This window comes from Xenopus laevis, chromosome 1L (genome assembly GCF_017654675.1).
Source record: "Xenopus laevis strain J_2021 chromosome 1L, Xenopus_laevis_v10.1, whole genome shotgun sequence".
Lineage (NCBI taxonomy): Eukaryota > Metazoa > Chordata > Amphibia > Anura > Pipidae > Xenopus > Xenopus laevis.
The window spans coordinates 40282702-40395284 of NC_054371.1; the positions used below are offsets into that span (position 1 = coordinate 40282702).

Below are 112583 nucleotides of genomic sequence, written 5' to 3' on the forward strand. Positions count from 1 at the left end.
CTTGCAGTGTTGGGGTCCTCAGCTCATGTACTCCCCTTGCTTGCGTTTCTTACAACAGTTTAATACATAGCGGTAATTTAAGAGACTTTTGATGAAGGTGTCATTAGTTTAAGCACCATAAGTCGCTAGAATTAGGCCTTTTGCAGCAGAATTCAGCTTTTATAGCAGGATTTTCCTGAATCCACGTGTTCGGCCAAACCGAATCCTTACAATCACATTACTTTTTGTCACACAATTAAAATGTCTCCAGATGCTGTTGATCACATGGTTCTCTTTAACCGTGCATATGAAAAATAGGGTCCAGATTCAGTTCAGGATTTGCCTGAACCTTACATTAGAGATTTAGGGTTCATTTCAGCCAAATCCCATTTGATACGTCCCTACTTGAAATACTGTATATACTTTATTTGTCATAAATGTAATGATTTTCAATAATATTCTTTTTATACTCTCGTACTTTTGACCATATAGTGTAAATGACTAAGCTAATACAGTGAACTATATGTTCCAATGCTAGCAATAATGAAACGAACATTGTATTCTAGGCAGGGACCTCATTTCAACAGTGTACTGAAATTCCTAGCACTTATTTATTCAATTCTTTTCATTGTTTAAATTTGATTAATTTGATTATATTAACTGTACTCCTGTTTACGGCTTATAAAGCACTGCATACAACTGTGGTGCTATAAAAATAAATACAATTCAAGTGTTTTATAGACCCAGGTTACAGAGAATTTACTTGTTTATATTCCAGGAAGGGCCAAAAGAGGTACCAAAAACTCTTACACATTAAGGATTTTCTGAGAAGAATGAGTGAAGCTTATGAAATAGTTATTTACCATTTGGACTGATCATTTCCATTGCATATCCAGTGCATATTGAAACAACTATCTAGCTCTTTCATAAAAGAGTGGAAAACTTCCAAAGAGTCATAAAACATCAAATATTATTTTAAGATTCCAAAAAAAAGTATAAAGCAGCTACATTTTATGCATTTATGTTCTGTGAACAGATACACCCTTTCTCTATAGCCCCCCCCCCAACCCCCGAAGAGTTTGTTGAAGTTGATGAGGCACCATTTAAATTAAGGATAGCTCCTGTATTGTGAAATCTGCTCATAGTCAGACATTACCAACTGTCATTTTTTTCCTTTGAAAGGTTTTTGGAATAATAGCTTAACCCTTCATGCATGAAGTCTAGGTGAAGGTACACCATTGATTTAAATAATCACCTGCACATGAATTGGCTCCTGGTGAATTTGGATGGTATGTGTGTGCATTTGTGGGCACCACTGGGGAAGGGACATATGTAAAAGAATGAAAATACTTATGTTAAGTCTGCATTATATTCACTTTTTTGCTGAATAATTATGGATAAATGCTTGTCCAATATCACTTTCCAAAAGCAAAGATATTACTATGTTTAAGGACCTCATAAACACGCTGAAATAAACAACGTGTAGCACTGGAAAGGTACTTACCCAAGGCACAAGAATGGAGGAGCAGCACCCGAGCCAGACCTGGAAACTGGAGGCCATGTCTTACATTGCAAAACTAAATCTGCGTGAAAAACATGCATTATATAGAGGTTAGCTTTCAAATCAATGAACATACTTTAAAGGAGAAGTGCAGAGTAAGCGCAGCGGAGCTCTTGGGTGTCATGTTCCGGCTCTTTGGATCTCTTTGGGTCTTCTTCCTTCCCCTCGACAATTTCCGTCACTTTTGACGCATTTGCAATTTCTACGAACAGTAAGACTGCTCCAACTGCACATGCGTCAATACAATGCTCACTTCTGAACCAAAGAGCCAGAAGATGGCGCCCACAAGCTCCGCTACTATGTAGAGTACTGGGTAGGGGTTTTTATTAGTGGGGGGGTTGAGTTCTCCTTTAAGACTCAGGGGGAAATTTATTAAAACACGCCTTTTTTGGGTCGGGCTTTTTGACGCCAAAACTCTGAAAAAGTAGCAGGAATAAAAAGCACAACTTTCCCAGGATTTAATATGCAACAAAACTGCAACAATTTCAATCAAAAAATACTCCAGGTAAAACCTGTCAAAATGATGTAAAAGTCAATGGTAGATGTCCCTTTTACAACTGGAAGATCTGTCTCGTTTTAGTGGTTTGAGAGGTTTTTGGAACCATGACTAAAATCACTTTCTCTAAAACCACACGTCATGAAATCTCACGAAAACAACTTTTTTCTACTTATCGCACACTAAATACAACTTTTTCGTATTGTCTCATAAAAGCCAGAGTCAAAAACACAAGAGACTGCCTCTAAAACCAAGAATCAAAGGAATCAAAGGAAGGTCTATACCTGGTGGGAACCAAAGGTGGGGGTACAAGGTAAAGAGAAAGCACATTATTAGCAAAACCAGCCTATTGGGTTTATTTAATGTTTACATGATTTTCTAGCAGACTTAGGGGCAGATTTACTAAACTCGAGTGAATTTTCGAAGTCCAAAATGTTCAAATTTCGAAGTAATTTTTTTGGATACTTCGACCATCGAATAGGATACTAAGACTTTGAATTTACTTCAACTCAGATTCAAAGTAAAAATCGTTCGAATATTCGACTATTCAATAGTCTAAGTACTGTCTCTTTGAAAATCCTTCGATTTCAATCCTTCGTCAAATTAAAGCTACCAAATTGATATATGTCCTATGGGGACCTTCCAGTGCATTTTTTAAAGTTTTTGGCATTGAATAAAAATCCTTAGATCGATCGCTAAAAATCGTTTGCATCGTTCGATCCGTAGGATTTAATCGCTCGAACGATTTTTATTCGATCGTTCGAATGCTTTTTTAGCACTAAATCCTTCAAATTCAATTCGATGGTCGAATTTCGAGGGTTGATAAATCTGCCCCTTAAGGTGTGAAGATCAAAAGTACGGAAAGATCCATTATCAGGATGGACAATCTTCACTCACTTATCACTTATGTAAATAACTTGGTTCATCTTGCACTACATCTGCTCTGCTGCTATACTTTACTTCGCTTCGTAGAGGTCTAGAAGTTAAAGGCTGTTTAGCATCAGTGGACTAAATTAATATTAATCACTTTGGTTTTGGAATGAAATGTAACAAACAAGGGAAACTTGTGCTAATCAGGAATGAGATGTAGGCAGGTGTCTACATACTTTTTGGAATTTTCTAGCCAGATATTCTACATGTGTGCCTTATACACGTTACTTACCTTGGCTATAATCAGATGAGACTAATGGTGTTTTCCTATATTCTAAAGCCACGGAGGAATTATGCCATAATATAATGCCAAATATTGGGCAGTATCACACATGAAACAAGTATTTGGTGCACTAAACCATCCCAGATTTATTCAAAATTCAAAAACATCAACCAAATAAAAAAGACAGAGGTACATTGCTCCTTTGTCCCTGAGCTCAGGTTTATTCAGCTCCTCACCCCCTTCACTTATTGGGGCAGATTTACTAAAGGGCGAAGTGATCGTTTTCATGGACTTCGCAGATTTACGGGCGCAGGCGTAACTTCACTAGCAAAAGAGACAGATGCTATCAGTCATTCGCACTCTATCGCCAGACGAATTTCCGCTCTGGCGAATGAACGTTACTCCGCAAATTCACTACGATGCGGATTTTACTCAACGTTTTGCCAGACATGCCTTCTCCAGCTCAGACCAGGCGAAGTGCATTGCAGTGCATAGATCTTCCTCATTCTTCTGTTATTTACATCGTATTTTTTAGTGGAAAAAGTTTCTAAGTCCAAAAAACGCTGGCGTCTTTTCCTTTTTTCAGAGTGATAGCCTGCAAAAATCCTTAAAATAGTTTTTGGGTAATTGGGTTCCCCCATATATTTTCTAACATATGTAACATAAACTATACAGTGGGCTCATGTGTAGGGCATTATAACAACTCTATTTATTAAGGTTCCCTGGACTTGTGCAATGTAATGTATTTGCTGCAACATATACGTCCATTCAACTTTAAATTTCCTGCCGTATGCAAATTAGCCTGAGCGAAGACCTCGAACGAAGTTGTGCTAGGCAGAATTGGACGCTAGCGAATCTTCGCTTTGATTTGCTCGCATTGCCAAAGTAACGCTAGTGAAAATTTGTCAGCATTCAGCGCCCTGGACGCCACTTTGCATTTTAGTAAATTAGTGTTGTCTGAGCAAATTTTCATCTAGCGAAGTGTTGTGATGGCTGTGAAGCCGTCTCTGGCGAATTTTCACCGCTTAGTAAACTAACCCCATTGTCTTCCAAGATTTCTATCAGTGCAATCTAATTCAGTCATTGATTTACCTTATAATTCTTTATGCAGTTTGTCCGACGAAACCCAATGGAATATTTTGGACTCCCAACCTCACACAGAAATGCTTTAGAGAATTGCTCCAGCTGGACAAAGAGAAAGAATATGGCGATCGTAATCACAGAAACAATGTGGATGGTTTCAGGCAAGTAATTATTGTCATCTTATGCGGGCCAAATAACCCTTGTTAGCCGTCACATCCTGGGCTTCTATATAAAAATGGTTATAACAATTGTCAACACAAAGCTAAAATATATAAAGGTCCTACTAAAAATGAGATGAAAGCAAATGAGGTCAATTATCAGAGGTACACAATAACCCCATAATGCCTTTCCAGATCCTTTAGAGTATTTATGGGCTTATTATATACAGCTGTGGTCTGTTGCTTTCTGGCTGTGTTTCTGTGTTGTCTCCTTTTACAAAGCAGGTTTTCTCTTATAATTTATATGGCCTGTTTTAGAAAAACTTTTTCCCCTTTGCCATTTGAAGTGTTTAGAACTCTTTAAAGGGCATGTAAAGTCTAAAATAGAATAAGGCTAGAAATGCTGTATTTTGTATACTAAATATAAACATGAACTTACTGCACCACAAGCCTAATCAAACAAATGATTTACGCTTTCAAAGTTGGCTACAGGTGGTCACCATCTTGTAACTTTGTTAAACAAGACCTGGGGGCACATTTATCAAGGGTCGAATATCGAGGGTTAATTTACCATCTAATTCGACCCTCGAATTTAAATCCTTCGAATTCGAATATCGAATTCGAAGGATTTAGCGCAATTCCTGGGATCAATCGATCGAAGTAAAAATAATTTGATCGATCGATAAAATCCTTCGAATCGAGCGAATAGGCTAACACTGTACCTCGGTAGGTTTAAACTGCCAAAGTACGTAGTTGAAGTATTTTTTAAAGAGACAGTACTTCGAATATCGAATGGTCGAATAGTTGAACGATTTTTAGTTCGAATCGAAGTCCGAAGTCGTAGTACCCTATTCGATGGTCGAAGTACCCAAAAAAAATTCGAAATTCAAAGTTTTTTTCATTCCAATCCTTCACTCAAGCTTAGTAAATATGCACCCATGACTGTTCACATGCTCAGTGTGGTCTGGGCTGCTTAGGGATCGTCATAAACAAAGCTGCTTGAGTTCTGCATGGCTGGGAAGTAAGTCTGGGGGGCTCCCCCTTCTGTTCATAAGTATGATTGTTTCCCGGCTCAGCAGTTAGGGACCGTCTGACAATTCCTATCCACAGCAGTAAATGAAGGGAGAATTTCACTGCAAACAGTCAGGTTTCTTATAAAAACGGTACACATTTTTTAATTAAAGTATATTGGAGATAAGTTTATTTTTCATTAAAGAAAGTAAAAATGGGATTTTATTTTTTTGCCTTTACATGCCCTTTAACACTTTAAAAATTGCACATTGCAAAGCTGAAACCAAAGCAGAGAGCTCTTGCATTAAATGGAAAGCCATGGTTACTATACGCACATGTTCTTGGTTAGGTTGGAGGAAATGCAGACACTTGGCTGATGAACTAAACTTTACAGAGGTTCTGTTGCCCATAACAAACAAGCACACAAGGCTTTGCAAAACCTATTCCACAGACCTTTTACAGTGATTTTGAAATGACTGTTGCATCGGTTTTGGTTCCCAGTTCCTCAGAGTCGGTGTGATGATTTATATACATGGCTACACGGAACCCAAAGAACACAGTATATGTGATAAAGTGATATGTTAGAATATGGATAGTAACACTCAACCTGACTCCAACCTCCAGACTGGACATTAAACCTACTATGTGATGTACTTTGTTTAATTACTGACCTTGAATTGCTAAATAAAATCTTTCCACATTCTCAGGGATAGCTTCACTAAAGGATGACGTGGCTAATGCTAACGACAATTCGCTAGCGTTGCCACCCGCAGGCACAGGCGCCAATCGCTAGTGAAAGAGACTGTCGCTAGTGTTTGTTTACACTCTATTGTCAGACGACTCTTCGCTCTCTGGTGAAAGGTTGTTACTTCGCAAATTCACTAAAGTTCGGATTTTACTGAATGTTACCTCTTTCGTCAGAGTTGACTTCAGAGACGAGCCAAGCCGGGCAGGCGCCCTAGGCAGCTGCGCCGGCTAGTTGCGCGCTTCTGTACATGCGTTCGCGTATGTGCACAGACTTTTCCTTTTTTTAAGCGGAATTGCCCTCAAAAGTCCTGACTTAAACTTTTTTTGTGGAACCGGTTTTCTCCAGACATTTTATAACATATGGAACATTAATTTTACAGTGGGCTCATGTGTAGGGCATTATATTAACTCTCTTGTCTTTATTAAGGTTCCCTGCACTTGTGTAATAAAAAGAGGTAACTTCAAGCATTTGCACCATTTATAATAAAGACCTCCATAAAACTTTAAATTACCCTCGTGTGCAAATTGACCTAAGCGCAGGATCACTAGCGAATTTTTGCTAGGCACAAACGAACGCTAGCGCATCTTTGCTATGAAATGCTCGCACTGGCAAAGTAACGCTAGCAAAAAGTCGCCATTGTTTGGCACCCAGGGCGCAACTTTGCATATTACTGAATTAGCGCAGTGGTAGTGAATTTTCGCCTGGCAATGTTGTACGATGTCTGCGAATCGGTCAAGGGCGACAATTTGCCCTTTAGTGAATCTGAGAGTGAATCTGCACCTTTTCTCCTGCCTGACATAACATCCATGTATTCCCAGTTACCTAGATTCTCTGCTTAGGGATCATTTTTAATGATGAGCCAATCTGGTGAAAAATTTGTGAAATGCAAGTCCATGGGTGACTTTTTTTGTGACTGAATGAGCGCAGAGGATCTCGTCTTTGTATGAATCTTGTGGTCACAGCCTCATTGCACCACAGCCTTTTTTCTAATTTAGTGGCAAGCACAACTTCCCATTTTTTGCTATTAGTTTTGCACTGAATCTAGCACTGTTTTTAGCACCCATAGGCCTTAGGAAAAAATCCATTACTCAGAAATCTATTCTCCGTGTAATAAAAGATACAAAGTTTGCCCAAGTGGAAGTACCCCATAGCTACCAATGACATGTTTGCTTCTAAACAACTGATCAGTAGATGCTAATGGGTTGCTATAGGATGAGCAACCTTTACACCATTTATTTCATTACCATTTGTCACTGATAGTCTCATTCTCAAGATCTGAGCAATTAGATCTAACAAAGGCCCCCACTGACATCAAATGTAAAACCATTGAAAATGTAGAAGCAAGGAAGGTAAAAATGCTGCCTGACCGAGCCATACAAAAGAAATGTAAGACCACCAGTAAACATTTTTATTCTCCAAGCTCTTTCCTTGACATTTATAACCCCTAGCCTGTTTCATAACTCCTTCTCTTTGACTGCAGCTGGCACCTATATTTATCAACCATGTGGTATTAATCCGATCTGACTAGGTAATCTAAAAACCTCTAGAATGCAGCTTTAGATGACACCTAAGAACTGGAAAGGTTTTCTCCCCATATGAGAATTTTTTCCACACCTGCTGGATATGGTGCAGACTGTCATATTAGGTCCGTCAGTACATTGGGCAAAGGTCTCAGTGTCATATAAAGGGTTGCTTCATCCATCGTCTAACACAGTAAGCTATAAAACAGACGGACACAATGTGATGACAGATCTCTCCATTTTTATTTCCCAGCACAACAATAAATGTGGTGTGCAATTGCTCAAGCTTCCAAGTGTCGAAAAATATCAGCGTTACAATTTTTATAAAAGTTTCTACTTATCATTGTGCTAGACATTTGTAAAAGTCAATGGAATCCTTTTTCTTATCAAAGCAAAATTATACTGCCAGATTGAATACTTAAGCAACACATCGTTTATATCATATGTGGTAGATTGACTAAGGAAATGTTTAGAAAGCTGATTTTTCCATTTAAGTTTTCCATAGAGCGACAAATAAGCTCCAGGAAAGGTGTTGCTAAACAGAGAATGGCTTTAGCTGTCAGGTCCTGGAAGTTGAAGTATTCTGGAAGGAACAAGCAGGCCAGTTACTCCATTCTGTAAGTCCAGGTTGCATGTTGGAGCTCACTTTCCACAAGGCTGTCCTGTGGAAATGTAATTCTAGTGAGACTGTCAGGAAGGTCTCTCAGAGCAGGGCACAGCAAGAAGGAGACCTATTGTGAGGAACTCCCAGAGGGACTGGGGTGCTGCCTGCAAGCAGGTCCGGACTGAGAATTAAAATAGGCCCTTGCATTTCAGGCACACAGAGGCCCAAACAGCCCCCACCAGCCCACTAAATACTGACTGTCTATGGGACCTTATAGCAGCCCCTCTGGCATTTGCCAGAACCCACAGATTGCCAGTCCGGGCCTGCCTGCAAGTTCAAGGTGAGGAGGGAGCTGTGGCCAAAAGTCTGAGAGACTGAGAAAAGCCAGGAGGCTGAGCAGTCCCCCCAAAAAGAAGGATCGCGAGTTCAGGGATGACCCCAATTTATGTGTCTTTGATGTTAGTCCATAAGTGGCCCAGTTTAGTGAGAGAACTCATCAAATGTGTGAAGGTACCGCCCAGTGGCCAGGATTTTTTTTATGATTTGTGTTTTGGATCCTGAAATGGTCACCCCTGTCTGTAAATAAACTGCCTTAAAGGGAAGAAAGTGTTTGTTGTGGATTCCACAAGCTTACACATATCAAGTGGCATATTAAAGAATCTTACCAAACTGTAAAATATAGTAACCCTTGAAAAGCCTCCCTACTACCTCCTGAACCTCAACAGTGTGCTCATCCATTTTGGATGTGCCCCATTTTCCCAGTTGTCAGGTTCCATCTCACTCAATTTAATCTGCTCCTGCAAGTAACTGCTGAACCATAGCATGAAGTCAGATACAAATTTGCCTCAACTGCACATTTTAGGGGCATATTTACCTAGGGTTGAATATGGAGGGTTAATTAACCCTCCATATTCGACTGCCGAATTTAAATCCTTCGACTTCGAATATCGAAGTCGAAGGATTTAGTGCTATTCCTACGATCGAAGGAATAATCGTTCAATCGAACGATTAAATCCTTTGAATCGAACGATTCAAAGGATTTTAATCCATCGATCAAAGGATATTCCTTCGCTCAGAAAATTGTTAGGAAGCCTATGGTGACCTTCCCCTTAGGCTAACATTGGCCTCGGTAGGTTTTAGGTGGCAAACTAGGGGGTCGAAGAATTTTTTAAAGAGATAGTACTTCGACTATCGAATGGTGGAATAGTCGAACGATTTTAAGTTCTAAGTCGTAGTAGTAGTCGAAGTATCCAATTCGATTGTCGAAGTAGCCATATTCGACCATTCGAAATTCTAAGTATTTTTTCTTCTATTCCTTCACTCGAGCTAAGTAAATGGGCCCCTTAGTGTCACCAAATTCCTTATAGGAGAAGAAGAGTTAGTGGCACATGGAGATGGAACAACCAACCCTGCTACACTGTTCTGCTTTCTCTCCAGGTAACGACAACAGAGCAATATTGGGGTGGTACACTGGTGTGATTTGGGGGCAGGGACTTTTTATTCACCTCTTAGCAGTACTAGAGGGAGTTTTGCAAACTTGTTTTCCTTTTTTTTAAGGCAAATGCATCCTATTTTATGATGTTAGTCAAGCAAAATAAACTTCACTTACAATTTATAAATGAATTAAATCTTCTTTCTTTTATTCTTAGAATTCAAAATCATATGAAGCAGACAGGCGCCATTTGGTGGACACTGTTATTAAGTCAAGTTTTTTTAATATGCCAAAATATTGTTTATTCACCAGAATAGGGCACCTGATGTCCATGTCCTTGCAATTAAATGGCAAGGAGTGAAGAGGAATGTGAGGAGTGCAGAGACGTCAAGGCAGTGCAGAATGGAAAGTGAAAGTAATTGCCTGCTCCGCCTCTATATATATTTTTTCTGAGTTCCTTTTCCCTGTTATAATAAAACAGCACTTTATTATTGATCCAAACTAAAATATAATTAATCCTCACGGGAGAAAAAACAATCCTACTGGGTTTATTTGATGTGTCAATTATTTTTATTAGATTAAGTATGTAGATGCAAATTACTGAAAAGCCCCCTTATACGGAAAACGCCAGGTCCTGACCATTCTGGATAACAGGTCCCATACCTGTATTTCACACAAAAGTCATGCAAATACAAGCTCAATGCAAATAAATTTTAAAGAAAATATGCGTATCTTGACAGCGCTATATAAATAAATGATGATGATGATGATAATACAATTGTATAAATACAGCATAATTTGTATTGACAATGTCCTGTTCTCTTTTCAGCCCTATCAAGAAATCTGAATCTAGAATCTCATGAGGAAATCAAAGCAATCTGAGGGGTGAAATAGAGAAAAGATTCTCAATAAGAAGGGTAAGTAACGGCCAGGGCGGCAAAAGAATCAGCTGTCTGGTTACAAATCAAAATACCACCTTCTTATAGATAGATGCTCTGTCATCTGCTGTAATGGATTGCTGTCATAAATTAACACAAATTCCTTTTGAAATTAATAAATGATGCAATCTGTCCAAGAACCAACCCATTGCCAAACATTCCTCTTGCAACATTCTTTTTACTCACCGGGAAACAATGTTCAGCTAATGAAATAGATGTTATTGGCTTGAACTTGAGAAAGAACAGGTCCTGGGGTTAGAGTCTGTGCTATGAATCTAAAAGGGAATGCTGTGTCATAGAGACTTATGAAACTGTATTCTGTCTCATTAGCCAATCAAAAGAGCTTATTCTTTGTAAATAGTTGGCAAGGACTGTTTCTACTTACCATAAACCCCCATTTTACTTACTTGGCCTTAAAACAGTGGACCCAACTACAATTTCAGAAGCAAAACATACCAAACAAAAACTGATTTTGATTCCAGTTAAAATGACTTATTTTGGAAACTTAAAAACTACTCGCAGTAAGATATAAAAGCACAGGGTATACACACTGATGATTTTATGCAGATGTGCACCTGGATCATGGAAGGACCTGGATCATTGATCACAGTAAAATAAATAAAATGGAGATTTATACCAAAAACTAACCTCGCAAGCCTCATGCAATGATTCTGAAATAAACAATGAACTATGCGGCCAAAGCCCAAAACCGATGACCAATCACAAGACTTGCTTATTCTTCTAAATAAAGAAACCCAAAGTCATCTGGCACATATAGATCGACAGAACTAGAATGCGCTTACAGTACAATCGTTTTCAGACACCTTTCCTATAACAGAAAAGACCTCTGGTCATGTTACACAGAGTCTACAGCAGTGATCCTCAACCAGTGGCTCATGAGTAACATGTTGCTCACTAACCCCTTGGATGTTGCTTCCAGTGGCCTCAAAGCAGGTGCTTATATTTGAATCCCCGGTTTAAAGGCAAGTTTTGGTTGCATAAAATCCAGGTGCACTGCCAAACAGAGTCTCGTGTAGGCTTCTAGTCCACACAGGGACTAACAAATAGCAAACCCCAGGAACATTCCTCATGCTTGTGTTGCTTCCCAACTAATTTTACATTTGAATATGGCTCACTGGCAAAGAGGTTTGGGGACCCCTTGTCTACAGCAAACTAAACTGAGATAATTAGCGGAACTGGAAAATACACTTTCTTACAAACCAGCAGAGGCAACAGTCTTTCTAAAACACTAGACGAAAACACACCCTCGCCAAAGGCTTTGTCTAAACATCAATAAACATTAAGAAACAGTCAACCATCAGAAAAAATCCCAATCACTCTGTATCCTGAAAGCATTCAAAGGCCTCTAATCACGGTAACCACAACTTTGATTAAAAAGAAACTAACAGGGTATTAATGGCCTTTAGATCTCAGCTTCTTCCCTACTCTACTGCTAAATGACCATGAGAGCAGATATATCATGTTGGTGGGCACCCTGCCCAGAAGAGAAGTGACCATTCTTAACCTCAGTGTACCTTATACTGGCCAAAGTGAAATCTAGCAAAAATGATAAAAATGTTATATGATCGTACTGGCCAAATTGAAATCTAGCAAAAAATTATAGAAATGTTATATGATCGTATTAGGGGCCAGGTGTTGCCCAAGGAGGATTTCAGTTTAGTGATGATTTCAGTCTTTGCCAAGAATGGTCCAGATTTTCAGTCTGCCCCTGGCGCATACAAATAACTAAAAAAATGGCAGATAGGCTATCCTTTAACTGACATACAAAGAACCACATTTTCTATTATAAAATAAAAAACACTTTTTTTTTCCAGCTTCCCATCATTCCTATTTAGGACTAGATTATATCAATCAATCACCGGAACAAACTGGAGACAAAATGACTTCGCTCATCCTCAACAGCAACGTAGAACCCTTAATTGTATTGTCTATGTTTTTCTTTCTACTGAAAATTAGTCAATTAAAGTAGAAGTTAACAATGGAACATTGTCTCAAACCCTCTATATTAGCAGTATTCCATGGACAGAGGCCAACCTACATCCCATGTGGAATCAAGATGCCATTTTCTTCTACATTTCCAGGCAAAAGTTTCAAGTGTGTCTGTGCCAGCTTCACAACAGTCAACCCAGGTTAGACAAAAAACTCAAATAATTTGCTCTAAAATGATGAAGCGCATTCTCTGCCAAAGTAAGTAAATATAATTCACATATATTACATATTTTCTTAGGGCCCCAGGTGCATCCACCAATTCAATTAACTTGTAGCTGTAGAGCAAATAAAACACAGCTGCAAGTTAGTGTTCAAGTGAAAGTAGTCGATTCACTCATTAAAATGCCATTGCTTTTTTATTTTCTTTTTGACTGTGTCTAATAGAATTGTTTAGTAGCAAATGTATGTATTACAGTATTTCCCCTCGTTTTTTCCCTTCAGCTCCTATTAAAACGAAACTAACTCACCTTGAAGCATTTCAGGGTATAGGGGCCCCCTGAGAAGATGTATAACACCTTGCAACACACTTCATATAAAATACAAGCAGTCAATAGCCCCCTTTCTTAGTCTTCAATTTGGAAATTATAAAAGTTATAAGTCTTTTGACAGCATAGTTGTATTGGACAGCCTGCTTGAAATCATCCCATAGATCTTCCATGATATTCAAGTCGGCGGACTGTGACGATCATTCCAGAATATTGTACTTCTCCCTCTGCATAAATGCAGAGTGTGTCCAAGTGTGTTTAGGCTCATTATCTTGTTGGAATAACCAACCCCTGTGTAACGCAACTTTGTGACTGATGCTTGAACATTATCCTGAAGAATTTGTTGATATTGCTAAATTAATCTGACCCTTGACTTTAACAAGTGCCCAGTCCCTGAACTAGCCACACAGCCCCACAGCATGATGGAACCTCCACCAAATTTGACAGTAGGTAGCAGGTGTTGTTCTTGGAATGCAGGTGTTCTTCTTCCGCCATGCATAGCGCTTTTTGTTATGACCAAATAACTACATTTTCGTCTCATCAGTCCAAAAGCACTTTGTTCCAAAATGACTGTGGCTTATCTAAATGAGCTTTTGCATACAACAAGTGACTCTGTTTGTGGCGTGAGTGCAGAAAGGTCTTCTTTCTCATCACCCTGCCATACAATTGCGCTGAATTGTAGAACGATTTACAGATACACCTTCTGCAGCAAGATGTTCTAGCAGGTCTTTGGAGGTGATCTTTGGGTTGTCTGGAACCATTCTCACAATCCTCACAACTTGCAATTGGCCACCTTAAATACCTTTTCTCATCACTCACCGTAAACAACACCACCTTTCATTCCACCACACAGGCACGCTGCCTAGGAGTTATCTTAGACTCTCATCTGTCTTTTTCACCACACATTCAAACACTTGCAAAATCTTGCCGTATTCAACTGCGCAACATTGCTCGAATACGACCCTATCTCAGTTCAGAATCAACTAAAACACTGATTCAGTCTCTCATCATCTCCTGCCTTGATTACTGCAACTTACTCCTCACAGGTATTCCAACAAGTCACCTTTCACAACTCCAATCTGTTCTAAACGTGGCCACTAGACTCATTCATCTAGCTTGCCGCTCAACATCAGCTGCTCCCATATGTATGTCCCTTCACTGGCTCCCAATCTCTTCTAGAATCAAATTCAAATTACTTACACTCACATTCAAGGCCCTTAATAATGAAACCCCTCCCTATATTTCATCTCTAATCTCCAAATACACTCCTTCACGAAACCTACGCTCTGCTTCTGATCTTCGCCTCACTTCTCCTCTGATCACTTCTGCCCATTCTCGTCTACAAGACTTCTCTCGGGCTTCTGCTTTTCTCTGGAACTCTCTGCCACAAGCTGTCAGACTTTCTTCTTCTTTCCAAACTTTCAAGCGCTCCTTAAAGACCCATCTGTTTAAAGAGGCTTATTCGATGTACCTTAATTAATCATTGCTGTATCAAAAATGACAAAGTGTTTATATAATCCTAATGTCTCAATTGTACCCTAACCTTTAGTTTGTAAACTCTAATCTCTAGGTCCTTCTAACCCTATTGTACTCTGTAATCCTTGTTTGTTATCCACCATTTATTCCCTGTTTGCTATAACTGCAGTAAAGCACTGCGTATCTTGACAGCGCTATATAAATAAATGATGATGATGATGATGATGATTGGACACATCTGCCTATGAAGTTCAAGGTTTAACAAGCTAATCCAACTAATTTGGTGTTGCCAGTAATCAGTATTAAGCAGTTACATGCATTCAAATTAGCAAAATTACAAGGGTACCCAAATTTTTGTACAGTCAGTTTTTCACATTTGATTTAATTTCATACAACTGAATACTGCTTCACTAAAAATCTTTGAAAACACCCCAGTACTCGGATGTTCCTGGGAAATGAAAGACATACCACTGTTTTCTTTTTTGTTGACTGTAGATGAAGAGAAAATTCACACTTAAGTAAATGTGCCCCAACGTGTGTATTTTATTACATTCTCTCATTAGAGTACATTGGGAAAATCAACACAATGCTCAAGACTATGAAAAGAAGAATGCCTCATTTTATATCAAGTGCCATAAGATAAAGTTACTGGGCCACACAGCACCCCCTAAACCTTGGAGAAGGTGATTTGTTTCACAGATGTACATTGAAAGTGCACATTAGTCAATATTCCTTCTGACCCCTATACTCCTTGGTTGTCTGCCGTCATCAGTCTTACATAATTCTTACATCCTTGTTTAACAGGGTTTCATATGTTATTTTTTATTGTTTAGCCTAATCCCGTTTCCTGCTAGCCATTGGGGGAGTCGGTTATTAACAGCTGGAGGGTCTTAAGTTTGACATCCATGAAATTGGTATCTCACCATAGGCAGCTCTGAATGTATAGGGGACCTGTCACCTTAAGAAATCATTCCAAATACCGTGTTATGATGTTAGTAAAGCAAAATAAACTGCACTTACACTATACAAATTATTTAAATCTGAATTGACAACCACAGCAAACAGTCAGGCACCATTTTGTTGGCACTGTAGGCTTTGCATTTTCCCAAAATCTAGTTTATGGGGTGCCCCATGCACTGGCTTTACAATTAGATGGTGAACAGGGAGGGGAATGCAGGGAGTGCAGTGACATCTAGGTAGTACAGAATGGAAAGTGAAATAAGTGCCTGCCCCGCCTCTATGCCTAAGGCATAGAGGAGGGGGCAGGCAATATATGATTGACAGCTGAGCCTTTTAAACAAGTTTATATCAGGTATGGGTGTTTTAATAAAAAAAGAATGAGGGATCCATGTTTAATTTGTAAAGCACTTTTATTTTACAGCCTTTTATGTCTGGGTGACAGGTCCCCTTTAAAAAGGCACACCAAGAATATGATGGCAGAAGTGCAATACAGACATGTGGTCCTACAGTCATTGCTATACTTTGCATTGATATATTTTCTTACCTGTAGGAGCCATAATATGTACTCAGGGTCACTAGCACCATGGATGCTCCTGCAGCCTCACAGCTTATTCAGTTGCTCAGCATGATACTAGCACAGGGCTGCTGTGGAGAATATCAAATCCCTTGGAATGAAAACTCGATTGGATTCTGGAATAGCCTGAATAGGAAACAAATGGAGAGAAGTGGTCTGGCCCAGGAAGTCAGCCAAGTTCATTTCCAAGTTGAAGCTCATATTCACATTTGGGAGAGGACATACCATTTCAAAGGTGGAAAAAGCAGAGGACCTGTTATCCAGAATGCACAGAACCTAGGGTCCAGATAAGGGATTTTTCCATAATTTGCATCTCCATACTTTAAAGGGGAAGGAAACCTAGTCGGAGCAAACCCCCCACCCCCCTCCCGTGTGTTTCCCACCCTCCCTCCTCCCCCCCAGGCCGTCCTGCTGGGCAAATGCCCCTAACTTGTTACTTACCCTTCTGCGCAGGTCCAGTCCAGGGAGTTCACAGACGACATCTTCTTCCACGCGATCTTCTTCCTGCTTTGAACGGCGCAGTAGGAGCATTTCACCGGTACGGATCTACTGCACCAAAAGTCACGCGCATGCACAGTAGATCGTACCGGCGAAATGCTCCTACTGCACATGCGCCGGTCAAAGCAGGAAGAAGATCGCGTGGAAGAAGATGTCGTCTGTGAACTCCCTGGACTGGACCTGCGCAGAAGGGTAAGTAACAAGTTAGGGGCATTTGCCCAGCGGGACGGGTAGGCCAGGGGGGAGGAGGGAGGGTGGGCAACAAACGGGAGGGGGGGGTGGGGGGTTTGCGCCGACTAGGATTCCTTCCCCTTTAAGTCTACTCAAAAATAAATTAAATATTGAATAAACTCAATAGGATTGTTTTTCCTTCAATAAGGACGAAGTGTGTCATAGTACAAGAGACTGTTTTATTATTACAGAGAAAAAGGATATCATTTCTAAAAACTGGAATAATTTGATTATAATGGAGTCTATAGAAGGTGGCCTTCCTGTAATTCAGAGCTTTTTGTATAACGGGTTTCCAACGGATCCCGTAGCTGTATTGCATGGCCAATTATGAACAACATCTGATTTTCATCGATGAAAGGTAAAGAATTCATTGATAAGGTTCTAAAAGGCATGGGAACGCTGATTCTTGAGGTCTAATTTCCACCAAATCCCCTCCCCCTCACACACAGAGCAGAGCTTTAATATTTTCTGTTTATTACTTTTAGCTTGAGGAAATTTGAGCAAGCAATGTATAGTTTGCAATAATGCTTATTATATTTTACTTGGCGTATGCTTTGATTTTACTTCTGTGTTATGTAAAAGTCTTTTTTTTCTGCTTAATAATTCAATAAAAAGACTTGAAAAGAAAGAAAGTAATTTTCATAAATGACCATAGCAATAGTTACAAATCCCCAATTTTGTTTTCTCTTATTTATGAGATCATCCATGAATAACAGGTTCTAAATATAGTTAATATGCAAAACATGTCTACGCAGGGCAACATTTACATGTTTCCATTCAAATAGGGTTACCTTCTCCTGACCCTTTAGCAACATTCCGGGATTGTTGGGTTCCTTGTGTCTTTGATGTCCCAGTGAAGGATTATAAAAAGCAATAAGATTTCCCTTGTCAACAGCATAGTCCCATATATCTTGTTAACGTCACACCTCTGTAACCCTAGTGTTTGGTTAGGTACTAAATTACAGGCATTTCTACAGATGGGACAGTCCAGGGATCCTCAGTGATTTTTCTTTCAGTGTTCATGACAAAGAACACATTGGAACGTGTAGCTCTTTAATCTCTTTATCCCCAGAGCCTCCAAAACATTCAACTATTGGACAGCTACAAAACAGCACTATAAACTCATCAGCATATTTCAATATATCAGACTACAAAACACTCTCTCCAAGTACTAACTCTTGGGTGACTTGGGTGGCTATTAAACTTCATAAAAGTGCATTATAGAACGAAATATGTATATACACCATTTGCATAGAATTACTTCATTTCTCTATACATCTCCCCCTATATTTAAGAATCTGCACCGAGTATTTTATCCGCTTTTGTTAACAGCCATTTATCGTGGCTTTGTGGCCAAAACAAGCTGAAAACGTTGCTCAGTTTTTATTTGAAAATATTAAATGGGTGGTTCACCTTTAAGTTAAATTTACTGGGAGTTATTTATCAAAGGTCAAATTTTAGAATTGAGGGACTTCCACGATCTCGATTGGTTTTAGATTTTCAGATCCAACCTATTTGTAGCTTTGAGATAAAATACATTTAAAAAACACATTTTTCAAGTTTTATTTTTTAACTGAAAATTTGAGTTTGACTGAAAGACAACCAGACCAAGACAACCAGACCATTGATAAATAACCTCCTTAGTATGATGGAGGCATATGCTTGGACTATTTGCAATCGGTTTTCATCTTTTATTTTTGTGGGTTTTGAAGTATTCAACAAATATAAAAAAAAATGAAGATCAATTGACAATTGTTAAGAATAGGACATTCTGTAACATTAAAATTTACTTAAAGGTGAAGAATCCATTTAATCTATACATCACATACAATGAATATATTTTATGGTTTGTGCATAAAAGTGGACCTGTCACCCAGACACAAAAAGCTGTATAATAAAAGTCCTTTTCAAATTAAACATGAAATCCAATTTCTATTTTTTATTAAAGCATTTTTAGCTCATTTAAAAATCTTAGCTGTCAATCAAATATTGTCTGACCCTCCTCTATGCCTTAGGCATAGAGGTGGGGCAGACAATTACTTTCACTTTCCATTCAGCACTTCCTAGATGTCACTGCTCTCCCCACATTCCCCCTTTCTCTTCAACGTTTAATTGTGTAGCCAGGGAGCATGGGGATGGACATCAGGTCCCCCATTCTGGTGCACAAACAAAATTCTGAGATGATGCAAGGCTTGTCTTAATAACAGTGTCCACAAAATGGCTCCTACCTGCTTGCTATAAATATGAGTTCTAAGACTGAAGGAATAAGATTCAAATAATTTAAATAGTGCAATTAAGGTTCATTTTGCTTGATTAATTTGATAAAATAGAATTTTGAATAATTATTTTGGGTAATGGGTCCCCTTTAAGGCTTTGCTAAGGCGACACATGAGGAAGGATGCAGTGTGTTCTCATTCTTATTGTGAATGATCAGACCACTCTATGGCTGCCTTGTTGACCCTGTGCAAGAAATATTTATCTAGTAAAAAAAAAAAAAAAATTGGTCCATAGTAGGCCATATGTAACTGGGAACCACACTTCAAAACTAGTAGTTTCTTATTTGGGGCGACAGGCATGAATTTTTTGGTTGAAAAGGCAGTGGAGTCTGTGGATCATTCTTGGTCTTTTCTGTTGTCTGTGGCTGCTGGAATTAGTACATCTAGTAATGAGTTGTTTTTAACATACTTATGGCACTTGTACATGGTTTTCAGGGCTTAAGTTCCAGAGCAATACATTTGTGTGTCCAGAACAGTGCTAGGCCACATATTTTGTTTTTGATTCCACATGTGCAATAATTTACAAAAGTTTTGGTAACAGAATGTGTAGACAAATAACCATAATAAATTCTGTCCTGATTTTTATGGTGTGGTTTTTATTTCTAAGTTACACTGCAAATAATTCACTGTACCATATAAAATGTAATTCCTGAACTAATAAGTGTATTTTTTAGTTGTAATATTGGTGTGATGTGTAGGTAGCCATCTCAGGTCATTTTGCCTAATCCTGACCTTTAAGAAAGAGCCAGCACTTCATGATTGGAACTGCTTTCAGATAAGCTATTGTTTCTCCAACTCAATGTAACTGAATGAGTCGCATCTGAATGAGTTTAGTGCTGTTCTTATATGTACCAAGGAGCTGTTATCTTGTGTCAGGGAGCTGTTATCTGGTTACCTTCCCATTGTTCTGGAGGGGAAGGGAGGGGTGATATCACTCCAACTTGCAGTACAGCAGTAAAGAGTGACTGAAGTTTATCAGAGCACAAGTCACATGATTGGGGGCACCTGGGAAACTGACAATATGTCTAGCCCCATGTCAGATTTTAAAATTAAATATAAAAAACGGATTGCTCTTTTGAAAAATGGATTTCAGTGCAGAAGTCTGCTGGAGCAGCACTATTAACTGATGTGTTTTGAAAAAGAAAGACAAGTATATGTAGTATGTTACAGATCAAGAACTCTATTTTGTATAAACTCCCTTTATGCCCCTATATGCTGTAGCTTTTATCTGTGTTGTTTCACCTGCTAACAAGGAAAGGAATTTTATATATCAATAAACCCAGTCTACAGTGATACAAAGGATGGGATGTTACAATGAATGTATTACAAACAAGTAAAGCAATTTCACATTTTAGTTATAAAGTCTGCAACCCAAAATGTGCCATAAATACAAGGTATTCAACAAATAATTACAAAACATTCCTTAAAAGGAGTTCATATATCAAGGACAAAAATGGCTCTAAAGTGACACTAATTAAATTCTACTTGTCTGTATCAACTGTCATTTCTACATGTCACCCAAACCAGAAGAACATCCATAGTTGAGAATGTACACAATTAGACATTTGCTGGATCTTTCTGTAATTCAAGCCTACTTAAAATAATTTAAACATGAAATAGACCCAACAGGATTGTTTTGCTTTACCATCAAGTACAAAGTACTAGGGCACATTCACTTACATAGACACAGTAAGCAAAGTGCAATTCTTAACATGTTTTTCCCCCACAATGTAGTGTGTTTTGTCACAGAATTCAAAGTTTATATGGCAGCTTCTATCCTAAACAAACAGAGACAATGTCTAGAGCTTTTTACTCAGGTATGGAAAAGCATTCTGCAGAATAAATATAGTCTTATAGCTTGCATTATTGTAGCTAATCTGTTGGCAATAAACTGTCTTGGCGCTTTCCTTCTCCTTGAAGATTGATTTCCTTTTTCTCTGTGCTATGAAAACATTACCCGGTACCGTTTCCCAACTAAGATTTAATTAATTCTTATTTGAGGCAAAACAATCCTATTGGGTTTTAGTCATGTTTAAATATTTTTTTGTAGACTTAAAAGTATGGAGATCCAAATTAAAGAAAGGTCCCTTAGCCAGAAAGCCCCATGTCCTGAGCATTCTGGATAACGGGTACCATACCTGTACAGAGAAAACAGAAATCATCAAATAAGATTTTTTTTGCTAAAATAAAACATTAGGACTATGGAAAAATCACATTCCCATATTTTGGAGTTTCTCAATAATAAGTATCTAGATCAGAGGTCCCCAACCTTTTTCACCCGTGAGCAACATTCAGATGTAAAAAAAGTTGGGGAGCAACACAAGCATGAAAAATGTTCCTGGGTGGTGCCAAATAAGGGTTGTGATTGGCTATTGGTTGTCCCTATGTGGACTAGCAGCCTATAGGAGCTCTAGTTGGCAGTACATCGGTTTTTTTATACAACCAAAACTTGTGCCTAAGCCAAGAATTCAAAAATAAACACCTGCTTTAAGGCCACTGAGAGTAACATCCAAGGGGTTGGGGAGCAACATGTTGCTCACGAGCTACTGGTTGGGGATCACTGATCTAGATAATAGAACGCAAACCTTTACTGTTCATAACAAATGCTGTGCTTATGAACAGCTGGACCACTGACAGTTTTAACCATCTTTCAAGCTGTACATAACATGTCACTTTTGACTGCTTCTTTAAGGGTATTATATTGCAAAATGAGAGCGCTTATTCATAAACCAGATCTCCAGAAAGCTCTATTTCCCATAGAGTCAATTTTAAGCAAATACAGGTATGGAACTTGTTATCCAGAATGCTTTGGCACTGGGGTTTTCAGGAAAAGAGATCTTTCCATAATTTGGAACTTTATACATAGTCTACTAGAAAATCACGTAAACATTAAATTAACCCAATAGGCTGGTTTTGTCTCCAATAAGGATTAGTTATTTCTTAGTTGGGATCAAGTACAAGCTAATGTTTTAATTTTATAGGATAATTATTATTCTGGATAACGGGTTTATGGATAACAGATCCTCTACCCGTAGTTCTAATTTTTGAATGATTTCCGTTTTCTCTTTAATAATAAAACAGTACTTAATGGTAACTAAGCTGCGTGAAACCATATTGCTGACAAAACAATCTTATTGAGTTTTTTTCAGGTAAAATTACAGAAAAGTCCCTTATCCGGATAACCCCAAGCCCAAAGTATTCTGGGTAATGGATCTCACAACTGTACTTAGTTAAAGCCACCAAGCACTGCACATCTTAAAGGGATTCTGTGATGATATTTATGGTGTAGTTTTTATATCTAAATTATACTGTTTACACTGCAAATAATTCACTTTACCATATAAAATTTAGTTTTTAACCCCACAAGTGTATTTTATTTGGTTGTAATATTGGTGTGTAGGCAGCCATCTCAAGTCATTTGTCCTGGTCATGTGCTTTCAGAAAGAGCCAGAGCTGCACTATGGAACTGCTATCTGACGGGCTATTGTCTTTCATACGCCGTGTAACTGAAAGAGTTGCAGTTGGACTTAGATTTTTACTATTGAGTGATGTTCTTATAACTGCAGGGAAAGGTTATCTGGTTACCTTCCCATTGTTCTGCGGATGGGCTGCTGGGGGGGTGATATGCAGGGTCGGACTGGAAAAAAAACAGGTGGGCCCTCCTCTCTTGTGGGCCCTGACCGGCCCAGATTCGCACCCAGATCCCAAATCCTTCTTTCTGCCGCAACCTCCCTTTTTCGGACAGTCACGGCAAAAGCATAGTGTCCATAGTTGCACAGCAGGGGGGCCCTGGGAAAGCAGCCCGATGGCCCCCAGGACCCCCAGTGCGACCCTGGTGATATCACTCCAACTTGCAGTAGTAAAACTGAACTGAAGTTTATCTGATGTTTATCAAGTCCCATGACCAGGGGCACCTGTTTAGACTGGTGTCAGATTTCAAAATTAAATATTAAAAATCTGTTTGCTCTTTCAAAAAACGGATTTCAGTGCAGACGTGTGCTGGAGCAACACTATTATCTCATGCGTTTTGAAAAAAAAACATGTTTTCCCATGACAGTATCCCTTTAATTAACTACAAAACAGTTATGCAAAATGTGTCTTGTAGGTGTTATCTAAATGGACACCTAAAAATCATTAAAATGCAAGTGGATTCTCTTTTTCTACAAAGCAAATTGTCCTTTAGTTACCCTTTAGTAAACCTGACTTACTTTCTCTTTTGTCACTCACTAAATCATAGTAAAATGTAATCCAGTGACAGAGGTAGCCAGTGCTACAGGTTGAAATATGGAACTCATCAGCTGCAAATGAAACAAATCTTCTTAGGAACCATCCAGAGCTGAGAAACAGATTTGTTTTTTTTTTACTGGACATGAAATATGTGAAAGTGATACTAAAAGTAAATTTTAGACTATATTTCATCGAAAGACAGATTTATTTTGGTGCAGGCATTTGCAAACTGAGCTCTGCGGACCTCACATCACACATTTAAGAAAACAGAATGACACCATCATGACTAATTCACATGCTAATCATTTCGGTAGCAAAAGTGGATCTACGCGAAGAAAGATTTAAATCAATTTTGAAATAGCTTTTCTAAAATTTTCTATAAATATAACTAAAATAATGACTACAGTAAATAAAACAAGTAAATATATATGCCCAGATTCTTCTAATTTTATAAACGTTAATATATATTTTAGAAGCCCCACCACTGGCTGAGCTCCATTGTACTTTGCGGTATAAATACCACAACAGGGCACAGATAATTATGAAAACAAAATAAGTAGGGATGCACCGAATCCACTATTTTGGATTCGGCCGAACCCCCGAACCCTTCGTGAAAGATTTGGCCAAATACCGAAACAAATCTGAATTTGCATATGCAAATTAGGGGTGGAAGGGGAAAACATTTTTTTACTTCCTTGGTTTGTGAGAAGTCACGCGATTTCTCTCTCCGTCCCTAATTTGCATATGCAAATTAGGATTTGGTTTGGCCTGGCAGAAGGATTCAGCCAAATCTGAATCCTGCTAAAAAAGGCTGAATCCTGGATTTGGTGCATCCCTAAAATAAGACCCCTAACTAGAAATACGGTTTGGGGCCAACAAATTGATCATGCTAGCCAAACAGTTTTTGCTCCTTGGGTCTTGCAGTTGCCTATAAAGAAGGGAAAAATTCTAGGAGCATTTTATATAAGCATGATTCAAACCAAATTAGGGAAACCAATAAGGAACTTAAAACAGGGTAGATTCCATTTGGAATAATGTAGACAGTAGTATTCTAAGACAATTGACATTTTGCCTTTGTTTTTATTTATTTTTAATTAATTTGGATTTTTTTTCTTTCTTCCAGGCTTTGAATGTAAAAAGCTGCTAGGGCTTAATAACCTTAGCAAAAAAACATCGTTTTGGAATTCAGAAGGAAATATGACTACTCTGGGGCCTGAGCAAAAATATAAGCTAAATCTGGGGCCCCATCACAACCAGAGAGAGACTTTTCCAGTTGCAGCCTAGAGAAAGGCAGAAAAAGATGACATAACAATTCCTGAACTGTCAAAAAAAATAAATAAATACCAACTGCAATTTGCTTAGAATAGGTCCATCTATAATATAAAGTGAGATAAAAGGTGAACTTCCCCTTTAATAAATGGTTACACGTCAACTTGAGTGTAATATAGGGTGAATACAGCTAGAGCGATTCCACAGACAGGCATCATTATGTACTTCTTGTATTTCTGCCATGCCGTCTGTTGCACCTCCACTTCATCTTTCCGCTTATTCTTTCGCCGTTTTCCTTTCAGACGGTTTTCAAAAGCTTCCAGTTCAGCCTAGAGCAGAGAGTGATAAGAGAAAAATCAGCATTGTACTAGATGAGTTATTCACAGAATAGTCACAATTTCTGCTTCCCCGCGCGGATATCTGATAAAGGTCAAGAGATGTTTCAGCATAAAGCATTTAAAGGAGAAGTAAAGCTTAAAGAATTAGCTAGAAATGTTGTAAATTATGTTTTGCGCTTCTGTACCAGCCCAAGGCAACCACAGCCCTTTAGAAGGGAAGATCTGTGTCTCTAAACATGCCCCAGTAGCTCCGCATCTTCTTTTCTGCTGATTCACTGCACATGCTCTGTGCTGCTGTCACTTACTAAGTTTAGGTACCCACTCACAATATACAGTACACATAGAATATAAATATCAAAATATAAGGCTGATTAGTAATTAATACAGATAATTACTACATGGCAGCACAGAAACCAGTGCAACTAGCATCAGAAATTAATAATCAGCCCTGTAGCATCAGCTTATATTACAGACAAACCTCATTTTCTGCTGGATAATTAGTGACGACCCCTAAGCTTAGCTTCTCAACAGCTGCTCAGAGCCCACTGAGCATGTGAGTGTCACAGACACTTTCCAAGATGGTGACCCCTTGTGACAAGTTTGAAGTCCTGGATCATTGCTGCTATTGACAAGCTGAACCTTTAGGCTGCTGCAATAAATACTGTATATAAAATATGGCATTTGTAGCCATTTGTATATTCATTTTTAGGGTTTAGTTCTCCTTTAATAGGTACTATTTCAGGGAAAACTAGCCCCAACCTCTGTTTAAGAGACCATCCATGGGGAATTGTGGTTGTATAAAACCAGCCTGCTGGGGAGGAAAGAACGTTTCTATTCCAGAATGGAACGAGCAGGAATCCTGTCACTCTTCATTCTGTTCCAATGAAGTGTGTAATGTGACTCTGGCTATATCACTGTGTGAGGGACTATGATGCCTGGCTTCAGGAAACAGCTTCTTTGTAGCTCAGTAGCCACAACATGGGGAAGCAGATTTATCAAGGGTTGAATTTCGAATTTTAAATTTCGTTTTTTAAACTCTAATAAATTCAATTGAATTCGAAATTCGATTGGGGAAAAATTAAAAAAAAAAATTTTTTTTTAAAACTAGGACGAATATTACCGATCCTAAAACTCGAATCTAATTAGATTCGAATTGTACAACACTTAATTCGAGTTTTTTTTCTCCGAACGTGAATGTCAGGAAGGCTACAAACATCTCCAAAATGATCACAGACTTATAAATGAATTTGTCAGGTTCTAGGTGGCGAATAGTCTAATTCAAATTCTTAAAGGGTCAGAGTATGATAAATCTCGAAATTCAAATCAAATTCGAATCGAGTTTGGATAATTCCCTAGTCGAATTTGACAGTTTTGACCATAAAAAAAAATTGAAAAGAAATTGATTTGAATTAGAATTTTCAATTCGACCCTTAAAAAAATCTGCCCCTAAGTGCAGCACTTGTCATTGTGAACCTCGTAATTTGCAGCCCTGCATGGCCTGGTTATAGGGTTGCCACCTTTTCTGAAAAATTTAATCGGCTGGTGGGAGGGGAGGTACAAAAGGGGTGGTCTGTTACACAAAAGGTGGTGGAGCCACGCACAGTGATGTGAAAGGGGGGGAGCAACAGTTGCGATGGCCAGAAGCCTGAAAAAAAAGTTCTGATCGAATTTGGGGCGGGGTAAGGGCTTTTTTTAAGGGTATTACAAATTACCGGCAACTACATGCCGGTATATATGTAATAGCGGCCCCAGCCGTAGCAGGTATTTTACCAGCTATGCCGGTAAAATACAGCCGTGTGGCAACCCTACCTAGTTATTCTATTTTTTTATCCTGAATGTCATTTTCATACGCTACAGAGGCTAGAGTTTGTTTTACTGAAGAAATGGATGTAGCAAGAAGAAGAGCAATGTGTTGATCTGAACTGAATTATTTCACGTGTCTGATTTATTAGGAATGCTCCCAACTGATTGCTAAATGTCATAATGATGCATAACCAATGCAACATGCTAATAAAACGCATTATTAGCTATTCCACCCTTATTACATTCCTTCGGCATTACACATCCCGCTGTGTTCAGAATGGTTTGGTAAATATACAAAACAATATGACATATTTTGAGAAAGGGAATGGAAAACAAGGGCTGAAGATGTACTCCTATTGCAGAATTATTAAAGAAACGTGTTGGTGGAAATCCACGTCAGCCCAAGTTGCTCCATGTCCTCAAGGCAATGGTATTATCAAGTGTGCTAAGTGATGAATCTGTATTTATCTAGCTAAGGATTTAACAAAAAGGGACTAAATCCCAATATGTGCTGCATTGAATGGCTTGGCCAACCTCACTCCCACCAGGGCTTTATGATTTTGTTTTGAAATCCTACAGCTTCTTCGCAGTAATACCTCTAATATGGGCACAAAGGGCTAGAGATAAAAGACAAGTACAAACCTATTGCCAGGCTCACACAAACAATTTACTTCCAGTGACAATATATGCACTGAATTAAAGGAACAGTAACACCAAAAAATTTAAGTGTTTTAAAGTAATGAAAATATCATGTAGTGTTGCCCTGCACTGGTAAAACTGACGTATTTGCTTCAGAAACATTACTATAGTTCATATAAACAAGCTGCTGTGTAGCAATGGCGGAAATTGAAAAAAGTCTATATGGCACAGGTTAAATAGTGGATAACAGTGAACACCATTATGTTCTACAGAGCTTACCTGCTGTGTAACCTGAGCCTTTTCTCCTTTGAATGGCTGCCCCCATTGCTACACAGCAGCTTATTTATATAAACAATAGTAGTGTTTCTGAAGCAAACACACCCGTTTTACAAGTGCCGGGCAACACTGCATTTTATTTTTATTACTTTAAAACACTTTCATTTTTTCATGTTACTGGGGGAGCAATAGTGCACGGTGGGTAAGTATTGCTTCGTACCAATTGTTTGCTCTATCTTGTAATTTTCAAAAGGTACAAAAATCTATTTAAACCTATTTTCAATCAATAACAGCACCACCAAGAACCCCTTTCCTAAAGGGCACCTGATATATATATATATATATATATATATATATATATATATATATATATATATATATATATATATATATATATATAAATAAATGAGTCTCCACCAAATATGGAAGCAGCAAAAATAATTCTTGAAAGGAATCAACTTTCTCATTTAGGCAAAAATCACGAAAAATTTGGGATTTTTTTTTTATAAAATCTGACTTTTAAAAATCACGAATTTTTCGGAATTTATTAGACCCCAAGGATGGAGTCCGAATCTGAAATTCCGGCATCTGAGACCTGTCGAAGGTTGCATATAAGTCAATGGGAGAAGTCCCAATGATTTTTTGATGTGCGCTGGGTTTCGTGCAATTCCCCGATTTTTCTGAGATTTCAGGCAAAAATCTGATTTTTTTCCCCGCAAAGCATATTTTCGGGAAAATGTAATAATAAATAAGAGTATAAAACCTGAGCGGATTTGATCGGAGTTTGTAGCACAAAATATTGAGATAAATTCGGACTCTGATAAATAACCCCCTTAGTGTTGGGCAGATTACCATTAGCAATTATCGGCAGTTTCCTCCTGCTCTCCAAAACACACAGCAAGTTGGCTGCTGTTGAAAATAAACCTAGTAGACATGTATACTGTGTGACTGTAATAGGGACATTACACAAGTGGAGCAGGGGCTGATGTAAAAGCACTGTGCAATATATTAGCATTATATAAATTAAAGGGGTGGTTCATCTTCAAGTTAACGTTTAGGATGTTATAGAATGGGCAATTCTAAGCAACTTTTCAATTGATCTTCATTATTTATTCTTATAGTTTTTTTTATCATTTTCGTCTGACTCTTTCCAGCTTTCAAATGGGGGTCACTGACCCCATCTAAAAAAAACAAATGCTTGATACATTATTCATCCTGTTATTTTAACATACAGCATAATTAAATGTATTTAAAAATGCTGGAAAAGCAATAAAAATGTATTGAAAAAACAACAAAAACAAATGCTCAGTAAGGCTACACATTTATTGTTATTGCTACTTGTTGTTACCCTTCTTTTTATTCGAGCCCTCTCCTCAGTCTCTTATTCAAATCAATGCATGGTTTCTATGGTAATTAGGACCCTAGCAACCAGATTGCTGAAATTGCAAATTGGAGAGCTGCTGATTACAAAGCTAAAAATATTGCAAATTGTCTCAGAATATCACTCTCTATATCATACTTACGGTTAACTCAATAGGATTAAGGATAATAATTAGGGATGCACCGATCCATTATTTTGGTTTCGGCCTGACGCCCAAATCCTTTGCAAAAGATTAGGCCGAAGGGGAAAACATTTTTTATTTCCTTGTTTTGTGACAAAAAGTTACAAGATTTCCCTCCGTGCCCCAAATTTGCATATGCATATGGTCAGCCAGGCAGAAGGATTCCGAATCCGAATCCTGCTGAAAAAGGCAGAATCCTGGCTGAATCCCGAATCAAATCCTGGATTTTGTGCATCCCTAATAATAATAATAATATTTTAAATCTGTTATGGAGTGCTTCCTTTCCTTAATAAGGTTTCTTATCTCAATCATAATGCTAATTAATCCTGTTCAAAACTCAAAATCCCGCAGCAACAGGAACAATGGGTTTCCACTAGGATTGCAACCTGATCTGAAAGTTCCAGTTATAGAGAATGAGACATAACTGCTTGCTTTGTAAAAGGAGACTTAACCAGCAGCTCCATATTCAAGCTGAAAAAATACCCATTTGTCCCAAAATGTGTCACAATCACACTTGTATCCAAACACAAAATAAGCAGGAATTCTTCCCAGCAGCGTGAGGAATACATAGGCTGTGTAATGTACTTGCCTCACTGATAGTAAACAGGACATATACAATCTGCTTTGCCTAGTCTGTGAATGGGTTGGATGCTGAGGCAAGACCTGGCCCTCACTCAGCCAATCAAAGCATTCCAACAGATGTCAGAGTGTCAAATGTTGTTTTAAAAAAATGCCGCTCACTGTTTTTCAAATCGTGCATATATGTATCATTTGTTGTTGCATTTTCTCAGTCTCAAAAGCTTTGGTTTTTTTTAACGTTTTTTTTCTCGACAGTGTGTAGTGCAAAAAAATTCAGCTAAAATACAAGCTGATGTCCCCATTTGATCTGATTGCGTCGGGTTTCAACTTACTGAAAAGGCTGGCAACAATACTCAAAATACATTTATAAATATAAAAAATAATGTTTTGTTTATATAAAAGGATACTGCCACTATTTGACATTATTAGAAACAATGGGGCGGTATGAGCAAAACCCTCGTCATAAGAGAAATACAATGAAGATCTTGCTGCCTCAATACATAAATGCGAAACACAGACTATCTGGCTTTGGTCATCTTGTAACAAGGAGTCACAAACCCTTTATTCTGAACAAAGCAGTCTAAGCAATAACACAATCAGTCTTGGGTTGGTGAAATATTTGACGAGAACTAGTGCTGTCTTTTTCCATGAAGTCTGAGCCGAGTCATTATTCAGTTCAAGCAATAACAGGAATTTCAATTTTTTTTTTTAACTCTACCAAATTGGAGTTATCTTCCTCCCCGAACAATAAGGATCAAAACATTTTATATCAAATATTAAATACCTGCTGTCTGCGTCTCTCTTGCTCAACAGCTGCATTTTCTTCTTCTGCTTTCATCTGCAAAATGAAACAGTAAGCTTGGAAAATATGAACAATCACATATATTTTAAATGATAACTCTAGGATAAATCAAAATTTCCACAAGCACATGCGGAGCAGATTTAAGCACAGAACTGTATGTTACTTTGGAAGTGGAGTGCTGCAAATGCATAGTGAAATAGCTGCATATATATATATATATATATATATATATATATATATATATATATATATATATATATATATATATATATATATATATATATATATATATATATATATCTGTATTTGGCCAGCATATTCTTGTCTGACAATGACATGGAAAGAGCTACTCATGACTGCTACTCGTGACCCCCTACTCATGACCCCCTACTCATGACCCCCTACTCAAAGGGGGTTATTTATCAAAGGTTGAATGTTACTGTTTTTTTTATACCTCAAATGAAATCAAAACTCTAATGGTTTCCTATTTAAGAAAAAACTCAAATGGAAAAAATTTGATTCAGCGAGTTCAAGTTGACAAACACAAAAACTCGAATTGGCTAAACCGTCCAAAAAAACATCATGAAGGCTTTTAACATCTTCAAATGGTTCAAGGGACCTCTGCCGTTGACGCCTACATGACCTCGACCTAGAAGGTGTATTTTTGGATTAGAGCTATTTCCAGGGTTGGTGTATAATAAATCTCGAAAAATTTTAGGGTTTTTTTTAACCTGAAAATGTGAGTTTTGACCAAAATAATCACCTTGAAAACTCAAATTTTAACTCGATCCTTAATTAATTTGCCCCATGGTGTTTCCCAAGACAATGACTAGGAAGCAACCAACTCCAATGCATTGCTTCGACTTAACGTATAAAACAGTACTTTGGCCCAAAAGGATGTTTGTGTTGTATACAGTATGATTATCATGGCTCATAAGAAAATTCATTGTTTCCAGACTGTTACAGTCAACAAACACTGCAATTAAACAAAGTCATAAAGCTAACAGTAATCATAGCGAGCACAGAAGAAAATACTGGAAAAAGTACCCATAGGGTCACATGTAAATACGCATCTAATGAACACAAAGCAAGGCGTGTTACCTCTGCAGCTTTCTTTCTCACATCCAGGCAAACAGAATCACATTCTAGTGAAATGTGACCTTCCCGCACCGAGTTACAAGGCATCTCCTAGGGACAGAGAGAAACATGATCTTTGATCAATAGTTCACCAAGATCAGGATATTGAAGAACTGTGCACACAGCTGGTGCGAGGTGAAATTCAACCTCCCCATATCAAAAAAAAAAAAGCACATCTCTTCATATGTAATGCATAAAAGCAGGCCATGGTCTGGTGTGACCATTGATCGTGTCATGCAAAAAAAAAGAGTATGTCAGGAAACAATGGAGAGAGCTGCACTGAAATGTGTTTCTGTTTATTGAAGCCAGATTGGTGCTAATCAGAGACATCGCAAAATGTTAAACCTTTAATGTCAACGAAATCCCCAGCGTTATGTGGTCAAAAGGGTCGAACCATCAAAAGGATAATATTTTATCAAATGGAAGTTACCCAACAAAGCAAATATGTTACCACAGCCAAGCAACAATAAAAAGAACCAGCTGGAGCTCGGTCAACTGAAGGAGAAACTGCTAGATAATGCAGCAATGGGAGCAGATACGTGGAAAAGCTCACCCCCCCCCCCCACACTACAGAACAAAACTTATAGGCTTGGGTGGTGTGTCATGAGCTCCTTTTTAAAGAAGAAGGAAAGCTACTGAGGAAGATTATTGCCAATAGATCAGGGATGAGTTTTTTTTTTTATAGGTAATGGCAACGATCCAACAACCACAGCGGGATGCTGGGACTACTTGCTCCGGATACCAAATATTTTATTTCTAGGGGGGGGGGAAATGGAGATGTCTTGTGTAATATAAAATAATGTCTTGGAATAAAAGAAAATGACTGGGAGAGAAATCAGACGGGTTTAATGTATCAGATATATGGAGAACTATGACCGTTCTCAATCCAATGATTCTAGCAAATGCTCTCTACTGAGATCATCCTGAGATCTGCTGTACTTCTGGACGAATAGTTTAGTAACTGCTACAGATTTATGACAGATTAGATGAGCAAGAAATAGAGTAGACAATAATACAGATGCAAAGAATTATATGTAAACATAAAATGAATGGTAAATGAAAATATTAAATAATACAATCTTTAAAGGGGTGGTTCACGTTTAAGGTAACTTTTTATTATATTATATTATTATTATTATATTATATTGAACGACGAATTCTAAGCAACTTTTCAATTGGTTTTTATTATTTATTTTTATAGTTTTATAGTTATGTCTTTTTCTTCTGATTCTTTGCAGCTTTCAAATGGGCGTCGCTGTCCCCTTCTAAAAAACAAATGCTGTCTAAGGCTACAAATGTATTGTTACTTTTTATTACTGATCCTTCTATTTAGACGCTCTCCTATTCATATTCCAGTCTCTTATTCAAATCAATGCATGGTTGCTAAGGTTTGGGCCCTTGTTACCAGATTGCTAAAAATGCAAATTGAAGAGCTGCTGAATAAAAAGCTAACTCAAAAACCTCCAATAATAAAAAATGAAAACAAATTATCTCAGAATATCACGCTCTACATCATACTAAAAGTTATCTGAAAGGTGAACAACCCCTTCAAAATATTAATTTAACTCCAGTAAACCAGCTATTCATGTTCTGTCTTTCCTTAGATGGAATCTGAAGGCCGGTGAATGATCCATTATAAAAAGATGATGTGGAAGTCAGATATAGAGGCTGTTAATACAGAGAACTCACCTTTTTAATTCTTCTGCAAGGACAGCGGAGTTTTACTTTCTGAATGCAATTGAGAGAACAATTCCCTTGGTGGCAAATTTCTTTGCATCGGTGACCGCAGGGCAACTAGGAGACAAAAACACATTAGGGCTTAATAATAAGTGAATCGACCTCCTGCTTCACTATTCTATTGCTCCGGACTGTGTTAACCATGGAAACCTCATTCACGGCAGACATTCATTTTACACCTGCCACATTCCTAAAATCAGAACTGATTTAATTCATGCTCGTGAAGAGCATAACTGAACTTCTGAACCAATATAAATTATAGGGCGAGGGAAACGTGTTCCTCCTCATGCGTCACCATTAATAAAGTGTGACTGGAGAAGTAAATCAAACAACAAACGAACCCTGCTTTTTACTACTTAATATAGCGAAACTCGAAGTGCTTTGAAACAGTAAAGGCAACTCTCAGTGGGTGCACTAAGGGTTTTAAAACAGGATAATTTGGAACTTGCAACTTGTCAGAATGCAATCACCTGATGCCATAAGCTTCTGCATGGCAGTAAATCTGCAGCTAGTTATGGGGGGTAGATGAGAGTTTCATTGAGGCTTTGCTTCAAGTGTATGTTCTCTCTTTAACTGCACTTAGTAATAGGAGTTCTTTTAGCCTTTCAGTGATATGGTAGATGCATTTGGTACATTTAATAATGTTTTCGATATCTCCGTCCGTCTAGAAAAGCCATCGAAATGGATAGTAAAAACATACAATTGTAGAGTAGTAAATCCAGATGGCAATGTCGTTGACATGTCATTATATTAATACAGGGTCATTTCTATAGTTCGTCTTGTTTCCTTCCACAGGAAGTCTGGCTGGAACCATCAAATTTCCCAATGTAAATGTTTACAGAACACCCAGACAGTATGTGAAGTCGCATAAATGGTTCTGCTATTGAGAACCAGAGGGGAAACTCGAGACTCGGGTCAAGAAGTATCACCTCTATCAGCCACAAAGTGTAAAAAAAAACAACTTTCTGCAGCCAAAAGAAATAGTTCATGTCTGACAAGGTGCTACAATTGCCCTGCACAGGCTTCATTATAATCGTCTCTACTTTTGCTGCTATTCCTGCCAATCAGCATGAAATCTAATTTCATATGGCTAATCCCTCCAGATGAACGTTAGGATGCTTAATGTTTCTGAATGTGTTCTTTTCAGGTGGGATTCCCACGCAAATGAAAGACACAGCCTATACAGGGAATTACTCAGTTTCAGATTTGGCGAAGCCGGCAGTTAACATATATGCAACCGGAGAAGCAGAAGCATGGAAAGCTAATAATGTTTAATGATGTAAGTGCTACTTCTTTCCTGGGAAATCTGCTGATGTACTCTACTATATAAAATACCTGATATTTATTCCTTTTGTGAATTACTTTACAACTGCCAGACAACCAAATGAGCAGCCAAGGAATTTCAGGTTCTAACATCACCTCCCCTTAGGCTTGCAAATGGAAGGTGAAGTCTATCTCTATAATTGAAAGATATTCTTCCTTGTTCCTAAGCATACCAAAATATGTATTTTCTGTACAGGGCCATCTAAAGGGAAAAGGCGGCAAACAGAAGAAATTACAAATATAAATGCAATGTAGCAATATAATGCTATTATAAAGGTGGCAACTGTTCAGTACAGTATAATACACAGAGACTTGCAAGCATTCTGCGCTTACATAGGTGTATATATTTCAAGTACATGAGGATTGGTTGCATAAATGAACAGGTATGAATTCCTTTCTGTGAGGTTGTCCTGAGTATGCGTCACACATCTATCCAGTTGTTATTAGTTATATGTCATCACTGTATATAGTTATATGTCATCACTTATATAATAAACCTACAGACCTAGAACAGGAGCAATTGATTTTAGCAGGTATAAAGAGTTCTGTTGAGGAGGCATGCAACTAGAAGCTAGCAATTCCCTCTTTTAGAGCAGATGATGATTCTGAATGCTGAACTGCATAACCAAGTTGCTTGCAGCAGGAATAATAAAATGTTTGTATGTGGAAGAGATTTTTAAAGCATCCAATTGACTGGATATTCACAGTTATGGCAGTTCCCAGTTGTGCATTACTTTCCACGTTTACCTACCAATCACGTTCCATGCCTAGTGACTAGAATCATGCATCACATAAAAGAGGCTAACAAACAGAATGCAGAGCATGAGTTAAGATTGGAAAAAAAGATTAAGTATAAGGCAGCTCCTGGTCCTTAAATAAAAAAAATAGACTTTACAAAGAAAGCCACAATATTTGGTTCATAATCCCTATTTATTTCCAGCTCTATAAGATTAAGTGGTTTTGTGTAGGTCTCCTCTAAAACACTGTTGTCTATTGCTGATCTTATATTGTCCTTCAACAATACTTTACAATGTTATCTGGAAATACAGATTTGAGTGGTTGAGAACAGAAAAGAGAAAAGATTGCGGCTGTATAATTACCTGCCGCTATTCTAACAAATCCTTTTTATTAACGTATTAAAGCTAGAATGGAGTGATAAATATATTTCTCCTGAATTGATTTTCTGAAAATAGGTAAAGTAAAGAATGGAGGTTGGCAGCTATGAATCTATAAGTGGATTTATGGGAGGTAGACCAAACCCAAAGGAAAGATCAGTTTTTAATTGCATGAAATCAGTATGTACTGGCAGATGAATAGGGTGATGGTAAATGAGGCACTGTTCGACCAGCTGAAAAGTGACATTATTATTTATATTTCACAGCAATTTACAGACACACATAGGGGCAACTTCACTTAAGGGTGAATTTTTGCCAGTGACCGATTCACCACACTCTGCGCCACTCCCCCAGGTGCAAATTGTTACCACTACTGCTGTGTCTCAGCAACTGCCGAATTTTTTATAGCATTACTTTGGCTGGGCGAGCATTGCATAGAGAATTTTTTGCTTGCGTTCATTTCTGCCTAGTGAAACTTCGCTAGCACTCTTGCGTTTTGGTAAATTTGAATAGTGTGGGTACCTATAAGTCATATGGACGTCTTTATTAGTAATGTTGGTGCAAATGCTTGAAGCCATTTTTTCAAACACATGTCCAATGAGCCATAATAAAGACAGAAGAGATCCTCTAATGCCCTCTAGACATGAGCCCACCCTTAAACAAATGTGCCATGTTACTCAAATTTTAAAAATTGCTCACACATACATCTTTTGCCTTTTGATGGCAATCCTGCTTTAAAAAAAGTAAAATCGCGAGCGTTTTTTACAACTTTAATGTATTTCCAGCACACAGGATATGATGTAGCTCCGTTTTATCAGTTCACTGGTCTGAGGTGGCAAAGTAAACTCTGGCGAAACAGGTAACGTTCAGTAAAATTTGCATCTTTGTGAATTGTGAATTTGAGTAACGACCATTTGCCAGTTTGAGCGAACGCTAAAGACTGTCTCGTTCGCTAGCGAATTGTCCTCTACACCTGTTAGTGAATTGTCGATGTCCCTGCGGATGAGATTTCTGTTGAATTATCGCTAGCGTCAGCCACTTCACCCTTTATTGAATCTTCCCCATAGTACCCATCAGTCTCTACTGATTGCTTGCAATCTATGGTCTCCATCACATTCACACACAGTAAGTTCAGTTGGGTTCAGGAAACAGTTAACCTTTGTGTAAGGTAGAAGGAAATAAGAGTAGGAAACACATAAAGACACTGTCCTGGATGGAATCGATCCTAGGACCCCAGTACTTGCTGCAAGGCTGCAATGCTAACTACTGCACCACTGCACTGTCCATAACTGAAAAATCCCTTTGACGGTATATACCTGGGCACAAAGTAAGATATGGGCATCCTGGTAGGAAAAAATAAATAAATAAATAAATACAGAAAGGGCATATTACATTGCATACTAATTTCATGCATGTCTACCCAAAGTCTCCAGCTTTATTAAGGAAGATGTAGTTCATAAACAACCAAAGATTAGCAGTTTGGTTTATATTGTTGTAATATAAGATGTTTATCCTCTTTAGATTCAGTTCCTAGTCTTCATGCAAAGTCTGACGTCCCTACAGCTCAAACTTTGGCCCTGAAGACCCAAATCCAAAAGGTCAAATATTGTGAAGCCTGCAGTGAAGAAGTCATATTAATTCCTCCAGTGCTTCATCCCTTTATACAGTTTTACTCCCAATGTATACAGCACCAAATCTTGAATTTCGACAAGTTCAATTATGCATCGCTGATTACAAATTTCCATTTCGATAGGTACCTGGTACATTATCCATAGTATAAACCCCAATTACCTCTTTAGGACATTGATTTTTGCATGAAGTCAAATTATTCTTTTCTTTAGCATCAGCCATAGATAATTTCCTGTGGAAGAATAACAAATACATTCTTACTTTACATTCTACTCTACATTTAAAAACTTTATAAATGTTTTTTGACGCAAATAAAATATTTCATTGTATATAAGAACGGCTTTTATCTTATAGGTGTCCGGAGAACCAATAATATCACTCGACCCACCTCTACACATCAACACTTTAATACTAAAGCCATTGTATTCTAAGCAACTTGCATGCTATTTACAGGTGGAGAGAAGCAGATGAGCTCCACTCTGCTGTGTTTCTGCACTGAAAAGCACAGTGTTGGCCTATGTGCAGACACACTAAAGGGTGAATTTTCACCTTCGTCAGGCACAAATTCATTACTACACTACACTAATTCACTAAAATGCAAAGTTGCGTGTCTCTAAGTTTCGCTAGTGTTAATTTGTCAGCGTGAGGATTTCATAGTGAACTTTTGCTAGCGTTCATTTCTGCCTAGCGAAACTTCGTTAGAACTCTTACTCTTAGGTCAATTTGAATAGTGCAGGGAACATATAGGTCGTATAGATGTCTTTATTAGTGATGTTGGTGCAAATGCTTGAAGTGGCTACTTATTATTACAAATGTCCAAGGAAGCAATATAAAGACAAAAGTGATCCTCAAATGCCCTAGACATGAGCCCACCCTAAAACAAATGTGGCCTGCCCCTCAAATTATTTGAAAAAAAATGTTAACACAAAAATTTTAAATAGTTGGGACTTTTGAAGGCAATCCCGCTTTAAAATATGAAAAAACGCATAAACTTTTATGACTTTTCAGCATACAGAATATAATGCCACTGACATAGGATTGAGGTGGATGTATCTTCATCTTATCAGTTCGCCAAGTAGAAGGTGGCGAAGTAAACTCTGGCGAAAGAGGTAACGTTCAATAAAATTCACACTTCAGTGAATTTACAGAGTAACGAGTGAAAATTTGTCTGCCAAAAGGGAGTGAAACTGCACTAGCAAATTGTCCTTTACGCCTGTTAATAAATTAGCGATGACCTTGCGGATGGGACTTCTGGCAAATTTACGTCACCCTATAGTATAGTCACCCTATAGTAAATCTGCCCCACAGAGTGCATATCAGAGTAAAAACATAAAAATACAAATTTTCATGCTGTATGCACTCCTTGTGTATGCACCTTATCTGACAGCCAAAAAGCAATGGCACATAGGACAATTTGTCACCAGTAGAAAATTGTGCTCCCAGCTGTTGACAAAATGTAATTAAGCAGCTTTCTACAAACTAATATTTGAATAGTGTTGTCGAAGATGCAACTCAACTGTTTAGAATACTGTGCTAATGTTTATGTCTATAGAAGTGTTCCCCAACCAGTGGCTCATGGGTAACGTGTTGCTCTCCAACCTTTTGGATGTTACTCCAAGTGGCTTCAAAGCAGGCGCTTATTTTTTAATTCTTGGCTTGGAGTCAAGTTTTGGTTACATAAAAAAAAACAGGTGTATTGCTAAACAGAGTCTCCTGTAGGCTGCCAGTCCACATAGGGGCTACCAAATAGCCAATCACAGCCCTTATTTGGCATCCTTTAAAATGATGTTCAAGCTTGTGTTGCTTCCAGACTCATTTTACATTTGAATGTGGCTCACGGGCAAAAAAAAAAAGGTTGGGGACTGCTGGTCTATAGGAATGTATTTGGAGGCACGTTGTCACCTATGGAGAGCATGACTTCCTGAGAAAGAAAAATGCCAACTGTCCCATTCCTCTAAGAATAATATCACATGGGATTTCCTCCAGTGAAACATTAAAGTATGTGAATGCCGGTGCTTAAAGGAGAACTAAAGAAACAGGCCAGAAATGTTGCACATTAGGTTTTGGGCTTCTATACCAGCCAAAGAGAGCCACCACCATTTAGCAGTAAAGATCTGTGCCTCAAAAGTGCCCCTGTAGCTTCACATCCTCTTTTCTGCTGATTTACTGCAGCCTGCTCTTTAAAAAAAAATACTACTATACAGATGCTGAACCTTTAGGCTGGTTCAATAAGTTTAGTACGGTATATGAAATATGGCATTTCTAGCCATTCATTTTGAGGGTTTAGTTTTCCTTTAATGCCACTGACTACAATGCCATCCTCCTGTCAGTGTGCAGACTGTGCACACTTGTGCGCACTGACATCTGTTTTCATTCCAGTGGATTCTAAAATTAAACTGCACATACGCAGAAGAAACATATCTTTTTAACAATCACTTTAATAACCTGGAGTTAAACTTTTGAACCGTAGCCTCTCCTACCAAGCTCAACATCAACTATTGAAAGAGCATAGGTAGAAGTTATGACAGAGGCAGACACAGGCCTGAAGCAGGGGTATACCGGAAGCCAGACAGAACATTTAGCAATAGTGACACATTCCATATAAATGTGGAAAAGCATCACTATCCCTTTAAAGTGAGGCAAAACCTAAATGAATTGATAAGACTGAATGCCCCCAATTTTGACCTACGTGCATTCGATGAAAAGATTGCTGATCTTGCAGTGACACTTGGTTCTGATCATTTGCACACAAGGCGGACAGTCATCAGAATGGCACGGTAAATTGCACCGGTGTGGACACTCAGGTGGTCGAGGCTTGTTGCATTCTTCCTCGCATGCAGCACATTCTACTCCAGCCTATACAGTATAAAAGAGGTAAAACAACTCTGTAATATATTTCTTCTTAATAACAATTATACTTCCCTTGAAAAGAAATAGGTAATTAAAGGAATAAAAAAAACAGTGGCAATTAGGAATTTACCAAATAGAGATGAATTTAATCTCTCCAACCCCTTATGTGATTGGCTTAGAGTTGGATTTATTAACCAGTGGGTTTGCGGTTTAATTCTAATTGGTCAGATGGATCAGATTTAGCCCTATGCATGGATGACTACAAGTGCACTGATCTGGTCTGATCAGACAGGAAACAAAATGGCAGTTCTTCCAGAAAATTATAGCATTTGCAGAAGCAATACCAAGGCAGATACAATATATTGTTACACAATAAAAAATGGTTCTACCCCATCATGGAGTGATGTTACTAAGTAGCCGCAACTTCTTTAAAAAGAATTAATGAATATAAAGAGACAATAAAAGAAAGAGTCCATTTATACAAGCATGCAACATACAACCATTCATGGAAAACATGATATTTATATTTACATACAGGCTGACTTCATTTTTTGCTCCCTGATCCAAATCAAGAATCTATATTATCTAAATCCCATGAATGAAGTTATGAGAGCAATGGTTGGAAGTATGTTTATACAACAGATAAATGATGTGTGACATGTTCTGGACAGAAATGTGTGACATGTTGTGGACAGAAATGGGTGTTGGATGAAATAATGCTCATTTGTTGCAGTTAATGGCCCTTTAAATGAAGCATACTTGGTTGCAGCGATCATTAGTACCTAAATGGAGGCATTAAGAACCTAGCAGAGCAACATACGTTAATGACTTCAGAGGTCTTTGAGAAAATGTTATTACTACAAACAGCTTCCATTCACAGGTCAACACAAGATGCTACAGAATCAACGCTGGCTTCTCATAGTAAGGAAAATGACAGGAACACTTACCCTTTCCTTGTTGCCGTTGACATCTGTGACTTTATGGCATTCTCTTGAGCAAGTGTGGTTGCCACATGCAAGCGGTCTGCCGCATGGTCTCTTACAGGAGAAAGGACCTGCTGCATGGCATGGCAAAGGGCTTATCTGAAAAAAAGAGTAACCACATGCATGGAGATAGTTCGGGAACTAGAATACAAAAGATGATTATCATATACGTACACAAGCCAACTGAGAATTGTGAATTATTATTTCCCAATCTAAAGGTACCCCCAAGTTCCCAAACTGTGTTGCTGCTCCCTGGGGAAAGGGCCCAAAGAAGTGGTTGGGAATCCAGCCACAATCAGAGTTAGATCTAGGGGAGGATACGAATTAGCATTTTTAGGATATTGGAAGAAGAAATGCCAAAGGCTAGTGATGTCTTATAGGAAAACTATACCCCCAAAACAATGTAGGTCTCTATAAAAAAAGATATTGCATAAAACAGCTGATGTGTAAAACCCTGCTTCATGTAAATAAACCATTTTCATAATAATATACTTTTTTAGTAGTATGTGCCATTGGGTAATCATAAATAGAAAACTGCCATTTTGACATAAAATGGTGGCTCAAGGCAAGAGATGTAAAAGGGCAATATTTACTTAAATATATATTACAGTTTGGGAAGATTCTTTAATATGTCACTTAATATGATATAAACTTTACGTTGCTTAAATATTCATTTTGGGGGGTAAAGGTTTCCTTTTAGCTTAAGTTTTTCAACCTTGATACAGATATAGGAGCCCTGAGCAAATGTCAGACCACGTAGGGTGGGTCTGAGTTCAAGAAACCTCTTATCCAAATGACCATAATACTGTTATCTATTGTATATTTAAAAGTCAAACACATTTCAGTGAATGTGATCATAGATTTCTTGCTTTAAACGGGAATTGCATCTTTTTATCCTCTCTTTTTCAAAGAAGACATTTTTTAACCTTTTGCAATGCGAATTTCATTGTTCTGTTTATCACTGAGCAGCTGATAAACGCACCTTCCTGACCTTCAGAGGAACATGGCAAGTGCCTGCTGTGGCATTTAGCAATCTCCCTGTCCTTTAGTGATTTGCAATAATGGTGGCATTCAAATAAAGGGTTTATCGCTTGCTAGAGAGTTTACAGAAACTCCCGTTCAACTACCAATGGTAAATGGAATTACAATTTAAGCAGTGTTATTAGATTTATCTTTATTATATTTACTTAATTTTTATGGTATATAGTAATATAATAAAATAATAATAAATACAATGAGTTCTGTGTAATTTATTGCATATTAGATGACACTTGCACACTTGATGGTAAATAAGCTGCGTGGATCCATATTGGGTTTAATTCATATTTAAACGATTTCTGGCAGACTGAGAGGCACGTTATCAAAGGTCGAATTTCGAATTCATGGGAGGTTTTAAAAACTCCCCTAAACTCCCATAAATTCGACCAATCGAAATTTATTAAAAAAAAAAAAAAATTTTTCTAACTCGGATGAATTAAATCAACCAGAAAACTCGAATCGAATTCGATTAAATTTCAAAGACTCGATTCGAGTTTTCTATCCGAAAAAAACTTGAATATCGGGAAGTCATTGCTGGACCTCTCCCAATGACTTAAACAGCAATTCAGCAGGTTTTAGGTGATCGAATCTTAAAGGGCCAGAGTATGATACATCTCGAAAATCGAATTAAATTTTTTTTAAAAACTCAAATCGAATTTGAATAACTACCTAGTCGAATTTGACAGTTTTGACCATAAAAAACTGACCCTTGATAAACCTGCCCCTTAATGTATGGTGATCAAAATATCCCTCATCTAGAAAACCACCCAACTATTCTGGATAATAGATCTTATACCTGTATATACAAACTACCAAAATGGAAGAAAGATGAATGCTTTGTTATAAAATCCCATCCGTACGCACGTCATGTTTAGACTTGAACTCACCTCGTGTTTTCCAAGACATTCTCTAAAAGTAATGAAAATTAGAACTAATTAGATCAACAGAAAATAAAAGCAATATAGGTCACAGTCTTTTTCAGAATTTACCACCCAACCAGCTAATTCTGGTTGCCTGCTGACATGCCAATGCACTCACACAAACCTAGGGGCACATTTACTTAGGGTCGAATATCGAGGGTTAATTAACCCTCGATATTCGACCGTCGAAGTAAAATCCTTCGACTTCGAATATCGAAGTAGAAGGATTTACCGCATTTCCTACAATCCTACAACCGCATTTCCTACAATCGTACGATCGAAGGAAAAATCCTTCGAATCGAATTCGATTCAAAGGATTTTTATCCATCGATTGAAGGATTTTCCTTCGATCAGAAAATTGTTAACAATGAGGTTCGGTAGGTTTTACTTGGCAAAGTAGGGGGGTCAAAGTTTTTAGTTCGAATCGTTCGATTCAAAGTCGTAGTCGAAGGTTGAAGTAGCCAAAAAAAAAAACTTCGAAATTCGAAATATTTTTTCTTCTATTCCTTCACTCGAGCTAAGTAAATGTGCCCCCTAGGTATTTTGCTGTAAACGAACAGGAGATTTTAGCTTAGGGGGAACAGAGTTTGTCCAGAAGGCTCTAAAAACATCTTGTAGTGACTGGTCACAGTATAAGCAAATAATCACAATTATTGTATTTGCAACAGTAGATCTATTCAGAAGCCTTATAGGAACAGTAACAGCAAAAAATGAAAGTGTTTTAAAGTAATGAAAATATCATGTAGTGTTGCCCTGCACTGGTAAAACTGATCTGTTTGCTTCAGAAACACTACTATAGTTCATATAAACAAGCTGCTGTGGAGCAATGACGGAAATTGAAAAAAGGCTTTATGGCACAGGATACATAGTGCATACCTCCCTACGCATACCTCCCATTTTGTAAATAAAAAGTGGGACAAATAAGTTGCCAGGCGCAGTGTGGCAAAATTTTTTTGACCTCATCCACTTTTTGTGGCCGCACTCCCTAATTACCATGTTCATTTTACAAAATTTGGCAGGTTATGAAAGTTTGAACATATTTCTGTTTTTTTTCCAGTTATTACAGTTTTGCTAATGAAGGTGAATTGCCCTTTAAGCTGTGAGTCTAACTTCTCCCAAGAGATCTATTATCTTATACTGTTACAATTACTTATTTGCTTATCTCAAAATTGTTACAAATGAATCTTATCTGCAGCTGTGGCTGTTCTGTGCTCTCTGCCAAAAGCCAATTAAGTTAGAAACTTTGTTTCTTTTTCTGCCTGTTCAGTGCAGAGAAAATTGGGACTTTCCAGTACAAATGAGGGACTGCGGGTTGAGCTGTCAAAAGAGGGACTGTCCCTCTGAAAACAGGACAGTTGGGAGGTATGCTAGTGGATAGCAGATAACATTATGTTCTACAGAGCTTATCTGCTATCTGCTGTGTAACTTGAGCCTTATCTCATACTTTCTTTCTTTCTTTAAAGGAACAAGAACACCAAAAAATGAACCTGTTTTAAAGGAGTGACAGAAGAATCCCATTGTATACTACAGAGACTAACTTATCTGCTGTGTATCCTATGCCTCAACTTTGAATGGCTGCCCCCTTGGCTACAAAGCAGCTTGTTTATATAAACACAGCATTTCTTTCCTTCTATTGTGTACACATGGGCTTCTGTATCAGACTTGCTGTTCTCCAGGGCTAGGGCTTGAGCATGTTCAGCTTGCTCCTCTCCCCCTCCCTCCTCCCCTCCCTGCTATAATCTGAGCCCGGAGCTATGAGTGAGCAGTGCGAAACTCAGGCAGGAAGAGATGTCACATGAAGCTAATACTGCAGCTGCTATCATAAACAAACAGAGAGCATCTAGAGCTTTTTACTCCGGTATGGTAAACATTCTACAGAATAAATATAACATTCTAGCTAGCACTATTGCAGCTAATCTATTGGCAATAAAATGCCTCCGTAGCTTTTCCTTCTCCTTTAAAGCCCCTTATGTTCAGATTTAGATTGCCCAGACAATCCTCCCTGCCCCACTCTTCCCCATCGGTCACAGAAGTCACTCAGTTGTGGGTGGCTGTAAGCAACGGCATGCTGGGAGAAAAGGAATCCAGAACAATATTTGCTTAACCGAACAGACAGAGGCAAAAACAAAGCACAGGCAGATTTTTAAGTATCGGTATGATAGAGAAAACATACCATGTGTAATTTATATTCGACTTGTCTGAGACCTGCACATTTATCAGATTTAGTAAGCAATAATGAGATTAATAAATGGAGGGGCAGACTGCATCTGGAGCCTTTTTCAGCAGGCACTCGGCATGAGCAGACTGGAGTCATGTTTCACCTGTCACACAAACACGACCAGACATCTCATCATCATAAAACATCCTTCTTGGTAGGAAGCAATAAAACCACGGAAAGGATATTAGGGTAACGTGAGCCTGAGCATATTAAAGGCAATTCCCAAATGCAGCTGTAATGGACTGAACATGTGAAAATGAGAGTATTCTTCTAGCGATAATGTAAAGTACAACAGGGACAAGGTAGACTTCATGCCAAGGCTGTCTGAACTACAAGGGGTGGAATACTCCAACAGGCAGGAATTATATAACAGGACAGCTTTATACAAACCATGGCCACTATATGAGGTGGGACACAAACGGCACAACAAACCAATATAATAGTTTCAAAGGCCTGGCTCACACAAACAAATTGTGTTAGATTTCCAGCATTCTGACACCTATAGATCAGTTGCCTCTCCATTAGATTGTGTTTAAGGAGGGGTGGTTCACCTTTACGTTAACTTTTAGGGGGTTATTTATTATGCTCCATAAATTCGAAATTCAAATAATTTGTGGTTTTCAGACTAAAAATTTTTTTTTTTCGGAATTCATAAAAGTCTGATGGTCTTTAAAGTTCGACTCCGAAAAAAACCTCAAAGCTTCAAGGTCCTGTATAAGTTAATGGGGAAGGTCCCAGTGTCTGCGCTGCTGTCCGTACTGATATCCAATAATTTCCAAAATTTTGGACCAAAAAGTCAGAAAACTAAGAAAAATTCATAGTATTTGCGGAAAACTACGAAAAATTTGTACTTTTCGGGCAAAGCTACAAAGTTTTTGTATTTTTTCCCAACCCAATTTTTTCGGACTTTTTTAATGATAAATAAGGTCCATTTGGGCAGTCAGAGTTCGGATTTTTATGTTAGAAATACGGACCTTTATAAATAACCTCACTAGTATGTTCTAGAAAGACCGAGCAAGTTTTCAATTGGCCTTCATTATTATTATTTTTATATTTTATTTTTTTTTTATAGTTTTTGCATTATTTGCCTTCTTTTGACTCTTTCCAGCTTTCAAATGGGGGTAACTGACCCCTTCTAAAAACAAATGCTCTGTAAGGCTACATACTTTTTATTACTCATCTTTCTGTTCAGGCTCTCACCTATTCATATTACAGTCTCTTATTCAAATCAGGGCATGGTTGCTAGGGCAATTTGGACCCTAGCAACCAAATTGCTGAAACTGCAACCTGGAGAGCAGCTGTATAAAAAGCTAAATAACTCAAAAACCACAAATAATAAAAAAATGAAAACCAACTGCAAATTGTCTCAGAATATCACTTTCTACATCATACTAAGTTAACTCAAAGGTTAACAATCCCTTGAAGCACCAAACAATACAAATTTACCGTAAGTCTATATCTGTGTCATACCTTAAAGCTAGGGCCAGAAGTGGCTGAAAACAGCCAGCAGACTGATTTCAGCCCCTCACTGGGAGCAATATCCTCTTCTTCTTTCATGTTCAGAACCCATGCGTCGGCTCAGGAACAGATACACTCGTCAGATTTCAGAGAAGAAATGTAAGACTGCATTTTGCGACTAAATGCGCCAAGTGTGTTCGCACTGGATCCAACACAAGGGTTCCGGACTCAAAAGAAGGAGAGGTACTGCCTGCGGCGAGGGGCTGAAATAGACCTGTTGATTTCTGCCCTGCGTGGCCATAGCCGAATAGATATATATTCTGTATACTCACGTTGGAATGGGTACTTGGCAAGGTGGACAGGGTAGGGCTGTCTGAATGAAGGTTGGCTCGCTAGGTTGCTCCCAAGGACCTGCTGGCTGTGGCTAACCAAAGACAAAAGAATTCAGTGTCAGCATAGTAAAAAATGAGATGTGTATACTGTCCAACTGTGAGACTGAAACTAAGTGAATGGGCTCTTTCAGTACATCTTATTTGAAATATATACGTTTTAAAGCAGTGCATGGGACTAATATCCATCATCAGTTTACAAGCCCTGAGGCTGACAAAATGATTAACGGCAACTGAAACCTGAGAACCCATTATCAAAACAAAAGCATTTTTTTACATATTTTTGATTCATAAAAAGTGTGATTCCTGTAACGCTGCCATTACTTCACAAGGTTTGAATAAAAATCAAATGTCTCCAAGTACTTACTATATTTCAATAACAATATAAGATCATATCAACAAGGAATTTATAAGTAGCATATCGGCCTCAATTATTAAACAAATATATATGCACTAACATATATTTTCACTAAGAGGGTTATTAACTAAGACTCGATTGTTTCTGGTCTGGCTTTTTGGGGCTAAAACTCGATTTTTCGTGTCGAAAAAAAACCTTTTCAAGATTTATTATACCCCGATGCTGCAAAAAGGCTGAATCGAAAACACAGAATCTCAAACATGTCGAGGTCATGTATAAGTCAATGGCAGATGTTCCTATTCCAATTTGAAGATATTGTGGTCTGAGCTGGGTTTAGCCCGATAACCCAAAGAATTTGGGGGTTTTGGGTGATAATCCGTGAAAATCAAGCGATTTAGAAATAAAGTCCGAAAAAAGAATACGATTTCAGTTTTTGCTTGATTTTATAGAGTTTTTTCCCGACCCCAATTTTTCACGTTATTTTTATTAATAAATAAGTTAAAATCGCAAGGTCAGGCTTTCAAAAAAAGCAATAAATTCGGATTTAAGTAAATAATCCCCTAATGTTACAGCAAACACAGCAGAGGATGCGTGCTGAAAATTATGGATGCACTATTTTGGATTTGGCCGAATCCCCCAATCCTTCACGAAAGATTCGGCCGAATACCGAACCAAATCCTTATTTGCATTGTAAATTAGGAATGGGAAAACATTTTTTACTTCTTTGTTTTGGGATTCCCCTCCCTGCCCCCAATTTGCATATGCAAATTAGGATTCGATTCAGCTGTGCAGATGGATTCGGCTGAATCAGAATCCTGCTGAAAAAGGCCGAATCCTGGCTGAATCTCGAACCGAATCCTGGATTCGGTGCATCCCTACTGAAAATGTTAGCCACAACTTTACCAAATCTGTGAACAACCATGCAACTGCTGCATTAGCTATGCAAAAAAAGATGCAAATTTGCACCTTACCAGGCCTTTCTGCTTGACAAGTGCTTCATCGTGGCAAGGGACAGGACACAAATGGCTGCACCTGTTCAGGATTTTCTTGCAAGTCTGCCGACAAGGTGGACAAGGCCCAAAGTGACATCTGTGTCGCTCTCTGGCCTCATGGTGGCAAGTAGATGGGCAACTAAAGATCAAAACAGGATTAAACAGAAAATCAAAATCACAACCAGCAAATATAAGTTCTTCTCCAGCTGCTGATACAGGTTTCCTAAACAGAAATTCTGCAAGGTACAAGCAGAGTTTATATTGGGGGTTTTTTTTTGGTTTTTTTAGCAGAAATTTTAAAAATACACTGGGCTTGTCCCTGATTTAGTCATAACAAATAATTAACTTCATACATATGTTATTTTTAAAGTATGGAGTACAATTTCAGTAATGGATTATTGACAATTTACTTATTATCTAGTAGAATTAAGTCAAACATAACTGGATATTAGGGGGCACATTTACTTAGCTCGAGTGAAGGAATAGAATAAAAAAAACTTCAAATTTCGAATGTTTTTTTGGCTACTTTGACCATCAAATTGGCTACTTCGACTACGAGATCGACTTCGAAACGAAAGATTCGAACTAAAAATCGTTTGAATATTCGACCATTCGATAGTTGAAGTACTGTCTCTTTAAAAAAAAACTTCGACCCACTTCTTCGCCACCTAAAACTTACCGAACTTCAATGTGAGTCTATGGGGAAGGTCCCCATAGGCTTTGTAAGGTTTTTTTGGTCATAGAAAAATCGTTCGAGCGATTGATTAAAATCCTTTGAATCGTTCGATAATAATAATTTTTCATTCAATCCTTCAATCAAACTAATTGCGGTAAATCCTTCGACTTCGATATTCGGAGGATTTACCTTCGGCAGTCGAATATCGAGGGTTAATTAACCCTCGATATTCGACCATATGTAAATCTGCCCCTAAGAGTTTTTCTTGAAAACGTTTCACCACTCATCCGAGTGGCTTCTTCAGTTCGACTGAAGTGGTAGGGAATTCCCCCGGCATTTAAACCCTTGAGAAGAAAGGGGGTTATTTATCCTGATTAGGTAGCCTTTATTGTAATCACACATATATACTATATCTAACATATAACTGTATACCACTTTAAGCTAAATCTCTTTCTTAAATGATAAGGTAGCCTTTATTGTAATCACATATATACTATATAATAATCTGGACAAATAAGAATCTTCATAGACATAATTTACCTAGCTTTCAAATGAGTGGTCTCAGTAGCTGTGTCTTTGGCCAAACACTAAGATGGTCAACCCTTAACAAAGTTGTGAATTTATATATCTCAGCTTCCTTAAACCTGGCACCGCAGCCTGCAGGTGTATCATTTCTTTTTTTTCCCCAAAACATTACCTGTGGGAGGTATTCTGCTGTGACTGACATGAGGTTTTGATTTGCTAATGGAAAACAGCAATGTATCTAGTCTGTCAGAACAAAGCCATGAACAGATGCAGTGAATAACAACTTCAATGTACTGTATCTAACAGCCTGGAGGAAGCAGAGACGAGGGTTACAGTGTCAAAGCTGCGGAGACCTAAAAAGCTTAAGAAATCTAGGTGTAATTTAGTGACAACAGCCTAACTGTGCCAAATTTTTGTGTGACAAGGCACCTCTTTGCTTGACCACCAACACAAGCAGAGTGGGGGAGGCAAATCAGGGCAACAATTGAATTATACTGCAAGATCAACAGTATTGGATTTTTAAACCTGTCCCACAAATATCTGCTCGATCTTTGTATGTACTAATAGTGAATAAAATAAAAAATAAAAAATGAGGCAAATTATTTTCTATAATTTACTATCTCCTATGCTTTTAGAGCTCGTAGTAGAGTCCTGCGCGGGTCCATTTTTTGGAACCCGTAACCGCAACCTGCAATCCGCAACTCGAACCCGCATTCTTACCCGCTTGGACCCACTACCCGACCCGCAAGTACCTTATCCGCAACCCAGACCCGCTCACCATCAAAAATCAGGAAGTGCTGTTATTGTAAACCCGGAAGTGACATCATCGGAAGTAGGCATGATCAGAAAAAAGAAGTAAAAATCGGAATTGAGAAGACCCGCGGCCCGACCCGCGTCTATACCCGCCCCCGAACTTCTGCCCGCAGGGTACTGCAGGTTTTTGTGGGTAACCCGCGGGTACCCGACTCGCTGCAGGACTCTAGCTCGTAGGCAACACTAACCTGCAAACCTCCTTGCACTTCGGTGGCTTGGTTGTACGTTCTCTTCCACAAGGAACCTTCAGCACAGTTTTACTACAATTACACTTCACATCAATGGTCTCTGGGCAAGGGTAGCAGCTGCCTATTGAAACAGAAACAATTTTTATTAAGCGTAAATGGAAGAACAAAAATAGGAAGTACAACCTGTTTGCATCAGTAGAGATGTATGTATTTATGCACAGTGGCACAGGGCCACTAAAAGCAACCAGCCCAATATTGCTTCTTCTTATACCATTTACATTTGAAACCCAATGCGGAATGACTGTGCTGTTATTTTGAAACCTGACCCTAGTCTCCAGAGTACTGATGGCCAGCAGAAGAGCAGTAATAACAAGACTGAAATGTTTGCAGTGTTTTATCATAATGGGTGCAGGCAGCCGGAGATACACATAACAAACTGGGCAACAGTCAGTTAGTTAATTATCGTATTTGTACGTTTTGTGTAAGGCTTTTGCGACGGCACAACTAGGAGTTACTGGCTTACACATGATATTTTGAGAGCGCCTAAGGATGCTGGGAAAGATTTACATTAAAAAATCAATGGAGATGCATTGGGTCTGCTACACTGGCAGGCCCCAGTGCAGTTGCTTGTTCTCATGTCTAATTTTTGTATCTGCACCCTTGGAGCAGAAGAGAAATGTTTCCCTCACTGTTAGGGGTAGATTTATTAAGGGTCAAATTGAAAATTTGAATTCAAATTTGAATTTTCGAATTTGTTTTATGGTCAAACCTCTCAAATTAAAATTGTGAATAATCCAAACTCAATTTGAGTTTTAATTCGAATTTTGAGATTTATCAAACCCTTTAAAATTTGACTATTCGCCACCTAAAACCTGCCGAGTTCATGTATAAGTCAATGGGAGAGGTCCAGGGACCAATTTCAAAATGTTAGTAGCCTTCCTGACATTCAAGTTTTTTTCTGAGTTTAGTCAAATTCAATTCAAATTCTATTTTTGGGTCGGTAATATTCTTTTGAGTTTTAGATTAGATTTTTTTTTTTTTTAATTAATTAACCCCCCAATCGAATTTCGAGTATATTCGATTTTTTCAGAGTTAAAAATAATTCACATGAATTTAAAATTGATCTTTGATAAATGTGCATCATAGGGGCACATTTACTTAGGGTCGAATATCGAGAGTTAATTAACCCTCGATATTCGACTGTCGAAGTTAAATCCTTCGACTTCGAATATCGAAGTTGAATGATTTACCGCAATTTGTTCGGTCAAACGAAAAATCCTGCGAATCGAACGATTCGAAGGATTTTAATCCATCGATCGAAAGATTTTTCTTCGACCAGAAAATTTAGAAAGACCTTCGAATAGTCGAACGATTTTTAGTTCGAATCGTTAGATTCGAAGTCGTAGTCGAAGGTCGAAGGAGCCATTTCGATGGTCGAAGTAGCCAAAAAAATCATTTGAAATTTGAATTTTTTTTTTCTATTCCTTCACTCGAACTAAGTAAATGTGCCCCTAAGTGTCTGCCAAATATTCCCCTCTAAACCTTCACTTCCATGTTTCTTCTTGGTTTACATGTATATACAACATTCACGTCCCCATGCCTTATGTGCAAATCCAACATTGGTGGCACAAACACTCGAATCAGTGTCTGAATTATAATCCAGCTCAATTATACCGATCATTTCATGTGACAGCATTAGATCAATTTATGTAACTGTATTAGACAGGCAAAATGTCAGTTACATAATTTTAGATAAGTATCAAAAACATTGAGACATTTTAGGAGAGAACTAAAGCCATTTGTGTTTCCAGTCTTGTGACATTTATAAAAAGATCCCATTCTGTATGTTATCAAGTCTGAAATGCTAATGAAAGCCTAGCATCGCAGCAAGGTTCATAAAGGATATCAGTGTTCATCATAACCTTTCAAATCATTAGGAGAGGCAGAGCCATAAATTAGGTCGCTGTGTTATTATAAACTTCAAAGATTTAAGGAGAAATACATTTTTCTTATTATCACCATAAAACATTGGCTGCAGCACATTTTTCTTTCTGTACAGTAAAGCGGAAACCCACAGCAACGTTAACGTGACAAACACAGGTAAAAATAGGGTCAACAGCCTTAAAATAAACATAAAAAAATTCTTAGTCGGCCTAATTAAGTTCCTTAGAACACATCAGTTAATAGTGCTGCTCCGGCAGAATTCTGCACTGAAATACGTTTCTCAAAAGAGCAAACAGATTTTTTTATATTTAATTTTGAAATCTGACATGGGGCTGGACATATTGTCAGTTTTCCAGCTACCCCCAGTCATGTAACTTGTGCTCTGATAAAGTTCAGTTGGAGTGATATCACCCCCTCCCTTTCCCTCGCAGCAGCCTAACAACAGAACAATGGGAAGGTAACCAGATAGCAGCTCCCTAACACAAGATAACAGCCACCCCGGTAGATCTTAGAAAAGCACTCAATAGTAAAATCCAGGTCCCACTGTGACACACTCAGTTACATTGAGTAGGAGAAACAACAGCCTGCCAGAAAGCAGTTCCATCCTAAAGTGCTGGCTCTTTCTGAAAGCACATGACCAGGCAAAATGATCTGAGATGGCTGCCTACACACCAATATTACAACTAAAACAAAATACACTTGCTGGTTCAGGAATGAAATTTGATATTGTAGAGTAAATTATTTGCAGTGTAAACCGTGTAATTTAGAAATAAAAACTAACTCATAAAAACCATGACAGAATTACTTTCTACGCTAATTTTATTACACAAAGCTCGACTTACCTCTGTGACAAACAGAGGGGCACTTGTGATTCCGACAACCTAGAGAACGCCCGCATTGCTGGTCACATCCAGGACAGTTTCCAGAACAGCACTACAACAGGGAAAAAGAAAGGTTATTTATTGTTTATTTATTGTTTCTAAACAAGAAAAACATACTAACCCATAACCTACCCCCCTTCTGGCGTTAATAAACCACATCACTGTCCAAAATTGAAGGTATCCCTTGCACTTAAGCAGCTTATCAGGGCAGATCATATATAATATAAATCAGGTTGAGGATATCTAACATATTCCAAAATATATAATATGTATTTATATATAAATTGTATGCAATCAGCAATGAAAATACATGACAGAATAATGTTCTTTACATCTATCTGTATTAAACTTCTTATTTTAAAACAAACTTGTCAAAAACATACTCTAGATCTAGCTTTCTTGGAGTGAACAGTTGTAGCTTAAACATCCTTTAACCAATGTTTTTTCATATTCTTCCATGGTTTTTTTTCAACTGAGAAAGTGACTATTTACCATTACAATATAAATAGCTATTGTATGATAAGGATACTGCCATGGGAAAACATGTTTTTTTTCAAAATGCATCAGCTGAAATCCTTTTTTCAAAAGAGCAAACTGATTAGCCATCCTGTGGCACAATGTTAAACTTGCAAAGGTTATACATGTTCAAGGGAACTTGAGACACCATTTCTATCAATTTCATGGCAATTGAACCATAAGAAAAGTTGGCTAAGTTAAGTGCTTGCCCAGACTGTGTGAAATTAGGCTAAAGAAAACAATGGTCATATGCTTATGGAATCATCTTGACAGTCACAGAAAAACAGTTCCATGTGCTATAATTTTTTTTTTTTTAGAATAGCCTCATATGAAAAGTAGGGGTGGATTCCATAGCTAGTGTCCATAGCTCATACTTAGTGCTAAATGAATTCCAGAACTGCAGACTGAACACTTTTCAACATGTCACACTAGACATTGTAAATCAACCAATTAAACCAGGAAAATGGGGAGTTTTAAATATACAACAAAAAGGAGGTCAGGGCCAGACATGCCACTAAGCTGCACAATGCGGTCCTATCTCACAAGGGGTCCTCTCCAAGCAACAAAGGGAAAAAAAGTTTCTGCAGAAAACCTTTTAATAAAGAACTACCATTTGGAGAGTTACACTGTAAACAAGGAAGAAATATACAATAAAATGATTGAATGGGAACGCCACAAAAACATAATTTAAACTTTTTGTAAAGTAAAAATAATTTCAAGCAACTTTACAATATACATCAATTAAAAAATATGCAGACTTTTCATGATTTTTAATGGGTTCTGACAGTTCCCTAAGCCTAGCCCCCTGCTCTTCTGCTGATCTTTCTGACTACTTAGCTGAGCTGGCTGACCACTGTTACTTTGTATCAACAGCCAGCTGTCCTTAAGCTGCATCCTCCAAACTCCACAATTCTTGAAGAAACCGGTAACTGTGATGGATATATTAGGGGTTTCTGTATAATGTCTTTATCAAATTTTGCTTTGGAAGCCAGAGTTCCCCTTTAATGACTTGCACTACCCCTTCTGAAGGTCACACTCAATAAATGGAGATACAGATTTTCCTCCCTGGAACAATGCTAAAAGGTATGATTTATAAATGTGCAATGGGTCATCTTCAGTAAAAATATTGGGGATCTTTAGATCTACAAACTCTTTTTCCGTGGTGGAACCCTTCGTCTGAAATCTTTATCCCCTGATTCAATTAGCATTTTTAACAATTCAGGAGGCGTTAGAGCTCAGTACTGCTGCTGAGCTCCAACACAAGCAAGAAGATTCAAACTGCTAGGAGTCTGGGATTCCCAAATTCAGTTCTAGCAAATCTGCCAACCTGTATCATTAAGTAGTAATGTTAGCTTCTTTCCTGCCTCTTTCTGGCCAGGTACATCACATACCTTTCTCTTGCATTGGTGTCTCTGGCAGTCCCGAACTTTTGCGCACTTCGTTTCGCACAGATATGGCTTGTGACAAGGCATGCGTTTTGTATGCTTTCCACATCGACACTGCTTTTCAACCTCCTTAAAATGAAAATAATACATATGAAAATAGTTAAATGGATTTTATCGCCCCTAAATTTCACCATTTTCATTTATCATTTAATTTGTATGCAAGCTATATAAAACTGGAGTTAGTAAAGATGTTTATTTTTAAAGAGCTTTTTATTTTAGTCACTCAACTAATTAATTGTGTTCAAACCCTTGCAGTTTTTCAGATAGGATCTGTGAACACCATAGTCTGAATGACACATTCATACAACTGAAGTGATTTGCGAGAGAAAGTAAGGTACCTTTAAGGGCAGAGACACACGCGTATATTCAGGGATACGAGGAAACTTCGGGCAACTATGGAAAACGAAGTGCTCCGAGTGCCATCCCGCCGGCGATTTTGATTCTAGCTTGCGGGAAGGCTTTTTGGGGAGATTAGTCGTCCGAAGAAGAGGCGATTTGTCACCAGGCGACTAAATCTCCCCGAATCTTCGCATGTGTCTCTGCCATTACATTTGTTAGCCCAATTTTGCATCTAGCGATGTGTCTAATCTGTGTTAGGATAATGCCCTTTAAAGGGGTTGTTAACCTTCCAACACTTTTTTTTAGTTCAGTTGGTTTTAGATAGTTCAGCAAAAGTAAAGACTTTTTCAGATTACTTTCTATTTTCTATGTGTGACTGTTCTTCAAATGAAGTTGAAGTCAAATTTTTCACATTTCTAAAGCTGCTCTGGGAAAGGGGTGGGGTCGCCAACCTTCTAACTGTTCTAAATTGATACATTTAGTTGATACATTTCTTATCTTTCTCCCTTTTGAGCAGAATCCCTGAGTTCTGTTAAAGGCACCTGTTAGAATTGATAGAATAGTTGCAAAAACTAGAGATGCTACTGAGAAATTTACAGCATCAACTAAATGTTGCTAAATTGTAACAGTTTGGAATCTGCACCTGAATTACTGGGCTGCCAGACTCAAACACCAGAGCCAAGAACATTGAACTTTAAAGAGGAATTAAAGTCTAAAATAGAATAAGGCTAGAAATACTGTATTTTGTATACTAAACATAAACATGAACTTACTGCACCACAAGCCTAATCAAACAAATGATTTATGCTTCCAAAGTTGGCCACAGGGAGTCAACATCTTGTAACTTTTCAAGACCAAGACTGTGCACATGCTCAGTGTGGTCTGGGCTGCTTAGGGATCGTCATACATGATCAAAACAGGACAAGTCAAATAATATCTGCCAGAAGCCGATACAGCAAGACTGATTAATAATCAGAATAGGCAGACTGCACTGGGTCATGTGTAATCTAATGAGGATTTTATAGTTTTTGTATTGTTTAATAAAAACTTTCTCCAACTCTGCAGAACCAGTGGCTGCAGCAAAATAATCCTTCAATGAGAATCCCAGTTTTTCTGTTTAAATTTGGCTCAGTGGTCTTTGTCCCTGCAGTTGGAAACAGTAAAGTGGATGTAAAGGCAAAAATAAAATCAAATATAAAGCTTTACAAAGTCGCTGACTACTCTAAAGGGAAACAAAGCTGCTTGAGTTCTGCACAGCTGGGAAGTAAGGCAGGGGCTCCCCCTGCTGTTCGAAAGTATGATTGTTTCCCTGCAGAGCAGTTAGGGAGCAGTAAATGAAGGGAGAATTTCACAGCATACAGCCAGGTTTCTTATTAAAACGGTACACATTTTTTAATTAAAGTATATTGGATATAGGTTTCTTTTTCATTAAAGATAGTAAAAATGGGGTTTTTGCCTTTACATGCCCTTTAAACTTAGATTTTGGAAAAACTGTAAAAAATTGAAAGACGTCTGTTTCCGGAGAACAATCTGAAAACAACTGAACTGAAAAAGTGATTGGCAGGTGAACAATCCCTTTAAATCTCTTTAACCCAAGGGCATATTTTTCCAGTTCATGCACCTTTTGAAAATACATTAGAGGCAATGAGTAACTCTTAAGTAAAAAGTTAAATCATCCAGGCTCTTTAGATCAAGTGAGGTCTCCAAAACAAAGGCAAGATTAAATCCCCATAACTGTGAAAATGATATCCATTAAGATAAGAAAGGCATATTTAGGTCATATTGACCTTGAAAAAGATAATTTGTCAGACATAGCTACTCCATTGCAAATGCTTATTTTTTGTTAAAGCCTGTATAATTAAAGCCAGCTTATTCTGCATTTAATGGGTTTGTCAGCCAAATGATGGAGCATAACCCCAAAAAAATGTCCTGCATGTGTTTTGCATGTGCAGCCATTATTAAATCACTGCTTTAAAAGGCAGTCGGGTTCTACCGACCTATGAATTTAATCAGTGAGAAAAGTGGAAAACAGAGCTGGGGCCAAACTCATGTGGTGGTTCAGACAAGAACAGACTTTTAGGTCGATGGAATTTCTGGGCATTACTGGGTGTCAAATGGCTGATTAACCAGCTCAGAATTGCTTGCTAAGCATATGAAAGCATCTCTAGGACTGTCACTTATTAGGGTAGGACTACACAGACGTCTTTGGTGCGATGCGACAAAACGCTGCCGTCAAAATCGCATGCAACGGAAATAAGGTAAGAGATAGAAATGTCGGACGAAGTCGCAGCATTGATTCGACGCGACACGACTGTCGGATGCAGACGCTGCTTCTGCATCAGACAGTGGTGTCAACGCTGCAACTTCATCTGACATTTCTATCCCTTACCTTATTTTGGTCGCATGCGATTTGATGCCGGCGTTTCGAAGCAGTGCGTCGGGTCGAGCCGAAAACGACCGTGTAGTCCTACCTCAAGTCTTCCAAAATCGATTGAAGTTTCCACTTGAAGGAAAGAATTTCGTATGTGAGAGTCAATTGTCTGATAAGTGAGTACACCTGTGATTTGAAATGATTGCCATTCAAATCAATATGAATTTTGAGGGGGTATTTTCATTGAGGTTTTAAATCATCAGAATGACAACATGCCTGTACTTAGCTATGTCACCATTACAATAAACGCAAAATGTCTTCAGCAAAACTCCTTCTATCTCTCCACTAAGCAAGGACAGAATAATATTTTGTTGGTCATAGTTAAAACAAAATAAGTTTATTAATTAAATGATTACATTTAGTTCAGTGTATGGCTACACCATGTGAGCTTTAAGCATTTAATAAAGAGTGACAAATTGCTCATTATGGAGCCAGCAGACTTGCCCAATGTGACTGTAGCCTTATTGGTTGGCAAAATAAATAAAGCCCTGTTCAGCTTCACTTGTTTGTCTTTCTTTAATTAGCTGTATAGCTTCACGACTGCTTCATCTGAGAACACCATATGAGAACACGAAACTCTCTCGGTGCAGTGGGTAAACAGTTCCAGTTTTTTCCCATGAACTTCAATAGTTTTCACATGATAAACAGTGAGATAAGTTTTTCTGAATTGAGTGTCAAAGTGAATCTCAAATTAATTCACATTCATGGTTTTTCAAGTGATAAACCTTTTTCTCACTGAATTGAATCTGGCCCATTATTTTAACGACCACATGACTAGAGAGTACAGTGCAGGAACAATGTACAGACCCAGAGAAACCAAGTGCAAGTACAGGTATGGGACCTGTTATCCAGAATGCTTGGGACCTGGGCTTTTCTGGATAAGAGGTCTTTCTGTAATTTGGATCTCCATACCTTAAGCCTACCGAAAAATCATTTAAACATTTAAAAATTAAATAAACCTGTTAAGCTTGTATTGTTTCCAATAAGGATTAATTATATCTTAGTTGGGATCACGTACAAGATACGGTTTTATTATTACAGAGAAAAAGGAAATCATTTTTAAAAATGTGATTTGATTAACATGGAGTCTATGGGAGATGGCCTTCCCATAATTTGGGGCTTTCTGGATAACGGGTTTACAGATAAAGGATCCCATACCTGTACAATGTCCTATATGTCCCATTGGTTAGTTAATCTGCACTGTGTTCTGATTGTTCTAACATTATAAATTATGCTCATGTATAAATATAGAGAAAGGCCTGGGACCGAAAACGTCAGTCTGTAACTTATACAATAAATCATTTTTTCCTTTTAAGAAGTCCTGAGAGTGCGGACCTTATTGCATTTTAGTTTAAATATATATAAAACTAAGAGCATGTCTGACCTGTCTGCAAGTCTCACAGGGACCTCGGTGGCATCTCTGGGAGCATTTATGAAGTGCACACTCTAGAAGTTTGTCACAGCTGTCTCCACATGTAGGGACATCTTCAGTACAAGGTAAGGTATACTCTGAAAGGAGAGAATAAAAACATTATAAAGTAATCTTATCCGTGGTGTCAACTTTTGTTTAATAGAGGCTAAGGAATCAGTAAAATGTGTATTTTACATGATTAAAGGAATTGTTCTGTATAAAATAAAAACTGGATAAATAGAAAGGCTGTGCAAAATAAAACATGTTTTCAATATAGTTAGTTAGCCAAAAATGTAATGTATAACGGCCTTCCTGCCTGCTAAAATCTAAATCACCGGCGGGGTGGCACTCTGAGAGCACTTTGTTTTCCGAAGTCGCCCGAAATTGCCTCACGAGGAAACTTCGGGCGACTTCGGAAAACGAAGTGCTCCGAGTGCCATCCCGCCGGTTATTTCGATTCTAGCCGGTGGGAAGGCAGTTCGGGGAGATAAGTCGCCCGAAGAAGAGGCGATTTTGTCATTGCGCGACTAAATCTCCCCGAATCTCCACATGTCTCTGCTCTTAGAAGGTCAAAAATTAAACTTTCCACTTCAGTATTAGAAAAACGGTCACAGATAGAAGATTGAAAGTAATTGGAAAAAGTCTTTATTTCTGGTGAAGAATCTCAAAGCAACCGAACTGAAAAAAATGTTGGAAGGTGAACAACACCTTTAACAATAAAACTTCATGTGTCTCTATTCAACCAAAATGATACACGTTGATACAGTTCACAGTGGAACACTGAAGCTGATAAAAGTAGATTACATTGTTTGCAATACAATCAATAATGAGAATTGGTGAATACTTTACTTGATTTTGCACATGGGCACAAGCGATTTCCCGATCGAGGGCACTGCCCACATGGGCCAGCATGGCAGATCTTCTCACAGGTGTGGTTACCGCATGGCAGGGTTTTGCCGCAGACCTATGTTAAAAAATCCTTCATTGGTTTACAATCACAATACAAAAGTAACAACATTTGCAAGCTTAGGCATACAGCCACAAGGAGCCAATCTGCGTGATTTGCAAATTTCAAGCAGTGTCAATGTGAGGTGATGTATGTTCCCTGGAAAAAAATGTAAGTTAATCATACAGTTATGGGATCCGTTATCCAGAAACCCGTTATCCAGAAAGCTACGAATTACGGAAAGGCTGTCTCCCTCCATTTTATCCAAATAATCCACATTTTTAAAAATTATATCCTTTTTCTCTGTAATAAAAAACAGTACCATACTACTTGATCCCAACTAAGATATAATTAATCCTTATTGGAAGCAAAACCATTGGGTTTATTTTGGGGTAGATTTATCAAGGGTCAAAGTTAAAAAAAACTTAGAACTTCGAATTCAAAAAGACCAACCAAATGGAGGTCAAAGGTTTTTGGGGGTCGAAGTTTCGTTTCAAAGTTTTCCCCCAAAAAACTTTGATCTCTCAAACTTCACCAATTGCCTCCATATAGGTTCTAGGAGGTCCCCCATAGGCTAAAACAGCACTTCGGCAGCTTTTAGGTGGCCAATGGTCGAAGTTTTAAAGAGACAGTACATAATAAATTTCAATATTCGAAATTTAAAGTTTTTTTCGACTCAAAGTTGGACTATTCGATGGTCGAAGTACCCAAAAATTACTTCGAAATTCAAAGTTTTTTACTTCGAAAATTCACTTCAACCTTTGATAAATCTGCCCCATAATGTTTACATGATTTTCTAGTAGACTTGAGGTATGAAGATCCGAATTATGAAAAGATCCAATATCAGGAAAACCCCAGGCCCTGAGCATTCCAGATAACAGGTCCTATACCTGTACTACAAATCCAACACAGTGGAGAATGTAAATATCTATTGTTTATACATTATGTGCACACCCCAGTTGCTATTATTCATATATCACTGTGTAAAAGGTGTCTATTCTTGCTCTGCTATCAATAATAGTCCGTTGGATTATTATTCAACCTGAAACACATTTTCACATTTCACAGGTAAGCCCCCAAGGGAAAAAAAAACATGTGGTTTTTTTTTGTATGAATTGCAAACAAGAGAAGGCAACTCTGTGAACCACTCCTGATGAAGGATAATGTTTCTTTCCAGGTGTCATTTTTGATTCTGGCAAAGAAATAGGATTATACCTTAAAACACAGTTTGAAGACAATCAGTTATTTCCTTTGGAAAGGAACCCACAAGGTTTTTTTTTTTATAAGTACTGTGGGTCTAACTTTCTAGAAATTCTTTATATAAATAAAACGCATAAACACATTTTATTGCCCAATTGGCAGTTCAAAACATGCAATCCAAATAGTATAGTTTACTTTCTTTCAGATTTAGGATTTCACTTATTTACCCTTTTGTGTTCGTAATTAGGGAACCTGAATTACATCTGCGAATCAAAGCACTCGCTAATAATGTTCTACAGACATTTTAAAAACTACTGAGATCTTACGACTACTGAAAATAACGTTGAATATTCTGGACTACAGTGTTGCTCACCTGCTCACACTGCCAGGTTGGACTTGCACATGGTCTTTGTGCGACATTTCTTCCACACAAACATTTTTGCTTGCTTACTCGTGGACAAGGCAGGCAATCTCCTAGAGAGAAACATATAAACAACTGGGTTAGTATGGGAAGTCAGACCTATACATCTAATAGCCCCTGGTATTGACTTCGGGAACTTATAACTAATTGCTAACTAACTAATAGTGGATTCTATGGGGCAAATTTACTAAATGGCGTAGTGGCTTAAGCTAGCAAAAATTCGCCAGGGTGACGTCATTTACTAACGGGTGCTAGCGAAGTGGACCAACTCGAGCGCTACTTCGCACCCTTACGCCAAGCGAAGTTGCGCTATGGCGAAGCGATGTAACTATGCTAATTCACAAACTTGCGGATTTTACTGAACGTTACCTCTTGCGCCAGACTTGCCTCCGCCACCTCAGACCAGGCGAAGTGCAATAGAGTAGATAGGGCTTGCTTCAAAAAAAGTCCCAAAAAATGCTGGTGTCTTTTACTTTTTTAAGGGTGATAGGCTGAAATAGATGGTAAATTTTTTTGTGGGTACCCTCCTTCCCCCCCTACATTTCCTAACATATGGCACTTAAACTATACAGTGGGCACATGTATAGGGCAAAATAACTTTTATTTTATGAAGCTTCCCCAGGCTTGTGTAGTGTAATGTATTTGCTGCTACATATATGTCCATTGTATTTTAACTTGGTGCCGTATGCAAATTAGGCATTGCTAGCATAACTTCGCTTTGCTTGACGAATTAACAGTAGTGCAACTTCGCTACCTTTCGCCTTCCTGAGCGCAACTTCAGATTTTAGTGAATTAGCGGCGCCTTGGTGAAACTTCGCTTGGCGAAGTGCGGCAAAGCCAACGCTGGTGCAACTTCGAAGGTAAGTAAATTTGCCCCAATGAGTCACTAATTTATATCTAAGGGTAAGGTCACACTGGCAGGTTCGGGGAGATTTAGTCGCCCGGCGACTAATAGCCTCTTCTTTGGGGTGACTAATCTCCCCGAACTGCTTCCCCCTGTCTTCCGCCTGCTAGAATGAAAAATCGCCTGCGGCATGGCACTCGCGCGCTTTGTTTTCCGAAGTTGCTTCACGAGGAAACTTCGGGTGACTTCAGAAAATGAAGCGCCGCGAGTGCCATGCCGCAGCCGATTCTCCCCGAATCTCCCAGTATGGCATTACCCTAAATGGGATTATACATACAAGGGACCCCTTGATCTTTATTTTTATGGGTTAGGGTGTTTTTAATTGGCTAAAGGTATAATTGATTAATAAATATGACTTTTTCTTTAATAATAAACATGTATGTTTAGTTACATCTAAGCAAGTCCTTAATGTGTTTCAGTGTTGTTTCATATAGTTTATATAATTCTACACCCCAGATCCTTTTAGTATCTATTCACCAATTCAATGTTAATTGTATTTAGTATGGGAAGTGTTACAGGCTAAAGAACCAACTTCGGTAACATCACAGGATAAAAACAATCAAGTGGGAAATGTCCATCTAACAATCCTCAACAAGGACAGCACCTGGGCTATATACACTTTTCATATTTGGAGTGCATCTGTTTACATGCCAATTAGATGGATGATATAGATAGATGAGATACATTTTTATGAGCAGTGTAACCACCTGGCACGGGAAACTGTGATGCTGGCAATATATGAACACAGTTTATTGGCGCCACTATAACGTTAAAATGTGGCCCTTGAATGTGTTTACTGGACAGCTCCATCATCTGCTGAAAAATTATATTTCAACTAACACCCTACACGAGTAACCAGCTATCACATTCGTTTTCAATACCAATCCATCAATGTGAAGTCCATAAAGATAAAGATGTGACGAGAGATGAACCTAAAAAACTTGAAAGGGTTTCTCTCCCAATTAAAGATAAGTGAATGTGAAACATTTTGAACACAAAGCAGCAATACAATTCAGCACTACAGACTTGCCGTTTAGGTTAAAACACGAGCCCTAAGAATTCTTTCACGATCCAAAGAAAACTATATCCCAGATACATCAGTTCTATGTATTAAAGGGACGCTAAAGATAAAAAAAAATCAATGTAAACGTACTCATGTTCATATGAGTATTTATACAATGTATGTTTGTTTTTAGTACCAGGCTTTTGTCTGAACAGCTCTCTCTGCAAGTCATTTATATATTCAGCATCTCTACAGTTTATGGACAATATAGAAATGCATAGACAATACATTGTTTTGCTTTATCAGGGCAACTCTAGTCAAAAGTGCTTAAAAGGACCACTCTGATTAAGTTTGCATCAAATGTTCTTTACATTTCAGATACAGTTATGTAGCCTCCTGGTATCTTAAAAATCACAATTATACTCACCTTTATGACAAGGGTTTTCACACTTGTGCTGTTTACACATTAGAGTCTTTCTACATGGCTGTTGACAGGACCATTCTTTGGCACTGCATCTTCGAGGGACTGGCTTAGCCTTCTGACAGAAACAAGTTATGGTGACCATCTTTGGACATGGTGGGCAAGGGCCTGTGTAACAGGATAAAGACCGTTTAGGAAATGTTGGTAAAGGCAAAGATGTGCTGTGACTTCCAACCTAGCAATAACCTTTGATCAGATCTTCTCCAAGTAATTTAGATCAATAAAAGCAGCAGCACTCCGGTATTACTGAAAAAGTGAAAAACTTTACTTAAAGTGCCTTAAGGTAACGTTTCGGGCTACTCTGGCCCTTTGTCAAGCCTTTTTTCTCCAAGTAATGCAAGGCCACTTACACTGACAAAAGAATTCTACAATATATTTATTTAATAAGCTCCAGTACAACCCTTTAAAAAATCCATTATGAGAATCTGATGGCTTTACAAATATTATATTGGGGATATGGACATTTATTTCCTGATCAATTATGATTAATAAAGCTAGGATCTTTACCTGGATGGCATAACAGCAGACATTTATGGCCGCATGTAGGTTTAAACTCTCTTTCACAAACTTGCCCACACGAATGAGGTACCAGCCACGGATCCAAAGGAGGATCTTCCACTTTCCCACAATAGCAGTAATACCTACAGGGGGTCTCAGAACGTTTATATTCATAGCGGCACTTGGGGCTGGAAGACAGAAGTAAACAATGCAATACTTTATGTCATACAACATCAGAAGATGTCTACATTCACTTAAATGTGCTTCAGCCCTGTGAACCAAAACCTTTATGGAGTAATAAAAGTTTTCACCAGGTCTATTAACCCATTGCAACCAATTATCAAGTTGCTTTTATTGGAAGTTGAAAAAAAAGTTAACAGGTAATTAATTAAAAAAAGTTGCTATTCTATCACACACTCAAACTAACTACAAGTTTAATATGGGCGTTCATAGTGCAATGCTGTTGTCTGTTTTTGAGCAACTTTATAGACCATCTTAGAATGATTTCAAATGAATGTCACATACATTTATCAACTGCACAAGAAAGAAATTGCAGTAGAAAACACGACTCGTATATAGGGGTCATCAGGCTGACTGCACAGCCTGTGGCTTTGGTTATCTATTATTAGACATCATGGAGCAGATTTATCAAGGGTCGAATAGTACATTTTAATTAGAATTTTCGAGTGTCCAAATTCACACATTAAAATTTTAATTCCTCTATTCAAATGTAAATTTAAATGTGAGATTTATCACATCTCTACCATGGAAACAGTCCCAATTCAAATATTTGCCACCTGCTGTACAAGTCAATAGCAGAAGTCCTATGAGCCATTTGGAGATGTTAATAGCCTTCCTGACATTCAAGTAAGATTCTAATACGATTCGAATACGATTCGAATATTAGACATTCAAATTTTTTCTTAAATAGCCAGTCGATTTGTGAGTATATTCGGGTTGAATAAACTCACATTAATTCAAAATTCAACCTTTGATAAATGGGCCTCCCCATTTAGTCAAATTTGACCCTTCTATGTAACTGGGCCACAAAAAATATATTCCCGCCGAGTTATTTGAGAAAATCAAGCCTAAGAACAATTATGAAGTATTATGGTATATAGGCATTGTTGTCCTGTGGGAACTCTGACTTTTAGATTAATCTTCAGTTACTTAAGATTTAAAATCCAAATATATCAGGTTGTATCCAAGGACAAACTTTGGTTTCCCCACAGTTCAGCACTTGCAGGTCCTCCTCCACCTGTTTGAGACGATCTCCAAGTACAGAAAATAAAGTGCTAGAATCCTCAAAAATTCATTGAGGAGGGGGATTTAACAGAAAGAATAAAATATAGTATAGTATTTTTTTCAAAAAATTTTTTTGTTTTTTGTTTTTTAAAAAATTGTTAAGACCCACCGTGATTATTAACAGTGATAATAGTGTTCTTTTATTTAACTTAGAAGAAGAGAGCCCAAAAAAATGAAAGTGGTGAATTTTAAATGAAAGATAACAAAAAAAGAATAAAAAATAAAAATAAAATATGAAAAATAAAATTAAAAAATTCAAAAGTGAACAAGTGAATAATTTAGTGAATTAATAAATGCCAACGATTTCTCTCCAAGTGATAGTGAATTCAGTGTTATTTATTACTTAAAACACATTCAATTGTGCAATAGGTGAATATTAATGTAATTAAGGAATATTTGGTGTGGGTTCAACTTCCCCTTAGATTTTTCCTGTTTAAGATCCACACTCTATGGATTAGAGGAAAGGTAACATAGAATACTTTGCCACAATTCCGGTACAACCGGTTGTGCAGCTCACTCACCAAATGTGAGTTAAGGGAGAGCGTCTGATAGGTCCTGTTCGCGCTGTTTCCACTCTTTTTCTACTATCCAGGTTGTTGTAGGAGGGATAAAAATAGAGAGGGGCATGTGCAGGGATCACTTTAAAACAGTTTAATAGAATAAGTGAGTGTATTTTTATTCTATTAAACTGTTTTAAAGTGATCCCTGCACATGCCCCTCTCTATTTTTATCCCTCCTACAACAACCTGGATAGTAGAAAAAGAGTGGAAACAGCGCGAACAGGACCTATCAGACGCTCTCCCTTAACTCACATTTGGTGAGTGAGCTGCACAACCGGTTGTACCGGAATTGTGGCAAAGTATTCTATGTTACCTTTCCTCTAATCCATAGAGTGTGGATCTTAAACGGGAAAAATCTAAGGGGAAGTTGAACCCACACCAAATATTCCTTAATTACATTAATATTCACCTATTGCACAATTGAATGTGTTTTAAGTAATAAATAACACTGAATTCACTATCACTTGGAGAGAAATCGTTAGCATTTATTAATTCACTAAATTATTCACTTGTTCACTTTTGAATTTTTTAATTTTATTTTTCATATTTTATTTTTATTTTTTATTCTTTTTTTGTTATCTTTCATTTAAAATTCACCACTTTCATTTTTTTGGGCTCTCTTCTTCTAAGTTAAATAAAAGAACACTATTATCACTGTTAATAATCACGGTGGGTCTTAACAATTTTTTAAAAAACAAAAAACAAAAAAATTTTTTGAAAAAAATACTATACTATATTTTATTCTTTCTGTTAAATCCCCCTCCTCAATGAATTTTTGAGGATTCTAGCACTTTATTTTCTGTACTTAAATTTAAAAACCTATCCACCCAACATAGTATAATTTCTTTCAAAGGAGAAGGAAAGCTACGGAGGCATTATATTGCCAATAGATTAGCTGCAATAGTGCAAGCTAGAATGCTATATTTATTGTAGAATGTTTTACCATACCAGAGTAAAAAGCTCTAGACGCTTTCGGTTTGTTTAAGATAGCAGTTGCAGTATTAGCTTGGTGTGACATCACTTCCTGCCCGAGTCTCTCCCTGCTCACTTATCGCTCTGGGCTCAGATTACAGCAGAGAAGGGGGGGTGAGCAAACTGAGCATGCTCTTGCCCGGAGCAAGGAAGTTTAAGCTGGAGGCAAGAAGTCTGATACAGAAGTCAATGTGTACACAATAGAAGGAAAGAAATGCAGTGTTTCTTTTGACAGAGGACTCAGCATTAATTTGAGGGTTTACTAGTATATTCAGATGGACCTTTCTGATAAGGCTTACTTGGTTTTAACCTTTCCCTCTTCTTTAAATAATAATTTTACTTACCAAGGCCATGGATAGTCTTTCTTCTCAAAATCATCATCTGTCAATGGAGAGGATACAAGAAACACACTGTCCTTTGCCCATTTCTGTATACACGGCATATGAAATATACAAAAGCAACCAGAGCAGCTCCAAACCTACAGAGGATTAATACATAATGAAGTTTAAATGTCCGTTTTTTCGGACACTGTGAAGTGGGACACTCCAGTTGAAATATGTATGTTATAATACAAAAAAGTGACTATTGTGTATAAATGCATGATTATTTTTTACTTTCTGATCCCATTAACCCTTTAAAAGATCAAATCGTTGTTCAGCCCTTTTGTAAACTTTTGGCATGTTCGCAACAGGAAAACTGTTTGGTGTACATTCTATTAAAATGCCTTAAACTTAACTATAAAAATACTCACAGCTTGGTTTCTCTTGACAGAAGCAATACAGATCAAGCAGGTCACTGCACCAGCCTGAAAAGCCTCATTCACATATTGTTGTGTACGGGCTAACTCGCTAAGGTCTCCATCTTTATCAAGAAATAAAGATTTAAAAACATTACTAATTAAAATCACATTTTAAAATTATGAATTAAAATTGTAATTGTTGGTATATTTGTGACAATGATAAACAATCCCACATGGGATAATGATGGCCTAACTGGAATTCAGAAATGACATCCGTTTCAATTACCAATTCAATCAGCCAGCTTTGTAAGTTGGTTGGTTCCCTCAGCTCTAGACAATCCAGCACAGGTATGGGTTCCGTTATCCAGAAAGCTACAAATCATGGAATGGCCATCTCCCATAACCTCCGTTTATGCAGTTAATACAAATTTGGAAAAATTATACATTTTTCTCTGTAATAATAAAACAGTTCCCTGTACTTGAACAACACTAAGATATAATTAATCCTTATTGGAAGCAAAACCAGCCTATTGGGTTTATTTAATGTTTACATGATTTTCTAGGAGACTTAAGGTATGAAGATCCAAATTATGGAAAGATCTGTTATCTGGAAAACCCCAGGTCCCGAGCATTCTGGATAACAGGTACCACACCTGTACAGGAAATCCAACCAACCAGTCATTATCCCAAAAGGATAAAACAATTAACATTTCGCTAATAACGAACAAAATTAATATTCAATTAAACTGGAAGTTGAGATCCCCAGAACGTTCCCCTTGCAGCAGTAAAAGCTGTACTGACTGTTTAGGACTAAATAAATGAATGCCTACCACATGACACTGTACACTATGGAATATGGTGCAGTAACTCATGTCAGTTAATAAGACATTCCCTTATAAATGCAACTCTTGTAGCTGACCTGTCATTGCTTCAGCAAAGCACTGTGACCCTGCTAGCCGCTGTAAGGTCACAGGGTGCCAGATATAGCACATGGCAAATCACTGGTTCTATCATGCAGGCACACAAGCAATGGTTTAGTTCCAGAGATCTATATTCTTTTGCATGTCCCCTTTCTTCTAACTTGTTTTTCCCTCCTTTCACATTAAAAGCTAAGCCAGTAACTACAAGCAGATCATGATTTGGCCCACAGAGTGACAGCTACATCTGCCTTCACCCTAAAATTGCTTTATTTAAAATATATTTCTCCTTTGACCATTTCTGTCTAACAACACTGCCTGACTATTTCCAGATGCTCTCCCTTCACCCTCAAAACACATGTTCTCAAGCTCCTAGCCCCCTTCCTAATCCCAGGCACTGGTTCATTGCCCAGTGTCAAAAGCCATCAGGTGTTCCTTAGCTACAGAGTTGCACTTTTCCTCTCTGAAGGTGGCTGGATATTCTCACCTGGCCTATGGAGTCATGGACAACTCTGTCTACAGTGCTGACCATACTTATATCATTGTGTCAGTGTTTAAGTATTTTCTTTGGCAGTTCCGCTGCAAGCAAACTATGGGTCATCCAAACACTCCCATAGACTGTGTAGTAAGGGCAATAGTAAGTGAGCTGACCAAGCTTCGTATTCCCGTACCATGATTCCAGAGTACACATTTGCCACCCTTATTTTGTTTGTTGCTGGAGATTTTGGTTCTGTATGACTGTAATACAGTGTTATTGTAATGTTATTTAAATAATGTTCATTTTTTGTTGTAAAGTTTTCAATAAAAAAACATAAAACCCTAATCCCAGGCACCTTTATAAACTTTCCTTTCGCCCCACAACTCCCATAACCATTTCCTATCACTGCTGACTTTCATTTCCAAACTGATATCCATTTTCTTCATGTTATAATCTATCCTCCAGTTAAAGGACCAGTAATGCCAATTTTTTTTTAAAATTTTTTAATATATATTTGTATAGAACAAAAAAAAACACCAAGCCATACGCAACTTTGAAATCGCAAAGTCTTTATTAAAAATTAACTTCCCGAAACTCCGCTTGCGCTCCTCTTCAGAAAAGCCAACAGGGCGAAGATCCATCGTGCGGCGCTCGATTTCTCCTCCCTGGCTATCTCCTATAGAAGGCAGAGAGGAGAAATCGAGCGCCACGCGATGGATCATCGCCTTGTCACCTTTTCTGAAGAGGATCGCAAGCAGAGTTTCGGTAAGTTATTTTTTAATAAAGACTTGGCGATTTTAAAGTTATCTTTGTCTTGGTGTCTTTTTTTCGTTCTATACAAACACGTTTTTAAAAAAAAAAAAAAAAAAAAATTACGTTACTGGTCCTTTAAGTTTTGCATACCTTGTGGTCTGATCTTACCTATAAATAACTGGGACTACTTAACTAAAATAACCAAACATATGCATATATGAAATTTTCCATTTTGTTACCGTTTCCAAAAATGAAAAACATAATTACAGGAAACCATTGTAAGGTCTACCTTGCTCCTTACTTTATGGTATATCTGTAGGATTATAAAGATAATGCTGTTCTCTGACTTAAAGGAACAGTAACAACAAAGAATGAAAGAGTTTCAAAGCAATGAAAATATAACCTGCTGCTCGACTGCACTGGTACAACTGGGATGTTGACTTCAGATACTCTACTATAGTTTATATAAACAAGCTGTTGTATAGCCATAGGGGCAGCCAAGGAGAAAATGCACAGGTCAAACAGCAGATAACAAATAATCGCTGTAGTATCCAATCAGTATACAATACAGTACATATCTGTTATCTACTATGTAACATGTGCTTGAAAATATGAAAAAAAAAATATACGAAAATATAACCTAATGCTCTACTGCACTGGTACAACTGGTATGTTGACTTCAAATACTCTACTATAGTTTATATAAACAAGCTGTTGTATAGCCATAGGGGCAGCCATTCAAAGCTGAAAAAGGAGAAAATGCACAGGTCAAACAGCAGATAACAAATAATCGCTGTAGTATACAATCAGTATACAATAAAGTACCTGTTATCTACTATGTAACATGTGCCTGAATGGCTGCCCCCATGGCTACACAGCAGCTTATGTATACTATAGTTGTGTTTTTAAAATAAAAACCCCAGTTTTATCAGTACATGGCAATACTACATAATATTGTCATTCCATAAAAAAAAAAAAATCTTTCATTTTTTGGTGTTACTGTTCCTTTAAGCAGTGTCCATACTGACCATTCTAATGGATATGTCCATGTATATAACAAAATCAATTGCCCTGTCATTCCAGATGCCACCTTCTTTGCATTTACTCCCGAATGCCTGATCTCTTTCATTGAAACCATGCATGCAAAGTTTTTATCTTTTTAGGATGAATTTGATTTATTTATTTTGATAGGTGAGAGCCCCTCAGCAGGCCCAAGTTACACTGCAAATGTAATTCATGTGAATGAATCAAAGTATATAAAGTAAGTAATCGGCAGCTTTTCATTCAGTATTGGGCATATAAAGGATTCCCTTTAAACCATTCCTGCTTCAAAAAAGTCAATTTAAAACTTGTGTTCAACCCAGCAAAACATAACCAAGACATGCTTACTAGAAGTCTGCTATTGATACACAACTTTAATGAAGGGAATTACCTGTTTGACTGGTGTAAGATGTAAAGGTTAAAGCCAGTATCTTTTTCTGCTTGCCATCTGCATCTTCATCGCCGTCCTCGTCATCTGATGAACTATAATGATCCTCTGCAAGCTTTTTAACAGCTGCCTGATTAGCTTTCTGGATTTCTTCAAACTTCTTTTTAGAATTCTCCTCTGTAAGTAAAAATTTACACACGATTTTTGATACAAACTATTCAATACAGAAGTCTGAAGGAAATGCTGTGCTGCAAATTTCTCATCCACAGTAAAAACAATATATATATATATATATATATATATATATATATATATATATATATATATATATATATATAGATATATATAGATATATATATATAGATATATCTTAAAATCTGCACAACAGACAGTAAGCTTTAACACTGCAAGGTATGAGACATATACAAGGTTTACTGTCCAGGTGCCAATTAGGCCAGTGTTGATAAATAATCCAACACTTTGGGCAAAACCAGCAACTTTGGCAACACAAAAATTACAGAAATGAAACATATAACCTATGCATACAGAAGCAGTTGTCAATTTGATAGTGTCTTCTAAATTGCCATAGGCCTGCTTCGCTAGCAATGGTTGCTATGGGTAACTGCACTTATACATTTTACCACCTGTAAGGTCTGTGGCCACCTTTAGAAAATAAAAACATACACAGGCTGATAAAAGCTGCTGACTTAGCCCCTCCAATGCAAGTGTGCAGCTTATCGGTCCATGCAGGGGGCTTTTCCTTTTCAACCTTGTATGCAGGTTGCACTACACATGTAGTGTCTGTAAGCTTTAGGATTCATTTACAGAGATCCTTCAGTTTCTCTACATATTGAAAAAGATCAGATGATTCATCTGCTGATTTATTGCTGAGATTCAAGTTGTAAAAGTGTTTAAATTTCACATATCTGTTCTTTTGGCCTGTGGACTAGACAAGCGAATCTCAAAGGAGAGGTCTTCTTACTTCCAAGATGCCAATGACCTTTTATGCAAGTTGATTTAAGGCAAAAACCGACTTTTTTTTATCATAACAGCCTCCCACATGCAGCAATAGTTGTCATTTTGAGATCAGTCAAGCTGCCTGACCATACCATTGAATGTCAGGACTAATAAAGATACGGGTAACATCAAAATTTAAAATAAGTCATTGTGCTGGGCAACAATACACCTTTTTTTTTATATATACACAACTCCAGAGGGCAGATTTACATAGGGTCGAATATCGAGGGTTAATTAACCCTCGATATTCGACTGCCGAATGTAAATCCTTCGACTTCGAATATCGAAGTCAAAGGATTTACCGCAAATAGTTCAATCGAACAAATCAATTCGAAGGATTTTAATCCATCAATCAAACGATTTTTCTTCGACCAAAAAAACATTAGAAAGCCTATGGGGACCTTCCACATAGGCTAACATTGCACCTCGGTAGGTTTTAGGTGGCGAAGTAGGGGGGTCGAAGTTTTTTTTTCATGGAGACAGTACTTCGATTATCGAATGGTCGAATATTCGAACGATTTTTAGTTTGAAACGTTCGATTCAAAGTCGTAGTCGAAGGTCGAAGTAGCCAATTCGATGGCCGAAGTAGCCAAAAAAAATCATTCGAAATTCGAAGTTTTTTTTATTCTATGCCTTCACTCGAGCTAAGTAAATGGGCCCCCAGGTGTTATACAATAGCCTATATAAAGAGCAAGCTGGCTGCCACGCTTTCATTAAACATTCAAAAAAACTTTTAACATAGCAAAATACAGAGCATGCTAGGATGTTCAGTCAATCTGAAAGACTTACCAGGTGAAGGGCTCAGGGTTTTCAGAATGTGAATATGGTAATCATGCCCTGCCACTTACCATTAGTTTCACGTTTTACATTTTCAGTGGTGACTGGTTTGCTGGCCGAAGCATAAGTAGAATTTCCCCATCCAGTGCCAGGCCTTTGAACACCATTCCCATCAGTGGGGACTCCTCTAGGGTAAGATGCATTTCTGTTTGATGCTGATACAGGGCCTGGTGCCTGGGATGATCCTCCACTAGCAGATGTAGCACGGCCTCTGGCTCTCCCTCTGCCAGCCTGACGCCAGGGAGCATCCATTCTTCTCTAACTGAAACCTCAGCGTGTGATACTGTAGAATACATTTACAGAATCCAGGAAATGAGTGGAGGAAAACTAAGCATTGTACATTGCATGTATACTGGGTGTCACTACACTGTCATATTTTTTTTTGTAGAGCTTTGGTGAAATGAAGTAATGGAAAACTATCAATGTAAAAGATTATTTACATTTAAAGTAGTGTTCTATCTTTTGGGCTGTCCTCCTCGTGAAGAAATAGTAACAACAAAACATTTAAGTGGTTTAAAGGAATGACAATATAATGTAGTGTTGCCCTCCACTGATAAAAGTGCTGTGTTTGCTTCAGAAACACAACTATAGTTTATATAAAAAAAAAGCTGCTGGGTAGCCGTGGGCGTAGCCATTTAAGCACAGGATACACAGTAGATAACAGATAAGTTCTGAAAAATCCCATTGTATACTTCAGAGCTTCCATTATGTATCCTGTGCTTTTTCTTCTTTTTCAGCTTTGAATGGCTGCCCCCATGGCTACACAGCAGCTTGTTTATACAAGCTATAGTAGTCTTTCTGAAGCAAACACACCAGTTGTGCCAGTGCAGCCCAACAGTATATTATATTTTCATTACTTTAAAACACTTTCATTTTTTGGTGTTAGTGTTCCTTTAAACAACTGGAACAAGTAAAGTGAAGTGAAAAGGAGCCACAGTGTTGAAGCTCCTTTTCACATGCTTTTGGATAACCAATGGAAACTTTTTGTCAGCACCAAGAATCCTTGATCCACAAGGATTACAGGTTTATGGGTCTGAACTAAGGATGCACCAAATCCAGGATTCAGCCCTTTACAGCAGGATTTGGCCAAATCCTTGTGCCGGGGTGAATTGAAACGGAATCCTTAATAACAATTGACTTTACGCATACAAAACGAGGAATTACAACTAATTTTGCAGTGCGATTTGCATATGCAAATAATTCAGATTCAGTTCTGTATTCGGCCGAATCTTTCACAAATGATTCGGGGGTTCAACCAAATCCAAAATTGTGGATTTGGTGCATCCCTAGTCTTAACAGTTCCCTAAGATATTTGGGCAGTATGGTTAAAAAAACAGCAAAACTGTTTGACAAATATAGGCATGTATTACCAGAAAATGTCTAGTGCCAGAACTAAAAAGTCCAATTTCCAGAATAAATGGTTATCATTACCTTTTTTGGTTGCATGAAAATGAAACATTAGATCTGAAGGCCCCTGGCTGCAATGTGCAAACAGAGCACAAATGCAGATACAGGAACTTGTGTTGACTTCAGAAATACTCAGACTGAATAGAATATTATTAACTCCTCTACTGAGATGCAAAGAAATGGAACCAGGATAAAAAAAAAAAAAAGTATAAAATGTCAGGCCTGCACTGCAGCTATGTACCATATGGAGACAAGTTAGATATGGGCAGTATTCTATCACACTATAAGAAGTTACAAATGTCACAGCTAAGGTTGTCCCATACATTTAAGAGATGTGTTATTCCCTTGGAAAGGTTTAAGAAAACAAGCATTACCAGTCTGCCATCCAATCAGACTGCAGTACATTTTTATGAACACAGAACTGGCACCTGCAATGTAATCTGTTTAGATAGTTCAGAGAACTTACTGGCACACCAAACCTCTTCATATAGTTTAACTCTGGCACTCAGTACTGAGTGGGATAGGTACCCACCTTGAATAAAAAGAAATGGCACAAGGAATTGCCCTTCCACGGGTTTTTCACCTTTAAATGTACTTTAAGAATGATGTAGAGAGTGATATTCTGAGACCATTTACAATTGGTTTTCATTTTTTATTATTTGTGTTTTTTTGCGTTATTTAGCTTTTTATTCAGCAGCTCTCCAGTTTGCAATTTCAGCAATCTGGTTGCTAGGGTCCAAATTACCCTACCAACCATGTGTTGATTTGAATAAGAGACTGGAACATGAATAGCAGAGGGCCCGGATAGAAAGATGAGTAAGAAAAAGTATCAATAACAATATATTTGTAGCCTTACAGAGCCTCATATTGGGCACATGGTTGGTATCAGCTGAAGACATGCACTACTAAGGGTAATCAAGGGCATGTGGTAGTTGCTGTTCAACAACAATTGGGGGGCTGCAGTCCAATTTGGATATCCCTAATAATATATACATATACTAAACAAGGGAAACATCTAATAATATAGAGTGAATAAAGTACCCCCTCTTGTAAAATGTAAGGATAGTATAAGTTACTGAGGAGTTTCATCATACCTCCCAAAATTTTGGAAATAAAAAGAGGGACAAAAATTTTTATGCCACATACCGCAGCGATTTTGTTTTGACCACGCCTCTTTCTGTGACCACACCCCATAATTACCATGTTCATTTTACAAAATTTGGCAGGTTATGAAAGTTTGAAAATATTTCTCCTTATCTAAACTGTTTTTTTGTGTCTCAAATTTGTTACAAAGTTTCTTATTTGCACCTGTTAGCTGTTCTGCGTTCTCTGCTAAAAGCCAATTAAGTGAGAAACGGTTTCTTTTTCTGGCTCTTCAGTGCAGAGAAAATAGGGACTTTCCAGTACAAATGAGGGACTGCAGGTTGAGCTGTCAAAAGAGGGACTGTCCCTCCGAAAAAGGGACTGTTGGGAGGTATGGTTTAATGACCATATAAAAACACGAGGTCGAAAGCTGAGTGTTTTTATACAGGTCATGGAACTCCGAGGTAACTTCTAATATCCTCATATTTTGCAACTGGGGGTACTTTATTTATTATAATACACAAGTTTCAGAGAGTCATGTGACAGAAATGACATCAGAACTCACCTTTTATAACTGATGACATCAGAACTCACCGTTTATAACTGATGACATCAGAACTCACCGTTTATAAGGATATAATTTACAAGATATTCATGGCTTTTGTGTATTATATAGTGAATAAAGTACCCCCTTTTGTAAAATATAGGGATATTATAAGTTACCGAGGAGTTTCATGACCATATAAAAACACGAGGCCGAAGGCCGAGTGTTTTTATACAGGTCATGGGACTCCGAGGTAACTTCTAATATCCTCATATTTTACAACTGGGGGTACTTTATTTATTATAATACACAAATTTCAATGAGTCATGTGACAGAAATGACATCAGAACTCACCGTTTATAACTGATGACATCAGAACTCACCGTTTATAAGGATATAATTTACAGGATATTCATGGCTTTTGTGTATTATATACATATACTAAACAAGGAAAACATCTAATAATATATACATATACTAAACAAGGGAAATATCTAATAATATATACATATACTAAACAAGGGAAATATCTAATAATATATACATATACTACATAAGGAAAACAACCCACATCGCATGATCCTATACTCGTCCTTTTATTTTACATTACAAATGCCTCATCTGCACATCAACTATAAAATTGCTGAATACAAATCTCCATTAGTTTCTCCCTGACACCGTGAAATAAAGGCGGACACCAATGGCAAATAATGTCAGTGTACATCAATGAGAATGGGATGAGAGGTGTGCCACTCAGATAGCAGCTCCACACAATAAATAACACAGGCACCGGCTTCATGGGAACTATTTACCTGACACGGCTCAGTCCATCTGCTTTTATCACAGACTGGCACCGGCCAGCCGAACACTTGCTGCCAGGAAGGGCCTCTCAAGCAAAAAAACACCCTGTGCCGCAGAGAGCTATAAAACTACATATCCCAGAATGCGTCGCGCTGACAGCCGTAGCTGTACGAGCATATCAAGCAGCCGGGACAGCGACAAACTACAGATCCCATCAAGCACTTCGTCAGGCTCTTTGGGATTACAGCGACGTGTCACACAGCTGTACAGTGCACGTAGAAGTCCCAGCATGCACTGCACTGGTTCCGGGAAGTGTGTGTGGGGGTGTGACGTCACGGCTCATCAAGAAGAGACTGCCTGCTGCCCTGCCGCCTCCCTCCACTTGGTAAAGCTTAACTCACTGACTGCTCAGTGCTCACTCAAGTCGACTCTCTGTGAGTGACCATACCTCCCTTTTTCGGAGGGACAGTCCCTCTTTTCACAGCTCAACCTGCAGTCCCTCATTTGTACTGGAAAGTCCCTATTTTCTCTGCTCTGAACAGCCAGAAAAAGAAACAAAGTTTCTCACTTAATTGGCTTTTAGCAGAGAGCACAGAACAGCTAACAGGTGCAAATAAGATACTTTGTAACAATTTTGAGATCTAAATAAACAGTTTAGATAAGGAGAAATATTTTCATAACCTGCAAAATTTTAATTTAATTTTAATATGAACATGGTAATTAGGGGGTGTAGCCACAGAAAGGGGCGTGGTCAAAAATTGCTGTTCTACGTGCGAAAAAATTTTCCCCCCTCTTTTTACTTCCAAAATGTTGGGAGGTATGGTGTGTGTTTCGCTGAGTGTGTGTTTCGCTGAGTGTGTGTTTCGCTGAGTGTGTGTGTCGCTGAGTGTGTGTCTGTGAGTGTGTGTGTGTCTGTGATTGTGTGTCTGTGAGTGTGTGTCTCTGTCTGTGAGTGTGTGTCTGTGAGTGTGTGTATGCAGGGGCGTTTCTGCCATGAGGCAAGGTGAGTACCTTGCCTCAGACAGCATCTCCCCAGAAGTTACAAGGGGCAGCAAAAAGCCGCTCCTTGTAACTCTTAAGAGCCGAATTTCCGGTTTTTAAACTAATTTCACTCTCTGCGCCAGCGATGTGCCCCCCCACTGGACCCTCGTCGGTGATTTTAAGGTAAGCACGACTGGTGGGGGGGGCAGCGTTTGAAACGCTGCCTCAGACGGCAAAACAGCCTGGAGCGTGCCTGTGTGGTTAGTAGTGGTTACTGAATGATTCTTCCTGTTTGTTTTTCATTGCTTATGAGTATCTGCATTTTTTACAGGCTTGTTCACTTTTTTTTTTTATATTTATTTTATTGAACAAAAGTTGTGATTTACTGTAAATTTCACATATTGTTTGTAATTACACAAGAACCATGGCAAAAACATAAAAAGAGCAATAAAGGTGCATGCAACCTTAGCCTTAGTGTCATTATTGATAGGAAAAATTTAAAATTGTCCTCTTTAAAGGAGAAGGAAAGGCTAAAACTAAGTAAGCTTTATCATAAATGTCTATATAAATACACCAGTAAACCCTCAAAGTAATGCTGCTCTAAAGTCCTCTGTTAAAAGAAAACACATTTCTTTCCTTCTGTTGTGTACACATGGACTTCTGTATTAGACTTCCTGTTTTCATCTTAAACCGCTAGGGCTCGAGCATGCTCAGTTTGCTGTAATCAGTCAAACATCTGTTTGTTTGTTTGTTTTTGCTCCTGATGAAGATCCCTGTGGGGGATTGAAACTTTGAGGCTTAATAATAAAACATTTTTTTGTTTTTTCACTAAAACCCTGTGAGTGCCGCAATCCTTGCTCACTGCTTATTTCCTATGCTGGCACATATATATATATATATATATATATATATATATATATATATATATATATATATATATATATATATATATATATATATATATATATATATTGTATGTCAGCCAAAGAACCGCACCAACCAGGACTTGGTATAGAGTTTCAAAGTACAAAATTTATATTTATTTTAATAAATTTTGTACTTTGAAACTCTATACCAAGTCCTGGTTGGTGCGGTTCTTTGGCTGACATACAATGTAATTTATTTTTGAACCAGCACACGGGCATTTGATTTTTTTTCCGTGTGCACTAGCTGCAAAGCGTCTATATATATATATATATATATATATATAAAAAAAATCAAATGCCCGTGTGCTGGTTCAAAAATAAATTACATTGTATGTCAGCCAAAGAACCGCACCAACCAGGACTTGGTATAGAGTTTCAAAGTACAAAATTTATTAAAATAAATATATATTTTGTACTTTGAAACTCTATACCAAGTCCTGGTTGGTGCGGTTCTTTGGCTGACATACTATATATATATATATATATATATATAAGTGCAAGTGGTTATGTGGGTACTTAAATACAAAAAAAGTGGGCGTACAGATGACATCATTACCAATTAATGCAAATGAGCAATTGTGGTTATATATTCAATTGAAGATTACTTGTGTTTTAAAACCGTGCCACAAGATGTCGCTATTTTCACATTTTTCTTTTTGTGTGCTGTGCAATTAATACAAAGTATTACTTGGCAGTAGATTTACGATATAAATCTGTGGATATTGTACCATCATTATCCAAGATTAATGTGACGTCTAGAAAATCCATTTTATAATCACTGATTGTGTGAGTCAATCTGATGTTCAGATCATTATTATTCAGTGTCAGCAAGAATTTATCTAGACATTCACGGCTACCAGTCCATAGGAAGACTAAGTCATCAATATAGCGAAACCAAGTGGCTATATGTTGAGTAAATTCGGACATCAAATCTCCAAATACCCAAGAGGCCTCCCACCGTGTCTATCCAGCTTCCGCACCTAACCTTGTTTTTATGTAATATATGTTTCTTGTATTTGTCTATATGTATTTTGTGGTCACACCCTCATTGCACCCCTGCCTAATGATTTTAAAAACTAGTGGTGAGCACAACTTTCCCTTGTTTGTTATAGTTCTACAGGAGCAGTGACCAGCTCCATGTTGTAGCTCCCACCCCCTCCAACTATAGTCAGGTGATCCCACTGGTGTCTAATAAAAGGGCAGCCAAGTTTGGGAGTTTTACTTTGAAAGCAGCTAGTAAGTTGCAGGTAAAACGTATTCGTCCCTTTTATAAAATGTATAATGAAGCAATAGAATTCTTAATGAATCAGATGAAAATTGAGCATAGGACTGGCCAGATATGGGATGACTTTGACGTAGTTGGCCAGCTTAAATATATTGCAATGTATGGACAAACAATCCCTGTTTTGTTTAAAGGGTAAGGCATTTTTCAGTAGCAGTATGCACAAAATGTCTCTGTCTTAAATATATTGATAATGGGTTGAGTGCAGAGGAATCTTGTATTTGTCTATATGTTTCTTTCGTTTGGTATACATTTTAGAGGTTAATAATAAAAGTTAGGTTTTATTTATTTTCCTGTCATTGGGACCTCAGATTAAAAGAGTGGGAAGGTGCAAAACTATGGGTCATACTTTTTCTTTCTCCTTTTCTGGTTAATCATATACCATATTTGACCTTGCACACCACCATTTTGGACTAAATCTCTTTCAATGGATGGTGCTATCTATCTTCTTTATTTTAAAAACTCTTGATAGTCTGTTTACTTTGTCCCAGTGCAGCAGAACTACAATCGACATCTAAAAGGAAAAGAAACTGTAACAATGTTACATACAATGTTGCTTATCTCTAATAAATTTTGTTGCGAATTTACAGTTACATTTGTCTTGTGTAGTTATTTTGTTTGCTGCTGTGGAACATGGGAGATAATTTTACTTAGGTCAGGAAGCAATCCAGAATTAACCCTTTGGTGTCACGCAGTCCAACTCATGGATCCAAAATGCCTCTTTCCTTAAAAGTGCATTATCACAATCTCCTCCTCTAGATTTTCTTAAAATTTGTTCGATGGGCATGCATTGAAACGTTGCAGCACTGTGCCCTGCCTCAACCCAGTGTTTCGCCACTGGTTGTTGGGAGATGTCCTGTTTCTTATTTTTCAATTTCTCCATCCTATCGGGATCTAGGGCCGCTCGTATGCTTGCCCTGTGCATAGCAATACGTTCCTTCAGCTGTCTGACAGTTTTGCCGCAATATACAAGCCCACAGGGACATTTAATTATGTATATTACCATCGAGGAATTACATGTCATCCTTTGTCGTATGGTGTATCTTTTACCTGTGTGTGGATGCGTGAAGTGTTGGCCCTGTATTAGGGTTCCACACGTCACGCATCCCGCACATTTGTATACCCCTGGTCTTTCTGATAAGAAGTGTGTTTTTTTTTAAACTTTGATATTTGTCCATTGGATCTGAGGGACTAGGATCTCCTTCAGATTACTGCCCCTTTTATAACTAAATTTAGGTTTTGTCTGCAAATTCCTGGCAATAACTTCATACGAAGTTACTATGCGCCAATGTTTCATCACACGTTTTTTAACAGATAAACTATTTACATCATACTGACTGACATAATAAAGATCTTTTTTGTCGATTTTCTCTTGTCGATTCTTTTTGGACTGTTCTCTCATAATTTCTGTGCGATTAAGTGAAAGTGCCCAATTCCTAGTGTCTATCAGTAATTTCTTTGGATAGCCTCTCTCTTGAAACTTGCCTTGCATATCCATCAAATCCCTTTCTCTTTTTTCTTGGACGCTATCAATTCGCACAACTCTAAGCATTTGCGATTTTGGGAGAGAGTTCACCAAATGTCTAGGGTGATTGCTGTGATAATGCATCAAGGTGTTCCTATCCGTGGGTTTGGTGTAAATGCACGTTTGCAGGGTACCCCCATCTTTATATACTTCTACATCCAAAAAATGCATACGCTGTGGGTCATATTGCATAGTGAATTTTACTGGGCTCTCCAAATTATTCAATTGCTCCACCATTGTTTCTAGGTCTACTAGAGGACCCAGCCATACAAAGAACAAATCGTCGATATATCTTCTATAGAAAGCCCCAAATTGTCTGTATAGGGGATGGCTCAGTATATTATCCTTCTCAAATTTATACATATACGCATTTGCGTACGCTGGGGCCACTTTGGATACCATTGCCATCCCAGTACTCTGTATGTAAAAATTGTTTTCAAATTTAAAGTAGTTTTTGTACAAGACAAATTGTATTAGTGCAAGCAAAAACTCAATTGGAGGCCCTTTATACATCAAATTATTAGTGACCAATTCTCATACTGCCTCGACACCAGCATCATGTGGGCCTAAAGAAGCATACCACGAGTTGCTGCACCTCAAATAGAAAGAGATTGAACTTCACCTACACGGCATTTCCCTATCTGACTACTACAGGGATAAGGTGCCTAGACTGTTTAGGATCAATAATACACCTACCCTGGGACGAAACAACCCGGATTTCTGCAGGCGTTGGTGCCAGCTGTTGGACCCATCGAACAAATTTTAAGAAAATCTAGAGGAGGAGATTGTGATAATGCACTTTTAAGGAAAGAGGCCTTTTGGATCCATGAGTTGGATTGCGTGACGCCAAAGGGTCTAAATGGGCAGTTAATTCTGGATTGCTTCCTGACCTAAGTAAAATTATCTCCCCTGTTCCACAGCAGCAAACAAAATAACTACACAAGACAAATGTAACTGTAAATTCGCAACAAAATTTATTAGAGATAAGCAACATTGTATGTAACATTGTTACGGTTTCTTTTCCTTTTAGATGTTGATTGTAGTTCTGCTGCACTGGGACAAAGTAAAGAGTTTTTAATCTGCAATTTAAGGAAGACACTTTATTTTTCTTTATTTTCTTTATGTGCAATAATACACTTATGATTATAGGAGTTTGGAATAACTGTTTGAACATAATGTTACACTGTATTAATTGCATAGCACACAAAAAGAAAAACGTGAAAATAGCGACATCTTGTGGCACGGTTTTAAAACACAAGTAATCTTCAATTGAATATATAACCACAATTGCTCATTTGCATTAATTGGTAATGATGTCATCTGTACGCCCACTTTTTTTATATTTAAGTACCCACATAACCACTTGCACCTATCCTTGATAAAGGCCCTAATGTGGGCCGAAACGTTGGACACGTGAGTGATAATTCAATAAAAATTACTTTGATTGAATTGTTTGGAGTGCGGATCCATTTTTGAAGATTATATGTCATAACTTTGACCCAGCACCCGCCACAAACCTGAAGGGATAGAGTGCAGGTACTTTCTGGACTTTATATATATATATATATATATATATATATCCCCCTTAAGCACCTCCTCGCCAGCGTAGACATGCCTAACTTGGCCAGTCTTTCATCATAAAAGATACTTTACATACCCTTCGCTGGGCCCTCTCCAATTTAATAAAATCTTGTTTAAGCGCTGGAGACCAAAACTACACAGCATATTCTAGCTAGAGCTTTACTAGCTCTCTGTAAAGTGGATAAATAACCCCCTCCTTCCACAAATCGGTGTCCCTTTTAATACAGGTCAAAACCTCGTTTGCCCTTGCAGCTGTTGGCTGACATTGCTTGCTATAGCCAAATGTATGATTTATGTCTTTAAGCTTTTTAAGAATTGGAAAAAAATAACACTTTTTACAAATGTTATAAAAAAAATTAAATCACGAGGGTGTGAAACCATTGGTTGTTGAGTGTGATAAATTGGTTGATGAAAACTACTTCTTTTCTACTGTCTACAGAACTGAGGAACAAGTTAATGGTGGCTTCCTTTTTAAAAGGCCCAGTTTAAATATAGGTAATTTAGGTTTATTGAGGTAATTAAGTAGAATGCTGTCCACAACCGGTTCCTTCCTGACGAAGACCAGTAAAAGGTTTGCGCCAAAAGTCATGCATCCAGTGACTCTAAACAAAACAAGAAGAGGCTACAACTATTAAATGACTTAATCCAAATCAGGAGCACAAACCAGGTAAACAAAATCCAACTTTTACTTTAATCACTCCTTTTTTATTGATTGATCAATAACACATTTTTTTAAATTGAAACACAGTATAGATTGCTCATTATTAAATGATTTGCTTTAGTTATGTATAAAGTGTATCACATATATTAAATAAAATCTAAAATGCAGATTGTACTATAAGTAGCTTTTTAAGATTATTTTTTTTACATATTATACAATCCTTTCTGTTGATAAAACATCTGTGTGCACTACAATCAGTGTTAAGCTGGCCATAGTCCCGACATTTTTCGTCCGTCGGAGATCGGTCGTTTGGTCGATCGGACAGGTTAGAAAATTTCTGTCGCCTGCCGATAATATCTCTGCGTGTATTGCCGATCGTACGATTTTCAGTGGGAGACTGTCACTAGTGTTGTCAGACATAAGTATCGTACGATTGCTGTCAGGGGCAGAACATTGGGTGATCTGTTCTTATTTGATCGGAATGGTAAAGACTTTGATCTGAATGGTTAGTGGAGGGTCGGGAGATGGGAAAGTCCGATCGTACGTTGATTCGTACGATCAGATCTTTGAGTCTATGGCCAGCTTTAAGCTGGACCTCCAAGGGCCCACCAGAGAATGTGAAATCTGAGACCTGATATCACAGACCTTAGATGAAAAATATACTAAATGGTATGTGCTACATGCCTCTGTGGTGTAAAGCAGTAATTGTTCATGGTAATTATCCTACAGTGGGCCTATGAGGAGATATTGTGGTGCTCTGGCCGGTCAGTATAATACTGGCTGTTATTATAAAAATCTACAATACTCTCTTGATCTAGTCAATAAACATAAAACTGAGAATATATGCTTTATGTATCTTAATATCTCACATTTTGGATTAAAGGAAATGTTAATAAAATCAATTTTTGTAGATGAACACTTTATTACACTTTATGACTGCAGCATCCTTGACCAGTCTCATAGTACTTATTCTTGAATATTTGACAAAGAAAGAAAAGGATACTGTATATAGATACAAGTGTTGGTCATTCCTGTTATTTAATACAAAAGAGTCCTATGATACAAGTTAGTTTTGCAATTTTAAATGAATTTATTCTTTTGAGGGTGGTGGTGCTTCAGCTTCATCTTTGGTTTCTTCCATTGCTGTTTCTACAGCTTCAGTCTCTGGCTTTATTATTTTTTCAATTTTGGAGACTCGCTGTTTAAGTTTTTGTTGTGCTGAATCATACTCAGCTAAAAGTCTAGCAAATTTTGTCTGTAGGTTTTCCACTAAGCCTTCCATGTGAATGACCTTCTCTTCTATATCCTTTGGATCAGCCCCTGAGTTTGCTATGTCTAAGTCAAGTAGACCATCTTTCATCAGAATCTGCCTTCCCTTTTCCTCCAGCATGGCTTTAGCATCTGGATATTCCGTGAGGGCTTCCATAAGGTCATCTTTAGACAGACAAAAAAGATCAGAATACCCTATACTCTTAATATTAGCCGTTCGCCGGTTACCAGCTTTACTTCCTTTGATGTTGAGAATACTGATCTCGCCAAAGTAGCTACCATCACTCAAAACCACAAATTGTGTAATTCCATCATCAGCCACTACAGCAAGTTTGCCTTCTTTTATAATGTACATTTCTCTTCCAATATCCCCTTTTCTACAGATGTAATCTCCTGGGCTGTATACTTGAGGTTGCAGTTTTAATACCAACTCAATCAAAAGTCCAGCTTCGCAATCGGCAAAAATGCGAACTTTTTTTAATGTGTCAAGGTGTACATTGATAGCAATTTCAGCCCTTAGCTTGTCGGGTAGGTATTTCAACACTTCTCTTTCATCAACAGCTTTTTTGTTTGTCCACAAGTAGTCGAACCATTTGATTACCCTTTTCTCTAAATCTTTGCTCACTTTTCGAAAATGCATGTACTGTTTAATAGCATCAATTCGCCCTTGGAACTCGGCTCTGGCAGCATTCATATTTGAAATCATGGAACCGACATTACCGACAATGGTAGCGAAAATCAAGACTCCCACCAGGAAATCGGCAACAACAAACCAGAATTCAGAATCCTGTACAGGTGGTGGTGTTTCACCAATAGTGGTCAGTGTCAGAGTTGACCAGTAAAGACTGTACACATATTTTCTAGCCAGTCTTCCATACTCTGGATCTGTTGTATTGGGATAGACCCATGTGTCTTCCCCAAATCCAATAGCCTTAGAAATGGAATAGTAAACACATGCATTCCAGTGAATAATAATCACGATGTACATGATAAGATTGGAGATTCTGAATATGTTAGGGTAATTGGTTCTTGTTTCTGTCCTTTGAAAAAACTCAAACATACGTGATATTCTTAGTAGTTTGTTGAGCCTCAGCTCTGGGTAGTTTAATCCAAACTGGAAATACAATATATCTGTTGGTATAATAGACAAAACATCCAACTTAAACTGCGAGGTCTTTTTGTATTTGTCTCGGAGTTTAACTTCATCTCTGACCAGAAGACCTTGCTCCAAGTAACCTGAAAGTCAAATATAAAAATGTAAGGCATAATTCAATTACAAAAACAAAAAGTTTTTGATCCAAAGCAAACAAAAGTGAAAATACTTAATTTGTTTTTATTTTATTTTGACTAGGCTTGTATTTGAAAGGGACATGATCTGATGAGAATTTAGATTGATCAATAGTTATTGGATCTATCACTGCAGTAATTCTATAGCAGAATAGCCAAAGAAATTTCAAATAAATACATTGTCCTCTTTTCATAAAGGGATTCTGTAATGATTTTTATGGTGTTGTTTTTATTTCTAAATTACACTGTTACACTTGAACGCAATGACAATACATAGCAAGTAATAACAAAAGCCAACTTGGATTTCTCTATATTTTTGCTTCTCAGTTAATTCTGAAATCAGTTTCTATCATTGAAATCTGTGACATATACAGAAGGTATGTAGGGTCCCTTCGGTCACACAATGTATGTTCAGATGGTATAATACCAAGGATTAGATTTGGAAAGTGTGATATTTTTCTTGAACTTCACTTCTATATTGAATGGAAGTATCACAGAAAAGAAGTTTCAAGAATCAAAATCCATAAACTTGCATTGTGTTAAAATTAAGATTGATGAAGTCCTTAAATATTCTTTAGGACTCCGCGAGAGTGTTTCATTTATCTCATTGCCGGGAAAACAGGCAAATTACTACGTAATAACATAAATAAATACTGTATTTATATAAAAACAAAGTTTTGCACATCAGACTTAGAACTGAACTTTCACTCATTTGTTATTAATGTCAATTTGAGTAATTAAGATGTCAGAATTGCTGTGCTTTTGTTTACCTGTTCTTGTCCTTGCAAACATATCAGCAATGTAAATCGCATCTGATATATAATCAACAAAGAACCAGAGTTCCAGATAGTCTTGTTGAAGCTCATCAAAACAGGCTCTGCAGGTAGAAAAAAGTTATTTTAAACTATATTTCACTTTGTTTATTCAATGTAACAGTAAGAAAATAACTTTCCAGTTCCTTAGGGCTTCGGTACAGAAAGATTTTTCTGTGTGTAAAATTGTCATAAATTGTTATAGAATTGTTATAGAGGATTTTCATGGTATGGATAATTTACATCCTATGCCTTGCGTGGATGTTAATTTAAAATGCCCATGTAGCAAAGCCCTTATTGAGTAGAATACACCTTTACAAATGTGGTGTTCCCAGATATTAACATGTTTATACATATATAGGATGTGATAATTTACTAAATTACCATTGGTCAGTATCTGATAAGAAGGCTTGCAAATGCTCAAATAGTTTTCAACAGAATTAGTTGCTGGTACAAGGTAAAAAATATACAGATTTTATACAAGATCAATAGTTTCAGAGTGGGACATTTGAGTACAAAACATGGTTCAGATATGCTAGAACAGAAGCAACCGACAGTATATGAAAAGGAATCTAATATTGCAAGTGTCCAACCTTCAAGGCTGTTAAAGGGATCCTGTCATCGGAAAACATGTTTTTTTCAAAACGCATCAGTTAATAGTGCTACTCCTGCAGAATTCTGCACTGAAATCCATTTCTCAAAAGAGCAAAAAGATTTATATTCAATTTTGAAATCTGACATGGGGCTAGACATTTTGTCTATTTCCCAGTTGCCCCTGGTCATGTGACTTGTGCCTGCACTTTAGGAGAGAAATGCTTTCTGGCAGGCTGCTGTTTTTCCTTCTCAATGTAACTGAATGTGTCTCAGTGGGACATGGGTTTTTACTATTGAGTGCTGTTCTTAGATCTACCAGGCAGCTGTTATCTTGTGTTAGGGAGCTGCTATCTGGTTACCTTCCCATTGTTCTTTTGTTTGGCTGCTGGGGGGGGGAATGGAGGGAGTGATATCACTCCAACTTGCAGTACAGCAGTAAAGAGTGATTGAAGTTTATCAGAGCACAAGTCACATGACGTGGGGCAGCTGGGAAATTGACAATATATCTAGCCCTATGTCAGATTTCAAAATTGAATATAAAAAAATCTGTTTGCTCTTTTGAGAAATGTATTCAGTGCAGATGACTATGAAGATTTTCATTCATCCAGGTCATGGTATATCTAGTATAGGTCAATCTAAAAACAACTGGACTTGCTGAGTAATCAATGAAGACGTTTCACTACTCATCCGAGCAGTTTCTTCAGTTCGACTGAGTGGTGTGGGAAATTTTCGGCATATAAACTCTTCCACTAATCCATTTACAATGGCACATTGTAACTCTTCAAAGAGGTGACATCTGAAGAAATTCACAGAGGTGTTGTTTCTGTGTAGTTACTGTGATAGGATTATCCAATGTGTCATGCAATTCCTAGATACAGGTGTTACTTGTGAGAGTTGCATGAATGGATGTGTGAAGTGTTCTGAATCCGCCGGGGTACAGATGTTAGAACAGCATTGTACGTTCACAAGGGAAGATGTCCACGAGAACAAACTTGCTTATTTGGACTGTTTGATATGTATCCAAGAGGGGGGTAACTTGAAGACGGAAGTATACAGGAAACCCACTCATACGGATCAATATCTGTTGTTTGATTCCCACCATCCACTGGAACACAAACTGGGTGTCATTCGAACCCTGCACCACCGGGCGGAATGTGTGGCAACTGATACAGAGTCCAAAGACAAAGAGCAAAAACATCTCAGAGGAGCTTTGAAAGCATGTGGCTACCCAGAATGGGCCTTTGTCAAAACAGCAGCAACCAAGCCCAACAGGAACACCAATAGAAATAACCGCCCGGAGACACATAGTAGGTGAAACATAGTCATCCCATATGTAGCTGGAGTGTCAGAGAAACTCAGGAGGATTTTCAACAAACACCATGTCCCTGTGTTTTTCAAACCTAGCAACACACTGAGACAAAAACTGGTACACCCAAAGGATCAAACACCAAAAGAAAAACAAAGCAATGTGGTATACGGAGTCCAGTGTAGCGAGGAGTGCACAGATCTATACATTGGGGAGACAAAACAACTGCTCTCCAAGCGAATGGCTCAGCACAGGAGGGAGAACTCTACAGGGCAAAACTCAGCTGTCTTTCTATACTTAAAAGACAAGGGACACTCCTTTGAAGATAGCAAGGTCCAAATATTGGATAAAGAAGACCGCTGGTTTGAACGAGGCGTGAAAGAGGCGATTCATGTCAAGGTGGAGAGACCATCTCTGAACAGAGGCGGGGGCCTTCAACACCACCTGTCTGCTACATACAATGCTGTTCTAACATCTGTACCCCAGCGGATTCAGAACACTTCACACATCCATTCATGCAACTCTCACAAGTAACACCTGTTTCTAGGAGTTGCATGACACATTGGATAATCCTATCACAACTACACAGAAACAACACCTCTGTGAATTTCTTCAGATGTCACCTCTTTGAAGAGTTACAATGTGCCATTGTAAATGGATTAGTGGAAGAGTTTATATGCCGAAAACTTCCCACACCAGTCAGTTGAACTGAAGAAGCTGCTCGGATGAGTAGTGAAACGTCTTCATTGATTACTCTGCAAATCCAGTTGTTTTTAGATTGACCTATACTAGATATTCAGTGCAGAATTCTGCTGGAGCAGCACTATTAACAGATTCATTTTGAATTTTTTTTTCCCATGACAATAACCTTTTAAGCTACAATTAGGTGTATCATTCAAACAGCCTTCTACCTACAGAAGGGACCTGCATTATGCCATTTATTATGACATCAAGGTGTTGGCTCTTAAAGGGCATATATTGCAAAAATGAAAATTGAATATAATCTTGCTGAAATAAAAAACTTTCTAAATGCAATCAATTAAAGATTCTGCATCTTTTAAGAAATAATCAATTTACTCTTCACTCTCCCCCTCTGAGCAACCTGTCTCTCTTTAATTTGTCTTCATACAGTAGGTGCAATCAGTTTTTGATTGTCAGGTCTAATACATCTTTTGGGAGGGTTGCACCCTTAACCTAGGTGCTTACTCTTTAAAGGAAAACTATACCCCCAAAATGAATACTTACTTAACAGTTTATATCATATTAAATAATCATATTAAAGAATATTACCAAACTGATCCCAGGGGCGGCCCTTATTTTTTAAAATGGCGATTTTCTATTTAGGATTACCCAATGGCACATACTACTAAAAAGTATATTATTATGAAAATGGTTTATTTACGTGAAGCAGGGTTTTACATATGAGTTGTTTTATTCAATACATTTTTATAGAGACCTACATTGTTTGGGGGGTGTAGTTTTCCTTTAAAAAAACAGCTTTGATGGAAATCCTATTTCTCTGCGTGCAGGGTGTTTGCCAGAGTCTTTTGTTTGTGCTGGAGTTGGTTATTTGAGTGATTCTGCTGAGAAAGGGAGCCCCCTAAACAGGGGCGGATTAACGCATAGGCTAACCTCGGCTATAGCCTAGGGGCCCATTTGTGGTCAGGGGCCCATGGGTTTTTCATTGCAATTTGTTTTTATTAAAAAAAAATTTTTATCTGACCCGTGGGTCCGACGTCCACTAGTCTGAGTGACCTGCCAAGTCCCTCCCCCCCTGCTTACTGCCTGGGAGTTGGAGACAATTTAGAGAAGGCAGATCTTCTATGCACAGCATTGTCTGTGTGCAATCTCTCTAGCTGGGCTGACTGTCTTCGTCTCTTCGCTGGAATTGGCGCTCTGGTGTGCTCCGAAAACAGACCCGGGAGAGTTGAGCACGCGCTTGCACACACTTCGTGATCTTGCCAGTTGCCAATGCGTTAGCTTAGCTGAGTCTTCTGATTTTGCCCAGTTGCCCGCACCTGCGATCTCCTGCCTGTTTCTTGCGTGCAAGAACAGTCAGTGGGCAGAGAATTTTTTTTTTTAAATTAAAAACTTAAGGCTCAACTTAAGGCTGAATCAGACAGCAAGTACAGCTGGCCAGTGGCTTTGCGGCTCCACTGGGATCATCAGCATTGGGGTCTCACTCCCAGCCAGGCAGCAGCTGTGTACCTGCTACTCTGCTATTTTTTAAATATATCAAGCCAGCCAGGCTACTGAGAGTGAGAGGCCAGCTATTAAGTAGCATTCACAGGGCCATTCACAGGGGTCAGCCAGCAGCAGGGTACCTTGCCTGGGCCCAGCAGCAGCTGTAGCCAGCCTACGCCTGAAACAGTCTGTGAAATAATTTTTGCTGTCAGCCTGCACTGCAGCCAGAGAAAAATTGCAGCTTGTAGACAGTTAAATAATTTTTGTAGCCTGCAGACAGTGAAATAATTTCTGCAGACAGAAATTTCAATGTTGATAAATGTAAAGTCATGCACCTGGGATGTATAAATATCCAAGCCACGTATACCCTTAATGGGACTGCACTAGGCAAATCCATTATGGAAAAGGACCTTGGAATCCTTATAGATGATAAACTTGGCTGTAGCAAGCAATGCCAGTCAGCAGCATCAAGGGCAAATAAGATCTTGAGCTGTATTAAAAGGGGCATAGAGTCACGGGAGGAGGGGGTCATTCTTCCACTGTATAGAGCACTTGTAAGGCCCCATCTAGAATATGCTGTACAGTTTTTGTCTCCATCACTCAAACAGGACATTATTGTATTAGAGAGGGTACAGAGAATGGCAACTAAGCTGGTAAAAGGTATTGAAAATCTTAGCTATGAGGAAAGACTGGCCAAATTGGGGTTGTTCATGCTGGAGAAGAGGTGCTTAAGGGGTGATATGATAACTATGTATAAATATATAAGGGGATCATATAATAATCTCTCTAATGCTTTATTTACCAGTAGGTCTTTCCAGCTGACACAAGGTCACCCATTCCGATTAGAAGAAAAGAGGTTCCTCCTAAATATTCAGAAGGGTTTTTTTACAGTGAGAGCTGTGAAGATGTGGAATTCTCTCCCTGAATCAGTTGTACAGGCTGATACATTAGATAGCTTTAAGAACAGGTTGGATGGTGTTTAGCAAGTGAGGGAATACAGGGTTATGGGAGATAGCTCATAGTACAAGTTGATCCAGGGACTAGTTCGATGTTACCGATGACAGTGAAATAATTTCTGTAGACAGTGAAATAATTTTTGCAGACAGTGAAATAATTTTTGTTATTTTTGTTTCGCCGCGTAAATACGCTAGCGTCATGTGCCATTGCCTAAGCTTGAAACTGCTAGCATATTTACACGGCTGTCGGCTTTTTTTAAAAAAAACCACGCCGAAATGAGGTCCAGTCCTAGAAGGGGGCCCTGTGGAAAGTGTAGCCTAGGGGCCTCACATGTCCTTAATCCACCACTGCCCCTAAAAGATGTCAATCAAAATCTGACCCAAACCTCAGCATGAAGAGTGTCAGGTTGTGAAGAGTGAGACACTGATGAGTTATTAAACGGTATAGAATTTTTGATTGATTGTACAGTGTATTTAAAAATTATTTCAGTGAGATGAAGCTTATATTAAATTTTCATTTTCACAATAGATCCCTTTTAATAGCAATATGCCATGCATAACAAATTAAATAAAAAAAATGTCATCATATAAAGTCCTACAATATGTTGTAACTAGCAATTCAACTTGTAAATTGAATTTCCTCAATTATGCAGTGATTTGACAGATATACATTTAGCTGTATGTATTCTTAAACATTTTCTATGTACTTTGTCTTATTTATGTCATTTATACATAAGGTCCGATCTAATTTGAACCAAACCTCAAGCTTCACTGAACTTCCATTTGCCAGCTGCATGGAAATCTGCTTATGAAGTTCAAGAAGGTTTTTAGATTTTTCTCCCAAATATGTCCATTCTAAATTATTCAGGATATGCTGTTGTCTTTGGCCTCTGGGTTTCAGTCTGCACCATTTCTACACCGGCAAATGGAAATTTAAAAACATTTTATTTAAAATATAATACCTTACCTTGCTATTATCATAGTCCAGTTGTACATGACAGGCATTGTTATACAAAAGAGCCAGTTGTAATATAGATTTCCTGAAGGATCAATGACAAATATTTCTTTTTTCTTTCTGGTGGAAAGCAAATAATTCTATTATGTTTTCTGAAATGTCATATTCATATGTATGCAAATATGTAGGGGGTTATTTATCAAGGTCCGAATTTATCTCCGTAATATCCAACTCGAAGCAACTCTGAATTCCCGAATGGACCTTATTTATGAAGAAAAAAGCCCAAAAAAATAGGGTCGGGCAAAAGTCTGATAACTTCGGAGTTTTCCCTAAAAACTCCTAATTGTTCGTAGTTTTCCGCAAAAACTATGTTGTTTTCAGGAGTTTTCAGAGTTTTTTGCTCAGAATCCCCGAAATCATCGGATATCAGTACGGACATCAGCGCAGACACTGGGACTTTCCCCATTGACTTATACACCACCTCAAGAGCTTTTAGATGCAGGGTTTCTGATTCAGATTTTTTTGCTCTGAAAACTACAAATTATTTGAGGCTCGGATAATCGGAGCTTGATAAATAACCCCCTTAGTGTATTACACTTTATAGTATGGGCCAGATTTAATTTGATTGTGCAAATGTATTTCATGGTTTACCTCTTATTTAAATCTTAATAGATGTCTTCAGATACATTTAGAATCGGGATAGGTGATTTTGAAGTTATAACAATCAAACTGTATAGTTTTATTAGGGGATTAGTTGAGGGTTCAGGGTAGTAAGCAGCTTTTCCTCATAAAGTGGGTAGGGGTCATTTAGTACTGCCCCTGCCATAAGTGCAGGAACACTAAGGGGTGCAAAAGCATAGAGTACAAAGCTAGTAGGAGCAGATCAGCCTAGAACTTCATATACTCAAGTACAGAGCTCCATTGCAGCCTGCACCCATTGGGGCTTTCTAACATGCATATGACACACACGGGCAGCAGGGGGGTTGCATCATCGGTTAGTTCATGCCCCACGCATACAACAGGTATACTGAGATGGTGCTGTTTTGTAGTAGCTGTGTCATGTGGAAAACATGCTACATGCATTACTTTTATAGATCTGTTGCAGCCATTTGCATTGACATTGGATCAATTCAATCCATAATCACTGTGCTTGATATGCGTGGGAAGCATGAAAATAGGCTGAAATAAAGCAGCAACATCCATAATAAAAGAATGGCCCACATATATAAGTAGCGCCATATAAATAATATGCATGCATACATACATGACCAACAACTGCCAAACCCGTGCCTTGTGGACAGAATGTTTGAGAATCAGCCAGTGTTGTACCAGCATAAAAGGTATCAGTAAAGTAGTATATGATAATGCAACTAGAGAATCCTCCTTTTAGATCTCTCTTTTACTATTTACTAATAATTCCACAAACATTCAATGTAGAAGAAAAAAACCTACTCTTCCTTCTTTTCTTTTTCTTTCTCCTTCTCTTTCTCCTTTTCTGCTTTCTCTTTTGCTTTCTCCTTCTCTTTCTCCTCTTTTGCTTTAACTTTGTTTTCCTTCTCCCCCTTTTCTTTGTCTTTTTTCTTCTCTTTCTCCTTTTTCTTTTCCTTTTTATGGTCAGACTTCCTGTAAGAGAATTTAAAGTAAAATAATTTTATGTGAATTCTTACAAAATGGATAGAAATCAAAAATGGTATGTGATCATGAAGTGGCAAATGAAATATGTAAACCACGCATCTGTATGTATTTAGCACCACATGTATAATGCATGGTGTGTCTTGTCTGCATGTAAAAACATTGATAAAGGAATCCTATCTGTTACTTAACTGTGATGCTGACCCCCTACTTGGGCCAAAATGTTTGGGGGGGATCAGGGGGGTTAGGGTGAGCGTTTTATATAATGGTTCACAGGTGTCCTAGATATTCCTGTAAGCTATACTTTCATATTTTTATAACCTCATTATACTGTATGTCATGGGGGCCAAGGCATTATGTTGGACCATAAAGTGGAGCTTGAATCTGAAAGTCTAGACAATCTGTAAATCGATCTATACTGGAAATATTTTGATGATTATATGAGTATCTTACTTACTCTTTCTTTTCTTTTTTCTTTTTCTTTTTCTCCTCCCTGAAAGAGAACACAGTGAGGTATTGTACTGTTATTGTAAAATGTTGTACTTTTTTTTTTAACAGAGTTTGACTTTGCTCAGAGCTTGCATGAGTTCTTGTACCTATCCATTCACTGATTGAGGGAACATGTTCTGCATAGTGTCCTTCCTATTTACTGAATAGAGAAATGGTGACAGAATGAAGTGGTTTCTATCCACCAGGATAGAAAGTACAGTAGATAGATAGATAGATAGATAGATAGATAGACAGATAGACAGATAGACAGATAGACAGACAGATAGACAGACAGACAGATCATAAATGGATATCCTGAGTAGATAGATGATAGATAGATAGATAGATAGATAGATATCCTGAGTAAATAGATGATAGATAGATACACAGTTAATAGTTAATTTGGGTAGTATAAACCTTTCTACTCTACCTTAAATAAATTATAGTACAAGTATAGGATCCATTATTCGGAAACTCATTATCCAGAAAGCTCCTAATTATGGAAAGGCCGTCTCCCATAGACACCATTTTATCCAAATTATCCAAATTTTTTTCTCTGTAATAATAAAAAAGTACCTTATACTTGATCTAAACTAATATATAATTAATCCTTACTGTAAGTAAATCCAGCCTATTGGGTTTATTTAATGTTTAATTGATTTTCTAGTAGACTATAAAGATCCATTATCCAGAAAACCCTAGAATTCTGTATAACAGATCCCATACCGAAAATAAATTGGATGTTGCAGGTATTGAAACCAAATGTACTTACTCTTCCTTATTATTACTGTTATTGGTATTGCAATCTGCATTGGCCCCTAGAAGGTGTTGGTCCCTGTAAAATAAAAAGAAATGTTAAGGTTTCACAGAAAATAATGGTAGTACGATGGTTAGCACTGCTCCCTTGCAGGTCTAGGGTTCAATTACAATCAGGGCACTACCTTCAAACGTAATTTGTATGTTTTCCCCATGCTTGAGTGCGTTTCCTCCAAGCAATCCTCTCGCCTCCCATATTCCAAAAAACATCTAGGCAGGTTAACTGGATTACTATTAAATTGGCACTAAAATGTGTGAATGTAAAAGGGACCTTGGCTCCACTGAGCCAGGGACTGATGTGAATTATGTATAATTTCTGTACATTATGGAATATATTGACACTATATAAATTAAAAATAATAATATTTCCATTCTCTTATGTGCTTAAAGCTTGCTGAAAGTAATGTAAAAGCGTAGTTTATAGTAATCTTCTTTGCTGCACTACTTACAGCTCTAACCTTGAATAGAGGACGCAGTATGCTAAAAGAAACCCAGAGACACAGAAGACATAGGCAGCGTTAGTGTTGTGCTGCTCTTCTATATGGCCACCACTATCTTTTACATTTCATTTAATTAGGAAAGGCATTTGCTTTGTAAGCAATTACTGTTTGTTCAACTTACCGATGAAGGGTTGCTGTAACAGCATGTACACGATTCTTGCTTGAATATATGCTGTAACATTTAGGACTTTCCATGCTTTGTGATGAACAATGGATATTGTCTGTCTTACCTAAAAGTCTGTAATTAACACAAAAGGTATAGGTCTAAACAGTATATCCATACAATTCCAGCACAGGTGGGAGCTTACACGCAACTAGGGTCTGCTAGGAAATAATGTGATTAAAGGGAAACCTCTCACCCAGATATAAAAAGCTGTCTTAAAATAGGCCTTTTCAAATTAAGCATGAAACTCCAATATTCTTATTAAAATATTCATATATGTTATAAACTCATTTGAAAAAAATCTCAGCTGTCAGTCTTATATTGCCTTCCCTGCCTCTATGCTCAAGGCACAACAATTACTTTTCATTCTGAACTTCCTTGATGTCACTGCCCTCATCCCATTCCCCACTATCCACTCACTGTCTATAACTGTGTAGTCTGTGCATGGGTATGTGCATCAGGTCCGTCCCCCTTTCTGGTGCATACATGAAATTGGGGGATGATACAATGCTAAAATAATGATAAAATACAATGATAAAATAAGATATGGAACAATTTCTTAGGGTGACAGGTCACCTGTAGGAAACAGATGAACATTATCATTTATTTAACCAGCAAAAAGCTATGATTTACTAAAATTCGGATTTCTATTTTTTTAATTATATGTTTTTTTCCAAAGTATGTATATGTTTATTTGCCACTTTTCTTATTATATCATCCCTGTTTTTTTATTCAACCCTTTTTAATTTTCAGAGTCTTTCACATTTTTCTCACCTTAATTTCGATTTCTGATTCCTACATCCCCATCTCTTTTTTTTTTTTTTTTTTTAAATGATTTACTCCTCCTAGTTCTCCTGCTTATTCTAACATTATCTTTATATGACTGATGCTATACTTTGTAAAGATGTAATATGAAGGATATTGTTTTTGTACTTATTTTGTCTATTTTTTAATTTATGGATAACAAATAGGCTCACAATATTCATAAACCTTCTTTATTCACAAAAAAATTAGATTTAGTAAATTAGATTACTAATGATACAACAGAGGAAAACCATTGTTGTGAGCCAGACTGGTTAAAGTTTTTTTTTTTTTCTGTTATATTTTTTACCCATCAGTGTATTTTTCACCAGAAGAGAACTAATGGCCTGATGGAAAGTTTTAACCTTTATAAAATCCATTATATAATTAAGAGAGTAAAATCGTGAAATTATAAGGATTTTCCAGTTATTGTAGAGGCTGGATTTCATTGGTTCATACCTCAATATACATTGAAATTAAAGCCTATACACTGTATATTAGGTTGATAACGTTTACTATGAATCCAGTATAAAGTATATACCTGCATTCACCATTTTCCATCCTTTCCAGGACTTCGTCCATGTCTTGTATTGATACCTTAGGTACTGTGCCGTATATATGGTGAGTATTAACTATTCCAGCCATTTTGGGTTTTGTTCTGGGAGAAAAAGGACAATAATTATAAAATATTTCATGAATATTTATCAAAGGCAGTTGCAGTCCCAGGGATTAATAAAGGTTAAATAACTCGCTTACAAATCAAAATATAAATGCACCGTTGTAAAAGGTTTATATTATGTTTTAATGATGTTCACGGTATACCAGACTGACCTCTGATATGGCACATGTGGTGATCTGACTATTGTGGTGGTCAATGTAGGCCAGGTTAGGCCATTAATAACAGGGAGGTACTGCTTTGGAATGCAGAAAACAGCTATTACCCCTTGGCATCTGCCATAGGCACAGCATTCCCATTGTTTACAAGTGGTGCCACGTTCATGGTGTTATCAACGCTATGAGAGCACCATGGTGTTTAAACCACGTGTGCTACAAGCATGAGGATGTTATTTATCAAAGGTCAAGTTTGTGAGGTTTTTTTCTACCTTGAATAAACTCACAACTCGATTGTTTGCTTATTTATGAAAACACTTGATTAAATGCAATCAGGGGGGAACTCGAATACTCAAATTAACAAAAAATCTGACTTTTTGCAGCTTAGGGGCATAATAAATCTCAAAATATTCGAGTTTTTGCTGAAACTACCCTAGAAAAACTTGAATATTCTTAAAGAAATAAAAGGCTTACCAGGTTTTAGGGGGCAAACTTAGTTTTTGGGAAAAAAACAGGACCATGGCAAATAAATTAAGACAGTTTAGATAACACACATGGAAAACCACAGTAATCAAAAGCAGAAAGTGCAATAGGAAATGCATACTAGGGGGGTTATTTATTAAGGGCAGATTTAACAAAGGTCAAAGTGAAGATTCGAATTTTCTATTTTTTGGGGTCAAAACTCTCAAATTCGAATTGTGAATTATCCAAACTCGATTCGAGTTTGAATTTCGAGATTTATCATACTCTGGCCCTTTAAGAACTCGATTTAGACTATTTGCCAACTAAAATCTGCCGAATTACTGTATAAGTCAATGGGAGAGTTCCAGGGATCAATTTGGTGATGTTTTTAGCTTTCCTGACATTCAAACTTTTTTCAGAGAAAAAAACAAGAACTGAATTTTTTTAAATTCGAATTGAGTTTTTATAATTCTAATTGAATTCGATTCGAGTTTTCAAGTCGTTTAAATTCATTCGAGTTTCAAATATACAATGTTATTAATAAATTTTGATTAGTCGAATTTCAAATTTATTATGCCCCGATGCTGCAAAAGGTTAGAATCTGAAACTCCAGTAGTAGTAGTAAAAACCTGTCGAGGCCATGTAGAAGTCAATGGCAGAGGTCCCTTGAACCATTTGAAGATGTATTTTGCCTTCATATGGCAAAATACAAGGTACCATAACTTGAAATTTGAATATCACCCAGCACAGCTTCTTGATTAACCTTTTACCTGTGTCCATTTTGGTTTGTTATTTTACCACTATCCTAACTGCCCTACATGATTCATGCATTTATTTTCCCTCTGCTTTGTTAAAACTGATGGTACAATTCCTTTCTAGATGAAAGATCCTTCTACTTGAACCTTTAATACAGAAATTTGAGGGGAAATATATCACTGACTCTCCCATTAGAAGGAACTCTCTTCACTTCTTGGTTTTGACATTCTGAAAAACTTTCTGATGGCTGCCTGTATATCATGTCCCTTTCTACATTTCTTACTGCTCATGCATGTCCTCAGTGGCACGTTGATATGTCCTACATGATTCATGCATTGTAAGGGGGAGACTGTGGTACCTGTTCACTGTTTGATTCTGGTTAAGTTGACACATTCTATAGATAGACCTGTCTTCACTGCCCACCAATTTGTCATGACTCTTGTAGAGTAGACTTATGAGTTGTAGACATTCCCATTAACTCACTTGTCCTTCTAATGAGCTATACTGTACTTTTATGACTTTTATAAACCCTTGAGCTGGAAGGGAGACATTCACTGCTTGAAGCTTGTCCTATGTCTGCCCAGTGATGGAGTTCAAAATACATTTAAAAAACTATTCCTTGGGGTTTCTTGCTAGAAATTGACTCCAGAGAGAAGCCCTTTGAAAAGGAGGACCAGAAGTAAAATAAATGTGTTGTTTTTGGAGTATGGCCTTTTACAACTTTGTGGTTGGGCCTTTTCTAACTATTGAAGTGTACTCAAATATGTAGCTTCAGAGAAGTTTGAAAACTTTGACCAAATCTCCTTTTTTAAAATGACTATAAGCTTAATACAACAAACCTGCCTTTTGCATGCCTTGAAGACACCATAACCTGGCTAGTCTCCAGAGAGACATCGAAGACGGACACTATGTCCTTTTAAAAAGATTCTTGCAAAGTATTGTCTTTCGTTTGGTAAAGATTACAAAGCAAGTTTTGAATATGATTTGGACAACGCTGGTTCAAACAATCCGTGCCTAATGAAACGCAAAACAGACAATACTATACAAAACAATGCAATGTGCCAAAACAATTATTAGTTTATGAAAAATAATAATACATCTTAAATCCAGTTATGCTGATTCCCTGTGTGAACTAGAGTCATACTGATTCCAAATGTATAAATTATGTGAGGAAGCTGAATAGATTATTATAGAAGAAGAATAGATATTATTGTCGTTGAAAGTAGTGTGCAAATATTTCTTAACTTTAATAACACAAACTACAAGGAATTACTACTACAGTTAATAAAATAACCCTCTATTAAATAAAGACTACAGATATTTTAAAGTAAATCCATAGTTATGTATTTAACACACCAATGAGCTTGTAACAAAAATGATGGCCAGGTCAAATTGCTCTGTATATTGGCTGCTATGGATATAGGAAGAGGATAAGATGACTTGTCGGGGTGTTAATATTGATATCCATGTTATAGTTTATAATACAAAAAATAGAGCCGCACCTCCTCTGTGAAAATTGTGTTAAAACGTCATCTTTTATTTCAGGCCATTCAAACATAGGGCAGAAAAACAGGAACAGTTTCAGACCTTGGGTCCTTAATAGGTAACATGGTTTTTTCTGTCCCATGTTTTGAATGGAATAAAATAAAAGATGACGTTTTAACACAATTGGAGGTGCGGCTCTATTTTTTGCATTTTGTATGTATTTCTAGTAGGGATGCACCGAATCCTCTATTTTGGATTCAGCTGAACCCCCAAATCCTCCGTGAAAGATTTGGCCGAAAACCGAATCAAAATCCTAATTTGCATATGCAAATTAGTGGTGGGAAGGGGAAAACATTTTTTACTTCCTTGTTTTGTGACAAGAAGTCACATGATTACCCTCCCCGCCCATAAGTTGCATATGCAAATTCGGATTTGGATTCAATTCGCCCGGGCAGAAGGATTTGGCCGAATCCAAATCCCGCTGAAAAAGGCCGAATCCTGGCCGAACCCTGGATTCGGTGTGGACTTCAACTGAAAAAGTAGGCATATATAATAGTGGCATGGCTAGAGCAGTTTGATGCTGTTGCTGTGCATGTCTTAGTTTAGTTTGGTGTGCCACAGTGGGGTAACTTGACAATGTTTGGTTCCCCCCACAAGCTTCAAGGGCCCAGTGCATACTGTCCCTCCTCTTCTGTCCCCAACTGCCTACTCACGCCTGCCTGTTGCCACTAGTTTGCGGTGGACAACAAAGTGGGAGGTAGGAGAAATGCTGGGGAGGGGGGGTTTACCTATAGCAGGTCTGCTGTATTGTATATACGCCAATGCTTCACCAGACCTAAGGGTTCATTTACAGTGCAGTTTAAGCCTTGAGAAGTTGGCCAAAAAATTCCTTTCATTAAAGTTATTAGCATCAACATGTGCTGCTTTCACTTCTGTTTAATTGCTTTCAGCACCACTCGTTTCTTTTTGCCTCCTGCTCCGAATTTTACGCAGTTGTGCCTATTGACTCCGGGGAAACCTGGAGCTACTTCCACCTCCAACAAGGTGGAAGCTCTAGGGTTCCCATAGCCGCCTGCATAATAAAGTTACCATCCATACCCACATAAGTTAAACACAAGTTTATAAATTGTGCCTTCACATAAGACAGAGGTTATTACGGTATGTTAAATAAAGAACAATGGACTACAGAGGATAATTGCATCTTATCTAAAAATCATTAGCTATTGATTAAACCAAACTACATTCCTGATACAAGTGAAGAGGGTTGAGAGAAAACACTGCATGCCATTATTTTATTTTTTATGATGCCTTTCATTTTCCCATGACCTGTAGACTTTCTTAAAATATGTAAATACATTTTCTTTTTCTTAAAGGCTACCTTTTGGTTTCTGGGTATTTGAAACATGTTGAATTTCTAGCAAGCATACACACACACGCACACAACACACAGATATACAGGTATGGGATCCATTATCCGGAAACCTGTTATCCAGAAAGCTATGAATTACGGGGAGGCCAAATTCACTAACCTCCGAAAATTCTCCAGCGACGGCTTTGCTCGCAAAAAAAATATAATATAATTAATTCTTACTGGATACAAAACAATCCTATTGGTTTTTATTAAAGTTTAAATGATTCCTTAGTAGACATAAAGTATGGACATCCCTTATCTGGAAAACCCTAGGTCCTGAGCTTTCTGGATAACAGGTTCCATACCTGTACATACAAATACACACGCACATATACTTACAAATACACAGATTTGCCTTAAAGCTAAAAAAACTAAAAGCATTTGCTTCTCTTCCAACCTCCTTACCTGAGATTCTTGAATTCCTTATGCTTTAGAACAAAATTCAGCAGCCATCAATCACATATCCAAAATCAGTGACAAGTAAAATCCAAACATAGCTATTGTTCACAAAAGAAAAGCCCCAAAATATGCATTTTTCCCAGCATAATGAATATTGCTTTCATCTAAAGTGTTGAAAGAGAATTATCCTGACGCTGCACAGGATTTGATCCAGGATTTGGAGCTTGATGCAACTTACACTGACAGTTACCATTATCCACTCACCTGGGAAGCAGCTTTATACTTGTAATAAGTGGACATGAGGTGGGTTGATAGAGAAAGGTTTCCTTGTGATAGCTGGAATATATGGATAGTTAGTGTTTTAGGTTTCAGAAATGTGATACACTGGCCAAAACAATGTGAATGAATGAAAATGTATATGGCTTTCAGCATGAGAATTTGAGTGTTTGAACATTAACATAGCAAAGACATTGTTCACCTTTCTGGCCTCCTGCAGGGATAGCAATAACATGGGTGAATAGTTCCTCCAAACAACAGTAAAGCATTAATGATATTATAAAAGAAATATAACAATTGTGATTACTGGAATAATTTCTGTTTTGTTTGCCCTAAATTGAAGTTAGGGAAAAATGCTGTCCGTGGATTGCCCCATATAGAGACTTAATTGTACAGGAGATGTGCGTATGTTACAAGTAATGATTATGGAGCTTACAGCTCAGTGTCTTATTAAGAAGAAATTCATAAGAAAAATATATATTTTGAGTGAGCAAACATACAAGCAAAATGTCCAGGTTGTTCCATGCAGACGGCAATGTCTAATGTAAATACAGCACATTATGTGAAATAAATATCTGAGCAATTAGTTTTACTGGGGAGATATATGATAAGCAGATAACCTTGGCTGATGGTAATAGCACTAACAGTGGATTATGCTTACACCAGGCCAGTTATAATCTGTTCTTTTAGATTGCTTTGTCAGCTTTCTCTAATGCTTCTGAATCCTATTACATCTAACCGTCTCTATAAATTCCACCAATCAAAACAATGACTGCTACACAACTATATGGAAATATACATATTGGATCCAGGCTCCCTTTCAGAATGGTGCTGCCATAATTTAGGAGTCAGATAATATGAAACCTACATTATGCTTAAAGGGATACTGTCATGGGAAAAAAAAATTTTTTCAAAATGAATCAGTTAATAGTGCTGCTCCAGCAGAATTCTGCACTGAAATCCATTTCTCAAAAGAGCAAACAGATTTTTTTTTATATTCAATTTTGAAATCTGACATCGGGCTAGACATATTGTCAATTTCCCAGCTGCCCCAAGTCATGTGACTTGTGCTCTGATAAACTTCAATCACTCTTTACTGCTGTACTGCAAGTTGGAGTGATATCACCCCCCTCTCTCTCCCCCCCCCCACCAGCCAAACAAAAGAACAATGGGAAGGTAACCAGATAGCAGCTCCCTAACACAATATAACAGCTGCCTGGTAGATCTAAGAACAGCACTCAACAGTAAAAACCCATGTCCCACTGAGACACATTCAGTTACATTGAGAAGGAAAAACAGCAGCCTGCCAGAAAGCATTTCTCTCCTAAAGTGCAAGCACAAGTCACATGACCAGGGGCAGCTGGGAAATTGACAAAATGTCTAGCCCCATGTCAGATTTCAAAATTGAATATAAAAAAATCTGTTTGCTCTTTTGAGAAATGGGTTTCAGTGCAGAATTCTGCTGGAGTAGCACTATTAACTGATTCATTTAAAAAAAAAAAATTCCCATGACAGTAGGAGGAGTAGAGTATAAAAGTTCTTTTTAGCAGTAAGAGCAGTTTCATAAGTCTCATCAGGTAATGTATAGAATATACTCTGTCCCTCTGTTCCCAGGCAGTGAATAAGTAAAGCACACTTTCTAGCAGCAGAAATCTCCCCTTGGTCAGCAGCAATAATGTAATTTTCAAACATATGGATCCAAGCATTAAAAGGTATGGTAGGCTCACCAGGGTTTGGAAGAAAAGGTGCAGGCTGCTGCAGAGGTAGAAGAGACATCTTGTCGCCAATATGTTATGGTTTGGTAGCCGAGGATGAGTAGAGTATAACAGTGCTTTATTAGCAGGCTCATGCAGCCATTACACAACTAACTCTATTACTTTTTAAGCTGTCCAGGAAGTATGCACAGTATAACTCTTGAGCACAGTGACATCTACAGGCCATTTGTATAAACACCACGCGTTGCATCCACACTTCCTGTGCAATAACATGAGGTGCAAAAAGCAGATATTCTTTAATGCAATTTTGTGCCCCTTAGTCCTCCTGCACTTACAGCAGGGGAATAAGTAAATGAATCCTATAATGTCATGATTTTAATGACTGTTCATTGCATACAGTAATTTACACCCCATCCTTAATACTGACAGGAATATGTTTCTTTTAAATATTTTTTTTAATGCAAAGTGCATGCTTTCTACCCGCACCTCAAAATATTCCTAGTATTCCAGCACCACTGCAATAGCAAACAACCTCCCTTGGGGGTCGATTTACTAAAGGGCGAAGTGGCTAACACTAGCGACTTTACGCCAACGTTGCCACCCGCAGGGACATCGCCAATATACGGCCAATATATTGCAGTCGCCAATTCGCTAGTGAGAGAGACAGGTGCTAGCGGCCATTTGCACTCTATCGCCAGGCAACAATTCGCTTTCGCAAATGGACGTTACTCCGCAAATTCACTAAAATTTGGATTTTACTGAACGTTACTTCTTTCGCCAAAAAGTATTTGCTCATACAACTTTAAATTTCCCGCCATATGAAAATTAACCTAAACGCAAGCTCTCTAGCAACTTTTCACTAGTCAGAAATGAACGCTAATGTATCTTCGCTTTGAAATGCTCACATTGCCGAAGTACCGCCAGCGAAAAGTCGCGTGCGTTCGACGCCCTGGATGAAACTCCTCATTTTAGTGAATTAGCATTGTCTGAGCGAAGTGTAGCGAAAGGTGTGAGGAGGTCGCTGGCGACTTTTCACCGGTTAGTTAACTGCCCCTTGGAATTGAATGCCTTCTCAATGCAGGTAGTATATATACATATACTGTATATATATATATATATATATATATATATATAGGGCTTATGCCTAAGGCAAAGATGAAGTGCAGGCCATATATGATTGGACAGCTGAGATTTACAAATACATTTATAACAGGTATGGATGTTTGAATAAAAAAGGAATTTTGGTTTTGTATTTATTTATAAAGGACTTTTGTCATGCAGCTTTTTATGTCTGGGTAACAGGTCCCTTTTAAAGTATTATTTGCTTACCCCTTTCTGTTGTCTGGCCTGACTCTGGAAGCACTGTAGTGGAAGTCAGTTCCCCTTCAGGTCTGTTAATCAGATGGCTTCAGTTTCAGGAGTCAGAACCAGATGTGCAGAAAATATAAGCAGCCAGACAGTTACTGACTTCAGTAGGAGTTACATAGTGTATGTTGAAGAGTTTCTTAGAATCTAAATTTTTTATCCTTATATAAAAACAGTATTTGATAGGAGACGCCTTCCTTTAATAAAATATAGATATACACATACCACATACACTTCTGATCCTTTACTCATAAATGTATGCATAATAATCTGAATTTCATTATTGGATGAGTATACAGAATATACACACAAGCAAACATACATTTATAAATATATGCAGTCAATGTAATTTTATTTACTTGTCCAGATTTTGACATTCTACCAAATGCTTTATTGTTAAAACCCAGATGGTGTTCTACTCATTCTCTTCATGTTCATGCTATTCCAGCATCTTGGAAAGCAGTCTAAACGTTTTTTTTTGTGTACAGGTATGGTATCCCCAATTTCCAGAATGCTCTCGGGTTTCCGGATAAGGGGTCTTTGCATAATTTGGATAATTTAAGTTTACTAAAATCAATTATACTAAAAATTAAAATAAACCCACAAGCATTATTTTGCAATCAGTTGCAACTATTAGGATTAATTATATTTTAGTTGGGATCAAGTACAAGGTACTGCTTTATTATTACAGAGAAAAAGGCAATCATTTTTAAAAATATGAATTATTTGATTAAAATGGAGTCTATGGGAGATAGCCTTCCCGTAATACCGAACTAACTGTATAATGGGTTTCCGGATAACAGATCCCATTCCTGTACTATTCATATTACAAGCTCATATCATGAGATAGCATAAAGCTCATTTACAAATCCAGCTCACGGGGTCCACTTTCCAAGATACATAGGGGCAAATTTACTAATCTCCGAAAAATCACCAGCGACTGCTTCGCTCACAGCACAACACTTCGCCAGGCGTAGATTCGACAGGACACCGCTAATTCACTAAAATCCAAAGTTGCGTCAAGGGCGCCGAACGATGGCGAAGTTGCGCTAGCATTACTGCGGCAAGCAAAGCGAAGTTGCGCTAGGGTTGCATACGGTGGACGTTAAGTTCAATGGACATATATGTTGCAGCAAATATATTACACTACCTACTATGAAACCTTAATAGAGTTGTTATATTGCCCTACACAAGAGCCCAGTGTATAGTTTATGTGTCATATGTTAGGAAATGTAGGGGGGAAGCCAGATACCCCAAACATTTTTTTCACCTTTTGCAGCCTATCTCCCTGAAAAAGGAAAAGACGCTAGCGTTTTTTGGGACTTAGAAAATTATTCAACTATTTTTTTGAGGAACTCCTATCTACTCTATTGCACTTCGCCTGGTCTGAGGTGGTGAAGGCAAGTCTGGTGCAAGAGGTAACGTTCAGTAAAATCCGCATCTTAGTGAATCTGCGTAGTAACGTCCATTCACCAGAGCGCAAATTCGGCCTGCCGTTATTGAGTGAAGTACCGCTAGAGTCTATCTCTTTCGCTAGCGACGTTACGCCAGCAACCGTTAGTAAACCGGCGAAGTTCCGAAATGACGTCACGCTGGCGAATTTTCGCCAGCATTAGTCACTTCACCCTTTAGTAAATTTGCCCCATATGGTGCAATTGCCCCAATGCACCAATATATATGAAAAAGTAATAATGGACACGATTTCCAAAGGATTTGCTTTTGAATTGGGTAATTTGCGGCACACAATTGTAATAATGGCAAGACCATATCAGCATATGATATTATACAGTCGCAGATTTTCCCAACCAACTGGCACTCACTTTATAAAATATCACAGGACATACAGAGATGTCAGCAGCATTTTACTGGAGCGGCTGTCACTTTATGGAACATGACATTACATTCAGGAAAACAAATACCGATATGAGAACTTTAGTTCCACACTCAATGCTATCTTCATTGGAATCCTCACCCTATTAACGGTGACCTTAGAAGCTGCTGCTCCCAAAGCCAATCGTACAGCATGTTTGCTTTGCTTGCATATATGTCCCTGGGCTCCAAGGTGCTGTCCCTTATTAATCTGTAACTTGAACTTTGAGACTAATATGTGTAATAAAGTGACTACTGTGCCCTAATATCTATTGCTTCAATTCTGTCCACTGTTTTCTGATTTAAGTCCGGCTTTCCTGCTCCTAGCTTGCTCCACTACCATTGCTACCATTAGAAATGTACTGTAATAATAATAATTAACATACAGATATTCCAGTATATTAAACCCTGCTTTGCAATAAGCTTTTCCTGATTTAAGTAGGTCTTGTTGCAGAGGTGATGAACATTCAGTTACATAGTAACATGTTAACATGAGTATCCGGCACCTGGTCAATAAGTTAAGTATTGGATGACAATCACTATTAAAGGGGTTGTTCACCTTTACATTAACTTTCAGTATGTTATAGAATGTCTAATTCTAAGCAAATGTTCAATTGGTTTTTATTTTTTTATCATTTTTGAATGATTTGCCTTCTTCTTCTGACTCTTTCCAGCTTTCAAAGTGGGGTCACTGACCCCATCTAAAAAACAATTGTTCTGTAAGACTACAAATGTATTGTTGATACTTTTTATTACTTATCTTTCTATTCAGGCATCTCCTATTTATATTCCAGTCTGTTGCTCAAATCAATGCATGGTTGCTAGGGTAATTTGGACCCTAGCAACCAGATTGCTGAAACTGCAAACTGGAGAGCTGCTGAATAAAAAGAACAGAAATAATAAAAAAAATGAAAACCAATTGCAGATTGTCTCAGAATATCACTCTCTACATCATACTAAAAGTTAATTTAAAGGTGAACAACCCCTTAAAGCTACAATGTTTGGCTTCTGAAGACCCACACATGCTACAATTTTTACTAAATGTCCTGAATGATAGGCAATGTATGTTATCTGTCTTTATATTTATTGTTCAGCTACTGGTGGCACCCGATTATGTTATCATTCTGCTGACACCTGGTTATGTTATGTTTATTTTTTTTTCATTCAAGGCAGCAGACACTGCACTGCTATTGTTGAAAACCCTTCAACATAACCATTACCATTTATATTCTTTTGAAAACTCTGTATAATAAGTGGGACGTACGCCTTGTCTCTTACTTGAAACCAGTTGGAAGGAATACTCTATTGCTGGTTTATATTTTGCAGCATTTGCAACATTCATTAAACTTTACTGAAACCCAGTTTATGGTGCATACCTCCCAACATTTTGGAAATCAAAAGAGGGACAAAAAGTTGTGCCGGCAAAAAATGTTTGTTCACGCCCATTTTTGTGGCCACACCCCCTAATTACCATGTTCATTTTACAAATTGTAAATAAGCCGTATCACTTTAAATGGGCAGGGAGAGCTGTATTGCAGTCCCTACTAAGGTGATGTATAAAGTTGTAGTGCAACTGGCTTCCCTCCACTGGTTATTGAACTACAACTCCCAGCACCAACACCTATAGACTGCGGATACCTAAAGAAAAACAAATTCAGACTGAACTCTGGCAATAAATGGTACAGAAGTCTTCAAATCAGTCAACTTCAAATATCGCAAAGATGGAAGCTGTGAATTTGTCCCCTCCCATTCCCCACCCACTCTATCCCTCACTATAAAAAGCGAGCCTATCCGCATATTCCTCTAACCCCGCCCTGTTAGGCGTCCGCAAATCTGAGCGCATATTATTGATCACGTGTCCGAAGCCACGTAACCTCTTGATAGGATGGATTTGTTTTGGTGCCCGTCCATTCGACGGCTACGTCTCAGATTTAATCGTCCTATCGAAACGCATACGCGTGACGTAATATCCCCGCGCTGACAGATTACGCCTTACTGGTGCGACTTTACGGGCGGAGAGCCGGGGGAGTCGCCTCATGCCCAGTAGTGGGACATTAAGGCCACATTCCAGGACAGCGGGACAGGCAGATAAAAACGGGACTGTCCCGCGAAAAACGGGACAGTTGGGGGGGTATAATGGTGCGCGTACACAGTCTTTGTATTTATATAGAAACTCAAGGGCCTTTAAGGGGGACAGCCCTCTGCATATTATTTTTTAATAAAAAATCTCTTAGCCTGAAGGGGGAAGTAGGGGAGCTCCTCTCTTCCTCGATTGACACATATGTGGAATGCACTATGAATGCACTAATTAACAAAGGGAAGAGGCTAGTCAGAGGTCGTTGGTGAAGATGACACCACAATCCGCAACTATCTTGGTAGATAGTTAAACCTATATAAATGGTGTATGTACCATATTCAGTTGCTCTTAGTAAGCTCAGCATGTTCTTCATTCAGGGTCCAGTTAGCATCTCTGTGGCACTGTATTATGGAAAAGTCCTAGGAAAAAAGATGGGACGGGGGGCGTGATAGTTTCTCTACTATGTGGGGGCATCACATAATCTAATTACATAGCTAAGTTGTAGGGGATGATTTAGGGGCTGATTCACTAAGGGTCGAATATCGAGGGTTAATTAACCCTCGATATTCGACTAGGAATTGAAATCCTTCGAATTCGAATATCGAAGTTGAAGGATTTAGCACAAATACTGCGATCGTACGATCGAAGGATTTTTCCTTCGATCGAACGATTAAATCCTTCGAATTGAACGATTCGAAGGATTTAAATCCAACGATCGAAGGAATATCCTTTGATCAAAAAAAGTTAGGCAACGTTGGCCCATAGGCTAACATTGACTTCGGTAGCTTTTAGCTGCCGAAGTAGGGGGTCGAAGTTTTTTTTAAAGAGACAGTACTTCGACTATCAAATGGTCGAATAGTCGAACGATTTTTAGTTCGAATCCTTCGATTCGTAGTCGAAGGTCGAAGTAGCCCATTC

General features: G+C 37.9%; 2 protein-coding genes across 2 annotated transcripts; both read right to left on the reverse strand.

The window, feature by feature from the left end:
- Positions 1 to 23606: 23606 nt before the first annotated feature.
- nfxl1.L (nuclear transcription factor, X-box binding like 1 L homeolog) lies at positions 23607 to 78378 on the reverse strand. Its single transcript, NM_001096972.1, is given in 23 exon segments — positions 23607 to 25018; positions 30671 to 30724; positions 31790 to 31876; positions 33515 to 33619; positions 37792 to 37861; positions 40319 to 40485; positions 41427 to 41561; positions 43388 to 43409; positions 47429 to 47520; positions 48815 to 48974; positions 51038 to 51158; positions 53824 to 53914; positions 55770 to 55892; positions 59978 to 60102; positions 60854 to 60968; positions 62524 to 62624; positions 64906 to 65067; positions 65467 to 65645; positions 68639 to 68772; positions 69046 to 69155; positions 72614 to 72787; positions 74476 to 74747; positions 78311 to 78378. Coding segments are annotated over 22 exon segments (2745 nt in total). The 5' UTR covers positions 74717 to 74747; positions 78311 to 78378; the 3' UTR covers positions 23607 to 24841.
- Positions 78379 to 86285: 7907 nt separating this feature from the next.
- On the reverse strand, positions 86286 to 104708 carry cnga1.L (cyclic nucleotide gated channel alpha 1 L homeolog). Its single transcript, XM_018229636.2, has 9 exons — positions 104628 to 104708; positions 99561 to 99677; positions 98177 to 98293; positions 97512 to 97574; positions 96708 to 96743; positions 96071 to 96241; positions 94631 to 94738; positions 88582 to 88688; positions 86286 to 87760 (listed from the first exon to the last, which is right to left on the reverse strand). The coding sequence occupies exons 2-9, from the start codon at positions 99662 to 99664 to the stop codon at positions 86346 to 86348; spliced, it is 2121 nt and encodes a 706-aa protein (XP_018085125.1). The 5' UTR covers positions 99665 to 99677; positions 104628 to 104708; the 3' UTR covers positions 86286 to 86345.
- Between the last annotated feature and the right edge of the window lie 7875 nt (positions 104709 to 112583).

Coding starts and splice junctions, on each gene's coding strand:
- cnga1.L (XM_018229636.2), bottom strand. CDS start 99,664: ATGGCTGGAATAGTTAATACTCACCATATATACGGCACAGTACCTAAG. Junction 97,575..98,176: donor GTTACAGCAACCCTTCATCG/GTAAGTTGAACA, acceptor TTTATTTTACAG/GGACCAACACCTTCTAGGGG. Junction 96,242..96,707: donor AAGAAAAAAGAAAAGAAAGA/GTAAGTAAGATA, acceptor ATTCTCTTACAG/GAAGTCTGACCATAAAAAGG.